This window comes from Sarcophilus harrisii, chromosome 3 (genome assembly GCF_902635505.1).
Source record: "Sarcophilus harrisii chromosome 3, mSarHar1.11, whole genome shotgun sequence".
Lineage (NCBI taxonomy): Eukaryota > Metazoa > Chordata > Mammalia > Dasyuromorphia > Dasyuridae > Sarcophilus > Sarcophilus harrisii.
Genome location: NC_045428.1, coordinates 384,090,423 through 384,234,601, shown reverse-complemented (window position 1 = coordinate 384,234,601; position 144,179 = coordinate 384,090,423).

Here is a 144,179-nt window from a genome sequence, read left to right as displayed (position 1 = left end):
GAGGAGAAGTTTGAGGTACCCCCACTGGAATAATTTTGTTTTCTATTTCTTTCTGTAACTGACTTTAAATATCTAGGAATTTGCCTGCTCTATCTTTGGTGTATACACATTTAGTATTATTACTACTTCATTATTTACATTACCCTTTATGAAGGTGTACTTTCCCTCCTTATCTCTTTTAATAAGATTTATTTTTACATCTTTACTTTTGCTTTATTTGAGATCAGAATTGCTACCCTTCCTTTTTTTTTTAAATAGCTGAAGCATAAATAAATTCTGTTCCAACCTTTTACATTTACCCTTTGTCAGATGTATTTCTTGTAAACAACATATTATAGAATTCTGTTTTTTAATCCTCTCTGATAGCCATTTCCATTTTATGGGAGGTGATCATAACTGTGAATGTAAATGGGATGAACTCTCCCATAAAATGGAAATGATTATCAGAGAGGATTGAAAGTTTCTTACTTTATTGAAACTCCATCTCCTCCTCTGAAAGATTATGCCGAAACTTGCTAGATAACTAATTCTTGGTTGTAACCCCAAGTCTTTTGCCTTCTAAAATATGGTATTCCAAATCCTCCAATCCCTTTTTATAAAAACTGCCAGATCCTGGGTAATCCTGTTTCTCCTTAATATTTGACTTGTTTTGTCTGGCAGCTTGGAGTATTTTTTCCTTAAGATTATACTTTTGAAGTTTCACAACAATGTTCCTTGGGGTTTTCCTTATGGGATCTCTTTCTAGAAGTAAATCAATGGATTCTTTCAATGAATATTTCCCTTTGTTTCTAGAATATTGGGGCAGTTTTCTTAAATGACCTTGTGTAGAATGCTATCCAGGCTCTTCTTTTGGTCATGGCCTTCAGGTAGGCTAATAATTTTTAAATTGTCTCTTCTGGATCTATTTTTCAGGTTAGCTGTTTGCCAATAAAGTATTTCTTTCCTTTTTAGTTTGTTTGATTGATTCTTGCTGTCTCACAAATTCATTAGCTTCCATTTGCCCTATTCTATTTTTTAATGTGTTATTTTCTTCAATTAATTTTTGTATCTTGTTTTCCATTTTTTGTATTTTACTGTTTAAGGAGTTATTTTCTTCAGGCAAATTTTCTTTCCTTTTCCAAACTGTTGACTCATGTATACCTCTCATTTCTTTTCTCATTTTTCTTCTACCTCTCTTATTTACTTTTTGTAACCTCTTTGGGCTTGAGACCAATTTATCTCACTAATTGAGATTTCTTCTTGGACATTCTGTTCTCATTTGGGCTTTGCCTTTGAGGACAGGGGCCCCTTGTGTTTGTAGGAGATGGCTTGACTATTCTTTCCAGGAAACAATCTGGTTTCCTGGGATTGCCTTCTAAGCTGGTACTGGGGGCTGCCCTACTGATTTCCTTCTCCACTGAGCCAATTCTGAGGTCTTAGTTGCTTTTTTCTGTAGTTAAGAGCCTCTCACTAGCTTTTTTGGAGTCTATCTGACCTGGGCTGACCACTCTTTTTCCCTCAGTGAGATTGACCTTTCTCGAGGTTTTTTTTCAGTCTATCTTGAGCTGGAGAGTGGTTTCATTCTGTCAGATTATTCAGAGGCTGCTTCATGTAGTTTTCGAGGAAAACTGGGCAAGCTCAAGCAGCTTCTGCCCTTATTCTACCATCTTGACTCCACCCTTGGAACTCTAACAATAAGCTCTTGAGGTCTGAATGAGATATCTGAAGGCATAGAAAAAGGATGGCTCAAATATTGAAATTTAGATGTCTTAGACTTTGGGGGCGATTCACTTCTGTTGAAGTCTGTTATTGAGGTAAGATAAAAAAGGAGTTTGTTAGAGATGAAGAGTTTTCAGGACAGATTATTAGAAGTTTTGAATGTTTTATACGTTTCAGAAGGTAAAGTTTTGTTAAAGGAAGGTGGTAAAGGAATAGTCTGAAACAATGTTCCATGAGACACAATGAATTGAATTATGAAATAGATAAGATAGATAGAAGTGTCCCTGACTTTATTAAAATAAAGATGAGCAATCATAAGTAGTATGGATATAATAATTCTATAAAAAAAACTGGGGATTTGTAATTGAGGAGTTTTTTTCTATAAAAACTACATAGGTATGGTATACTCCATATGCAGAAATCACTTATTATGATACTTTCCAAATTGAATCATTTTAAAGTTGAAATTACTTGCAAATAATACTGTAAAATATGGCCCTCAGTTTGTAGTTGATAAGCCCCAGTATAGTCCATATCAGATTTTCCCACATTTGTGCAAGAGGATGGAAAAGCAGCAATAAAAAACAGATCATTTAGACAGATCAAAATGTAATCTCCAGTTATACAGTTGCTGGTTTATCTTTCCTCAATAATCCTGGCTATCAAATTGGGCAGATTTTTTTTTACATATTTTACAGCTTCTATCCAAACTTGTCATAACTTTGACACACTTTATTTAAATAAACATTTACCTTCAAAAATGTATAGCCAAAGGTAAGTATAATTATGATATTCCCATTTTCCTAGAGAGGATTAACTGATGCAAAAGTTACAAAGAAAAAAATTCAAAGAAAGATAATTCAAAGTACTTTAACGAATAAGCCCACAATCTCTTTGACAAAAGAAAAAATCAGGATAGCCAGGAAAAACTCGAAATTTGGAGTACAAAGACATTTGAAAGTATTGTAGTGAATAAAATATAATCAGTGTTATTTCATTAAGTAAATAGCAAACAAATAGCAGAGAAGAAAACCAAACTGTAAAGAAATTGGCATGGGATAGAACTAGAACAAATTGGAAACCTTTTTTTGAAATTCCCAGAAATAGAACAAATAGATGCCGAGTGGAATCAATTAGTTCTTAATTTTTATTATGATATATGATTACCAGTGATGTGGAAATATGATATTTGGAATTTATGTCTGGTGTGTTTCTTATGGATGTATTTATTACATGTATGAAGAAAAGTTCCAGGAGAACTAATATCTGTGATGTGATGGCTGGTTGAGCCCATTTCAGGGTTCCTCATCCACCTTTGGTGTATATCTCCATAAAGATGTAACACACATAGGAAAACAACTTGATAAACTATTTTTGCAGATGGTCTGAGAATAACTAAGATATTAATTGGCAAATTGTGGAATGTCTACCCAAAAATTTGGAAACTTTCCCCAGAATAATAGGCAGATAAGTACAATATGCGTGTGTGTACCCTCACCTGTGAGAATTGGATATATATATATAGATAGATAGATATGCTGAATCATGCACTTGAATCTGAATACTTATAATTTGACATAAGAATGGGTTTTGCAAGATTCTCAGTAAAGCATGAGAAGGCTATTAATTAGCTTTCAAATAAATTCTTTAGCAGACCACATCTTTACAACTCCAAACTAAATGAGATATTTTAGAAAATATATGATTTCACATTGTTTAGTGACTTAAAAATATTCATCTCAAGAAAGTATAGTCTTCAAAGCACAACTTAAATAAAGTGTCTCCCATATATTCATTAAAATTAAGGCTCTCTGACAGTTGTGACTCTCGAGACAACAGAGAAGTCCAAGACTGATAACAGAAACTTATATTTTGAATGTTTCAATTAATACTAATTCCTGAAATAACACAAATAAAATGACACATTTATTTGGAAATTTAAATTTTAAAATGAACTTTCCTCATATACTATGAAATACTTGATTTTGAAGGTAAGATATCTGAAATTCAGAAAGATGACATGATTAGTTCATGGAAGAATTTTGAAAAAATATGATCAAGGAGTATAGCAAGGCTATATGTTGTCTATTAAATTATATGCAGAGTACATTGTGTGAAATGTCAGGTTGGAGGAATCAAAACCTTGAATTAAGGTTGCTGTGAGAAATATCAGCGATCTCAGACATGTATACTATATCACTCTGATGACTACAAGGGAAAAAGAATTAAGAAATTTTTTAATAAGTGTCAAAAACCAACTTGAAATTTAAGATTAAAAAAAGATGAATATCATGGCAAGTGATCTCATTATTTTTTGGCAAATGGAGAAAAAATGGAAATAGTGTCAAATTTTACACTGTGGGTCTCAACCATCTCTGCAGATGGCAATTACAATCGTGACATTAAAAGTACCTTGCTCCTTGGAAGAAAAGCTAGGACAAATCTGGATGATATACTAAAAAGCATAGACACCAGCTTACAAGCAAATATTCATAGTCAAAGCTATAGTTTTTCTAAAAGTACAGTACAGCTATGAGAGTTGGACTACAAGGAAAAGCTGGCCATCACAGAACCAATAATTTAAATTATAGTTCTGGAGAAGAGTTTTGAGAGTCCCTTGGACAACAATGAAATCAAATCATTCAATATTTTCAAAGATAATTTTGACTGATTTGGTAGGACAACTACTGAAGCTGAAGTTTAAATACTTTTGCCACTAAATGAGAAGAAAAGACTTACTGGAAATGACTGTAATGTTAGGAAAATTGAAGGCAAAAGTATAAGAGATAACAAAAGATGAAACGGATAAATAGTGTCATGGGATCAATGAACATGAGCTGGGAGAAGCCAGATTATAGAAAAGCCTACTGTACTATGGTTCATAAGGTCACAAAGAGTCAAAATGCAACAACAACAGCCTGATGATCTGAGTAATTTCTGAATAAAGATTTTCTATTCTGAGAATCCCTTTAGCATTTCTGCTGACAGGAAATCCAACAATGAATAAAATAATAGAAACTTGTTAGGCATCTATAGCAGTTTTAATATTGTAACAGATCATGAAACTTTGAGCTGAGAGGGACCTTATTGATCCCTAAGTCAAATGAGGAAACTAAAATTCAGAGACGAAAATTGCTTTTTCCAAGACCTTATTGATCCCTAAGTCAAATGAGGAAACTAAAATTCAGAGAGGAAAATTGCTTTTTCCAAGATTCCTAACAAAGGCTGGGAAATGGACAAAATAAAGAGGGGGGGTTTGGGGAAAATGGCAGAATAGGTTAGTAAATTTAAGGCTCTCCATATTTTTCCCACAAATGGAACAAATTTGCATCTCAGGATGAATATGGATTGGTGAAAAGTTAAGAAAACTTGGGGCAGTACAGATGTCCTCTTGGCACAACCCATTTAGATCTGAAGAAAGACCCCAAGCTGGGAATTAACCTATGTAAAATGCAAACCACCTCCAGACTATCAAGACTAGGAAGTGGAGACCCCCAGGAGTGGCTGGGTTTGATTAAAGCTTCAGCAGGAACCATAGACACTTTCAACTGTTGTGTAGAGTCAGGAATCTGAACCTAGAAAGACTGAGAGAACCTCTGCTGATTATGAATGCCAGGCCCAGCTGTGTTGCAGACACATGATTCTGGGTGAGAAGGCACCAGCATATCCGGTGAGTGCTAAAGCAAGGGACAGGGATGCTACTGACTGGCAGGACTTGAAAAAGGAGCTTTTGGTTTGGGATTTCAGGTCAGAAGGGAGAGGCAAAGTGAAGTGAGAGTTACCATCCCCTCAAATCACTATTAGAGATGCTTACACAGATACTTCTCATTTAAAAAAAAATGTACCAGCAAAGGAAAAAACATCCAACCATAAAAACTTGACATGGGAACAGGGAAGATGAGGGTTCATCTTCAGAAGAGGACACTGAAATTAAAAAAAAAAAGCTTATTTTGCTCCAAAAAGTAATGTAAAATGGCTCTCTGTCCAAAAATTTTAGAACTCAAAAAAATCAAATGAGAGACATTGAGGAAATAATAAAAAATAAAATAAAATAAAAACATTCAAAAAACCCACAATTATGAAAAAAAAGTTAATCAACTGAAAAAGGAAATACAGAATCTTAAAGATGAAAGTAACTCTTTGAAAATTAGAATTGGTCAGAATATAAAGAATGAAAACATAGAACAAAATGTGAAACCTTTTTATAAGGAAAACAATATCTGAAAAACAAATCAAGAAGAGAAAACATAAGAATAATTGAACCACCTGAAAGCTGTGACCAAAAAAAGAAACGACACAATAATGCAAGAAATAATCAAGGAAAATTGCCTAAGTGATAGACTATTAGGTGATAGTAGAAATAGAAAATATTCACTGATCACCACCTCAAGAAATCCTTTGGAAAAAAAAACACAGAGGAATATTATTTCCAAATTTTGAAACCCCAGATCAGAGAACATTTTGCAAGAAACAAGAAAAAACAGTCCAAATACACGAGTTACAATTAGAATTGTACAGGATTTATCAGCAGCCACAATAAAAGACCACAGGTCCCCAAATCACATCTACTAGCAAAAAAACTAGGTCTGTGGCGAAAAATATCATATCCAGGAAAATTATCCATAAGAGTGAATGAAAAAAATGGGCAAGTAACAAACTTACAGATTTTCAGGATTTTCTTTCAACTAAACCTTACCTCAATAGAAAATGTAATATAAGAACCAAAATCAAATATTAATTTCAAGGAACCTAATGTTGCCAAATTATTATGCTTTTTACATGGGAATACATTACACATATTTAAGATTGATATCAACAACTGAATAGCTCCAAAGAATAACTGGGGCAGGGTTAAATATGATCTGACTCTACAAAACAAAACTGCCTAGAAAAAGGTAAAAATAGTAATTATGTTATACAAATGAGGTGCAGAGTAAGAATAGACACACATATTAGAAATGGAGGAGAGCTCATGGGTTAAATAGACAACACTCCATTTGTCATGGAGAGTATAGCTCCCTCCATAATCTATAAAGAATAAGGTGGAAAGGATGGGTAAAGGAGAAAGCAAATTATGGGAGAAAAAGATAAGGGAGGGATTCATGGGGTTGGGGCTGTTAAGTAATTTCAAGGCAAGTTGAGCAGAATTAAAGTGCAAGAATTAGCAGGTATAGAAAAGAAGAGATAAACACAAATATATATACTATACCATGAATTAGGAGTAGCATTTAGAAGGGAAATAAAACACAGATAATTGATTTTTGACAGTTATTCATCTTGCCTAATCAAAGATATTGATCTTAGACAAAGGCAAAGATTCAATCAAGAGAGAAATCTACATTATCTGTCAGCCACACTAATATTGTTTTACATGTATATTTATATATTATGGACAAATGTGTGTATCCATACATATGCACATATATGTATGCATGTGAGTAGTTGCAAAATTTGTGCATATTGCTTTATGTACATGTGTATATAGATATATGTATATATTTGGGAGTCTGTGGTTAGATCTGCATGGATGTATAAATATATATATGCATATATAAATATACTTTGTTTAACTATAGCCTACTTGAGGGATGAAAAAGGGGAAAAAAATAAAGCAAAAAATGTGTTCAGCAGAGAACAAAAGAACAGCCTGCAAGGAAGCAAAGAAAAGATGGACTCTCATGAATATAATTTCTTCTACTATTACATACCCATTCTTGACCTGGAAATTTATTTTTATATATTTTGAATTCTCGCTGATATTCTGCTGACAATATCCTTTTTTATTTGTTTGTTTTATTTTTCTCCGCTGTCTTTTTTTATTCAGTTTTTGAAATAAACAGAAATTTTTAAAAAAGGAAAAGGGACAAGCATTTATGTATATATATTTTATAATACAGAGTAAATTCTTTAAAAAAGATTATCAAATGAATGGATTTATTTGAAAATGGAGAAAAGAAAGAGTAAGGAACAAGCCTTTATTCAGGTCCTACTAAGGTCCAGGCATCCTTTGTAAGTGCTTTACAAATATTATCTCATTTAATCCTCATAACAACTCTGTGGGATTAAAAATGTTATCTTCATTTTATAGTTGAAGAAACTGAGACAAACAGAGGTTCAGTGCTTGGGCAAGTTCTTACTACTAATAAGTGTCTGAGACCATATTTGAACTTAAATTTTCCTAACTCTAAGAGCAGTGTTTTATCCATTGCATCATCTAGCTGCCTCTGAATAGTGACAGAAAGACTTAAGAGAATAGTTATCCCTTCCACCAGCAAAGGGGTGAAAGGCATAGTATCCCCATGATCTGTAAACTTCACATAAAAATTTGAATCTACCTTGCATACCAGAGAAGAAGTCTGAATTATTATGGTATTGAAAGACAAAGTATGCTGATATTATAAAATACTATAAACATTTTATGCATATCTGAATTTTTAAATATTTTCTGTGGCATTTTCTGTCCTTCATGTGTTGTCTGAGTCTTCCATAAAACTTCCCCGAAATTCCCATTTAATTTTTTATTACAGCCCAAGATACAAAAAAACCATAATGGAAAAAATCATGATATGGAAGGAATAACTAATTTCATAATTCAAGAGACTGTCAGTGAGAACCTATATGATAAAGGTAACAATGAGAATGAAATGAGAGATTGTAAATTTTAAATAAGTTATGTTCTGTTGGATAATAGATAGATGTAATGTTCTGGTTAGCTTTCTGGAGGTCCTCCGAATGAACCTTGGTTTCAGCAGAATAATCACCACAAGAATAATCAGGAATAAAGTCCCAAGTCTTTATTATCTCATTTACAATCTGTCTCCTTTGCCTGGGGTCAGGCTAGCTTTCTGGAGGTCTTCTGGAATGGGTCTTGGTTTCAGTGGAAGAATGCAGGATGAAGGAGAGCCACCAGGATGGTGGTCAAGTCTTCTCTCTGTAGCTGTTTATCCCCAGTTTATATGCTCTATTACAATTAAATCAATTCATTATACTGAGTATAAACCAATCATTATATCACTAGGGAACCATTATTTCTTCTAAGAATAAATCAATCATACTGATCTAGAGAACTCACATGCTAACTTAGATAGCCATTATCTTATCAATTCCACTGAGCTAACACCTTGTTGTTATAATCCTTGTTTCAAGTATATGCTCCAGAGTTTTGGCCCACTACAGATAGATAATTGGTCTCTGAGTGAGGAAAAACATTTCCAGTCTCTTCTCTCCATATACTGACTTTAAAACCCTAAGCAAGGACCTTAATCAATCAAAGTTCTAAACTATTCTTTAAGAGTATAAATTTCAAAGTGTAGATTTTCATTAAGAATAGGAGAGTCAAAGATGGCAACAGAATCTGCTTTTCTGCCTTGTCTAAATTCTAATGAACAAAATTCCTTTTTTAAGAAAACCTCATCATTTGTAAACGCAACCACCATCCTTCCAACTTAAGCCCTTGAATGACATCACCCCACTAGGCATCCTCTCCCCTCTTACTGGAGGTCTTAAGGGTAGAATATACATTTCAGAAGTAATGGAAAATGTCTTCATATTAATAGAGTTGCCATTTTAGTAACTTTTATACCAATAGAAAACAATAATGCATGATTCTAATAGATGCTAGTCCAGTTATCACAAAGTCTTGGAAACATTTGACACTGTCCAATTAATGTTATTTTGATGTATTTGATTAATATATTTAAGAATTATATGCCATAATAACATTTAAATGTAAATTCCTTCTGATGTCTTCCTTTATAGAGGGTATTAACTAGATTCATCCTCCTCCACTTTGCATTTTCTATTCTATTTTGTAATAGCTCCAATAAACAAGACATCATTCTCCATTATCACCCCTCTACATTCCTATCCCCTTTTATATGTTGTCTCCCCCATTAGATTTTAAGGTCCTTAAGATAAGAGACTGTTTTTATTTTAGTTAATTGTGATCTCAGTGCTTACCACAATGCTTAGAACTTAGTTGCTTCTTGATAAATGTTTATTTGATTGGATTGGATAAAAATGTTAAAAGGAGGAAGAGGTTTGGGGAAAGAGAATAAGCTTAATTTGGGACACGTTTAGTTTGTAGGAACAGTACGTGAAAATTTAGTTAAAACTTAATGAAAAGAAAGCCTGAGAATCAAGTCTTAAAGGAAATTATTAGATGTGTGAAGTGATAGGTACCCCTCCATTTCCAGTGTAGATACAAATCATTCTGTCTACTTGTCAATAGAAAAAAAATTTTTTTTTTTACTTGCTTTTCCCACTTTACCCTTGTTTTTACTCTATCATGGATTTCAGACACTGTTACTATTTTCAATGAACAAAGATTTGGAGAAACTGGATAATTCTCCTCTTAATAAATTAGTGTGGGCAATGATTGATCTTTCTAATCTGAGTATGTTCAATCATTTACTAGTGAGTTTTCACACACACACACACACACACACATACACACACACACAAAGTTTTGAATGCAAATTATAGAAACAAAACACCATACTGCAACAAAATTCAATAAATCTATAGACTGAATAAGCTGGCATAGATGAATGCAGAAAGATTTTAATTGTAATGCATGTTTTCTGGGTTGTATTCTGAGGGGGTTGGAAAAATTAAAAACCTAAAAGGATTTTTTTGGATGATTTGATAAAAAAAAAAAAAAGAAAAAAATTCCTCTCTGAGTGGAATATCTAATTAATATCTTTGAAGCATTTACATTTAAGCACCTTCTAATAAAATGAAGCATACAACAGTTAACAAAATGGCGACTGTACTTGATATAAAGATATTTCCCATTACTTTTGAAATATAAATAATACATTATGAAACCTATAGAAACACATATACAGTAAGTCATTTTGTCAAGCAATATAAGAGAGGAAAAAATTTAGTTTTATTTAGTTCTTCTACATAAAATAATTCTACATGTTGTGTATCATAGGGGAAATCAGGAATGGCGAGTAAGTTAAAAATAGAATAATACAATCTCTGAAGTTTTTTTTTTTTTATCATTCAAAACTCATGTCAGGTTTTACCTTTTCTCTTCCTTGTAGACTTTCTGAGTTTAGTAGATTATCCTTTATTTCATAGGAAGTTCTGCTCTATTTTGCCAGCCATATCTGAGGAAAATCTCTAAATCTGTCTACTTTGACTTAGAAACTTCCAACATTATATATTTTTTTTGATTTGGAAAACCCTTAAGGAAAATGTGCTCAAAGTCCATCTTTAATGCCAATTACCAAAACTATAATCTTTAAAGCTATTTTTGGATAGTGTGCATTTTCTGCACACAGCTTAGGGTTTTTTTTTAATAAAGTTAATTCAATTTATAATAAAATGGTACTAATTGAAATGTAAATTGTTAATGAAGAAAATTAAATTAAGAGAATCTTTAGTAAGAATAATTTATGTACATATTCCAATTATACAATTATATGATATATATAATTTGGTTATATATATATATATGTGTATATATACATATATATAGTATGTATATGTGTGTAGATAGAAAGATACATAACATAGATAGATTGATAGATTTAGATAGCATCATACAATATAACAGTTTAAAATTGTACTAAAAAGAGGATTCTGGTAAGATGGAGGAGTAGGTCAGAAAACTCCAAGATCTCCAGATTTTCCCCAGAAAAAAAAGAAAATTGCATCTCAGGGTAAACAGAACAGAAGAATCTGTGGCAGAACAGGGGTCTTCCTAGGACAACACTAGAAGACTAGGATCAAACTTTGACTAATGTCAAACATAAACATCTCCTGGAGAGGAGCTCCCTTGAAAAAACAAGCAGAATTTTTGATTTCCTTAACAGGCTAATTGAACAATATTTCAGAGTCTGATTCTTTTTGTACAGCTTTCTGCTATGAGATACCCTTTAATGAAGTAAAGGATTTTCCTAGAGTTTACTTAACAAAGAAGCAATTCTTTGAAGGTAGTAATATTCTACATGTCATTATAGCACAGTTGAAAGGACAATAAATTTAATGGCAGACAACCTCCATTCAAATTCTACTTCTGCCTTTTTCTAGCTCTGTGATCTTGAACAAGTCAAGGAAGTCTCATCTTCCTGATACTCAATTTCCACTTATGCAAAATAAGAGTGTTGAAGTAAATTGTCTATAAGATCTTTTAATTCTAATTTTACATGCATATTGAAATGCAAAATAAATAGATGTTTACTGCAAAAAAAACACAACCCTTATATTTACTATTTTTTTTTCAGCTACATGTGATTATCTCACAGGATTTATTATTTGTCCTCGTTAGGATCAAATTGTATATTGTTTCTTTTTTTTTTTTATTTAATAGCCTTTTATTTACAGGATATATACATGGGTAACTTTACAGCATTAACAATTGCCAAACCTCTTGTTCCAATTTTTCACCTCTTACCCCCCCACCCCCTCCCCTAGATGGCAGGATGACCAGTAGATGTTAAATATATTAAAATATAAATTAGATACACAATAAGTATACATGACCAAAACGTTATTTTGCTGTACAAAAAGAATCAGACTCTGAAATATTGTACAATTAGCTTGCCTTATATTTACTATTTTGAAATTGTATTCATTTTATACATGATTCCATATGCACACATAAACACACACAACATGAACTCATAGTACTATAGATTTAAAGCCTATATATAGTATGAGATCTAAAGAGTTCTAATTGTTTTACAGAAAAGGAAACTGAGAGCCAGAGAAGATAAATGACTCATTTTATTCTTAGATAAAAGAAACCCCTGATAAATCAAAATAATGGAAAAATGCTAGAGAAGGAAATCTTCTCTAAAGCAGATAATGCTTTCATGCTTTCATATTTTGTTGTTCAATTGTGTCCAACTCTTTATGACCATATTTGGGTTTTCTTGGCAAAGACAGTGGAATATTTTATGATTTGCTTCTCTTGCTCATTTTACAGATGAGAAAAGTGAAGCAAACAAGATTATTTGACTTGCTCAGGTAGTTAATAAGTGACACAGGCTGGATTTAAATTCAGATGTTACTGACCCCAGGCCCAGTGATCTATCCATTACACCATCTTGTTGTCTCCACTTTTATACTAACTGTGAGTGTAAGAATTTATTTAATTGGGTAAAATGTATACATCAATTGCTTCACAGATCTATTGTTATTTTTAATCACCCCCTGTTACTTATACAGGCACTTATATCAATGATCTTTTAGAGGAAAAGAATGAGAAATTTATGTAGAAAGACTACAAGTGACTATTTGGTCTGCAATTTTTGTGTTTCAAAGAAATAGATATATGTTCAAATCACAATGACATTAAAATTGTTACAAGAAAAACAGAAAGAGGGAAGCCTATTTCTGCTGACAAAAAGTAATTAGTAATGATCATTCTTTCCATTGATCTGTTATATATTATGTGTTTTAGGATGAATTGAACAGGGGATAAGTGGGGGAGTAAGAATATAAATGCATCTCTAGTTTTAGAAAGTTGCCTGTGGGCATTGGAAATATATTTCCAATATTGTTATATTCTCTTATACTATGGACCAAGTTTATTATGCTTAACTCTATGAATGTAAAACAAATCAAAACAAAACAAACAAAACAAAAAGCTGATTATCTATCCACTAATATATGCTTAAATATATAAACCAATTAAGTACCAAATTATATACAATTTTATTATTTACATATTTATATACTTGTAATTTAAAAATCTAATTTAATGATTTTTTTTTTTTTGCTGAGGCAATTGGGGTTAAGGAACTTGCTCAGAATCACACAGCTAGGAATTGTGAAGTGTCTGAGACCAGATTTGAATTCAGGTTCTCCTGACTTCAGAGCTGGTGCTCTATCCACTGTGTCACATAGCTGCCCCAATTTAATTATATTTAATAAATAAATAAATTATATATAATAATATATATTATAATAAATATATAAAAACAAACATAATAAATGTAAAATAATATTTTGCTTTGAAATAATTAAATTTAAAATATTTAATAAATTTAAATAAATTAAAAATTAAGAGTGATGATTTCATAACTTGTTTTTTTGGAATATAGCTAATATTTTCTTTTCAGTCAATATATAAATATATAAAATTTTAAAGCATGCCCTAAAAATTGTCTTGCCTATTAGTAGATTTTTTTGTTGTTGTTTTTGTTTTTGCTATCAAGGAATCTTGTTGAATAATTTTCAGTATAATGGGGGAAACAAGATTTCTCCTCTCATTAAGTCTAGATGCTATTGTGACTGAATGTATAAAATGAAAAATAAAATCATAGAGTTTTAGATGTTCACATATTTATGGAGAAACTATGGTTAATCAAAAACACAAGAAATGTTAGGCCTGCTGCCTTCATAGTTTTCTTCTTGCTACTTTCCATTTCAATAAGTCACAAATCAATCTGAGCAAAAATTCAAGTAACAAGGATTCTAGAGAACTTCTCAAAAGGCTAGAAGTTCTTTGAAGACTATAATATCTTTCCCATTGCATTATGGAACAACTATTTATTACTTACCTTACAGAAGGAAAACATTATAACTGAATGGTTGCTTACTTCTTCATCTTCACAATTAAGTTATCAAAGTACCATTCCAAAAAGTCTTTTAATGTGGCTGGTTCAAAACAAACATTAGCTACATTTGTGGGGTTTTTTTAATTATCTAAAGTTATAAATGTAACCATGCAAAAGAAGAAATAATATCTTGGGGTCAATTTATGTCTAAGATTAGGATTTTTATTTTATTTTATTTTGTGTAAACATATTCAGCAGTAATACATCACTTAAGTTTGAAAAATATTTTATAAATGTTATTTCATTTGATCCTCATTAAGATTCTCATTTGACAAATGAGGAAGCTGAGACAGATGAAGGTTAAATGACTTGCTGAGGGACACAAAGGTAGGAAGTATATATAACTAAATTTAAAACCAGATTTTCTTCACTCCAGGTCCATAGTTATATCTATTCTGCCACTATGGGCTATCTTGAGAAGTTATGGACTCTTTTGTTAGTCTGATATATCCCTTCACAGCATAATGTTTTAAAATACATAAAATAAAATTCATAGAATTACAAATAAAACCAATTATGTTAAAATACAATCATTTTAAAAGTTATGGATACAAGATCAACAATCCTTGTCTTAATGTGCTTCTTAGGGGGTTAGAAATGTGTCTCTTTCTAGTCATATAGCTAGTAAACATCAGAAAGAAAATTTGGACTTGATGTCCTTGACTTAAAAAATAATTTCTTTAGCCATTAGCTTATGCAGTTACTCTTAACTTTTTCAAAAATTTCTTATTTGTTATCTTTAATTTTGAAGAGAACATTGCAGGTGATATCTTGTTTTGATTTGCTCATGAAATGGATCTAAGTAAGTAGAGCTGCACAAAGCTATCAGTGTCACTCATCTCTTGCTAAAACATCAACATCCAGTGGCAAGACAAAAATTAGGATAACTGGCAATGACCCAGGATGCAGTGGCTTACCTTGATATCTTCAGTACCCTGACCAAGATTGAAATGCTCCAGAGAGCCTATTTCAGTAATTGTTTTTGTGAGAAAATGGGTTTAAGTGGGGTTAAGTGACTTACCCTCAGTCACACAGCTAGTTAATGTTGTGTCTGAGACTGGATATGAACTCAGGTCCTGTTGCATCCAGGGCCACTACTCTATCCATGATACCATCTAGATGCCCTTGTTTCAGTAATCTTCATGGCCATTGCAACAAATTGTTCTCCTCCACTCAATCTACTTGGGGAAATTTGTCTTCACCAAATTGAGATAGACATCTCTTACTCACCAGTGGGCTTAAAGACTTGTGGTTACCCCAAACTGATTTAGTATATCTGCCTAGATGGTTTACCAAGGTGTGAGCACTGTTCCTGCTGTAGCTTTTTGAAGCTACAGGTGAAAGTCGAGTGTCAGGAGGACAGGAGGAGTGTCAATGAGTGCTTCTGAAAAGGACTTGGAAAGACCTCATAACAAAGGTGCTAGTCCTGCCTGCATGAACATCCCTTAGAAGATTCTAATTAGGAATGAATTACCAATTTTAAAGGTGTTCACCAAACTTTAAAGGTTTAAAGGTGTTCGAAGTTCTGAGTTCAACTCTGGTCTCAAATCCTTATAGGAAGTATGACACTGGACAAGTTAAAAAGCTCTAAGAAAGTTAAAAGCCTCTATTTCTGCTAATAATAGCAACCTACCTCTCAGTGTTGTGAACATAAAATTAGATAGTATTTGTTTACTCCTTACTATGATGCCAGGCACATAATATGTTAGTGATAAATGTTTGTTCCCTTCTCATTCACTCATTTTTAACCATGTTGAAGATTCCATTGAAGAGAATTCCCTACAATTCCATAATTGTATAACATCATTTTAGTGTTTTCAATATAGTGAAAATAGCATCCTTTATCCTTAGGAAAGGAAAATGATTATTATATCCAAGAGATTCTTATTTACCTCTGCTCTGCCCTGTCTGATTTTAATCTGACTCAGAAAATTGAAAATAGGTATATGAATAAAAGATAGTACATTGGAAATAGGTTAGACCAAGAGCATCTGAAAATTTTATTCTAAATTCTAGCAAAGAAATGCTGCTGTTGTTCCCTCAAAACCTAACCTACTCCATTAATTTAAGGCTGCATTGAACCAGACTTCTCTGCCCTATTCAATTACTATATACCATAGCTTAGGCAAGGATTTTATATTTCTTAATAATTTCATGAATTCTTCACATGGAATATCTCATGCAAGATTAGCATTCTAAGTTTTACTGTCTTTCCTCAGTATAAGTCTTATCTTGTGAACCAAAAGTACTTAATAGAAGTTTTGGTAACCCTTATTGTACATGTAAAAACCCATTATACAAGTGAACTCAATTCTGCATGTCTGACAGACTCTAGTTTTAGATTTAATAAGTTATTTAGAATTGTAGACTGGATTAGCAAAATTTTGCTATAGAAATAGGAAAAAAATATCCAGAGATGACAAGATTCTCTTTTTTACACATTAATGGAAAATTGGAGAAGAGGGAAAAAATAATAATAAATAGTAAAAACTTCTACCCATTTAACAATTCAAATGCTCAGAATTATATTTGAAAATCTTAAAAGTTCACATTAGCAAATTATTAGATACAGAGAGAAATATCATAATGATATCATGTATTTTAGGTGAATCTTTATAGGAAAAAGTACACAAGCTACCTTGAAAGGCCAGTTTTATTAGACTTCGCATTTGAAATATTTGAATTTATTGTATTGTATACTTTATTTATAGTAAATGTGTTGGATACCATTTTTTTCTAAATCCAAACCGAACTGAATTTGATAATACTTAAATATATATTTATTTTTCTTATAGAAATTATATTGAGTTATATAAATATATATATATATATGCATGTAAAATGCTGAAATAATCATTTGAATTTATTGTATTGTATACTTTATTTATAATAAATGTGTTGGATACCACTTTTTTCTAAATCCAAACCAAACTGAATTTGATAATACTTAAATATATATTTATTTTTATATAGAAATTATATTGAGTAATATAAATATATTTTTGTTTAGATTGGTATTCCCAGGGCATAGTACAGTGCCTGTTGACTTGGATGCCAATTGAAAAATATAGATATCATTTCTGACAATATTTTCCCCTTCCTATCATTCCCTGACCTTCCTCTACACTTATTTTCTAGGTGTACATAGTAAGATGCTTTATTTTTTGCTTTTTAAATTTTTCTGTTTTCTTTAATAATTTTTTTTGCTATTGCACCAGAAGGATATTAAATTTGGCATTCTACCTGCTAAAATCCTAGGAGCAATTCTACAAATACATACATACACACATTGTACACATATATATGCATGTTATGTGTATATACATATATATATTCTAATTATATATATTCTATATATGTATGTGTGTACCTATAGATCAGAGTTTTTACTGGTCAGGAAAAATCATGATGAAATTGTATAGGGGACAATAACTTCATTTGACTCATAATTCACATGATATAAAGAGATTATACTACACTAAATGAATATGCCTTCTATTTGCAGTGGATAGGGAGAAACTGCTATGGGGGAAGGGATTTACAACTTTCTCATTTCCAACTTATTTGAAATTGTCATAACTAAGACAACTCAGTTGTTTCATTGTGTTATTGTCTCTGTTCTCAATGACACTGTAAAATATATTTAAATAATTTTAAACTACTAAAGACATTAAATTATTGAATTTTGCCTACTGAGTTCAGTAAGTATTTTTTTAAAAATTACTACATTCTAGATAAGAAGGAAGGAAATAAATGTTTGTTAAGTTCTTACTAAATGCTAGGTATTTTACAAATGTCATTTCATTTAATTCTCACAACATCCCTGGAATATTGAATGATAATATTATCCTTACTTTATAATTGAGGAATCTGTCAAACTGGTATTAGGCGATTTGCCCATCGTCATACAGATGATTACTTTCTGAGATTATATTTGAACTTATATCTTCTTGACTCTAGGTCCAGTGCTATAACCAATTAGTGTTACCTAATTGGCTCAGTTCCAGGAATTGTGCTAGAGTCTGAAAACAAGGGACAACTAGATGATACAGTGGACAAAGTGCTAGACCTGAAGTAAAAACACTCATCTTCCTACTTTCTAATCTGTGCTCAGACAATGAGGGACCCTGGCCAAATCACCTTGTGTGCCTGTTTCCTCATCTGTAAAATGAACTAAAAAAGGAAATGGAAAGTAACTCTAATAACTTTGCCAAGAATACCTCAAATAGGGTCACAAGAAATTGATAGGATTAAAAACAATTAAAAACAACAATTGAGGAAAAAAGGATAGAAAACAAAATAATCCTCATCATCAAAATAAAAAACATTTATTAGATTCATACTATATACTAGGCAATATAGTAGACATTAATGATATCATGGCAAAAATAAAATTATCTCTTACCCTAAATAAAGAGTTTGAAATGTTTCTTGGAAAATAGCACATTATTTTAAATTTGACATATAAGTAATGTTAATACACATTCAAAATGAATTCAACATAATTGTGGTGTGGGATACTAGTTATTGGAAGGCTTGAAAAGGCCTCATTAGGAGGTTGAATTTGAATTGGGATTTGAAGGGGAGGAGAGATTATACAAAATAAAGATAAAAATGGAGATGGAATTCCATGTGCACAGTACTTACTTCATTCTACAATCAACTTGATAAACATTTATGAAGTAGCTATTATGTGTCAGGCATTATTCTAAACAATGGGGTTACTAAAACAAGGAAGAGGCAATCTTACAGTCCAATGAAGAAAGATAAGGGAAAAGGAAATGAAAAAAGAGTACCTTTCTGGGGACATAGTGAAAGTTTCACAGATGCAAAAGTGTGTTGTATCTCTAGGCAACCCAGTTTCATTTAATGCTTTTCATAACATATAATTTGTTTTACATTTTGAAATATAATTTAATGAAAAAAAAAAAAGACTGGTGCATTGAATAATTAACCTATTATATCATAGTCTTATATAGACTAAACACCACCCTAAAATCAGAACCTCCATGAAAAAACTTTACTTCAACTAAAATTATGACATTATAACAAACGTAAGAGAAATTTTCAACAACAATTATGTTACAGCAGTAAGTTAAAAAAAATAGCAGAATTGTTCAAAATTTCTAAAAACATCAATTTGTTTTAAGAGTCTATTCAAGGGGACAGCTAGGTGGCACAGGGGATAGAACACCAGCCCTGAAGTCAGGAGGACCTTAGTTCAAATCTGGTCACAGACATTTAATACTTCCTTGCTGTGTGCCCCTAGGCAAGTCACTTAACTCCAATTGCCTCAGGGGAAAAAAAAGTATAATAATAGAAGAGATTATATTCATTAATATCCATCTTTGTTTCCTTGCAGGTTGTTATTTTTGTTTTCTGCTGTGCACTTTTTACTTTATTCTTCCACTTTCAACCTCCATCTTCCCCCAAGGAGACTACAGTTAAGCATGATATATATGATGCATGTGCATATGTATGTATGTATGTAAATGTGTATACATATATATATGAGTGTGTGTACTGCATATATACATACACACATACAATATATGCACACATGCTTATGTATATGTATACATGAATCTAAAACAATATTAATGTGGCTCACATATAATGTAGATTTCTCACTTGATTATATCTTTAAGTTTGTCTTGGTCTGAGCTCAATAATTACTAGCTTTTTTTTCCCCTAATGAATTCTACTCTTGATCCTTGTGAGAGTATTTGTATATATCTCATTTCCTATCCCTAGTAACTCTTTACTTTAGTTCTACTCCTTAATTTATCTTGCTATTATTTAACCTCCTGCCACCTCTAGCTCCCTTCCCTATTTTCCTACATACATTATCCAACTCCTATTCATCTGAACACCCTTCTGTGCCCCACCTTATCCTATGCACTGTTTCCCTCCTTTTTGATCCCTTTCCCACTTATCTACACATCTTGTCTCACTTCAGTAAATCTATACAGCCTTCTATACTCCACCTTATCCTAGTCCCTCTCCCTTATTTCTTTATAGATTTTGGAGGATGCTATATTCTTCATGGTATATTTATGCACTGTGCCCTATTTAACTTATTCTCATTTTGGGTAGGTTTTCAGAACTACCAGTCATTCTCTTCTCTCTAATGCCTCTGTCCATTCTTCTTCTGCACCACATTTGTATAACATAATTAATATTTTTACCTATTCCTAGACAGTTCTGCTTTTTACAGTTATCCCATTCAGCTGTACTCCAGTCTTTCTTTTGAACTATCCAATTACAGATGTCAAGTAATATAAACATATTATTTATATTTCCACGTAAAAAAAAAATAAAGCAATTTGTCTTCATTGAGTCCCATGAAATTAATTTTTGATTTTGGTTTTTATATGTAAAATTTTCCATTGCATTCAGGTTTGATTAAGCCAAAGTCCTGAAAATATATGAATTTGTTGAATGTTCATTTTTTTTTATTCAATTTTATGTTTGGCTTGCTGACCTAGTTCTTTAGATTTCCCTTATGAATTATTCCAGAGTCTAGAAGCTTTCGTTCTAGCCACTAATAGATTTTGTACAATTCTAATTGTAATTCCAGTATATTTGAATTGTTTTTTATTTGTTTCTTGTAGAATTTTCTTGCTGATCTGGGTTTTTTGAAATTTAGCAATAATATTCCCATGTTTTCTTTATAGGATCTCTTTAAGGTGACGATCAGTGATTTTTTTCTGTTTCTACTTTCCCTTTATGTTCTATCACTACAAGAAAATTTTCTTTGACTAATTCTTATATTATTGTGTCAATGTTCTTTTTTTGGTAACAGCTTTCAGATAGTCCAATTATTCTTATGTTCTCTCTTCATAATTTATTTTCTAGATCTGTTGTTTTTCTTGCAAGATATTTCACATAGTCATCTATTTTTCTTTCTTTGTTTTGCTATTTCTTGGTCTCTTATACCTTAACTGTCTTGACCAATTCTGATTTTCAGAGAATTATATTCTTCTTTAACATTCTCTCCTTTTTGAGATGGTTAACTTTCATAAACTTGTTTTTCTTGGATTTTTTTTTTAGTTTATCCTCAAACTCTCTCATTTGATTTTTAAAGTTTTTTTTCAGTACTTTGATAAATTCTCTCTGAGTAGGTAGCATTTTTAATGTTACTCTGTGGGATAGAAAAGACTTTTTTACACTGCTGAAGATATTTTCCTCTGAAGATGAACCCTGTTCTTCCCTATTCCCATAGTATGTTTCTGTCTTTTCTTCTTTCTTCTTTGCCTGACTAATTTTTTTTTAATGAGAACTATTAATGTACATATCCCTAATCCTTAAGTGGGATAAATGTTGCCTCTGGCTTCACTTCAGTTCTCTTTTCTGACATGAAACCCCAAACCAAAAACCCCACTTTCTCACAAGCAGCCAGAAGCTTCCCTAATCCACTGCTTCTGTACTCACCAGATATGCTGGTTCCTTTCCATCCAGAACTGAGTTTCTGAAACACAGCTAGGTCTGGCATTCCTAACAAGCAGTTCTCTCAGTCTTCTTGGACTGAGACAGTTCACTTTCCTCTGTCCCAGAGATGAAAGTTCCCATGGTTGGGGCTGTGACTACCTCTGAATCCAGCTATCCCCAAAACTCTCTGCTTGCTGTTTCAAAGGAGCTAGCCTAGAGATGGTTTCTACTTCCCATTGCTTAAACCCTGCTACTGGAGATTTCTTGTCTTCCCAGGAGAATCCCTGTTTTGACCCAAGGCTTATTTGGTTGTTACTGGTCTTTGTTTGCTTTAAGGTGCAATTTTGTTTTGTTCATTGTGTTTGTTTGTGGGAAAATTTAGAGAGCTTAGAATTGTCTAATCTATTCCAACATCTTCCTAGAATCCTTTCATAAGACACATTTTTAACAGAAAAAAAAATAAACTTATAATAAGTGGTGAGAGTCATAACTCTGGAAAGGTATACTTGAATAAAAAACAGCAGGATACTTATAGTTAAGCACCTATTCAGTGTGAGATAATAATTCTCTAAACATATACTTAATGTGATGGTGATGTAATGGTTGCACATGCTCAGTTGCTGTAGTAATGTAATTGTACTGAAATATTTAAGGGCTGGGAGGAATGGGAAAGAGCCTCTCAGCCACAGACACAGAAAAGTCTCTCAGACACAAACACAAAGGACTCTCTCAGTAATGAACATAGAAGAATTTCAGACACAGACACAGAGAAGATTCGGGACTCCATCTTTGACCAGCCTCATGGTGGCCCTCCTGCCTTCATCACTTCTCCACCTAAAGACCAAGGCTCATCCAAAGATCCCCCAGAGAACTAGCCTGGAAATTACAAATAAGCACAAAATTTTCCCTTACCCCAAAGACATGGCCTCCACATTGGTCTGAGAAGATAGGTATTAACTCAGTTCCTATACAGCCTTAGTCTCATCACATTCCAAATTCAAAGAGCCCTCTGGGTTTGCATCCTGAGACCATAATTTTTCAGTATTTATGAGATGGTTGAAATATATAATCTGTATCCCTGGACTCCAAGATTGCTATGATGTGTGTTCTGTATCTGGAACTAAAAAAAATTACAAATAAATCAGTCCTCATAAATGCCCACGTCTATTTTGGGGAACCATAGAGTTTAAGGAAAGAATTCCTTTTAAAAATTATTTTCGCAGTTCCTAGAGGATGTCATTTAGAGAGGAAGAGAGGGACAGAGACAGACAGGCAGGCAGGCAGGCAAACACACACACACACACACACACACACACACACACATATACAAAGAGAGAAACAGAGGGAGGAAAAGAGAAGTAGGAGAGAGAGACAGAGAGAGAGAAAGAGAGATGAAAGATGGTATATTCTAAAAAATCAGTTTGGGGTATGCAGCTAATGGAAGGATGTTACTCCCAATTACATGGTGGTGAAGCATTGACATTCTTTTCTAAGAAGCAGGTCCTAAGCATTGCTCACATAAATTCTTCTAAATTAGGTGATCTTAATATGCTTTTCTATTTCCCCCCCCCCCCAATTCTTGTCAAATTGTAAATTCCTATCTTCAAAATTTAACTTTTTGAGTTTTTCAAACTCTTACTTGTGGATCATATTTATCAAGTTTTGTTCACACAATTGTGTAGCTCAAATTCAAATATTGAAAGAGTAACAAATAATAATATAGTAAACATAAGAAAAGGAAGCTTATTTAATGATAGTAGGGAAAGTATATTCGGAGAATACAGATGTCTGATAAGATGAAACTTTGATTTAGCTAAAAACAGTTCTTTATTTTGTGAATTCTAATCATGTTTCTAGCTATAGTTAAAAGCCCAAGGAAGGAGGTCCAGTCACTCATGAATTATCCATTTTTGGATACAGATTATCAAGAAGCTTCCATAACAATGTCTTGAATTTTACTTCCTTAAATTAGATAAATCTCTAGAAGAGAGTCATCTTTTTTTTAACTCATCCTTTTTCATTTTATCTTCCAAATTCTTTTTCCTTTTAGCCCCTCTGCCATCCATTTAAAAGGCAATCCATAAGATACCAGTGACATATTTGAAGCAATGCAGAACACATTTCTATATTAGCTTTAAGAAAAAAGAAAGAAAAACAAAGAATGAAAAATAATGTTTCAATATGTACTCTGACTTTAAGGTGATTTCTGAGGGTGTCTAACATTTTTTTGCAATATGAGTTCTTTGGAATCTCATGGATAATTATATTGCCAAAATAAATGAGTTAGTCATACTATTATCATTAAAATATTTATTTTCCTGTGTACAAAATAATCTTCATACTACTCACTTCCATTGCATAAGTTTATGTGAAACTTCACAGATTTTTATGGAACAATGCACTTTATCATTTCAAATACAGCACAATAGTACTACAACACAATCCTAAATTGATGGGCATTCCATCAATTTCTAATTCTTCACCAGCCATAAAAAAGCTGATATAAATATTTTTCTATATGTAAGTCATTTTTCTTTTTATTCTATTTCTCTGGCATAAAGAGTGAGTAGTGGTAATCCAATGGTAAATAGTTTGTTGTTTTATACCCATGTGGGCAGAGTTCAGAATGAATAGATCAGTTCACAAATTTACAAATAATACGTTAATGTATATATTTTTCAACATCAGCATTTATCATTTTCTTTTTCTGTGACCTTAGCCAAACTGAGTGTTAATTGGTATTTCAGAGTTGTTTGTAATATCCTTCATCTAAAGGCTATGCAATTCAATTATTTATTTAAATTATTTGAGCCTAAATTTAAATCTAAATTTAATTATTCAATCATTTCTTTATTTTAATTATTAATTTTTAGCTTTATTGCTTTGATTATTAGTTTTTTTTTTTTCTTTTTTGTGTGGAGAGGGATTTTTTATATGATCATTGATAATTTCGATTTCTTTATCTCAACACTTCTTGTTCATATCCTTTGACAATTTATCAATTGGAGAATGGCTGTTTCTTTTATAGATTTGGCTCAGCGCCTTTTATATTTGAGAAGTGAGACCTTTATAAAAGAAACACTATAGTTTTTATCCACCCATTCCCCAGATTTCTATTTTATTTTTAATTTTGGCTGCATTTGTTTTGATTATGCATAAAGAAGGTTGAATTTCATGTAATTTTAAAAAATTACACATTTTACCTGCCATGAACCTCTCTTGCTTTTGTTTAGTTAAAAAGTTTTTCTTTTTCATATAGTTGACAGAAAGGTTATTCTGTGCTCCTCTAAATTGTTTATATCACCTTTTATGTCTAAATTATGATCTTATCACTTTGATTTTATAGCATAAACAAGGTCTTGCTTTATGCTTAATTCCTGCAAGATTACTTTCCTGTTTTCCTCACAAGTTTTTTTTTTTTTTCAAATTGTAAATTTCTTCCCTCAAAGTTTAATTCTTTAGGTTTATCAAACTCTTGATTATTGTGGTCATTTAATTCTGTATAAGATTAAATTGATTTACTGATCTTATTTTAAATCATAACTTTCAAGTTTTTAAATGATTTATACTCTTTCCTCAATCTGTTTTTCAGATTGTTGTTTTCCCAAAAATATATCTTATATTTTGTTCCATTTTTGTCATTCTTTTGTTTTTGCTTTATTATTTTTGTTTCTCTCAATGTCATTACCTTATACATGACCTTGTAAAGATTAGAATTATTTGCCTCAATAAAATTTTTTTAACCTCTTTTCCATTTGGCCAATTCTGTTTTTTTAAAGAGTTATTTTTATTAGTATTTTAGTGGGCTTTTTTTACAAAGCTGTTAATTGTTTTTTTACAACTTTCTAGCATTGTCTTTGTTTATTTGCCCAATCGTTCCTCTACTGTTTTCATTTAATTCAAAAAGCATTTTAGCTCAATTTTTTTAGCTCTTCTAAGAATTTTTCTTTAAATTTTGAATGTATGTGCTTTGTATATCATTGTCTTAAATTTATCTTGATGTTTCCTATCAACATCGTAGATTTAATGGTTAAATTATTCTGTGTTTGTTTTATTTTGGTTTTTGTTTGTTTTGGCTCATTTTCCAGCTTTTTTTTAAATTTTATGTTAGACTTGGGTTTTGTATACTTCTGGCAAGGTTGGGGTTGGAGGCAGGGAAGGGGAGAAGAATGGAGAAGATCACAAAATTGAGTTCAGGCCTTTTACTCCCACTGTTTTGACAACTAGTTCTGGGAGGATATAAGTTTTTGATGCTTCTAAAATGGTGTTATATTGGCAGAAATATAATCATTGATGACTTGGCCCTACCCAGAAAAAAATTGTTGCTCCCTTGAAATTGCAAACCACTAGTGTTCCTGTCTGCTTTGGAACTGTGACCTGCACAGGGAAATGGATGTTGAGTTGCCAAATATTGGTGTCCAGTTGAGAACCTATTTATAGCACAGAGAATAATCCTATAATCTATTTTTGACCAGGCATTCAATTACCTTATAGTCTCTGAGCACTGAGAACTTCTAGTACTGATGTTGTTGATAGCATCATTATTTCCAGTGTTGTTGTTGTTGCTCCACTGTGTTCCAAGCTAAACCTCATTCCAGTATCACAAGCTTCTCCTAATCTCCTAAAAATGCCCTGGAATGGGAAAAAAATACCTCATCCTCAACCATTTTTTGATTATCACACTTAAGAATTCAATTTTTTTGCCATTATTTTAAAGTAGTTTAGAGAGGGGTGTTGGACTAGTTTTGCTAGCATGTTCTCTTTATTTTGCCACATGTCTTTCCAGTTTCATTGTCACTTAAGAAAATACTAGTCTAGACTGCTTGCTGGAGAACCATAAGTCATTTATCCCACCATCCTTTGAAAACTGAACTTACAGTGGAAACAGAGCTTCAGAAAGGCTTTTTTAATAACGTATTTTTTGTTTGATCCTACAGAAAAGGAAGAATTATTGATAAACTAGGTAACAATTATATTTTTCCTACTATCATAACCAATCTGAGAAGTGTAAAGTAATACCTCAGGGTTGTCTTAATTTTCATTTCTCTAATCAATAGTGATTTAAAGTATTTTTTTCATATGACTAGAAATAGCTTTAATTTCTTTATCTGAATATTGTCTATTCTTATCTTTTGACCATTTATCAATTGGGAAATTACTTGTATCCTTACAGTTGAGTCAGTTTTGCATATATTTTAGAAATCATGTCTTCATCAGAAACCCTGGGTATAAAAACTGTTTCCCAGTTTCCTGTTTCCCTTCTCATCTTGACTGTATTGGTTTTGTTTGTGCAAAATCTTTTTAATTTAATGTAATCAAAATTATCCATTTTGCATTGCAGAATATTCTCTAGTTCTTCTTTGGCCACAAATCCCTCCCTTCTCCACAGATCTGAGAGGTAAACTATTTCTTTAACACCTAATTTCAAAAAGCACTGATTTTTTTTTTTTTTTAAAGAGTAAGTGAACCAAAAAGAAAAAAAAAAATTGTACTGTCATTGGTTGGTGCAGGTCACATGAGAAATAAAAACAGAAGTGGAATCCTTTTTTAAGTTTAAAAAACAAGCATACTAAAGATAAAAGAGCTTTTGAATAGGAGACAAAAGAAACTTTGATTTAAATAGCAGATCTCTTGCTAACTGTTTCTTCATGGTCAAGTTTCAAGTCTCTTTAAATTTCAGTTTTCTTGTCTGTAAAATGGGTATAGTTGTATTTGTAATGCTCATTTCACAAAGATTTCATGATTTAAATTAAAATAACCTGTCTAAAACATTTTCCAAAAATTAAACCGCTAAATTAATATTAGCAATTATCATTTTGAATGTCAATGATCATACTTTTAAATGAATTACAGATTTTAGTTGTTTTACTTGTTAACAAAGAATAAAATATATATCAAAATATTTGAGGACTAGGATAAAAACAATTCTCCTAATATGAAAATTCAGAATTTTCTTTTTCTAACTCATATTTGGGCCAAAGAAAATATAAATGTCTAAAAGCTATCTTTTAAATTGTTTTGCATGAGAAAATGCAGGATTTCTTGATCCAAATACAATGTAATACCCATATTTAAAATTCATGCCAAATATGTGTTGTAACTTTCTAATATATGGCCCTTCATATATTTTCTTGAAAAAAAAATTCTCCCTATTTATGGGCTATTCATTTGTTTCCATCACTTTATTCATGTCATACATACCATATATGTTTTATAGACACAAATTTTATATATAGGCATGTCATCTCTTATTATTAGGTGACTTGCCAAGAATTACACAATTAGCATATGTCAAAGGTGAAATTAGAAGGATAGTATACTTGAGTTGAAAATGGCTAACAATTTCTACATGTATATGTTATATGAGATGAGGACTGAGGCAATTTACACATAGAGCATTGGATAAATTTAGGCATCATTGTCATCCCACAATGTTGCTAGAATTATACCACACAAAGAACAAGGACCAATAAATTTATTAATACTATATGTAAAATTAAATATTATATTTGATATCATGAAAGTCATTATGTTAAATAATAATACTTATATTTCTATATTTTAAAATGTATACATTGCCATCTATATATTTTCCTGTTCCTCACAACAATCTTATTATTTATTATAAATATATAAACTACATAATATATAGTATATATATATATATGTGTGTGTGTGTGTATATATATAACTCTATAAACTATAATTATTTCCATTTTACAAAAGATGAAAGTCTCAGAGAGGTAAAGTCATTTGATCAAGATCCCATATATAGTCATTACTGGTATGAATTCAGATCTCTTGACTACAGAACCAGTCCTCTTCCTACTGTAATTAAGTGCTATTTCAAGAGTAAAAACTATCCTCTACTCAAATTTCCAAGCTTTCAAAGATTCAGTTCTTAATTTTGTAACATGATTCGAGAATCTTGTAAATTTATTGGGACTTCAAAAGGAGAACTCAGTTTTTAATTAAATTACAATGTGTGATAATGCTAAAAGATTAAGTTCATTTGGGGACCAGACTAGGAAATTAATGTCCATTTTTAGTAATTTCATTTTCTTTTCCCCAGATTAAGTATGAGGTATTAATTGGAAGTGATACCTAAATGCACAAATAGGATCAAGATCTCTGACACCACCTTTGAACCATTTAAAAATATCTGCATCTGTAAATAAAATTATTAAGGATATCAATCAATAAATATTTTATTTAGCAACTGCTATATGTAAGCCAAAGTGGTAAGTGTTGAGGATATAAATATAAAAAGAAAATACAGTCCCTATTCTCATGGAACTTACAATCTAAACAAGGAAGGCAAATACCAAAGGAAGTTGAAAAGCAGGAGCATAGGGGGGAAAAAAGGTATACATCTTGGAGACATTATGGAGAAATCCAAAGGTTTGGAGCCAAATGAGAAACGAAATAATGGCTGGCCTCAGCACTCTTATGAAATAGAGCTTTGGATAGGAGCTAAATATTTCTACTTCCAATCAGAGAAGTCCCAGGGCGAGAAAGTACTAATGGGATGTGAGCATCAAGGCTGATTATTGTCTTGCAGAATGACAAGGCTCTTAGTGACATGATTGAGAAACACAAATGATTAACGTGTCATACAGCCATGGACTCCTTGGGCAAGAAAACATGATGATGACTTTTAGAAACCTCAGTAGATGTCCTTGTAGACTGCTTTCATTTCCCTGAGTTAACTTTAATTTTAGAATATATAGAAATTCTATTAACATAACTACAAAATAATATCAAATATAACAGAAATGATACAAAGCACGTAGGTATTTGTAATAAAATATTTAATATAATAATACTTGGTGAGTTTTTGTCTTTTTTTTCAAAATATGATGTCTTTTTTGATATTGCTATTCATAATTCTTTGTCAATGATTTTTATTGATCTGTTTTCCCACTAACCATACTGATCAACTTTAAAAAAAAAAAAGTTAAAAGTAATGCCTTGGGCTACTTTATCAAAAGTTATAAATGCTTTTATTTAGGAGTTATTAAATGTGCTTTTATTAAATAAATTACAAAACTTCACTCTCAGTCTTTGAATGGTCCACTGCACAAAGTATAGATTGGAAAAAAATATAAAACATTACAATAAGTTTGGATAAAGGTGATATTGGGTTCCAGACTGGGGAATTGTCTATATGACTTATTTTATAGGGAAGCACCCTCTACTTCTAGAATGTACAGGCATATATATTTTTAAGAGATCATAGATTTTATTTTAATAAATAATTTGCATGTCCCAATAAATCACTCTATCATCCCTTCTCAGAGAACCTGCCCCCAAAAAGAGGGTGGGGAGTGGAGAATCAGCAAACCTAACCAGTATCACAAATCACTTGATATAATATGCAGTGTTCTATCCATATTTTTCTTCCTTATAGTCAAAATCATCATAACCAATTCTCAATAGGCTTGTTGCTATTCTTTCCAATTACATTGTTTATATGTATATATTGGACAATTTGTATGTATTATATATATATATATATGCACACACATTCATATATGTATATATGTGTGTATATGTGTGTATGTATATTGTTTGTATGTGTGTGTGTAATGTGTGTAGGATGCAGCTTGATGGTGCAGTACTTAAAATGCCAGATCTGGAAATCAGGAAGACTCATATTACTGAGTTAAAATCTATTCTCAGATGCTTACTAGTTATGTGACCCTGGGAAAATTATTTAATCACATTTTCCTTAGTTTCCTCATCTGTAAAAAGAGTAGGAGAAGGAAATGGCAAACCACTCCAGTATTTTTATCAAGAAAACCACAAATTGGATCAAAAAGTCAGACATCACTGAAAAACAACAAAAATATATTGTTTTATTAGTTTTGCTTTCTTCACTTTGTACCAATGAATATAAATCCTCTATTTTTCGCTATTCATCTTAAATCACAAACATATATAGAAATATGCAGTAAATGTTCCATTTTATTTAAGTATCACAGATTGATTTTCCATTTTCTAATAGATCATCATCTACTTTATTTATAATGTTTTAATGCTAATCAAAATGCTGTTATAAATATTTTCGTATATATGAAGTCTTTCTCTTTTTTATTAGTTTGCATGTGACTTAGAAATGTGCCTAGAAATGTGATGGATAATTTAAAGGATATGCACATTTTAGGCAATTTCTTTGCAAAATTCCATATTGCTTTCCAAAATTATCAGATCAATTCAGAGTACTACCTACAGTGAATTAGTGAGTGTATCTTTCCTTAATCCATGCAACATACTCTATTCCCATCTTTTTCCATATTTAGCAATTTGATAGACAAAACATGACACATCTAAGTTTTCTTTGAAATTTGAATATTCTTTTAGTCATTTGAAATATATTTCATATGGTTAATAACTTGTATTTCTTTTGAGAACTGTTGATATCGTTTGACTCCCCCATTTATATTGGGGAAAAGATCATGGCAGTATAAAATTCATAGTGCATAAGAATAACCTTTTATTGGGAAGCAGAACTTCTGTAAGTACTTATGCAAAAATATTCTACTTTAAAAGTCAAAGAATAGTATTGTGTTGTCTATTCGTTTCAATTCAAGCTATTTCTTACCTTGTTGCCTATGGACTAAAGAATTAAGAAAATTTCCATTGAAATGACCTCATTTTGCTATGAATGGAAATCCTTATGAAAATTACTGCCATTTTTATTATAAAATAATTACAATAATCATAATTCTGACTATGAATGAATATGTAGCAATCTAAAGAAATATGTTTAATTCCTATCAAGCAGCATCATTCAGTAAATGGAAATTATGATAACCAGGACTCAGATATCTTTTTGAATCATAGAATTATAGCTTATATTTAAGGCCATATTATTTTAGATTCATTAGACTGTACAAGAAATATAATTTATAACATGAATTTATAAGGAAAACTCTCATTTAGGTAAAATACAATCAGTAAGTTCATATTCAATTCAATTCAGCAAACATTTTTTTTAATTTACTATATCTATATCTATATCTATATCTATAAATATAGATATAGATATAGATACATACTTGAGAATTGCTCTGACAGGTAACAAGAATTCAAGCACCAAAAAAGTATAAACTTTCTGACCTAAAAGTAGCTTGTCTTCAACTGTGGGACTGAATAAAGCACTCAAGGAATTCAGTTTATTTGTTTTCATATGCACCATACTAAGATTTTTGCCCTTGCTGTCCTAATAGCTGTATGCTACAGATATCTGTGTATATACATATACATATATGCAGGTACACAGATATAGGTATTTATATAGATATATATGTGTGTATATAAACATATCTATTACATAAACACATATAAAACTTTTCAAAATGATTAATATTCAGATCCAAATTCAGTAAGATTTTGCTATGTTCACCCTAATCCAAAGAAATAGACAATGTCAAATAATCTCATAAAGTTTAAAAGATTAGTCTAAATTAGCAAATGTATAAAACCATTGGGCAACTGCACTAGTGTTCTATAGTTCTTGAACTATTTTCCCATTAAATCTGAGAATATACAACTGGTATCAGCAAAATGGTACTGGATCCATAGTCAATCAATAAAAATTTATTGTTTACCAAATTGTTTACCATTATTTACCAAAACTGTGTTGAGTACTAAAGACACAAAAAATATTCCCTGCAAAGGGGACCTGTATGTGCAAAAATGTTTGTGGCAACTCTCTTTGTAGTGGATAGAAACTGGAAATTAAGTGGATGCACATCAATCGGAGAATGGCTGTATAAATTTGTGGTATATGAATGTTATGGAATATAATTGTTCTGTAAGAAATAATCAGCAGGAGGATTTCAGAAAGGCCTGGAGAGACTTACATGAACTTATGCTAAGTGAAATGAGCAGAACCAGGAGAACATTATATACTTCAACAACAATGCCTCATAATGATCAATTCTGATGGATGTGGCTCGCTTCAACAATGATATTAACCAAATCAGTTCCATTTGTTCAATTATGAATAGAACCAGCTATACCCAGTGACAGAACTCTGGGAAATGAGTGTGAACCCCTGCATAATATTTCTAGTCCCTCTATTTTTGTCTGCCTGAATTTTTGATTTTCTTCTCAGGTTAATTTTACATTATTTCAAAGTTTGATTCTTCTCATGCAGCAAAATAACTGTATGGATATGTACACATATATTGTATTTAACATATACTTTAACATATTTAACATGTATTGGTCTACCTGCTATCTGGGGGAGGGGATAGGGGCAAGGAGGGGAAAAATTGGAACAGAAGGTTTTGCAAAGATCAATGCTGAAAAACTACCCATGCATATATCTTGTAAATAAAAAGCGATAATGAAAAATATTCCCTGCTTTTTTGAAACTCAGCTTAGTAGGGGAGAGAATAGGCAAATAAATATATACAAAAAAGTAATAATAAGGTAAATTGGAAATATTCAACTTAGGGAAAGCAATAGAATTAAGTGATATTGGAAAGGGCTTCCTGTGGGAGGAAGAATTTTAACTGGGACTGGAAAGAGGTCAAGAAAGTTCAAAATTGGAGGAAAATATTGGTTAGTGGAAGATTAACTGAAATAAGGAGAAATTTATGTATAGGAAACCAACCAGAAGACTATTACAATAATGAAAACATAGGTGATACTGGAGTACTATGTACTAGAACAGTAGCAATCTTAAAGAATAGATGTGATATATGTGAAAGATACTACAAAAGTAAAATTTAGACATCTTGGAAACAAATTGGATATAATAAATGAGAGAATGAGAAGAGAATGATACATGATTTGCAAGCCAAGTGATTAGGAGGATGGGTCTACCTTTCACAATAACAGGAAAGCAGTAAGAATATAAAGATTTGAAGTAAAGATAGAGTTCAGTTTTAGATATGTTGAGTTTAAGATGTCTATAGAATAGCCAATAGCCAATTCAAAATGTTCAGTAGGCCAATAGAGATGTAAAAACACAGGCTTGGAGAGAGATTAGAGTTGATAAATGATTTGAGCATCATCAATATAAAGATAAGTGAATATACGGGAATTAATGAGATCATCAAGGGAAAGAGAGACAGAAAAGAGCCGATAGAGATGATTAAAGTTTGTAAGCTAAAATTCATAGAAACTTTTAAGTACAATGGATTTTATTCATCTTAGTGTTCACTATTTTAATTATTCATCATTAGCAACTAAAACTCTTTATAATTATTCATTTTAATAAAGAACATCACCATGTTAAAATTAGTTAATGAAAATGTAATTCAGAAATAATAAGCTAAATCATGTAACTATTTGGTAATGTTATCTAACTTGATTTAATGTAGATATATATGTACTATTCATTTATATAGTCTTTACTAGTGTGTACATGTGTAAATATCTGAGACTGTGTATACAGAAACATTTTCTATATAATCATAAACAGATTTTTTTTATTTTATTTCTTTTTCTTTCAAGATAGTAATAAATTAGATGGAAAAAGATACAAACCTTTGCAGTATTGTCCATTCTAATAATAATTTATTTAATGAATTATTATTGTTAATTAATCATGAGCTATTAATAGTAAGATGTCTAATAAAGGACATTTTATTAAAGGCAAACTATATAGAAGAGAACTCAATAAAATCAGCTACGACACTGATGGTGAATTTTGTAACTTGAAAAGGCTACAAGAGAAAACTAAAGTGGAGGGAGTGTTGTGCATGGTTTTTATTTGCAGATGATTGTGTACTCAATGCAGCTTCTGAGGCTGAGATGCAACAAAGAATGGATCAAGATAATCGGTGATAGAAACTGGAGAAAAAAATAATTTCACTTTTACAGTGAAGTTTGTATTAACTCTTGTGCCATTATATTCATTTTATTCCAAATGTTTATTAACAAATTAGTCAATTAGTGTTTATCAAGTATTTATCATGGGTTAGACACTTGGATAATTCAAAAACTAATTCAAAAGTGAAAGCCTTGGCCTTCATGAAACTTATAATATAATGAAGTCTATTACAACATAGTAGAGTGGTCTCCAGGGAAGGGAGGTTTTCATCTAGACAGTCAGGGACAATATATTATCATGATCTTTCAGTAGCAATAATAATATTGGTTTGATTAATGTTCTCAGAACATAAGAGCTGAAAAGGAAGATTGAAGCTATGTATGTAGAGGCAGGGTGGATGGCAAGATCCTGGTATCATGGTGAATGGTTCTATAAAAAGTAATACATTTCATGGGACTTGCTAAATAGAATTGACTAAGATGAATTTTTACTCATTTATCAGTTAATCAAGAAATGCAATCCTAGAGCAAAGTTTTAATGTTGCATGAATAAATGATGTGAGCATAGTATCTAGAGATTTATCTAGAAAGTTATTGTTCTTGAAAGGGAGAAAGCAGGGGGTGAAGGATTGTAAAAGGGCAAATGACAAGTTACCTACTCAGCCTAGCCCTGTTATTTAATGTGTGTATGTATGCCTGTGCATTTATAGATACACATATTGAATATAATTATATAGATCCATAAATATGCAAGTATATATACATGTTATATGTGTTTCTGTGTGAATTTAATAAAACATATGCTTCCATATATTGCAAGGAAGTGATGCTTCTTCCTCCACAGAAAAGCAAATACACTAAGGATTTTAAATTAATCTCTTATCTATAACCAGATTTACAGTTCCTCTAGCATGCTCCCAGGATTCATGCTAAAATAAAGCAAATATTAGTCTTTGAATGACTTCAGATTGGAAGAGGTCAAGAATCAGTTCAAAAAGTTTTAATTAAGTTCCTACTATGTGCAAGGTATTCTTCTAAGCACTGGGAATGTAGAGAAAAAATCAAATATTTCATCAGAATATGGATTTATATCTAGATTGAATCTCAGCCTTCATCTACTGTGAACACACACACATTTTACTATTTAGGATATAAACATCCAAGGAGATTAAGGGACTTGAACAATGTCAGGTGAGTGGTAAGCATCAGAGGTGGTTGTTGAAAACAGCTCTTCTGATACCAGAATTTATACTCCTTTCTCTGTGATAGATTGTTTCTACACTCATGAAATTTGTATTCTCAATACTGGCATACATACAATATTAATAAAGACAAGTAAGTGATATTTTTACCATGTTCAAGATATATCAGATTGCATGCATTCTGGGGGGAAGTGGAAAGGGGGAAATTTGAATACAAGGTTTTTCAAGGGTCAATTTTGAAAAAAAATATCCTTGTATATGTTTTGAAAATAAAAATTTCAATTAAAAAATAAAAATTTAAGAGTTAAAAGAGAGAGAGAGATTTGATGAACGGATTTTTTCACTCCACTGCTTTGCTTATTCTAGTTTATTGCTTTTGTTTGTGAAAATATGTCAATTTCATGTAATTGAACTTATTTATTTTATATTTTATGATCACTTCTATCCCTTATTAAGAATTTTACCCCTGATCATAGCTATGAAAGTTATCTGATTTGGTTCTATTAAAATATATTTTTTGAAAAAAAAGGACAAGTATGTGAAAGATAATTTGATAAAGGACAGAGCACTTAGTAGTACAAAACCTAAAACTATATTATAAAGCAACAGTAATCCAAACCTTTTGGTACTGGCTAAAAAAAAGAGTGGTACATCAGTGGAATATATTAGATAGACAACACAATAATCAAAGCCTCTAGCAACCTACTATTTGATAAATCCCCAAGCTCCAGCTTCTGGAATAAGAACTCACTATTTCACAAAAAATGCTGGAAAACTAGAAAATAAAATATTAAAAACTCAGGATAGACCTGCATCTCACACCCTATACCAAAATAACTCAAAGTGGATATAGAATTTGGGCATAAAATATGATACCATAAACAAATTAGTTGAACAAAGGTAATTTACCTATCAGATTTTTGGAGAAAGGCTGAATTTATGACCAGAGAGGATATAAAGAACATTAGGAAAGCCAAAATGGACAACTTTGATTAAATGGTCAAATGATATGAACTGACAATTTTCAGATAATGAAACTAAAGCCTTCTACAGTAAATATGAAAAAAAAATGTTCCAAATCACCACTGATTAGAGAACAAATTAAAACAACTCTGAGGTATTCCTTCACATCTCTCAGATTGGCTAAAATGGCAGGAAAAGATAATGATAAATTTTGAAGATGTTGAGGAAAAATGGGTACACTAATGCATTGTTTGTAGAGCTGTGAAATGATCCAACCATTCTGGAGAGTAATCTGGAACTATGCCCAAAGGACTAAAAAATATGCATATCCTTTGATCCAGCAGTGCCATTACTGAGTCTGTATCCAACGGCAATCATAAAGGAGGGGAAAAGGACCCACATGTACAAAAATATTTGTAGCAGTTCTTTTTGTAATAGCAAAGAATTGAAAATGGAGGGGATGCCCATCAACTGAGGAATGGCTGAACAAGATGTTGCACATGCAAGTAATGGTATGCTATTGTTCTATAAAAAATGATGAACAAGGTGACTATAGAAAGGCATGGAAAGATTTACATGAAGTGATGGTGAGCAAAAGAAGCAGACTTAGGAATGTATTGTACACAATAACAGCAAGAATGTGCAATGATCAACTATGAAAGGTTTGTCTCTTCTTAGTGATTCAATGTTCTCATGCAACTCCAATAGACTTTGGACAGAAAATGTTATCTATATCCAGAAAAAGATCTAAGGAGACTGGATGTAAATCAACACATAGTATGTTCACTTTCTTTTTCTGTGTTTTTTTTTATCTCTCCTATGTTTTTTCCCTTTTGCTTCAATTTTCCTCTACAACATGATTCATAAAACATGTATTAATATATTAATATAAATATATTAAAAATAAACTTACTACAATAGAAAACAATGAAAAATTGTATTCAATCTTGGGTGTCAAGAATAATATTAATGGAGTCCTAGAGTAAGATATATTCTTTGAAATATTAATGGAGTCAGCTATATATAAGGGACTATAACTCATAAGGTGCAACAGCTCTCCCACACCCTGGGTTAATGAAACTACATGTATAGTATTTATGTTGAGCTTTAAAACAAAATTGATATTATATAAATATACATTGTTAAAAAGGCATTTGTGTCCTAGAGTGGCTTAGACCATTCACTAGCTGTGTAATTTCATTTAAGTTATATCTCATCATTAGGCATCAATGCACTCTTTTCTTTAAAAATGAAGAAGAAGATTAATTTATATCTACAGGCCAGTTCAGTACTAAAATTTTCCAATTTCTGTACTGGATTTGATTAATATTATTGGCAGCAAAATTATCCAACAGATTTTTTAATTGTTGTTTTTCCCCTTTGTTAATTCTTTTTGTAGTTGTAGTTTGTAGTTACTATACTTTGATTCATCTGTGACTCATCCAGCTATTCAAAGAAAATCACAGAATATTAAACTTTTAAATAGAAATGTGCTGATAAATGTCTAATAACTTATGCTGAAAAAAATGATTTCATGCCAGACTTTTTTTTCTTTTTCTTTTTAATTATTATATCTTTTTATTTACAGGTTATATGCATGGGTAATTTTACAGCATTGATAATTGCCAAACCCAATTGTCAATGCTGTAAAGTTACCCATACATATAACCTGTAAATAAAAGGCTATTAAATAAATTAAAAAAAAGATAATTGCCAAACCTTTTGTTTCAATTTTTCTCCTCCTTCCCCCCATTCCCTCCCCCAGATGTCAGGTTGACCAATACATGTTAAATATGTTAAAGTACAAATTAAATACAATATAAGTATACATGTCTAAACAGTTATTTTGCTGTACAAAAAGAATCTGACTTTGAAATAGTGTACAATTAGCCTGTCAAGGAAATAAAAAATACAAGTGGACAAAATTATAGGGATTGGGAATCCTATGTAGTGATGCATAGTCATCACCTAGAGTTCTTTCTTTGGGTGTAGCTGGTTCAATTCAACACTGCTCTATTGGAACTGATTTGGTTCATCTCATTGCTGTAGCTGGCCACGTCCAACAGAATTGATCATCATATAGTATTGTTGTTGAAGTATATAATCATCTCCTGGTCCTGCTCATTTCGCTCAGCATCAGTTCATGTAAATCACTCCAGGCCTTTCTGAAATCATCCTGTTGGTCATTTCTTACCCAACAATAATATTCCATAATATTCATATACCACAATTTATTCAGCCATTCTCCAACTGATGGGCATCCACTTAGAAACTCTTTTGCATTGGTATGCAGTATTTATGATTCACAGTATCAGGTACTTATGAAATACTTAATATGTTTTACTAATTTGTAGGTTTAGTCAGTCACTAACAATCTGGTGATTTTGCCAGAATAGGAGACAGATTTTTATTTCCTGAGACATTGAATCTAGATTAAAGGGAGTCACTTCTCTTTTACTCTACATAAGCAGAACATAATACCATATCATTATCACCACCATCATTACTACTAGCATTTATATGACTTCAATATTTGGTTTGTTGGTCAGTTGGTTGTTGTCCTTCATTCTCAAAGAGGACAAAATGGCATAACTATGTTAGAATCAAGTTAATGTATCTGACTGTGGTTCATCAGACTAATACAAGATTGGAATACTCTGATACCTGTTAAACACAAATAGTCCCCAGGAACAATTGGATTTTCTAACTTTGCACATCTCGAGGTTCTTCTGAGCTAATTCAATTCTGCTTTGCTCCTAGAGCCCAGCACCTTCTCTGATGAGAACACACCATGCTGGGCAGTCCAATGCCAGTGTCTCCCATGTCATACAATCAATTCTAAAGTTCCAAAGAGAGAGACTGTCTTTGTATCTTTGTATGATTTTTTGTATCTTTGTATTGAGTGTCTTTGTATCACTTTTTCTGAACACCCTGTGAGCATTTGCCCTATGTAAATTCAAGGTCATATTCAAAGTTAATAACTATGATTTAAGCTCAGATCTTCTCTCCAAATGAAATACTCTTTCCATTATATTAAAATATTATCTTCTACCTATTTTTGAGACAGATTAGGAAAGTATGTATCCTCATAATTATTTGATTTCAGAAATGTTTCTACTTACTAGTCAAATAACAATACTCACTAACAAAACCTAGGAAGTCTTTGATTCGAGCCTTGCTTCCCTGACCAACCATAGTAAGATTAAAAATTTCACATTCCCATGATTTAGGTTCTGTTTTTTTTTTTTTTTCCTGTCAGGTGACATTTTACCCATCCCTTTCCTATTTTTACACTGTGAAGTTGTATGTATCAGGGCTTTTGGAAGTAGCTTGAGTTCTTCAAAATAACTTCTCAACACAATGCTTTGGCAAATGCAAAACTATCTATTATGGGGGTGGAGGCAAAATGGTGTAGAGGACACAGATTTATTTCTGACTCTCTCCCATGATCCTCACACTAATTAACAAATCCAGCCTCTGAATTAGTTCTGGACTGGCAGAACCCACAAATATTGGGAGTGTCACAAATTATCAGCAGAAGATAATTTCCAAAATCAACAGAAAAGGTCTGTTGCAATCAGGCATGGAGGAAGGCAGCCCAAGCACAAGTGGACCAAACTCAGATGCCAGTGCAGGCAGTGCAGACCCAGGCTGGTACAGACTTCTCATACTAGAAAATCTATGGGGAGGAATCTAGAGCAGTGTGGACTACTCTGAACTGGTTGCAAGCCAATAGATGAGCAGAGAAGTTTTAAAACATCCAACACAAACACAAAAGGTAAATTGTGAACCCAGAAACACCATGAGATCTGGCCATACCACATAGCACTAGGAGTGGGTCAGTGTGGACTCAGTGCAGCTCCTGCCACTTGTTAAGGAAGCTTGGACAAACTCCCTTGTCCTAAAAACAGATCTCAACTTTTTTAAAAAATGAGTAAAAAAGAAAAAAGAGCTATGAGCATAGATAGTTTTTAATAGTGAAAGAGAAGAACAGATTTCAAATCCTGAGGAGAATAAAAGCAGATAGCCTCCAGATAAAGCCCCAAAGGGTGATATAAATTTGTCCCCATCACACAAGACTCTCCTAGAAGAAACTATAAAACATCTTAAAAGAGAGCTTGAAGAAAAATGGGGAAAGGAAATGAGAACTTTACAAGAGAATTTGGAAAGGAAAAATCTGAAATTATCTAAAGAAACTTTACTACAAAATAGACTTAGTAAAATGGAAACATATAACTCCTTAAAAATAGAGTTGACAAAATGAAAAAAGAAAACAAGTCCCAAAAAAACAGAATTTGGGAAATGGAAAAGGAAAATAACTCCTTACAAAAAAGAATTTGTGAAATGAAAAAAAAAAAAAAGAATCCAAAACAACTCATTTAAAAATGCAATTGGACAAATACAAAAAGAAGTAAAAAAAAAAAAGTAAATGAAGAAAATAATTCAGTAACAATCAGAACTGAACAAATGGAAATCTACGACTCAATGAGATATCAAAAATCAGTCAAGCAAAATCAAAAATTGAAAAAAAATAGAAAAAAATATAAAATACATACTTGGAAAAATAACTGACCTGGAAAATAGATCTAGGAGAGACAATCTAAGGGTTATTGGACGTCCTGAAAACCATGATAAAAAAAACCCAGCAAGACACTATTTGTCAGGAAATCATAAAGGAGAACTGCTCAGCTGTCAGAAAATCAGAAGGTAAAATAACTAATGAAAGAATTTACTGAACACTTCTTGAAAGAGACCCAAAAATTAAAACTCCAAGTAATATCATGGCTAAATTTCAGATTTATCCCACCAAGGAAAAATATTACATGCAGCCAGGAAAAAAAAATTCAAATATCAAGGAGCCACAATAAGGTTTATCCAGGACCTAGCAGCTTCCACTTTAAAGGATAGAAGGGCCTGGAATCTGATATTCCCAAAAAGTAAAGGAGTTTGGAATTCTGCCAAGTACAAATTACTCCAATAAACTGAGCATTTTCTATCAGGGAAGAATGACAGTCAATGAAATAAATGAATTCTATTTATTTCTGATGAAAATACAAGAGCTAATGAAAAAATTCACCTCCAAATATAGAACTCAAGAGGTGCTAAAAAGGTAAAAATGAAAGAACTCTTGTGAACTGTATTTCTGTTATGGGTATACATAGTGAGTGTATGTGCAATTTGATCTTACTGTTATAAAAAAAAAAAGAAATAAAGAAAAAAACTAGAGGTGGAAAAATGATTGTCCCAGAAAAATGGGAAAGTAGAGGTAAAATGAGGGAAATTTAATCTCAAGAAGAGGCAAAGGAAATCTATTATATTTAAGGCATAGAAGGGAGGGAGATGAACATTGTGTGAATCTTACTCTCATCAGATTTGGCTCAAAGAGAAAATATCAGTCATATTTGTTTCACAGAGAAACTTCTCACACCTTATCAAAAAGTGGGAAGGAAAAAGGGAAGGCATAGTCAAAATAGAAGAGAAAACAGAAATAGTAGAGGAAAGGTGTAAGAAAGGGGGAGGGACTCTAAAGAGGGAGGGCTTTTTGAGGCAAGTGGTGATAATGAGTAAAATACTGAGGAGAAAGAAAATGGGAAAAAGAAAAGAGAGAAGTGTAATTTGGGGTTAATAAGATGGCAGGAAATACAGAATTAGTAGTTTTAACTGTAAATGTGAATGGGGTGAATTCTTCCATAAAGCTGAAGCAGATAGCAGACTTATTTAAAAGCCAGAACCTTATAATATGATTTTTATAAGAAATACATTTAAAGCAGAGCAATAAATACAGAGTAAAGGTAAAAGGCTGAAGCAGAATCTATTATGTTTCAGGTGAAGCAAAAAAAAAAAAAAAAAAGCCAGAATAGCCATCTTGAAATCAGATCAAGCAAAAGCAAAACATGATTTAATTAAAAGAGATAAGGAAGGAAACTATCTTGCTAAAGGGTACCATAGATAATGAAGCAATATCAATACTAAACATATATGCATCAAGTGGTATAGCATGGAAATTCCCAAAGGAGAAGTTAAGAGATCTGCGAGAAGACAATAAACAGCAAAACTATAATAGTGGGATATTTCAACCTTGTTCTCTCAGAAATAGATAAATCAAAACACAAAATAAATAAGAAAGAAGTTAAAGAGGTAAATAGAATACTAGAAAAGTTAGGTATGATAGATCTTTGGAGAAAATTGAAGGGAGACAGAAAGGAGTCTACTTTCTTCTCAGCAGTTTATGCAGTCTATACAAAAAACTAACCATATATTAGGACATAAAGACCTCAACATCAAATGCAAAAAGGCAGAAATAATAAATTCACTTTTTCAGATCGTGACACAATAAAAATTATACTCAATAAAAGGCCAGGGGAAAATAGAACAAAAAGTAATCGGAAACTAAATAATCTCATCTTGAAGAATGAATGCATGAAACAGCAAATCATAGACACAATTAATAATTTTATCCAAGAGAATGACTGCAATGTTCTCTCTGAAATGTAATGTTCTCTGTTGAAGTTTTCTTGGGGTCTCTGAGAGCAGCCTTTGTTTCAGTTCAGAAATCACCACAAGTGCCGCCAGGTATTGAAGTCCAAATCCTTTATTGTCTCCTTCAAAGTCTTGTCTCCTTTCCTGGGGCCCAATTAGCTTTCTTAGAGACCTATCTCTCTCCTTGGTTCCGAGAGCTTGAGTTCCTGCGTCCTTCTCTGCCCTCTGAATCTCTCCAAATCCAAAGGTTTGTGCTTCAGTTTCTAGCTACCACAAAAGTGGATGTTGGAATGAATCTGTTTTAGCCTCCCAGAAGCTTGTCTTCTGTGGCCCTGAGAGCTTCTTCCATATATGCTCTACACTGAGTAAAAAACAATCATTATATCACTAGGAACCATTATTTGTTGTAAGATTAAATCAATGATAAACTAGATTTAACTACTGTCTTCTCAATTCCACTTAGTACCTTGTTTCCAGTTCTGACTCATAACAAATGACACTAAAGAGACAACATACCAAAATTTGTGGGATGCAGCCAAAGTGTTAATAAGAGGAAATTTTATATTTCTAGATGCTTACTTGCATAAAATAGAGAAACAGAAGGTCAATGCATTGGGTTTGCAACTAAAAAAAGCTAGAAAAAGAACAAATTAAAAACCCTCAATCAAACACCAAACTTGAAATTCTAAAAATAAAAGAAGAGATTAATAAAACTGAAAGTAAAAAAAAAAAAACAACTATGCAAGTAATAAATAAAATTAAGTGGAAACTAAAGCCAACAAAATAGATAAACCTTTAGTTAACTTGTTTAGAAAAAAGAAAGAGGTAAATTACATTGTTAATCTCAAAAATGAAAAGGGAGAACTTTTCACCAATGAAGAGGAAATTATGGCAATAATTAGAAGTTATTTTGCCAAACTTTAATCCAATAAATTTGATAATCTAAGTGAAATGGAGGAAAATCTACAAAAGTATAAATTGCCTAGATTAACAGAAGAAATAAATTACTTAAAAGTCCCATTTTAGAAAAAGAAATATAACAAGCTATTAATCAACTCCCTAAGAAAAAAATCCCCAAGACCAGATGGATTTACATGTGAATTCTACCAAACATTTAAAGAACAATTTACTCCGATACTATATAAACTATTTGAAAAAAATAGGGAACAAAAGACTACTGCCAAATTCCTTTTATGACACAGACAGGGCACTAAAACCTAAATCAGGTAGGATGAAAGAAAAGAAAGAAAATTATAAACCAATCTCCTTAATAAATATTGATACAAAAATCTTAAATAAAATATTAGCAAAGAGATTACAGAAAATCATCCCCCAGATAATACACCATGACCAAATAGGATTTATACCAAGAATACAAGGCTAGTTCAATATTAGAAAAATTATTAGCATAATTGATTGTATCAATAACCAAATTAACATAAACCATATGATTATCTCAATAGATGCAGAAAAAGCATTTAATAAAATCCAACATCCATTCCAATTAAAAGCATTAGAGAGTATAGGAAAAAATGGACTTTAAAATAGTAGCATTTATTCAAAACCATCACTAAGCATCATATGTAATGGGGATAAACTGGAAACATTCCCAGTAAGATCAGGAGTGAAATAAGTTTGCCCACTATCACCATTACTATTCAGTATTGAATTAGAAATGCCATCTTTGGCAATAAGAGAATAAAAAGAGATTAAAGGAATTAGAGTTTGTAATGAGGAAACCAAATTGTCACTCTTTGCAGATGATATACTTAGAGAAACCTAGAGAATCAACTAAAAGACTATTATAAATAATTGACAACTTTAGCAAAGTTTCAGTATACAAAATAAATCCTTATAAATCATCAGCATTTTTATACATCACTAACAAAATCCAACAGCAATAGATACAAAGAGAAAGTCCATTTAAAATAACTCTCAATAGTATAAAATATTTGGAAATCTATTTGGCAAAGGAAATTCAGGAACTATATGAGCAAAACCACAAAACACTTTCCACACAAATAAAGTCAGATCTAAACAACTGGAAAAATATCAAGTGCTCTTGGATAGTTTGAGCAAATATAATACAGATTATAATACTACCTAAACTAATCTATTTATTTAGTGTTATACCAATCAGACTCCCAAGAAACTATTTTACTGATCTAGAAAAAATAATACAATTTATCTGGAAGAACAAAAGGTCAAGAATTTCAAGGGAATTAATGAGAGAAAATGCTAAGAAGGCAGCCTAGCTGTACTGAATCTAAAACTATATTATAAAGCAGTGGTCACCAAAACCATTTGGTACTGGCTAAAAAATAGTCTAGTTCATCAGTGGAATAGGTTATGTTCACTGATCAAAATAGTCAATGACTATAGAAATCTAGTGTTCCGCAAACCCAAAGACCCCAACTTTTGGGATAAGAATTCACTATTTGACAAGAACTGTTGGGAAAATTAGAAACTAGTATGGCAGAAACTTAACATTAATCCACACCTAACATTGTATACCAAGATAAGGTTGAAATGGGTTCATGATTTTGACATAAAGAATGATATTATAAATAAATTAGAAGAACATAGTAGTATTTACCTCTCACATCTTTGGAGAAGGTTGAAATTTGTGACTAAAGAAGAAATAGAGATGATTATTGATCGCAAAATAGATAATTTTGATTATATTAAATTAAAAAGGGTTTTGCAAACAAAGCTAATGCAGACAAAATTAGAAGGGAAACAATAACTGGGAAAACATTTTTACATTCAAAGATTCTGCTAAAGACCTCATATCTAAAATATATAGAGAATTGATTCAAATTTATAATGGTTCAAGCCATTTTCTAAATGATAAATGGTAAAATGAAACAGACAATTTTCAGATGAAGAAACTGAGACTATTTCTAGTCATTTAAAAAAGGTGCTCCAAATCACTATTGATTAGAGAAATGCAAATTAAGACAACTCTGAGATACTACTACACAGTTATGAGATAGGCTAAAATGAAAGGAGAAGATAATAATGAATGTTGAAGGAGCCATGGAAAAACTGGGACACTGATATATAGTTGGTGAAAGTATGAATTCATTCTCCATTCTGGAGAGCAATTTGGAACTATGCTCAAAAAGTTATCAAACTACACATATCCTTTGACCCAGCAGTGTTTCTATTGGGATCTTAAAGGAAGCAAAATGACCCACATGTGCAAAAATGTTTGTGGCGCCTCTTTTTGTAATGGTAAGAACCTGGAAACTGAATGGATGCCATCAATTGGAGAATGGATGAAAAAATGATGGTATATGAATGTTATGGAATATTACTGTTCTATAAGAAATGACCACTAGGATGATTTTGGAGAGGCCTGGAAAGACTTAGCAGAATCAGGAGATCATTATATAAAGTAACAAATAGATTATATGATGATCGATTCTGATGGACATGGCTCTCTTCAACAATGAGATGATTCATATCAGTTCCAATTGTTCAGTGATGAAGAGAGCCATTTACACTCAGGGAGAGAACTGTGGGAACTGAATGTGGACCCCCAACATGACATTCTCACTCTTTCTATTGTTGTTTGCTTGCATTTTGTTTCCTTTCTCATTTTTTTTCCCTTCTTAATCTGATTTTTCTTGTGCAGCAAAATAACTATATTACTATGTATACATATGTTGGATTTAATATATATTTTAACATATTTAACATGTATTGGACTACCTGCTAACTAGGGGAGAGGGTGGGGGGAAGAAGGGGAAAATTTGGAACAGAAGGTTTTGCAATGGTCTATGTTGAAAATTTTCCCATGCAATTGTTTTGTAAATAAAAAGCTTTAATAAAATAAACCAACACTAAGATCAAAGGTTTACTTTCTTTCTCTCTCTGTGATCCATGAAAACAATGGGATTCTGTTAAACTTGTTTACATTGTTTAAGGTAAAAACTTAAAAACATTAAATGTAATAAGGACTTCAGAAAAAGGATCATAACCAAAATGGTTTCTGTAAAAAAAAAATGGATGAAATATCATTTTAGGAAGTATTGTATCATGAGTAAGAATGTATTTATGGGGGCAGCTAGGTAGTACAGTGAATAGTGAACCAGCTCTAAAGACAAGAGGACCTGAGTTCAAATATGACAGACACTTAACACTTCCTACATGTGTGACCCTGGGCAGGTTACTTAACCCCAATTGCCTCAGGGAAAAAAAAAACGTATGTGTGTATGCCCAAAAGACTATAAAATTGTGTATACCATTTGATGCAGCTATTAGGTACAGATTAAAGTATATTGTTTTTCATTTTCTTTATTTTTCTTGCTTTTTTGTAACATGGTTAATTTAGAAATATGTTCTGCATGACTCACATGTATAATGGACATTATATTGCTTACTTTGTCAATGGGTGGAGGAGACAAAGGGAGAAACTCAAAATAAAAAAAAAAATAAATGATTAAAAAAAACTATGATCATAAATTAGTGCGGAGAGACTTTGAATCTATTACAATCTTAGGTGCAAGTATATGATAATTGAATGAAAGTCTTAACTTCCACAGTTACAAAACTTAAGTTAGAGAAATACAGAAAATTAAACTTAAATCAAAAAGAAAATGAAATTGAAATTGAAGAAATGAAATCTAAAAGTTAAGTTGACATGGAACAAGGGAAACAAAACTTTGGAAGAAGTCATGAATTAGAATAAGAAACTTATTTCATGTAATCAGAATTGGGGACTCACAATCACAGTGGGGGAATTAGTTACTTCAGATAGATTGTAACTTGTGTAGTATCCAATCAATAAGGAATCAGGGGAGGGACTTGAATTTCATGGAAAGGATATAAAAAGGCATGCCTTATTGGTTTTAAGTGTGCCTAATAGCTTAGATACTCACTCTTGCAAGAATGTAAAATAAAATACTTTCCTAATTTCATAAGAGAGTCTATTGTTTTTGATAAGATATTTTTCATGAGACATAACATCAGAGGCACATAACTAGAAAAATTTACTGTCTTGTCAGACAGCAAAAACTTCTATGGGGGTACATGACTTGAAATATGCTCTTTACAGAGTGGCAGAGGGAGTGAACAGGCTGGGATGGGGGAGAAAATTAGCAGAATCCACTCCAGTAATTCTCTATATCCAATCTAAGTTCTATAGTTTTTCTACTACTGATTTCTACTAGTAGGGTCAGCATCTACTAAATTCAATACATTTGGCCAAGTCCTATTGCTTTGCCCCCCTTACAAGTCTGGACATTAATGATAGTTTTTGTCATTTTTTGGCATAGTTTACAAACTTACTTTACTTTTTAAAAAAAAAAAAAAAATTAAAGGAGCCAGGCCTTCTTAGCAAGGTCATCGAAATATAAAAATGTCAAGGATCTTCAGGCAGCAAACATTCAAAGCCATAGTAGGGGAATGTCATCTTACAATCTGATTAAGTATAGGCTAAAGCCTTTAGTTTAGTGCCTTGCTTCAGGCCATTTCTTTAAGGCTACATCCCTTAGTATGGTTTTACTAATTAGACTATCTTTCTTTGCACAAAAGAAGATTTAGGCTCTAGTATTTTCTCTCAAAGAATTAAAATTTCTTACTTGTTGAGCTATCTAAAAATAACATCTTCCTAATTGTCCCAGTTTCTCCCTTTATGTATTGTTTATATCGAAAATAATTTTAACCAATTGGACAATCATTGATAACTGCTAATCCAAAGTGATTATAATGAGCATATTACCAAATTTGAAATTTTTAAATCTGTATTAACAATGAATGAATAATGAATAATAAAAGGAATTAAAATATTATAATTATAGGCCTTTTTATTTAAAAAAGATTACTTTATAGAGGTAATTATCATTATTTTTGGGGGGTTGGCAGTATTAAAGTCATTGAAATTTAACTTCTGAATCCAAGTTTTCCTACAATTTACTCTAAAAAAATGAAAAGTAGTTTGTTGCAATCTGACAAAATAGTCCTACCATAGAAATTATAATAGTAACTAAAAAAAAAAAACAAACTAATATTGTACATCAATTATCTGGTCCCTGAGAAATCAATTGTGGAGACTGGAGAGATAAGGTCATATTCTATTGGAATTTGGAAAATATGGAAATCAGTAATTATTTATTAAACACTTTCTTCATTTACCACATTTTAAAGTGCATACTAAGTTCAAAGAATTAATTTGGGTGCTAGGATTGCAAAGAAAATGGCTAGCCCTTAGAATTAGTCAACAAGCATCAATCAGTACTTACTATTTATTTGGAAATCAGCTAAATGCTGGAAATGCAAAAAAAGTTAAACCAGTCTGTACCCTCAAGAACTTCACATGCTAATGTAAATTGACTGAGAATATAAATGGACACAATTATCACTGAAACAGTAAAGCCAAATAGATAGATGATAAATAGGTAGAGCTATATAAAGATATAGCATACATATGTATGTTTATATATGTACAAGTATGTATGTATATGTACACTATATGTATATATGGGCTACATGATATACAATTGTGTACATATACATTTATATGCATATATGTGTGCATGTGTATGTTTGGGTGTATTTATCCTATGTGTACATAAATGTACACATCAGTTAGCCAAACTATTCAACCAAGAGATCACCTATAAACAGAAGCTAAAAAACACCAAGGTTTTGATCTGGTCAAAGTTGAGAATAGAAGCATCAACTTTCTCTCCACTTGATCCATCACTGCAAAGAACAGAATAAATGTATTCTTTGATTTCTTGCCTAAGGGACAGAGACTTAATATTGTAGCTGATGGACCATCTACAAACAGAAAATTAATTTGGCAATAACTCACTGGTGTTGTAGAGATCAGAAAAGCATAATTCATATGGAAAGTAATTAATTCAGTATACAGAGAAATAAAATTTGAGATTTCAGTAAAGCAGCAAGTCTAATACAGGGTAAAAGAGGCATTAAACAATACCATCTCGGACTTCTTGAAAACATTGATGACCTCTTTTATAAATGGAGGTTGTACATGTTTTTCCATTTGTATTAGCTAGAAACAGGAAAGTAAAAGTAAGAAAGGTAACATTTAAATCTTGTCATGGGTGTTCGTTCTCCCCCAGAGTAATAACTACCTGAATATTTGTTTTTTGTTAACTTCAACTGGCAATTTTTCTCTACTCTTATAATAGCAATTATACACATGACCTTGTGCTTTTTTGCCTCTAGCACTTATTGATATACTCTGGAATACACAGGAATTAAAGGTTAATTCTTTCATTTTTTGTAGAACAATTACTGAACTGGTATATTTTGACTTTTCTTTCAGAAACAGATTCAATTAAGAGATTTGTAAATTAGCAATTGAGATATAGTAAAAATTCAGGAGACTCAGTTTTAACATTCTATGTAGCAAAAAATCAGCAATGAGTTATAGAATAAAATAGACACCCATGAAGTTTTTCTTAGCAATTTGCTATCTACTCAAAAGTTGTCTTAAGAGAAAACAAAACTCAATGGATATAATACTGATTTAAACATTACTGAATATATAGATATTGTAGATTCTTATTCAATATTACTGAGATATTGATGAAATTAAATTATGTAAACATAAATAATTAATTTGGTAACTTAGAAAGCACTACAAAAATATGGAAAATTGTTATTAGGCAGAGAGGGTCATAGAATTATGTTATTCAAATATCAACTGACATGAAAGACAGAATTGATGATGAAAAGAGTATGGAATGTAAAAATCCTCAACAATAAGTGACTATTGGCATTGCTGTTTGTGACTTAATTTTTTCCCAACTCCTTGCCATGTCTGGTAGTCTGTGCCTATTCTTGCATTAAAGTCACCTAGAATAATGTTTGTCCTTTTTATAACATTAATGATGAAGGTCTCCAGGTCTTCATAATTTTTTTTTCACCTCTTAATGTCATTATGGTTATTATGATTCATTTTGGTCAGATCATATGCATTAATGACAATGGAGGGGTAGTTTACTTCAAGTGGAAATCATAGTGTCATGAGCCTATCATTCAGTCCTTTTTGTAGGTAGAAAAGCTTATTGACTAGATTAGTTTTGATTGTAAAACCGACTCAAGCTTTGAGCAATCCCCTTCATGCCAGATAGCCCAGAAAACTGTATACCCAGCTGCAGCTTCAGTAAGGTTGCTTTCATTGGCCATACTCAATTCATTCAAAGTTGCAGTTTGGATTTGACACCTGCTGAGTTCACTCTCAAGACCAGCTCAGACCTCCAGAGGACTGCTGGAAAATGGCCTTCATACCAGAGGTATTAGTCTTACCTGAACACACCCTATAACCCAAATTGAAGGAACTTACCGATTAGATGGAAGAAGATGACAAAGAGAATTAAAAACCAGAAGGCAACAATATGATATTTATAAGAAATAAATGAGACAGTATAAAAATTCAAAAATTGAATTCATAACTAATGAAGGTAAAATAAAAGTAATTTTTAAGAACTATTTTGTTCAACTGCATGGCAATAAAATTGATAATCTCTGTAACTTGGATGACTTTTTAATATATATATCTATACATTATCCAGATTAATACAACAAGATATTAAATAACCCTAACTTAGAAAAATAAATTGAACAAACTATAAATAAGATATGTAAGTGGGGGAAAATAATCCAGAACCAGATGTATTTACAAGTAAATTCTATGAAACATTAAAGGAACAATTCTAATACTATGTAAGTTATTTGAAAAAAATATAGGCAAAGAAAGAATCCTACTAAAATCCTTCTATGACACTAATTTGGTCTTGATACCTAAAGTAGAAACAATGAAAACAGAGAAAGAAAACAACAACAACAAAAAAGAATATTGATACAAAAACATTAAATAACAGAGTAGGAAGAAAATCACAAATTGGATCTCAAAGATCACATGCTATAACTAAAAGGAATTTATACCAAGAATGCTGGCTAATTTAATATTAGAAAAAAATTAACATAAATGGCCAAAACAATAATAGAAACAACAAAAATCATCTGATTGTTTTTCAATGTACAGAAAAATATTTGACAAAATCAAATACTCATTCCCCCCAAAAAGACCAGAAAATGTAGAAATCAACTGAACTTTTCTTAAAACAATCAGTATATTTATATAAAACCAAAAGCAAGGAACATCTTTTATTAATATTAGATATGAAGCAATGCCCATTTTCACCACTATTATAAAATATTTCATAGAAATATTAACTATGACAATAAAAAAGAAAAAGAAACTGAAGCAATAAATAAAGCAAATGAGGTAATATAAATCAGCTTTTGAAACTGATATGATGATATTCTTAGAGAACTTTAGAGAGCAAACTAAAAACCTAATTGAAATAAATAAAAACTTCAGCAAAGATGCAGAATATAAAATAAATCTATATAAATCATCAATATGTCTATATACTACCAACAAAACCAGCAGCAAGCAGCAAGAAACAGAAAGAGAAATTCCATTTAAAATAACTAAAAAGACTTTTTAAAAAGAATGGAAATCTGCTTGCCAAAACAAACCCAGGAATAACATGACAACATTCTGGAACATTTTTCACTCAAAAAAAAAAATTTATTGGAGAAATATATGTTCTTTGATAGTCAGAGCCAATACAAGATAAATGACAATACTACATATATTTATTAATTCTATGCTATAATAGTCAAATTATCAAAAAATTATTTTATTGAGATAGAAAAAATAACAAAATTTATCTGGAGAAAAAATAAAAGGTCAAGATTAGGTGAATCAGTGGGGCAAAATGGGAAGAAAATAGAATTAGTGGTAACAGATGTCAAAGCTGTACTTGTAAAAAGCACTTTGATACCAAATAAGAAATAGAATGTCATATCAACAGATTAGGTATAGATTATATATATATATATATATATATATATATAATATGCAGAAGTACAAAACACACTGAATGTAATAAACTGCTGTTTGTTAAGCTTCAATATCTCAGATTTGATCAGAAGAACTCACTATTTGACAAAAACTACTGGGAAAACTGTAAAATTATCTGACAGAAATTACAGCAATATCTGACACCATCTAAAAAAACAAGCTAAAAATTGTTATATGATTTAGACAGAAAAGGTGGTTTCATAAGCAAATTAGTGGAGCATGAAATAAATTAATTGTTGGACTAAAGGTAGGGACAAAGTTCATAACTAAACAAGAGATAGACATATTCATAGAAGATAAAATGGATATTTTTATCACATAGAATCAAAAGTTTTTGCACACAAACTTTTAATTGCAAACTATAATTGAAAGAAACAGTAGAAACAGGAAGAGGGAAAAACCTTTGCAGAAAATTTCACTGCAATTTCAATACTCACATATATAAAGAACAGAGCCAACTTTCTAAGAATAAGAGCAACTTCCCAATTTATAAATGCTAAAAAAAAAAAAAAATTAACAGGCTAAAAAAATCAAACTAAACATAATCATATGAGAAAAGAGTTCTAAACCACAGAAACCATAATTAGAGAAATACAAATTTAAAGAAATCTAAAATATTACTTCTCTTATCAGATTGACTAAGAAGACCAAAAAAAAAAAAAGAAAAGAAAAACAAAAAGAAAAGAAAAAAAAAAAGAAAATAATAAAGCCACAGAGACTTTGGAAAACAAGCAAGCTAATGTGCTGTTGGTGGAGTTGTGAACTAGTCAACTTTTATGGAAAACAATTTAGAATTATTTTCCTTAAGTTAGTAAATTTTGCATATCCTTTGACCTTTTAAAGACCCTTTGAAGAGGAAAGGGGCTTATATATTCAAAAATATTTATAGCAGTTCAAAGGTAGACAAAGATTTGAAAACTGAGGGTTAAACATTAATTGGAGAATGACTGAAGAAGTTGCATGTTAATATAATGGAATACCATTGTTTTGTCAGAAGTAATGAAGAAGATGGATTTATAAAAAGCTGAAAAGATTCATATGAACTAATGCAAATTGCAGTGAATAAAACCAGGAGAAGAATTTAAATAATAATAATATGGTAAAAATAATCAACATTGAAAAACCTAATAACTATCATCAACACATTAACCCACCAAATCTCCAAATGATAAAAATTGCCATCTAACTCCAGATAGAGAGCTAATTGATTCAGGGTGCAAATTTAAGCCTTTGCTTCTTTATTAATGAAAAAATTTTTGATATAACTTCATATTGTAAAAAAAATCAGTATTTTTCATTTGCTCAGTAGATGAGAAAAGTGATAGAGAGAAAGAAAATATGAAATTGAAAATAAAATTGAATGGAAAAAAGAAGCTAAATCTGAGCCATCTACATATAAATCATATCTTTGTCCCATAGAATGTAAGATCCCTTGAGGAAGAAACTGTCCCTTAATGTCTTTGTATATGGAATGCATTTATTATGTTGTTATTTAATTGAATTACTCAATAAACCTTCAGAATCTGTGAACTAGGAATCTTCTTTTCTTTTTTCTGCCAAGTAGTTCAAAACTGGCACTAAAGGGGTAGAGATGTGGAAAGTTAAAATTTGTGGGAAAATGATGAGACTGCAGGGAATTTGAAAGAGTACTGAGACCAGTCTCATTCTGAACTCTGCAAAGAAGGCATAGGAAAACCTGTAGGACAGATGCTTCAATTTTATGTAAAAATAGGGTTTATGTAATCTTCTCATAGAATAGACTGGGGAGTCTGCTTCTGGAAAGGTATGATGATGGGCAGTGGAAATTCATTGATTTCATAGTGCATTTTCCAGTATGGTGCTTTCCCTTCACACCTCTACTGTTCCCATCAATTAATCAGTATCATAGTTGAATTTAATCAATTCATATATTTTATTCAATAACCAGGTGATATATTATATCTTTACTTAAGTATCTGAGAGGGTCAGCTTACAAGTAACAATTGCTATAAAATGTTTATTCTCACCAGGTTCACTTCTAAAGGTATTATGGCCATTATATTAGTCCTTGTTTCAAGCTACCATTAAGTTACGTCCCTCACATTATTGCAAAAAAGACTTCACTAATTGATTGGCCCACTAAAAACCTTAACATGGACTTCATCCCTAAACATATTGTTAAATCTTTTTATCAACCTTTTAAAACTCAGCATCCATCTCCAATTTCCTTCACATAAAATCAGAATAGAGATAACCAACACAAAAATAATAGCAAGGCCATGTGTTATTGGCTTCCAGCCTGTTCCAATAACAAAAGTCTTAGTTTTAATCACATCAGATCAAGAAAGAACCAGATCCAAAAGTCTTGACCTAGTCTACTTCCTACTTTAAAGGTTAAGTTTATTACCTCCCTGCTTAAAACCTGTATTGGCTCACAAATGTCTCAAGGATCAAATAAAATCCATTGCTTTCTCTTACATCTCTTCCACAGCTGGATTCATCTTATCTTTCCAATCAATTTCTTTTTCATATAGTTTGTTTCTATGACTTATGTTTTTATATTTTCACATGAAATATTTTCACAGTATTAACTCTTACTCCTAAGAAAGCCTGTGTTTGCATCATTCTTTTTCATTATCTCATAATGTCAAAATATTTTTCTTCCTTCCAAAGTCAGTTCATTGATTACTTCTTAAAGAATTTCAAATTTCCACATATGAAGCATGCTGAGTGTTTTCTTCCATTTTATTTTTCTAGAACACTTTGTTTCTCTGCTCCCTCTTACACTGAACTATATATCATAGTTATCATTATATCTGTATATATGTCATCTACAGCACTCCACCACAAGCAAAAACTAATGTCTTTGTAGGAAGGGTTTGAGTCGTGTTTTTTTTAATTGTTTGTTGTTTTAGTTTTTTTATGTCCCTGCATTTCTAATAGCGCAATAGGTTTAATAAATAATTCAATAGATATATTTAACTCTTCAATTATAGGAGGAAAAAATTCAATTAAAAATGTCAACTTTTGTTGTGAGGAAGAAGAATTCTGAGAAATCAGATGGACCAACTTTTAATAACACCAAAGACTAGCTAAAAATGTGAACAAAAAGCTATCTGAGGATGTGGTGGGTGAGAAAAGTATGACTTTTTTTTTCCATTTCTGTTTTATAAACACTAAACACCTAACATATGGAAATGAGGAAAGAATGCAAAAGTTTCTTTCAGCACACAAAGGTTTTATTTTGTTTTTAAACTATCTAGGAATTTTTTTTCTGAACAGAAAAATGAAGTATTAGAACAACACAATGAAGAATATATTTCTACTTTATCACTGTTCTTATATCAAGAAGGATTTCCTTTAGAAGAAAAAAAAAAGTACAAGTGCTCTTCTGATGTAATGCAAAAGGATTTTGCAGGCTTTACCTAATGGTTTTTCAAAGAATTAACATTCTCTCCATTCTGTTACTATCCTCAAAGGGCTATAAAATTATGTATGCCCTTTGATCCAGCAATACTACTAATAGGGCTATATCCCAAAGAGATCATAAAACAGGGAAAAGAAAATACATATACAAAAGCATTTATACTAGCTCTTTTTATGGTGGTAAAGAATTGGAAATTGAGAGGATGCTCATCAATTGAGGAATGGCTAAACAAGTTGTGGTATATGAAGGAATTGGAATACTAATATTCAATAAGAAATGATGAGCTAGCAGATTTCGGTAAAACCTGAAAAGTCTTACATGAACTAATGTGGAATAAACAAGGAGAACACTGAACATAACAGAAGTAGCACTGTATGATGATAACTATGATATATAACTCTTCTCAGCAGTACAATCATCAAACACAATTACAAAAGATTCTGATATAAAATACAATCTATATCCAGAGAAAGAACTATTGAGTTTGGTTGCAGATTGAAATATGAAATTTTCACTTTTTTGTTGTTCTTTCTTATGGTTTTTCCTTTTTGTTTTGATTCTTCTTTCATGAGTAATGTGGAAATATGTTTAACATTATTATATAGATATAACTTTAAAAAAAGTTTCTTCAGAAAAGACAAATGTATGATACTATTCCTGCTTTTAATCTCATGATATGATCATATGCAAACTATTTCAAATATGTGCTGAGGAGGCCATTTAAAATTATACTATAATTACTATTTTGCCATGCACTTACCTGCCCCCTCCAAAACTATGCCACAAATTCTGGCATCATAAAAATGTGCCCAGGCTGCTATGAGAAAGAAATGAAATACTAATCACTAAAATTAGGATGGAAAACATATTACACTTTCACTTAAATACTTTAACTCTGATTTTTATGCTTTATGCTACAGATTGAAGAAGAAAAAAAAAACATTGCTAGTATATTTGTAGTATATCATGGTTAATATCATATTTTCATTTTTTATGCATGCCTAGTTTTAATGCTAAAATTATTCTTTCTTGATCCTGAAAATGAGATGATGTACTCCAGTTCACAATTTGAAATTCACTGATGCACTAAAGAATTTCCACATGAGCTCATTGTAAATCTGCAAAAAGGAAACCTAAAAAATCTGAGGTCATTTTCCTCCACATCCATTGTAATTTCTAAGACTGTACTGTGTAGATAGTTCTTTAGCATGAGCAGCATGCAGACAAACCCACAGTTTTCAGGCAGCTTTTTCAGTCCCAGTTGTGCTGATTATAACTGAATAGAACAGCAAGAGAGCTTAAAATCGACCAATGGTGATTTACCTCCCAAGATATGAACAGCATGAATACAGACATGTATAATATCAGACATTCTGGGGCTTGTCACTAGCAAGGTGATCCTATCATTATGCAAATATTATTTTATTAGAAATTCCAAGAGCTCAGCCTGAAAAATATTATGAGAATTTGTCTAGTGTCTTTTCTAAAATATGTGAAATAATGTTGAAAAATAATTATCCAGGAAACTGAAATAATTTACATATGGCTCTGATACATTTGAGAAAAACTAATAGACTAATAGACAATACTGGTTAATGTAAATTAGTTTCTAACCATTTTCTATTAAACAACTTGAAGATAAGAACCACCTTATTGATAACTTGAACAATACTGTAAGAGAATATTTCTATTTTTGCTTCTTCCCATTCACTTTTATAAAAATATATTTTATTAATATCTTGTTAAAAACAACATTGTTCTTATTCCCAAAGATAAACTCTAAACAAAAGTCTGCCTTGCCATGCCATGAAATTAGTATATGCTTTATTCCATGCAAATTATAGACCATCTTTCCAAATACAGTGAAGAAACATGTTTTATGATTAGTTCTTCTGGAGTCAATTATGATCATTGTATTTTTTGGCTTGCTTCACTTTTCACTAGGTTTGGATTTTACTGAAACCTTTTATTAGTAGTTTCTTACAATATAATGACTGTTACTTTTGTGTACAACAATTTTTTTTAGCTCTTCCCCAAGTGACTGTGACAGTCACAAGGGCAAAAACTATCTTTGTCTTTATTTGTATCCTCAGAAATTACCACACAGGGCCTGATATGTAGGGTATTTAATAATATTTGTTTACTGACTAATGTATCCATATTATGTTTATATTTTATTGCTACCACAAAAGTAATGATCAAAATAATTTGATATATTCTTTTTACTTTTTAAAATAATATAAGAACTCTGTGTCAAATGGGAACTGTCTAATGCTTCAAACATGCTAGCTCAGGTGCAAAAATGATAGAATCAACATCTATAAAATTACAAGCAATTGGTTCTCAAAAGCTTTTTTTTATGAGTCATTTTAACCATTAGTGAAGAAATGTTCTTAAAAGCTTGACTATATTGAAAATACAAATAAATTTAAGAAAATAAAATATTGCTTAATCATCTCATTATAATAATTTTTAAGCATATTAGTATGCTTGTTGATGGGTTGGAAAGAGCACACATCATCAAATAATATAATTCAGGCCAGGAAAAGCTACATATTAGGTTGCCAGACTGGTATCATTATAACCTTTAGTTTTAGATCTTCAAAAGTTCCTGAAAATGCTTCACTTTTGGTTGAAAATGTCTATCTTCATTCTTGGTCTTAGAGTGATATATGTTTAAATTAAAATGAAAGATTTTTCTGTTGTTTTGGAATATCCTAAAGATATTTCACATATATCCTAAAGATAAAATAAAAATATTTTAACAAATATTTAACCATTTATTTGTGTACCAATACTAGAAAAATGGTTGAACTGAGAAGTCAGCAAATGCTTATTGTGGGAAGAAAAAAATAGAGGAAATGTTGCAATAGTAAGTTTTAAGCTAATGTTGACTGAATAATGAATTGCAAATAGTTCCTTTCATATACAGTTCCTTTCATATACTTTGTTTCAAAAACAAGAGGAAAAAGTCTGAAAATAGTGAGACAGTATAACACAGCACAATAAAAAGATAATTGCAAAAAAAATACATATCTACTCTGTACAATTTGCTATTGAATCCAAATAACAAAATTTTCATAAATGTTTTTTCTTCCCACCCAGTTTCCATCCTAGAGATGGCTATCCCTTGGAAAAATAAGAGTACACAAACACAACATACAAACCCATACACATTCAAACACATGTATACATGTATATGTGTATGTGTATATAGATAGGTTTTGTGTAAAATTATTCTTCAGATACTTCTATTGATCATTTTTTTCCCTTCTGGATTCAGATAGTATCTTTCTTCCTATGTGCTTTACAGCTATATTTATACTTACAATAGTCAAAATAATTCATTTGTTCAAGGTTGTTCTTAAAGCAATATTGCTCTTACAGTATAGTATGCTCTCTTGGTTCTACTCATTTTGCTCTTCATTATTTTATGCAAATCTTTTCATGATTTCCCCCCCTAAAACCACTAAGCTCATCATTTCTTGAACTACAATTGTATTCCATCATCATCATATTTACCACAGCTTGTTTAGCCATTACCCAATTGATGGGCATTCCTGCAATTTCAAATTCTTTACTACCTACCACAAAGAGACTAACTATAAATATTTTAGGATATATAGATTCCTATTCCTTTCCCCAAAACATCTTCAGATAAAGACCAAGCTGGTGGTATCACTGCCCCCCCCACTACTACTCCTCCTCTCCATCCCAGAAGGTGGAGTTGATGGGGGTGTATCAAGAACCATTTCCAGTTCAAAAAAGGAAAGAATTCTGGAGAACTATTTTTTTTTTGTTATGGGTATATTTAGAGAATGCAGATATAATTTAATTTTATTATGATAAAACAAAAAAGAAACTAAAGAGGGAAAGGGGATAGCACTGGAAAAAAGAGGGAAAAGAAGAAAAATAAGGTAAATTACATCTCATGATGAAGGAAAGAAAACCTATTATAATTGAGGGAAAGAAGGCAAGGGGTTGAGCATTGTGTGAATCTTACTCTCATCAGATTTGGCTTTAAAAAAGAATATCAGACATATTTGGTTTCAAAAATTAACTTTTCTGACCTTTTCAGGAAGTGGGAGGAAAAGGGAGGAAAGAAAGGGAAAGACTAATAGAAGGAAAAACAAAAGTATTAGGGGAGAGGTGTAAAAACAGGGGAGGGGCTTTAAAGGGGGAGGGCTGTTTGAGGGAGATGATTATCAAAAGCAAAATACTGTGGAGGAGGGAAGGGGTAAAGAAAAGAGAAAAAACATACTTTAGGGTAAATAGGATGGCAGCAAATACAGAATTAGTTATTTTAACTGTGAATGTGAATGGGATGAACTCTCCCATAAAATGGAAGCAGATAGCAGACAGGATTAAAAGCCAGAATGCTACAATATGTTACTTACAAGAAACACATTAAAGCATAGTGATACATATGGAGTGAAGGTAAAGGGCTGGAGCAGAATCTATTATGCTTCAGGTGAAGAAAAAAAGGCAGGGATAGCAATTCTAATTTCAGATCAAGTAAAATCAAAGATATATCTAATTAAAAGAGATAAGGAAGAAAACTATATTTTACTAAAGGGTACCACAGATAATGAAGCAATATTAATACTAAATATATATGCACCAAGAGATATAGCATCCAAATTCCTAAAGAAGTTTCGAGAGATGAAAGATGTTTAAAATAGACAGCAAAAGTATACTAATGGGAGATCCCAAACTTGTTCTCGCAGAACTAGATAAATTGAACCACAAATAAATAAATAAGTTAAGGAGGTAAACAAAATGTTAGCAAAATTAGATATGATGGATATTGGGAGAAAATTGAATGAGGACAGAAAGGAGTTTACTTTTTTCTCAGTGGTTCATGGAAATTATACAAAAATTGACCATGTGTTAGAGCATAAAAACCTGAAAATCAGTTGCAGAAAGAAAGAAATAATAAATTCATTTTTTTCCAGATCATGATACAATAAAAATCACATGCAGTATAAGACCAGGAGAAAATATACAAAACAATAATTGGAAATTAAATAATCTAATCCTAAAGAATGATTGGATGAAAAAGCAAATCATATACACAATCAATAATTTCATCCAAGAGAATGACAATAATGAGACAACATACCAAAATTTGTGGAATGAAGCCAAAGTGGTTATAAAGGGAAATTTTATATCTCTAGATGCTAACCTCCATAAAATAGAGAAAGAGAAGATCAATGAATTGGGCTTACAATTAAAAAAGCTAGAACAAGAACAAATTAAAAACCCTCAATTAAATACCAAATTTGAAATTCTGAAAATAAAAGGGGAGATTAATAAAATTGAAAGTAAGAAAACTAGTGAATTAATAAATAAAACTGAGTTGTTTTTTTGAAAAAACAACAAAATAAATAAACCTTTAATTAATTTTATTAGAAAAAGGAAAGAAGAAAATCAAATTATTAGTCTCAAAAATGAAGAATGAGAACTTTCCACCAATGAAGAGGAAATTAGGAATTGTTTTGTCCAATTATATGCCAATAAGTTTAATAATCTAAATAAAATGGAGAACTATCTGCAAAAATATATATTGCACTGGTTAACAGAAAAAGAAATAGAACAAGCTATTAGTCAACTCCCTAAGAAAAAAATCTCCATGGCCAGATGGATTTACATGTGAATTCTACCAAACCGTCAAAGAACAATTAATTCCAATACTATATAAGCCATTTGAAAAAATAAGGAAAGAAGGAGTCCTACCAAATTCCTTTTATGACACAGATATAGTGATGATAGCTAAACCAGGTAGGATGAAAACAGAGAAAGAAAATTATAGACCGATTTCCCTGTTGAATATTGATACAAAAATCTTAAGTAAAATGTTAGCAACAAGATTACAGAAAGTCATCCACAGGATAATACACTATGAGCAAGTAGCCCTATGAGGAATGTAGGGCTACTTCAATATTAGGAAAACTATTACCATAATTAATGTTATCAATAACCAAACTAACAAAAAACATATGATTATCTCAATAGACACATAAAAAGAGCATTTGATAAATCCAACACCCATTTTTATTACAAACACTGGAGAGTATAGGAATAAATGGACTTTTCCTTAAAATGATCAGTATCATCTATTTAAAACCATCAGTAAGCATTATATGTATTGGGGACAAACTAGAACAATTACCAATAAGATCAGGAGTGAAACAAGGCTGCCACTGTCACCATTACTATTCAATATTGTATTAGAAATGTTAGCTTTTCCAATGAAAGAAGAAAAAAAAAAGAGAGAGAGATGAAGGGAATTAGAGTAGGTCACAGGAAACCAAATCATCATTCTTTGCAGATTCTATGATGGTATAATTAGAAAACCAAAGATAATAAGTAAAAAATACTAGAAGAGGCAGCCAAGTGGATAGAATACCAGCAATGAAGTCAAATGGATCTGAATTCAAATCTGATCACAGACATAGAACTTAATACTTCCTAGCTGTGTGACCCTGGGCAAGTCTTAATTGCCTCATAAAACAAAACAAAACAAAAAACTACTAGAAACAATTTACAGCTTTAACAAAGTTACAGGATACAAAATAAATCCACAGAAATCATCAACATTTTTATATATTACCAACAAAGTTCAGCAGCAAGAGATTCAAACAGAAATTCCATTCAAAATAATTGTTGATGGTATAAAATATTTGGAAATATATTCACCAAGGGAAAGTCATTAATTATACAGAAACAATTACAAAACACTTTCCACACAAATAAAGTTATTTCTAATGAGCTGGGAAAATACCAAGTGCTCATGGGTAGACCAAGCAAATATAATAAAAATGACAATACTAATTAATCTACTTATTTAGTCCCATACAATCAAACTCCCAAGAAATTATTTTGCAGATCTAGAAAAAATAATAACAAAGATCATCTGGAAGAACAAAAGGTCAAGAATTTCAAGGGAATTAATGAAAAAAAAATACTAATGAAGGCGGCCTAGCTGTACCAGATACAAAACTATACTATAATGCAGCAGTTATCAAAATGACATCGCACTGGCTAAGAGTAGTCGATCAGTGCAATAAGTTGGGATCCCAGGACAAAATAGTCAATAACTATAACAATCTAGTGTTTGACAAACCCAAAGACCCCAGCATTTGGAATAAGAACTCACTATTTGACAGAAACTGCTGGGGAAATTGGAAACTATTCTGGCAGAAATTAGGTCTTGACCCACACTTAACATCCCATACCAAGATAATTTCAAAATGGATTTATTATTTAGACATAACAGATGATATTATAAGCAAATTAAAGGAACATGGAATAGCTTGCTTCTTAGATCTGTAGAGAAGGAAAGACTTTGTGTCCAAAGAAGTGTAACTCATAATTGAACACCGATAGAGAATTTTGATTATATTAAATTAAAAAGCTTTTGTAGAAACAAAACAAATGCAAACAAAACCAGAAGGGAAGCAACAAATTGGGAAATCATTTTTACATTTAAGGATTCTGATAAAGAACTCATTTCTGAAACATATAGAGAATTGACTCAAATTTATAAGAATTCAACCATTCTCCTATTTGATAAATGGCTGAAGGACATATATGAGCAGACAATTTTCAGATTAAGAAATTAAAACTATTTCTATTCATATGAGAAGGTGTTCTAAATTGGTTGAAACTCTGAGTTGATGTACTGAGGTTGAACAACCAAGCACTTAAGGCTAATTACCAATTGGACAATACTCTATTAGCTTATGCTTGGAAAATGGCCCTTCCCACTATTCTGTGCTGGTTCAATATTTTTATGTATACAGAAAATTGTGGGAAGGGGGTGAAGTAAGACAAGTCAGAGTCACTTTGGCAGTAAACAAAGAGAAGGAAGGTTGTGTAGATCCTGCTTCCATCCTGTTCACTTCTATCCCTAAAGACCAAGAATAAAGACCAAAGACTTTTGCTTATCCTGACTCTGGCTGATTCTAAGGCATCCAGGGTGCTAACTCATTTTTCACATTTGGTGCCCAACACGTGCATCAAGGACCCTAATTTCACTGAAGAAGTCCCCGGTGACCAGTGTGATGACCACATTTAGCATCCATAGTATATTAAAATCATCCAGAGTCAGAATAAGGGAAAATCCTTGCTCTTTATTCTTTATGGAGATAAAGGGGAATGGTGATATGAAGTGAGAGCAGTCACGATATGAATCTGGCCAGCAGTGCTCTGCCTCTGCCACTCCACCCACCAAATTGTCTCTATATCATCTCCTATACAACACATCAAAACACAGAGAGCGGGTAGGGACATTCTTTCTCCAAGCATATAGAGTATTGTCCAATTGCTATTTAGCCTCACGTGCTTGGGACCAAATTGTAATGACTCAAGAGCTTCAGCCCATTACAGACCAGGAAATAGGGTGAGTATTTTAATAGACAAACAGGGAACTTACTTTGTTAAGGGCTAAACTAGTAACCTTTTCTAGCTGAAATGGGGCACATATTAGGAAAATATTCTCCCTCATCCCCAGCCCCACCCACCTCCCTGCCCTGAGGGAGTGCTATAGAAAGTATACTTAAGTTGATCAAGGGACAAGTCTTAATTATAATATAATTTTTTTTCTCCATTTCACAAATTTTGTTTAAATGAATTGATGTCCTTTTCATATCTCTTTTGCAGGGCATTATGTGCTTCTTCCATTTCCTTTTGCAATGATCTCATTTCGTTTCCCCATTTTTCTTCATATTCTCTTGTAAAATCCTTTATGCAATCTTCCAGCAAAGACTTGTGAAATGGGGACCAGCTCATATTTCCCCTTGATTTTTTTTTCTGAATTAATTTTGTCATTTTTATTTATTAAAAATATAGTAATTTAACTTCAATGACATTGAATATATAAATTAATTGGGGTAAAAATCACATTGTTATTATATTGATCCTGATTGCCTATGAACAATTAATTTTATCTCAATTTATTTAAATCTAATTTTATTTTTACAAAATGTGTGGCTTAAAAAATAATTTTGTTTTTATAGTTCCTAGATTTGCTTTCACAGGTGTATTCCCAAGTAGTTTATAGAGTCTACTGTTATTTTAAATAAGGTATTTTTGTTTTTTGCTATCTCTTTTTTGCATACTGTGTGTGCATGTGTGTGTGTGTGTGTGTGTGTGTGTGTTGTAACATATACTATTTACTTTATATCCTGCTATTTTGATAAAATTATTAACTTTTCAAAAATTTTAGTTGTCTTTGGAATTTTTCATGTCATTTCTTCTGTAAAAAGAGATAGTTTTATTACCTCATTTCCTATTATGATTCCTTCTATTTCTTTTTCTTCTTTTATTGGTATTGCTAGGATTTCCCAGACAGTATTGAATAATATCAGTGGCAGTGGCCATTCTAGTTTTGTGCTTGGACTTACTAAGGAGGCTTTTGGTTTATTTCCATCATAAATAATGCTTGCTGGTGGTTTAGGTACTTTTTATCAATATTAGGAAAAATCAAAATATTTTCTGCACTTTTATTATTTATGTAATCAATTATGTTAATAGATTTTTTTATGTTAAACAGTCACTGTATTCATGGTACAAATGCTGTTTGAATGCATAATCTTTGTAATGGATTGTTGTAATCTTTGATCATTTTTTATTGTAGATTCTTTGGAACTGTCTTGGATCATTATTTGGATGAGAATAGCCAATTTTTCATGTTTTATCATTGTTACAAAATTACTGTTATTCTGCACAATGTTCTCCTGGTTCTATTCATTTCACTTTACATCAGTTGATTTAAGTGTTTCCAGTTTTTTTTTTTCCTTCTGTAATCACCCTACTTAGTATTTCTTACACTACAATAGCATTCTATTATAATCACACATTGCAGTTTATTCAACCATTCCCTTATTGATTATCAAAATCTCAATTTGTATTGCCACCACAAAAAGGTGCAAGAGATATTTTTGTACAAATAGATTTTCCCCCTTTTCTTTGATTTCTTTGTGATATAGACTTAGTAGTGGCATCTCTTGGTTAAAGGATTTGTCCAATTCAATAGTCCTCTGGATGAAGTTCCAATTTTTTTGCCAAAATAGTTGCATTAATTTCAAAACTTTACCAATAGAACATTAGGGTTCCAATTTTTTCACATGCTCTCCAGGACTGTATTAATCATTTTGCTTTGGTTTTGAATTTTTAGCCAATATGATAGGTATATGATGGCACAAAATTATTTAAATTTGCATTTCTCTAATAAATCGTGAATTACAGCATTTTTTTTCCAATTTTCTTGGTAATTGTTTTGATTTCTTCTTATGAAAACTGTCTATTCATATTTTAAGCCATTTGTGAATTGAGGATCAGTTCTTTTAAAAAAAATAGTTTAATTCATCATATAATTGACAAATAAAGATTTTGTGAGAGAATTTTTTTTGTAAAAATTTCCCATTTTCCTTCTTTCAATATCTTTTTAGATAAAATAGTTTTGTTTGTGCAAAAAATTGTGGGGTTTTTTTTTGTAATTAAAATGATCCTATTTTCTTTCTTGTGATCTTCTCTATTTCTTCTTTAGTTATAAATTCTTTCCTTATCCACAGACCTAAAGGGAATTTTTTTCCAGGATTTCATTTCAATCATGGACCTATTTTGATCTTATATTGGTATGTGGTATGAAATATTGATCTGTGCCTAGTTTCTATAAAACTGCTTTCCAGATTTCTCAGCATTTTTTGTCACAAAGTGAGTTTGCCACCACCACCCCCACCTCAAATCTTTGGATTTATGAAACACTAGATAACTTTGTTCATTAACTACTGTGTAATATGTACATAATCCATTCCATTGATTCATCCCTCTATTTTTCAGTCACTACTACTTTGTTTTGTTGTTCACTCTTTGTAAAAAAAAAAAAAATAGTTTAAAAGTTGACATGACTCTTGATATCCTTGTTTGACCTCATATTCTTCAGATGAATTTTGTTACAATTCTATTTCTTTCTAGCTCTATAAAATAATTCATGTGTACTTTGATTGCTGTGATGATGAATGAGAAAATTAATTTAGATGGTACTGTCATTGGTATTGAATTGTCTCAGCCTCCCAAAAAGTAATTAATTTCTCTCCATTTTTATGGCTTGTCTTTATCCAAATGAAAAGTATTTTGTAATTGTATTTATATTACACTCAAACGTTTGTCTTGGTAGATGGTCTTTCAAGTATTTTTAAAATTCTGCAATTATTTGAAAGAGAATTTATTTTTCTGTCTCTCTTTGGTGGATTTTGTGCATAATATATAGACATGCTATTTATTTATGTGGATTTTATATATATCACACAAATTCATTAAAGTTGTTAAATCATTTCAACTAATTTGTGAGGTTTTTATTTTAAGTTGAATTTATAGGCTTCTCTAACTTTGCAATTCCATCATCTATAAAGAGTGACAATTTTATTCCTCATTTATTTTTTCATTCTTTCAATTTATTTTTCTTTTCTTAGCTAGTATTTTGAATACAATATTGAATAAGAGTTGTGAAAATGGAAATTTTGCTTTATCCCTGATCTTATTGTGAAAGTTTCAAGTTTATCCATGTTATATAAATTGCTTTATCTTGGTTTTAGATGGATACTACTATCTTTTAAAGAAAGTTTTTACTTTAATAAAAAGGAAAGTTTTCACTTATTCTTATGATTTCTACTATTTTTGATAGGAATAGCTGTTGTATTTTGTTAAAACCTTTTTCTGTATTAGCTGAGATTATCATAGTATTTTTGTTGTATTTGCAATTGATATGATCAATTGTGCTAACAGTTTTTCCAAAACTGAATCAGTCCTTAATTTCTAGTATAAATTCCATATAATCACAGCATATGGCATTTTTAATATACTGTTAAAATCTCCTGACTAATATCTTATTTTTAAAAGTTAGCCTATAGGGGCAGCTAAGTGGTGTTGTAGATGGAGCACCAATCCTGAAGTCTGGAGGATGCAAGTTCAAATCTGGCTTCAAACAATTAACACTTCCTAGCCATGTGAGTTTGGGCAAGTCACTTAACCCCAGTTGACTCAGCAACAGGAACAAAAACAGTTAGCCTATAGTTTACTTCCTCTTTTTTTTTTTTTTTTGATTTCTCTGGTTTAATAATCAAAACTATGTCATAAAAGGAATTAGGTGGGATTCCTTTTTAATCTGTTTTTCCAAACAATTTATGTAGTATTAGGATTAATTGTTCCTTAAACATTTGATAGAATTCAATTTTAAATCCTTCTGGTTCAAAAGATTTTTTCTTAGAAAGTTCCTTTATGGCTTGTTCAATTTCTTTTTTTCTAAAATTAAGTTGTTTCAGTATTCTATTTTTCCTTTTATTAATCTGCATAATTTATATTTTTGTAAATATGTGTGTACATTTCCCTTAGATTGTCAGTTTTACTGACTTATAATTAAATGAAATGTCTCAATAAATAATATAATCTTTGATTTTGTGAATTCACTTTTCATAATTTTTGATATTGGCAATTTGATTTTCTTCATTTTAAATCAAATTGACCAATAAACTATGTTTTTTTGTTGGTTTTTTTCATAAAAAATAGGTCTTAATTTTATTTGCGTTAATTTTTTACTTTCAATTTCAATAACTTTTCCTTAAAATAATCAGAGTTTCCATATTGACATTTAATTGAGAGTTTTAATTTGTTCTTTTTCTAGGATTGTTATTTGTACATCCAATTCAACACGAAGTTCTTTTTTATTGACTTAAACAATTAGAATTATAAATTCCTTTATAAATACTTATTTGACTGCATGTCACAATATTTTGTAAGTTGTCTTATTTGTTTTCTCTTTTTTCATTTAGATTTAATATTTTATTTTCCCCAGTTACATATAAAACACTCTTTTTTAACTTTTATTTTTTTAAAAAACACTGAGTTCCACATTCTTTCTTCCTCCTCTAGATATCCTCATTGAGAAAGCACATGGGAAGTTATACAAAACATTTCCGTAAAATTATGTTGCAAAACAAAACATAGATCTCTCCCCCACTAAAAAGGAAAAAACAAACAAACAAACAAACAAAAAAAAAAACCTCAAAGAAAATAAAGTGACAAAATACGCTTCAATCTGTATTCAGACACAATAAGTTTTTTTCTCTGGGTATGGATGACATTTGTCATCATGTCATTGACAACTGATTATCCTAAAACATTGCTGTTGCTTTGTACACAACACATTTCATTTCCCATGAGCTCATGGAAGATTTTCCATGTTAATCTGAGAGTATCCCATGATAGTTACATATCACAACTTACTCAGCTATTCCTCAAAAGGTGGGCATCTCCTTAATTTCCATTTATTTGCCCTGAGAAAAGAATTGCTCTAAATATTTTTATACATAAAAGTCCTTTTCCTTTAAAAAAATCTCTTTAGAGATACATGCCTACCAGTAGTATTGTTAGGTCAAAGGCTGTACATGATTTTATAACGCTTTGGGCATAGTTCTAAATTGCTCTACAGAATGGTTGAATTAGTTTATCATTCCACCAGCAATTCATTAATGTGTCATCTTTCTTTCCTTTGTTCCATCATTTGTCAATTTCCTTTTCTGGCAAATTGGTTAAACTAATAGGTATTAAGTAGTAGCTCAGAATTTTTAAATTGCATTTCTCCAACCAATATTGAGATACAGTATTGTTTTCATATGGTTATAGTTTGATTAATTTATCTGAAAACTGTTCATATCTTTTGATCATTTGTAATTTGGGGAATGGCTCATATATGTGTGTGTGTGGAAGGGGTAGGTGTGTGTGTGTATGTGTGTATATTTGATTCAATTTCCTATATATGTGAGAAATGAGGCCATCAGAAAAACTTGCCATTACTAACTCTATTTTCCCCTCTTTATTCTATTCTTTCTGTCCTTAAAACCTGTCCCTCCTGAAAACTCTTTTTGCTTCTGACTACTTACACCTCCAATATGCCTTCCTTTCTATTCTCCTGTGGAGAACTGGAACTCTGAAAAGGTGTACTTGAGCACTTGAGCAGAGCACTTAAGGCTAATTACTTACTCAGTGTGAGATAATGGTTCTATAAGCATATAATTAGATGATATGGTAATGTGATGGCTCTCCTCACTATTGGCACTTGCTGAATGTGTGGTGGTGAGATAATCATAGGCAAGAATTGGAGGGCTGAGGAAGAGAGATCAGAGCCTCTCTACCCACTGCAGGCTGAGGAGAGAAGACTTCAGGCTCCAAACTCAACAATCCAAAATTCATCTTTAATAAACTGAGTGTCAGCTTGCCTGCCTCCTTCACTTCTCCTCCTAAAGACCAAGGATTTTGACTGATCCTGACTCTAACTGATCTTGAGACCCTCCAGAGAGCTAGCCCCTGGACATTATACTCTCCTTTTTTTTATCCTCTTCCCCTCCCATTTTCCTTAAAGTCAAGATAGATTTGTATTCCCATATTGGGTGTTTGTTATTTTTCTTTTTGATCCAATTCTGATGACAGCAATGTTCACTCACTCTTCCTCCTTTTTCCATCTTTCCCTCCACTGTAAAAGCTGTTTTCTTTCCTCTTTTATGGCAGATCATTTATTCCATTTCAACTCTTGCTTTTCCTGTCTCCCAGTACATTCCTGTCTCATTCATTTATTTTATTTTTTGTTAGCTATTATTCCTTCATATTTAATTCAGACCTGTGTCATTTCTCTATATATTCTCCTTCTAGCTGTCCATAATAATGACAAAGTTTTTCTGAGTTATATTTCTTCCTTTAATATAGGAATACAAACAAATTAAACATTAAATTCCTTATTGTTTCCCTTTCTTAGTTATTCCTTTATTCCTTTCCTGAACCCTATAGTTGGAAGTCAAATTTTCTATTCAGCTCTGACCTTTTCATCATGAATGCTCTATTTCATTGAATATCCTCCTTTCCCCTGAAGGATTATACTTAGTTTGGCTGGGTAAGTGATTCGTGGTTATAATTTTAGCTCCCTTGATCTTTGGAATACCATATTGCAAGCCCTCTAATCCTTTTTTTTTTTTTTTCTTAGTTTGAAATTCTTTAATTTCTGGTGTTCTAGAGCAATCTCTCATGTGGCTCTTAATAGTTAGAAATTCTGCCTTTGAGAACCACTTAATCATATTCTTTAATGATTTATATAATGAAGAATGGTTATTGATTTTTTTTTTATAAATTTGAATTAATTTTCTATATAGCTTGGATATTTCTCCACTCTCCATCCTCCACAAAGCTACCAAGTTGATATTTCCCAAAGCATCATACTTTTCCAAATATCACAACTAGAATCAAAAGTGGCTTCCTTAAAAAAAAAAAAGACTGGCCAAAATCTGGCCTTAACCTATGTTATTTGAGAAATTCTGAGGAACAAAGTTCTAAGTATGAATAATTTATTTGTTATGGAAGCAGGAAGCAACAAATTGTGTCAATGTATTTGTTTTGATCTTAAGGATTGATACTATCTTTAATAATAGTAAAATTAAAGAACAAAAAATCTCAAGCAACTTAAATATATTTTACTTCTGATTGGCTATAGATGACATAATCAGAATTGAGATAACATCATTTGGCCCTACCTTTTGGAAACCCTCTTAACTACAACCAAGACAAATGATTTGAATCATGAGATTAAAGTTTTTAGGTGATAAGAGCTGCTCTAATAGTTTAAATTGATGAGATTTTTAGTTTAGCTGTTTAGTTTAATGTTTCTTCTAGAAAGTTGTGATAGGGGGTGGGGAGAAGATTACAAGGTAGAGATAATTACCAGATTTCTCCCGAATGTGGGTGGTAGGTAAAAATTATGAGGAAAAGGTGCTATCAAAGGGAATATTAAAACTAGCTTATGTCTTAACAAAATAGAATAAAAACTATTTTCAATTTTATACTAAATATATTTGTTTTAGTATATGTTACTTTTTTCTAGTAATTTAAAATCCAGTTTGATTAGCCTTCTCTATGTTCCTTATACATAACACACATCTACTTTCCCTATTTTTGCAGTTAAACTCCTTAGACTGATCCTGCACATTCTCAACATTTCTAACTAAAAAATTTAACTCTTTTTGAAGGACTTATTCATCAAAGTCATACTTGTATTTTTTTTTAATTTTCAACTCTACTGAAAACAACAAAATAAAAAATAAAATAAAAAAAAACTCATCATCCAATTAAAGTTATGGTAAGAATTGCTTTATAACAGTGAAATATACATAGTACCTGAGATATAGTAGAATACAATAAATCTTTATTTATTGATTCATTGATCAATGTGTTAAAATTACATAAATATTATTTATAAGCTGCATTCTATTTTTTTTCCTATTTATTAATTCAACTAAAATTTACAAAAAAATCTAACTTGTTCCAGGCAATCAGCTTAAACATTGCCCAGGATTAAAAATAACCTCTATAACAAACTTTAGAATCTAATTGAGAAAATAAGACATTCATACAAAAATTAAGAATCATAAAACTGAAATTATAGATTTAGAAGACATCTTGAAAAGTATCTCTTTGAAATACCTCATTTTATAAATCATTAAAGTAAATCTGACAGAAAAAGATAGAGTGAAACAATTTCCTAGCCCAAGACAATGTGGAAGGCTGACACCAGGGTTAGACTGGAATGGAATGCCAGCATATCTATGACCCTAGCAAAACAGGAACAGGGAAATTGATCAGTAGCACAAGTGGTGATTTCCAGACCTCTCAGCTCATAGGTGCTTAAAACAGTTTAGAAGATCAGCAGGAAAAGTTAATCCTGGGTGAGAGTGGAGCAGAATCTAGTGCAGGCCCAACCAGCACAGCTCTGGAACCAGAAAATGAAGCCTTGGAAGCCACTGAATAAGCAGCAGAAGTACCAGTTTCTGGAGTTCTCAGCTTACAGATGGTAAAGGGACTGTTGTTCAGAAGGAGATAACAGGGTTCACTTGCTAACACTGAGGCAAGATTCTTTTGGGTTTTCCATACTTGAATCCAAGTCTCAGCCCTAAGGGGAGCACTAGTTACAACCACAATGGAGGGGAACTTGCACATAGATTCAGGGTAGAAAAAAAAGAGTTTGTGTTCACTCAGATCTAGAACACAGACCAGGAGAGGCATAAATCACACCATGTTATAAAAATTGAAAATTTGCCGGTCACTAGAAGTATTTCTAAAAATAGTTGCACAAAACCCCAGAAGCATGGGACAGTATGCACTGCAACCTGAAAGCCCTACTTTAACAAAGAGATAAAAGTCAGGTAATAGGATGGAGAAATGAGTAAACAATAGAAAAATTATTATGACTGTATAAAGTTCCTATAGTGAAAAAGATCACACTTAGAAGATTGTAACAAAGTCAAAGTCCCAAAGTCATTTTCAAGTGAAATATGAATTGGTCATAGAAGACCTCAAAAAAATTTTGAAAATCATGGAAGGGAAGCAGAGGGAAAAAAAATAGCAAGAGAAATCAGAGTGATGCAAGAAAATCATGAAAAACAAATTAGCTTGGTAGAAACAAAAATTATGACAAAAATATCACCTTAAAGAACAAATTGTATAAGATAATTGATTTCTCCTTTCTATCAGGTTAATTTGATCCAGACTGAAGAATTACAAGGAGACAAATCTAGTCTTTTCATAATCAAATAATCCTAAAAGTTGGAAAGAAGGTTTCTGGCTAAACCACCTTAAGTGTAGTAGCTCAGAATCCTAATTCTACCTCTTATCAGCAGCTGGTTGCTTAGAGCAGAACAGTAGCTTCCACTTCTCCAAACTGAAGCCTACTTTTTAATTGCCCTATAATTCCCCATAACTTAAGACACCAAGTATATTCAATGGTCATTCTCTCGAACTGCCCTTAAATTCTATCTGCCACTACTGTCTTATGATATCCCTGCTATCTTTCACATCTGCCTTCTGACTACCTCCTTATGCATTCCTTCTTGTAGGATTAGAGTAGGCTGTTTCCCCTATAGGAGCAGTAGGTGTATTTTTTTTTAATTAAAAATTAAACAAATGTTCTTACAAAGTTTTTAAAGGATATGAATGAAAAATAAAGTTGTTACATAATGTATATACAGTAGATAAGTGCATTCCTGGAAATAACTGTGTTAACATAGACACCACTAAGTTAATTTTCATACACAAAGTTTTGTTTACATCAGAGAAGGGTCCTAGGAAGAGCAACTGAAAAAAAAAAGTAAAACCCAGGTTTAAATTGGGAGCTTTGAGGCTAGACTAGTTTTAGACTACTGGTAGAAATTAGATGAATTCTCAACAGACTAAACCAAATAGTAAAGGAAGTATGAAAAACTAATGAGAAGAAAGTATAATTGGCCAAATGGAAAGGTACACCCCCCCCACCAAAAAAAAAAAAAAACAAACTTCTTAAAGAGTACAATTGGTTAATTGCTGAAAAGTGTACAGAAGAATTGAATATATTGTAATCTATTGGATTACTTTCTGTCTGAGGGAGGAGGTAGGGGAAAGGGAGAAAAAAATTGGAACACAAGTTTTGCAAATGTGAATGGAAAACTATCTGCATATTTTAAAAATAAGAAATTAAAAAAAATAGAATTGTTCAAATTGGGAAGGGAGAATCCATTGAAGAAAACTCATAGAAAGGAAATGGAGTTATAAAATCTCACTGAATAATATAATTTTATAAAAAAAATAATTAAACAAATTGAAGCTAATGACTTTTAGAGATTAAAAAAAAAGAATGGAAAAATAGAGGACAATGTGACATATCTCATTGGAAAAACAACTGATCTGGGAAACATCATCTTTAACAGAGAGAATTTTTGCACTCTCCATCTCATTAAATTTTAAGGAAAGAATAACATAAATGTGAGCTACTTTTGATGCAAATAAATATCTTGAAGATTAACAAAATATAAAGAACAATGATGATAAATGTAATAATCTTTCTTGGGAAAATGATTTTCATTCTTGATATTAATCTAATGAAAAAAATATATGGATCATATTAGGAAAAAGGGAACACTGAAACTCATAATTCTCAAATCAATAATTGATAGAAAAAATACACCTTTTTAAAATTATGTGTATATGTATGCATGTATATATAGAGAGAGATATAGATATAGATATATCAAAAGAAAATGTGTGAGAGAGACAGTGTAAGAGAAATCTACTTGAAGGAAGTGAAGCCCCTTTAAAAATCTAATTAAGGGAAATGTTCTCAGATTAATGGAATATTTTCCCTAAGAGATCTATAGTTTTGCACCTGGAGAGGAATAAAAAGATTTTTCAAAGAGAGACCCAATGTTTGCTGGAGGGAATTCTTATACTGTGACCTTGGCCATGCTGATTCATGGTTGCACTGAGTGGCCTAATAATGGAATTGAGAGGTGCTATAGAAAGTGGGTAATTCCTTCTCAATGCTCATAGATTTATTTAAAGTTCTGCTCAACTGACAAATCTTAAACTAAGCTTGTTTGATTCTTTAATCAGTTGGGTGACTTGTGGAAATGATTTAACCTTTTTAGCCCTCATATAAATAATGAAATGCTGGAGAGAAGAAATTCTAGAGTTTTTTTTAATATTCTATAATTTGATGACTTTTAGTTAATTCAAAACATATTTGGAGGTCCATCTTATACTGAAAAATATAATAACAGATGAAATGGGTAAGAAATTATTGCCTGAAATAATCATGAATTATGAAGTTACTTTGAGATTATGAACCTATACAATGAAGCTATTGATATAATAAAGCTTTAATTGAAGCTATACAAGAAGATTAAATTTAAGTGGGCAAAAAAATATAACTTTTCAATGATACAATTATGTGTTTGTAGTACAATAATGTATATAGTTCAGGTTGGTTTTGTGTTTTTTGAGTTTTTTATGTTTTCTTCAAATTTGCTATTTATTTTAATGTTTAAGAAATTTGCTAATTCTATACAATTAAATTATTCAGAATTGATTCTCATATTGATAATCATTCTTTTTCATCTGGTTACAATAAAATCATTTTTGTTATTTTATTCAATGATCATTATTTTAATACATCACAACTCTTCTTCAAAAGAAAATATTCATAAAATAAAGGCATGTAGCTCCTTTAATTGTATTCAAGCCTTTGATCTTTCTTTTTACTTATTTGTAAATATTTTTCCAACATATTTTTCAGTTTATTTTTTCTATATCTATTTTTGTGCTGTATTCATTGAATATTCAATCATTTATTATTTTAAAGTTTGATAGGGAAAATCACCTAATACAAGTTTTAAAATATTGAAATTTTGAAGTTCAAGGCAGCAGCCTAGCACAAAGCAGATGCTACCCCACTTGATAAGCATCTGCTCTGTACCAGACACTGTGCTGACCCAGGGATATTATAAAAAGTAGAGGAGGAAAACAAAAATGAACAAGACTAGTCCATGCTCTCAATGAACTCAAACTTTAGTAGTGGAGGAACAATGCAAACAATTATGTACAAAAAATGTTATGTACAAAATTGGCAAGAATCTCAGAAAGAAGACATTAAACTAAAGAGAACTGAGAAAACAGGGGAAGATTTATTGCAAAAGGTATAATTTCATTTGAAATTTTAACGAATTCAAGGTAATAAAAAAAGAGGAGAAAGATAGTTCCAGACATTGGGGATAGTTGATGGAAATGGCCAAACAAGTTGGAATCATTTCAATCAAAAGGAAAAGTCATAGTTATCTAAAAAAAAAATTATCATTCAGCTTAGATTTCCAGACTGTAAGCATAGAAAATGAAAATAAGGAAAAGTAATAGAGTATGAATATAAACCTGTTGGGAGAAAACTCATAAGAAAAGTATCAAGAGCTTAGTATCAGAGTTAAGAACAAACAAAAACTGCCTAGAAATCATAAAAATACAACAAAAAGGGGAAGGATGGTTGGAGAACAGAGTAGTATTTTTTTTAGCTGTAGTAGAGACAAGAAAATTAACAACAATAACATATATATATCCACAGTTCTATCTAGATGAGATCATCATAACAAATATCAGGGAGAAATTAAGGCTCAATTTCAATTATTTTTTTAAATTGGAATGTGAGTGTGCATGTGTGTGATCTTTGAACTATGAAGAACAGAACAAGATAGCTAATTTAGAGTTGAAATCTAAGATAAATAAGCAAATATTGAGATAACTTGTCCATACTCAGTGAATTAAAGTAACCTGATACAGATGAATTATTTCTAGATACTGAAAAGATAGATGGATATCAAATTTTCATAACTTCCAGTGATATTTGAAAAACTTTTGAAAGTGAAAAAGCAATCAAAAGTCAGCAGAAGGAAAAATTTTTGGTTTTCAGAAGAGTAAAAATTTACTCTACTGTGAGAGAAAAATCATCAACAACATTTTTTCATAAAGATGTCATCCTTTTTGCTTTTCTTTTTAATATTTTATTTTTGCCAATTGAAGGTAAAAAGCAATTTTTAATACTTTGAGCATCAAATTCTTTCCTTCCTTTTTCTCCTCCCTCATTGAGAAGGCAAAAATCCAATATAAATTTTACATGTGGAGTCATATAAAACATATGTTTTGTAAACATATATATTGTGAACAAAATCACAGATTAAAAAAATAATTATTTACAAAATAATTTGATCTCAATTCAGACTACATGAATTTTTTCTCTAAGGTTTAAAATGTTTTCCATCATAAAGCTTTTGGAATTGTCTTGGATCATTGCATTACTAAAAAGAGCTAGTAAATTTCCTAGGTCATATTTAAATTCAGGTCTTCCTAAAATCTACTGCTCTATCCACCACTCCAAATAGCTGCCCTAGATTGGCACTTTACTTTGTAATACAATTTGAGTAAAATTATGGTTAGGCCATTTGCTTCAATTTTTTTCATTAATTCCCTTTGTATTCTCAACTCTGTTCTTCCAGCTGAATTTTGTCATTTTTTCTTGTTTTATAAAATACTTTTTACTAAGATTTATATGTTACTGAATAAGTAAATTTTGAAAAATTGGCATTTTTTATATTGGCTTGGCTGCATGTGAGCAAATATTTTTGTTTGTTTTGGCTTGTTTTGTTTTCCAATTGTGAATATCTAATTATTTTTGTGTGGAAAGTGTTTTGTAATTTCATATGGTTACTATGATGTTCTTGGTAGGTAGATTCCCAAGTATTTTATATTGTCTATAGTTATTTGAATGTGAATTTCTCTGTTTGTTGCTAATATACAGAAAGGCCAATGATTTGTGTCAATTTATTTTATAATCTGTAAATTTACTGAAGATTTTTTAAAATTATTTCAACTAGTTCTTTAATTGATTCTCTAGGATTCTTTAAATATACCTTTATATCTACAATTGTGATAGTATTAATTCCTCATTGTCCATTTTGCTTCCTTCAGTTTCCTTTTCTACTCTAATTTTCCTTTTCTACTCTAATTGCTATAGCTATCAATAGTGTTAATAATCGACATCCTTGCCTCACCTTTGATCTTATTGAGGAAATTTCTAGCTTATTCCAATAATGAGTATTCTTATTAACTGTTTTAGATAAATATTGCTTATCATTTTAAGGAACATTTGTTCCTATATTTTCTACTGTTCTTAATAGGAATTGATGCTGTATTTTGTCAAAGGCTTTTTCTGGATCTATTTATTTTTAAAGCAATTGTGATTATGTGACTAGCTCAGGGTCACACAGCTAGGCTGGATGTGATGCTCTATTCACTGAGCCATCTAGATGTTCCTCTACATCTACTGAGATAATTACATGATTTGTATTGGTCTTATTATTACTATGTATTGGTCTTATTATTACTATGATCAATTATGATGATAGTTTTCCTACTATTGAACCAGCTATATATTCCTGGTATAAATTCTACCTGGTCATAATGTATCTTCCTTGTGATTTATTGCTGTTTTGTCCTTGTTAGTATTTTATTTAAAATTTTATATTAATATTCATTAGAGATATTGATCTTTATTTTTGCTTTCCTGATTTAGCTATCAGCAGCATATTTGTTTCAAAAATAATTCAATAAAACTCTTCCTTTGCCTATTTTTTAAATAGTTTATGTAGTCCTGGAATGATTCTTGAAATGCTTTGTAGTTTATTATTATGAATCTGTCAAATATGGTATTTTTTTAAATTAGAAAGTGCAAAAAAGCAAAAGTATTTAAAGTATGACAGGTGACATGACTTGCAAACTTAAGTCTAACTATTAATGAAAAAAAAAACTGGATGTTTAACTAAGAGAGGAAGAAGAGAGAGAAATTTTCTTCTTAAAGAGAAAAACAAAATTAAATAAGTTATTTGTTTTTCAAACACCTCAAAAAATTAATATACATGTAAAGGTAAACAAATACATCACCCAAGAAAGTAACAGGAAACTACTGAAAGAAGGAAATGCCTTTCTAATTGGAAATAAAGATTTTAAAATGTAAAAGCAGAATTTTTTTTTAAAGAGTGATGATAAAGATAAACATTTGAAACATTGTACTTTAAACCTCACAATAACACAACTATAGGTGAATTTTTCATGGTCATTGGGACCAATTACAAAATAGAAAAACACTTAAAAGAATACAGGAGAAGAATAATATTGAGGGAAATATGTGATATACTTTAATCAAGTCAAAGTCTGACAATAAGGGGAAGATAAATCCTGTAACTTATCAAGAAGTCTGCCTGCAGAAGAATCGTCTAGGAGGTAATAAGTAAGAAAGAAGGGGATAATGAAAGGGAAAACCTTGTTTCAATGATGGAAGAAGGTACTTTTGATGAATGTTCCAATGGAAGAAGAGAGATATTTTATAGAGATGCAGACTTTAGAATGGGTAAAAACTATAGGGACTTAATGCTTAAAGAGATTATTCTTCCTACCTTAGGAGAAGGGAGATCAGAACTCCTGGACTAAACTGATACTTTGAAAAGTGGGAGTGAGAAAAGAAATTTTGAGGCAAATAGGGGGAAGTGACCAAAAAAAAAAAAAAAGGAAAATAATGAATTGTAAATCAAAGCCATGGGGAAGTTTCAACAATTGGAAAAATTTTTCTTTGTCATCTTCTACAATTCTGTTGCTCAGAGTGGAGCTCAATCAAAATAAAAAAAAGTGTCAAAGAGACAAGATGGAGGGCATATGGGAAAAATGGGACACTAAAACATTGTTGGTGGAATTGCAAACAGAACCAATCTGGATAGAGAGCAATTTGGAACTATGCCCAAAGAGTTATCAAATAGTGCATACCCTTTGTTCCAGCAGTGTTTCTACTGAGCTTAACAAAGGGAAAGGACCCACATGTGCAGAAATGTTTATAACTGCCCTTTTTGTAGTGACAAGAAATTGGAAACTGAGTAGATACCCATCAATTGGAGAATGACTGAGTAAATTATGGTATATAAAATGTTATGAAATACTATTGTTCTATAAGAAATAATCAGCAGAATGATTTCATAGATGCCTGGAAAGATATATAAAATGATGCTAAATTAAATAAGCAGAACCAGGAGATCATTGTACACAGCAACAGCAAGCTTATATGATGATAAATTCTGATGGACCTGGCTCTTCTCAACAATAAGATGATTCAGGCCAGTTGCAATAGACCTGTGATGGTCCAATAGACTCATCTACACCCAGAAAGATGACTATGGAAACCGAGAATGGATCATAACATAACATTTTCATTCTTTTTGTTGTGATTTGCTTGAATTTTGTTTTTTCTCATTTTTTTCCTTTTTGATTTGATTTTTCTTGTGTAGCAAGATAATTGCATAAATATTTGGGGGAAACTTCACATGTGTATGATATAACTGGTCTTCTATGGAATGTTCCTGTCAAAAACCACATTTATCTTGAGAAAGAATTTGTTCCCAATCTATAAGGCATTCATTTTTACAAGGAAAATCTTAACTAAAGAAGTCAGTAGAAGCAAAAACAGTTTTGAAAAACAAATTAAAGTGATAAAAAATTTATTTCCAATAGCTTTGTGCCCTTTTTTCATAGAAGCTTGACAATCTTAATTTCTTCATATTACTTTGAATCATAAATGCCTTTGAGCAGATTAAAAATATTTAAAATTTGGGACCCTCCAGAATTCATTTCTTTTAGTTACCTATTTTAAAATGGCACTTGTTAAACTTTGGTTAATTATGATATAAATTTTGCCCAGACTACTTGAATTTTATATCCATATTTTAAAGAAGAGATTTCAATCACTTAATGATACTATATTATCTTTCTCTAAAATGGTTTTATTTTATGAATTTATTACATAATTTATCTACAATACATACATGTCAGTAGCTATTTTTTTTCCTATATCTTATTTTATATTAGTGTAGGAAGTCACAGTTTCTTTTTTTTTTTTTTTGCATTCTAATCTTGACCACCACATTAATTATATTTTAATGAAAAGAAAACAAAAAGGCAACACAAGATGAAACCATCCAGGATTTTCTTAACTAAACTCAATCATTCTTCTGCTGCGTTACTTCAAGGCCTTCATCTAGATACCCATATGACAATAAAAATGTAGAGCATTTAAGATATGACAAATTCTGCAAAGACCTAGATCATGTTACAAAATGAACACTATTTGATTGTTTCATTTTACTTTTATTTAATTTTTTTAAAGAGGATATTTTTTATTTTGAGAAATTCAACTTAAGCATTTATTAAGGGTTCATCATGTATAAAATATTGTGATAGGTCTTCGGCATGCTAAAACAAACTGAAAATAAATGTCTCTATTTTAAAAGTGCTCATATTCTGCAATAGAAAAGTTCATCTTTGTAAATGCACTAAAAACTGGTGTGATAAGTTGATGCATCTGAAAAACTAATGTTCCACCCACCAGTAATGGCCCCAGGAAGAAATTCATCATTTTTTCTCCTAAACTTACCCCTTCTGCTAATTTCCTTGTCTGACAAGAACAGCACCATTTTTCTTTTTGCTTAATGTTGTTGTAAAGAAGTCATCAATTCTTTATTTTCTTTTACCTTCTATATCCAACTAATTGCCAAGTCATGTTGATTTCTCCTCAGTGGTTCCCTCTACCCCTATGACAGGCAGCACCTTTTTCTGATAAAGAATTAATTTCCAAGAAATATAAGGAACTGAGAAGTTTCTACTTAAAAAGAACAAAAACATTCTCCAATTTGAAGTTTAAGGACATATACACATAACTTTCCTGAAGATATTAATTTCCTGAAGATGAAGTTTAAGAAATGGTACTAGAAAGGTAGAGTCAAGATGGTGGAATAAAGGCAGGAAATTGCCAATCTCTTCTTTGAACCACTCCAAATTCCAAAATTTGTTCCTCTAAACAAATTTTTGAGTATCAGAACACCCAAAAAGTTGGAGTAGAACATCTCCTACCTAAAGGCAATTTAAGTCAGCAGAAAAGGTTTGTGAAGTTAGGGACAGAGTCCAGTTTGCAGTCTCTCAGGACAGGCCAGTCCCAGCACAGTCCTATCCACAATCCTGGGCCTGGTCTCAGTATCAGCTAAGCAGAACCTCTAAATCAGTGGCAGGACTGGGAGGTTCCAGATCTCTCAGTCCAGAAAGTCCAGACTTTCCACAAAGGACTTGGAAGGTCAACAGAAAAGAAACAGAATAGGAGCCCAGAATATAATCCCAGCACAGATCACACCAGTGCAGTCCTAGCCCTGGTCTTGGTCGTAACCCCAACCCAGGCCTGACCCTAGACATGGTTGGGTCCCAGCACTGGCAAGGTGGGACCTCTGAATCAGCAGCAGAGCCTTCTGAACCTCTCAGTCCAGGAACACCAGGGAGGACTTGGAAGTTCAGTGGAAAGGGTCTGTTATACCAGATTGGCATGAGTAGTTCCAATGCAGGCAGTGGCCAGCACAATTCCACCTCCTTGCTTCTCTCTCTCTCCTCCTCATGGTATCAGCAAAGCAGGATTCTGTTGCTTTAACACAATAGACCTTACAGTTACAGTGACATGGGGATACTCCTACAGCTCGAAGAATGAAAAAAGTTCTTGTGGTTAAGTCCTGAGCAGAATCTCTGAAAACAACTGCACAAACCCCTGAATCATGAGGTAGAGTGTCCTCTATCCTGGAAATAGAACCTTACTTTAACAACAACAACAAAAATAAGCCAAGTAATAGGCTATGAAAATCAGCAGACTACAGAAAAAGTTTCTGATCATTAAAAGTTATTATGGTGATGAGGAAGATAAAAACATGTACTCAGAAGATGCCAAAAAAAAAAAAAAGTCAAAGCTCCTATATCCAAAGCCTCCAAGAAAGATAAGAATTGGACTTAGAACACAGAAGAGCTCAGAAGGAATTTTGAAAATCAACTAAGAAAGATAGAGGAAAACCTAGGAAAAGAACTGAGAGGGTTGAAAAAGAAAATACAAAAAGTTAGTGAGGAAAAGAATGACTGCAAAAGCAAAATTGGCCAATTGTCAAAGGAGGTACAAAAGCTCACTAAGGAAAATAATTCATTAAAAATTAGAATGGAACAAATGGAAGCTAATGACTTTATGAGAATTCAAGACACAATAAACCAAAACCCCCCAAAAGATGAAAAAATAGGGGGGAAATGTGAAATATCTCATGGGAATAACAATTGATCTGGACAATAGATCCAGGATAAAAAATTTAAAAATTATTGGTCTACCTGAAAGTCATGATCAAAAAAAAAAAAAAAAGAGCCTGGACATTACCTTTGAAGAAATTAAGGAAAACTGTACTGATACTCTAAAATGAGGGAGTAAAATAGCAATTGAAAAAATCCACTGATCAACTCCAAAAAGAGATCCCAAAATGAAAATTTTCAGAAATATTATAATCAAATTTCAGAACTCCCAGGTCAAGAAGAAAATATTGCAAGCATCCAAAAAGAAACAATTAAAATGTAGTGGAACCACAGTCAGTATAACACAAGATTTAGCAGCTTCCATATCAAAACACCAAAGGGCTTGGATATTCCAGAGATCAATAGAACGAAGATTTCTTTCCTTTTTCTTTTTTTTTTATATTAGATCTGATACAAATGAAGTTTGTTTATTTACCAAGAATGAATCCAATTTAATTTCAGGACAGATAGAAAATTTCTATAAGCAGTGCTTTGTTTTTTCTTAAATTCTTTATTTTATTAAAACTTTTTTTTTAATTTTCAAAACATATGCATGGGTAATTTTCAAAATTCACCTTTGCAAAACCTTGTGTTACATATTTTTCTGTCCCTTCTTCCCACCCCTTCCCCTAGATGGTAAGTAATCCAATATATGTTAAATATGTCCAATTCATATACATATACATATATATATATATATGTCCGTAAATATTATGTTGCACAAGAAAAATCAGATAAAAAAGGAAAAGCATGAGAAAGAAAACAAAATGCAAACAAAACCAACAAAAAGCATGAAAATAATATGTTGTGATCCATTCTCAGTTTCCACAGATCTTTCTCTGGGTGCAGATGGCTCTCTTTATTGTAAGACCAGTGGAGCTAGCCTGAATCATCTCATTCTTGAAGAGAGCCATGTCCTTCACAATTGATCATCATATAATCTTGCTGTTGCTGTGCATGATGATTTCCTCATTCTGCTCATTTCACTTATTTAATTCACTTATTCACTTACATTTTATGTAAGTCTTTCCAGGTCTTTCTGAAATCATCCTGGTAATCATTTCTTACAGAGCAATAATATTCCAAACATTTATATACCATAACCTATTCAATCATTCGCCATCTGATGTGTATCTATTCAGTTTCCAGTTTCTTGCCACTATAAAAAGGGCTGCCACAAACATTTTTGCACGTTGGTACCTGTCCCTTCTTTATGATCTTCTTGAGTTACAAGTCCAGTGGAAACTACTGCTGGATCAAAGGGTATGCACAACTTGATATCCCTTTGGGCATATGAAACTAAGATTTCAACCAAGAATCACCTGTCCAGAAAAAAAGAATATAATCCTTCAGAGGAAAAGTTAGTCATTCAGTGATATAGAGGATTTCAAGCATTTGTGATGAAAATACCAGAGCTGAATCCAAAATTTGATTTTCAAATATGCAATTCTAAAGAAGCACAAAGAGATAATCAGGAAAATGATATCAAACAGGACTTAAAAAGGTTTACATTTACATTCTTCTATCAGAGAGTAATACTTGTAACTCATTAGAACTTTTTCATTATTATGACAGTGAGAATGAGTATATATAGATAGAGGGCATAGATATAAACTGAATATGAAAGGATAATATATTTTATATGATTAAATTAAGGGGTGAGAGAGAGATGCACTGGAAAAAAGGGAAATGGAGAAGCGAAATGGTGTAAATTATCCTCCAGAAAAAAGAGTCAAGAACAAGCTTTTTACAATGGAAGGTAAGAGGAGGAAGATAGAGGGAGTGATTGAACCTTATTCAGAATTGGCTTAAAGAGGAAAAAATGTACATACTCAATATGGGTACAGAACTCTATCTCACCCTGAAGGAAATTAAGAGGACAATGGGATATGGGAAAGAGGAGAAGGTGATAAAAGAAAGAGCATATTCGGGGAAGAATTTGTCTGTACCAAAACACTTTTGGGAAGAGATAGAATGAAAAGAGAGAGAATAAATGGGGGAAAATGCAGTTAGCAATAGTAATTGTAAAAAGAATTTCAAAGCAAGTTCTCTGATAAGGCCTCATTTTTTCAAAACAGAGGGAACTGAGTCAAATTTATTAAAAGTAAGAGCTATGCCCCCCAAAGGATAAATTATCCAAAGATATCATCTGTGCCCAAAGGGCTATAAATTCATTCATATCTTTTGACCTAACACCTGCAATATTTGGCATAAAAACCAAAAGATTTTTTTTTAAATGTTATACCAGAAGTCAGGAGAACAATGCAGACTGGATGTGTGAACTTGACACTCACCTTTAAAAAAGTATAACTGAATGAGTGGTAACTGATAAGATCAAGGAAAAAAGTTAGCCCAGAACAGAGCCTTGAAACTTTTCATTCAACTATTGTTCTATAAGAAATAATGAGCCAGCTGGCTTCAGAAAAGCCTGTAAAGCCTTATATGAACTGATACTAAATGAAGTGAGCAGAACCAGAAGAACAATGTTCATAGGAACAGTAAGATTGTGTGATGATCAACTTTGATACAATTAGCTCTTCTCAGCAATGCAGTAATCCAAAGTGTTCCAAATATCTTGGGATGGAAAATGCCATCCACTTCCAGAGAAAGAACATGGAGACTGAATACTGATCAAAGCATACTATATTCACCCTTTTTTTATTATTGTGGTTTTTCCTTTTTCTTCTGATTTTTCATTCACAACATGATTATTTTGGGGGAATATAGATCAATTCATAGAGGACAGGGAATGGACATGGAGTCTATTAAGGAGACTAAAAAGGATTGGTTAGCTAAGAAGAAAACCGTAAGATAGTAATGTCAGAAAAAAACTCAAGTATAAGAGAGTAGAACAGGGGTTCTGAAATATCTAGGTGACGCAAGGATTAAAGGACCCCTTTAGTGAGGTGGATCTGTATTCAAGTTCAGCTTATAAACTGAACTATAGCCAGCAACCTAAGACAAGCTGGTAAATATACTTTGCTGAAGAAATTGCTACAAAAGAAGAACCTTCCATACTTTCTGATCTATTGTCTATTCATCCAAATCCTAAGAAAAAAAAAATGAGGATGCTTATCCTGTTACCATAGGATTCCCTCTACATATTCACAAGATTCTCCTATAATTTTTTCTTGGTGGTAGAGCAAATAACATTGTGATTGGTGAAAGAAGCAGAAAAGGAGTGAAGAATAGATCCAGAAATACAGGTGAAGTATTTTTTCCTGTCACATATATTTATTTATAATTCAACTTCAATGTGGCTTTCTAAATATAGGACTGCTTATTATTTTTTTGCATTTCTCTGGAGTCTTTCATCTAAGAATTCCTAAGTACCTTTTCCATTATGGGGGAAGGCAGGCAACAAAAGGCTAAGCGTTACATTTTCAAAAGGTATCCTCCTTCATTCAGGATATAGTTGAAATAGCATGATACAGGACAAATCACTTCACTCAATTGCCTCCCTCAAACAAGCAAACGACAGTAACAACATATTTTTTTTTAATGTGTCATGGATCCCTTTGAAGCCTGGAAGGCTGTGGGCCATTTTTCTAAATATTATTTATAAATGCATAAAATAAAATTCATGGCACTAAAAAAGAAATCAATTGTTTATATATAATTGTCCAAATGGTTTTTGAAAGTTCATAGACTACAAGTTATGAAGCCCTGATCTAGAAAGAAGAGTCAGTCAACACTGGAAAACAAAGAAGACTAAAGAAAACCAACAAAACGCATTTAGAATTTATTTTAAAAAACAGTGTTGAGTAGGGAGAAAACAATCACTTTGCATCAAATGTCTCTGATAAAAGTGTTATATCCAACTTATATAGATAATTACATGAATGTATGAAATTTGAATCACATATAAATGTGTATATGTATGTATAAAGTAAAGAATACTCCTCTATCAGTGAAGATAGGCACTGTTCTGAAACATATTTTCTTAAAAAGTTCCCTGGGAGTACTGAGAAACTAAGCGATTTGCCTTTATTTACATAACCTGCATATAAGGAGAACTTGAACCTAAACTTTCCTCACAGCAAGGTTTGCAAATGAATGCAAATGTTCTGCAACTCTACCACTTCTACCACCACCACAACAACAAATACTTAAAATCACTAATAATAAGGGGAAAGCAAAGAGAAATAACTTGAGATTTCTATTCTTGACAAAAATCATCAATGATGAAAAAAGAAGAAATGATCTGTTATTATGGCTATTAGGAAACAGGAATATGAACCATTTCTTTGGGAGGATGAAATTTTTCAATAAAACTCATTAAAATGACCATAACATTTTTGTCATGTATATATACATGCATGCATACATTTTCAACTGCATGTGAGTATATAAGTATGTATGTATCCATTTAGGTGTATGTGTTTACATATAAAATAGTTTATATATAAAAACCCACAATCATTCATGTGTATATTTATATTTATAGTTATTTATACATATATATAATACATACATGTTTATACATATATTCATACAAATATGTATAGCAGTATTTACTGGTGGTACCAAAAATGTAGTAATAAAATAGTGCTCAGTGATTGAAGAATGACTGAATAAATTAAGTTATAAGAATTTATGGAATATTATTACACTGTAAGAAAGTTTGATAAAGAGATTCAGGAAAACAATGAAAAGTTTATATAAATTGGTGCAGTCAGGAAAACAATATCAAAGGAATAACGGGCACTACCATAATAATGCCAATAAAAGTGATATTAAAAGCAGACCCACTCAGATTAAATATGATAACAAATTTTGAAACAAAAGACCAATTGATGAAACACTTTTCCTTTTTCTTTGAAGAGCAATACACAACAACTGTATAGAAAATTTTATATTCTTTCTTGCTTTGGTGCATCATTTTTATTTTATATAAGGAATGGTGCAATGAAAGAAGATGGTGGAATGGAAAATGACTGGTATAAAAAAACAAACAAACAAACAAACAAACTCAATAAAACTTTTCTCAATAGACTATCATTTATACCATTGCAGCTTGTGGTATTGTGAAATTCAAGAAATATGTCCATCCCAAAATACAGCCAGCAGCCCACACAAGCTGATGGGTATACTTTGTTGGAGAAATTGCTACAAAAGAACTTTCCATATCTTCTAATCTATTGTCTATTCATCCGAATCCTAAGAGAAAAAATGAGGATGCTTATCCTATTACCATAGGATTCCCTCTACACACTCATAAGATTCTCCTATAACTTTTAGCTTGGTGGTAGAGCAAATAGCATTGTGGTTGGTGAAAGAGGGTGAAAGAGGAAGAAAGGAGTGAAGAATAGATTCAGAAACACAGGTGAACTATTTTTCCTGTCACATATATATTTATAATTCAACTTCAGTGTGGCTTTCTAAATATAGGACTGCTTATTATTCTTTGCATTTCTCTGGAGTCTTTCATCTAGGAATTTCTAAGTACGTTTTCCATTATGGGGCAACAAAAGGTTAAGTGCCACATTTTCAAAAGGTATCCTCCTTCATTCATATAGTTGAAATGCATTCAGACAACAGTTTTATGGAAATTCAAGTGTAATTAACTTGTGCCTCACATTCTGGGGTTGTGATCCTACTCTTGTGAAATGTAACTGTAGTCAGTGTTTTCTACACATAAAACCAAAAATGAATCATACTAATATGATCTTGGAAAACTTGATTCAAAGTCACTTATTCAAGGACACAGATTTCTGATATCTAGGTTCTGTTCCATCCAGTCATTTTTCTAGTTTAGAAAGTACCAAATGCAGCATGGCAGATTGATCCTAAATATCTTCAAATGATAATAACCTCATTATTACACAGAATTTCCACCATTCTTCATTTTCTTTTTTTATATACCTTTTTATTTACAAGATATATGCATAGGTAATTTTTCAGCATTGACAGTTGTAAATCCTTTTGTTCCGAATTTTTTCTTCCTTCCCCCGACTCCTTCCCCGAGATGGCAGGCTGACCAATACATGGTAAATACGTTAAAGTATAAGTTAAATACAATATATGTATACATGTACAAACAGTTAATTTGCTGTACAAAGAGTTGAATTTTGAAATAGTGTATAATTAGACAGTGAAGGAAATCAAAAATGCAGGCAGACAAAAATAGAGGGATTGAGAATTCAATGGAGTGGTTCATAGTCATCTACCAGAGTTCTTTCCCTGGGTGTAGCTGGTTCAATTCATTGCTACAGTATTGGAACTGATTTACTTTATCTTCATTGTTGAAGAGGGCTACATCCATCAGAATGGATCCTTATATAGTATTGTTGTTGAAGTATATAATGATATTCTGGTCCTGATCATTTTACTCAGCATCAGTTCATGTAAGTCTCTTGAGGCCTTTCTGAAATTATCCTGCTGGTCATTTCTTACAGAACAATAATATTTCGTAATATTCATATACCACAATTTATTTATCCATTCTCAAATTGATGGGCATCCACTCAGTTTCCAGTTTCTGACCACTACAAAGAAGACTGCCACAAATATTTTTGCACATACAGGCCCCTTTCCCTTCTTTAAAATCTCTTTGGGATATAAGCCCAGTAGTAACACTGCTGGGTCAAAGGGTATGCACAGTTTGATAACTTTTTGAACATAGTTACAAATTGCTCTCCAGAATGGCTGGATGTATTCACAATTCCACCAACAATGTATCAGTGTCCCAGTTTTCCCACATCCCCTCTAGCATTCCATATTATCTTTCCCTGTCATTCTAGCCAATCTGACAGGTGTGTAGTGGTATATCAGAGTTGTCTTATATTTGAATTTCTCTGATTAATAATGACTTGGAGCATCTTTTCATATGGCTAGAAAGTTTCAATTTCTTTATCTGAAAATTGTCTGTTCATATCCTTTGACCATTTATCAATTGGATAATGGCTTGATTTCCTATAAATTAGAGTCAATTCTCTATATATTTTGGAGATGAGGCATTTATTTATCAGAACTTTTGACTGTAAAAATGTTTTCCCAGTTTATTGCTTCCTTTCTAATCTTGTCAGCATTAGTTTTGTTTGTTGTACAAAAACTTTTTAATTTGATATAATTAATTTTTTTCTATTTTGTGATCAATAATGATCTCAAGTTCTTCTTTGGTCATAAATTCCTTCCTCTTACACAGGCCTGAGAGGTAAACTATCCTATGCTCTTCCAATTTAGTTATAATTTCATTCTTTAGGTCATGAACCCATTTTGAACTTATCTTGGTATATGGTGTTAAGTGTGGGTAAATGCCTAGTTTCTGCCATATTAATTTCCAATTTCCCCAGCAATTTTTGTCAAACAGTGAGTTGTTATCCCAAAAGCTGGGGTCTTTAGTTTTGTCAAACACTAGATTAGTAAAGTTATTGGCTTTTTTGTCATTTGAACCTAAACTATTCCACTGATCAACTAGTCTATTTCTTAGCCAATACCAAATGGTTTTGGTAACATGTTTTTTATGTATACCCACAAAATACAGTTAGTTATCAAGAGTTTCTTTTACCTTTTTCTGCTTCTCTTGAGTCCTATGGTTGGAGATCAAATTTTTTGTTTAGATGGGAATTCCTCTGTTTCATTAAATGTCCATCTTCTTCCACGGAAGAAAATGCTCAGCTTAGCTGGGTAGTTTATTCTTGGCTGCATTCCAAGTTTTTTGCCTTTCAGAATACCAGATTCCAGGCCCTTTGATCCTTTAATGTTGAGGCAGCCAGATCTTGAGTGACCCTTATTGTGGCACCTCAGTATGTGAATTGTTTTTTTCTGGATGTTTGTAATATTTTTTCTTTAGTCTGATAGTTCTGAAATTTGGCCACAATACTCCTTGGAGTTTTTATTTTAGGGTCTTTTTCAGAAGGAGTTCGATTAATTCTTTCAATGCCTATTTTACCTTCTGGTTCTATTATTTCTGGGCAGTTATCTATGATAATTTCCTGTAAAATAATATCTAGGCTGTTTTTTTCATCATAATTTTCAGGAAGTCCAATGATCCTCAGGTTATCTCTCCTAGATCTATTTTCCAGGTCTGTTGTTTTTCCAAGTATATAGTTAATGTTTTTTCCTAATCTTTAATTTTTTTGGTTTTGTTTGACTGATTCTTGATGTCTCAATGAATTAATCATTTCTATTTGTTCAGTTCTGATTAGTGAGTTATTTTCATTAGCTTTTTTTACTTCTTTTTGTATATGTCCAGTTGAGTTTTTAAATGAGTTGTTTTGCTCCATGGGAGTTTTTTCCCATTTCATTATTTTTTTTAGTGAGTTATTTTCTTTTTCCAATTCACAAATCCTACTTGGGAATTCTTTACCTTTTCCAATTCATAAATTCTGTTTCCCTGCACTTCTTGGGAGTTTTTTACCTATTTCAATCCACATTTTAGTAAGTTGTTGCTCTCTTGCATAGATTCTCTTTCCTTTCCCCTTTTTTCTTCTAGTTCTTTTTTTAAGGTTTTTAATAGTCTCTTCTAGGAGAGCCTTTTGTGTTGGGGACCAACAATTGTCAGGAGACTGTCTGCTATTAGTCTCCTTGGGGTTGAAAATCTGTTCTCTTTCTGTATAGAAGATATTGATCATCCTTTTGATTTTTTTACTCATTTTTTTAAAGCCTGTAGGGTCTGCCTTCAGGGCTAGGAGGTTACCAGCTTCCTCTACAGAGCAAGGATAGGTATATGGATGAGTAGCTGTCCTGCCAACCAACTATAAAGAGCAGCAAGGTACGGGAGTGCTCTGGGAAAGAGTTCCCCCCGGAAGTAACTCAGGCCTGCACTGCAGAGCTGCAGAAGTGCCCTGCAAAGAAACCTGCTGTGCGAATTAAGGACTGTCCTGGGGCTAGAAGCTGGGCAGTGAAAGTGTCACTACCCCAGGCCAAAGCCCACCCATGAGGCTGTGGATATTAGCGGCTGACCAGTGAATAGTCCTGGAGGGACTGGAAGTGTCCATGCCCAGGGAAGCAGGTCACACTATGAAAATTCTATTGCTGCAGGCCAAGCCCCCCACTGTGCAGATTAGAGGCTGCCCCAGGCTGTGTCCCCCTGCCGGGCAGATTTGTAACTGCCACCAAAAAGCCCCATACTGCAGAATGTGGCTATAGGGCTGCATTATAGTTTGCACTGAGTCACTTCCTGTTTTGGGTGGTTATAGCCAAATCTTGTTGGGTTCTGGCGTTTTTTAGAAAGTACCTTCTGCCTTTGGCTTTAATTTCTCTGCTGGTTTACTGCTTTATAATTAAGACAGAGCAGTTAGCCTATGGGAGAGTTGTCTCTAACCACAGAGGTCACCCCCGCCCCTGGTCTGCTCTGGAAGCTAGTCTCTCCCTGCCTGTGCTGGTCTGTTTCTGGCCCCTCAGGACAAACCTTTCCTGGCGATCTTCCAGATTATCTTCAGCTGGTAAATTGTGCTTCTAAACTTCGTGGGTTTTACGGACAAGTACTATTTTTGAGGCAGAATTTAATGTTGTTCATGAGGGCATGAGAGGAGTTTAGAAAGCTCCTTCATTCTTCATTTTCTAATTAAATGCAGCAAAACTTTGTTACTTACCTACATCATATAAACTATTATATTTCCTGCTGGATCACAGAGCCAATTAACAGGCATTTATTAAGCACCTACTATGGACCTGATGATATTGCATTTTAGGTGTTACAGAAAAAAAAAAGATTTTAAAAATGAATGAGATAAAAATTTTAATAAGAAAAGACTGAATGAAATTTTTAAAATTTAAAAGGATTGATCTCTGCCTTTCTGGATTTTAAAATGTCATGAAAGGGATATAACATATATAAGTAACTGCATTTCAAAATAATACACAAAACAACAATATCCTAATGTTTTACATCAAGAAAGTCTTCCAGAAAAAAGTAGAATTTAATTTGGTTTTTGAAAGATAAAATGTTGTTAGGTATAATGTTAACTCTGAAATGAATCATCAATTCTACAGAAAAAAAAATGGGCAGGATAATTTTTGTAGTTTTGATTACAAGATTTTATAATAATTTTAAAAAAATTTTAAAGTTAAAAGAAAACTCACTTAATTATTTTCAACTCTAAAATAACTTTCAAAGCCTCCCAGTGCATTTAACAATGACTCAAACATGAAATTGTTCAAATAATAAGCAATATAAATTATCTGAAAGATATATCATTACAATATGTGGGGGAAATTTACTACCAAGGAGAATTTTTGGGCCAGATAAATGAGACCATCCTATATGAAATAACATGTATACATCTTGTCTCATGGCCTACATCATAAATTCTTAGGGGTCATAGGCTGCATTTTAAATTTCATTTTCTTAAAGTAACTACTGATAATATAAAATATTTAGGAATCTATCTGCCAAGGGAAAATCAGAAACTATATGAGCAAAATTACAGACCACTTTTCACACAAATTAAGTCTGATCTAACCAATTGGAAAAATATTAAATGCTCTTGGATAGGGCGAGCAAATATAATAAAGATGACAATATTACCTAAACTAATCTATTTATTTAGCGCTATACCAATTAGACTCCCAAAAAACTATTTTAATGACCTAAAAAAAATAACAACAAAATTTATATGGAAAAACAAAAGGTCAAGAATTTCAAGGGAATTAATGAAAAAAAAATCAAATGATGGTGGCTTAGCTGTACCAGATCTAAAACTATATTATAGAGCAGCAGTTACCAAAACCATTTCGTATTGGCTAAGGAATAGATTAGTTGATCAGTGGAATAGGTTAGGTTCAAGGGATAAAACAGTCAACAAATATAGCAACCTAGTCTTTGACAAACCCAAAGACCCCAGCTTTTGGGATAAGAACTTACTGTTTGATAAAAATTGCTGGGAAAATTGGAACCTAATATGACAGAAACTAGGCATTGATCCACACTTAACACTGTACACCAAGATAAGGTCAAAATGGGTTCATGATCTAGGCATAAAGAATGAAATTATTAATAAATTAGAGGAACACAGGATAGTTTACTTCTCAGACCTGTGGAAGGGGAAGGACTTTATGACCAAAGCAGAACTAGAGATCATTGCTGATCACAAAATAGAAAATTTCAATTATACCAAACTGAAAAGTTTTTGTACAAACAAAACTAATGCAGACAAGATTAGAAGGGAAGCAATAAACTGGGAAAATATTTTTACAGTCAAAGGTTCTGATAAAGGCCTCATTTCCAAAATATAGAGAGAATTAACTCTAATTTATAAAAAATCAAGCCATTCTCAAATTGAAAAATGGTCAAAGGATATGAACAGACAATTCTCAGATGAAGAAATTGAAACTATTTCTAGTCATATGAAAAGATGCTCCCAGTCATTATTAATCAGAGAAATGCAAATTAAGACAACTCTAAGATACCACTACACACCTGTCAGATTGGCTAAGACGACAGGAAAAAATAATGATGATGGTTGGAGGGGATGTGGGATAACTGGGACATTGATGCATTGTTGGTGGAATTGTGAACGAATCCAACCATTTTGGAGAGTAGTTTGGATCTATGCTCAAAAAGTTATCAAAGTGTTACTACTGGGCTTATATCCCAAAGAGATTATAAAGAAGGGAAAGGGACCTGTATGTGCTCGAATGTTTGTGGCAGCCCTTTTTGTAGTGGCTAGAAACTGGAAACTGAATGGATTTCCATCAGTTAGAGAGTGGCTGAATAAATTGTGGTATATGAATATTATGGAATATTACTGTTCTGTAAGAAATGACCAACAGGATGATTTCAGAAAGGCCTGGAGAGACTTACACGAACTGATGCTGAGTGAAATGAGCAGGACCAGGAGATCACTATATACTTCAACAACAATACTATATGATGACCAGTTCTGATGGACCTGGCCATCCTCAGCAACGAGATCAACCAAATCATTTTCAATGGAGCAGTAATGAACTGAACCAACTACGCCCAGAGAAAGAACTTTGGGAGATGACTAAAAACCATTACATTGAATTCCCAATCCCTATATTTATGCCCACCTGCATTTTGGATTTCCTTCACAAGCTAATTATACAATATTTCAGAGTCTGATTCTTTTTATACAGCAAAATAATGTTTTGGTCTTATATACTTATTGTGTATCTAATTTATATTTTAATGTATTTAACATCTACTGGTCATCCTGCCATCTAGGGGAGGAGGTGGGGGGTAAGAGGTGAAAAATTGGAACAAGAGGTTTGGCAATTGTTAACGCTGTAAAGTTACCCATGCATATAACCTGTAAATAAAAGGCTATTAAATTAAAAAAAAAAACTCAGAAAAAAAATTAAATTTCATTTTCAAGTAGAGCCAACATGGCCAAGTAAAGGAAGCACTCAACTGGATCCTCCTGACACTTCCCACCAATTTTTTAAATAATAATATTTCAAACAAAATTCTGAATATGCAGAATCAAAAAAGTCAAAGTGAGAAATTCTTCTAGTTCAAGAAGATATAGAAGGTCATAAAGAGAGATTTGTAAAACAGAAGTAGAACCTGGCTGGGAGTCCATCAAAAAGGAGATGGTAAAACCTCAGCAGCTTTGAGAGCTCTCAAACCAGAGACAATAAAGGTACATGGTAATTGTTATACCACTGTGCTCTAAGAAGTGATGAGTTCAGTGATTTTGTTGTATATTTAAAAGCAAATTGTGCAAAGTAGAGTTGCAATTTCATGTGCAATCATTTTCTATCATACTATGTTATGCAAACTCTTCTTATATTATATAAATTAAAAAATAGACATGTTATAAGTGAAGAAAGAGAGGAAAAAGCATTATGGGGCTGTACTGAGCTTTCTGGGAAATCTACTGCCTATAAATACCACACCTGGGTTATGGATTAAGAGTAGAAAGGAACATTTTGGGGCAACAAAGACTGAGTCCAATGAAAAGAATTATTGCTTTTGGTCACAGGGATAGGGGAACTGAGGAACTTCTGGTATAAAGGGAGCAAAGATCCTGAGATTAGGATTAGTAGAAATCTAATAGATTAGGGGCCATTCTTTGGTTAACAACAGAGTGCAGAAAAAGAGAATAGTGACCTCTCTCCAGAACAAATCATCATGGAAGCACTGAAAAACTTCAGGCAGCAGTGGGAAAAAGCTAAAGTTTGAGATAGTGTCTGGACCCTCACTTCCACCCACATTGGCAATAAAGTCCAATTTTAACATAGAGTTCAAAATGAAGAAATATACTGGAAAATGAGCAAATAAATTATATGACCATAAAATATGCTTTGTAACAAGGAACAATGAAGACATAAATATAGAGTACAATGATATCAATATAGTTACAAGCAAAGTTTCAAAGAAAAATGTAAGTTGAATACAATCACAATAAAATTCCAAAAGAATTTTTAAAATGATTTTCAAAATCAAATAAGTGTAATAGATAAAAAGAAAGAAAATGATGAAAGGAAAATTAACAACTTGACCAAAGAGGCACTTTGACTTTTGATAAAAAAAAAAAAAAAAAAAAAAAAAACCTTTAAAAAGATAATTGGCCAAATAAAAAAAGTACAAAATTTGACTGACAAAAATATCTTAAAAATTGGAATTGGGCAAATGGATATTAATGAATACATGAAACAACAGAAACTAAAGTTTAAAAGAATAAAAATGGGAATGTTACAGAGAGGATTCTGAGAAAATGGAAGGGTAGATCAATAAATTTCAAGCTCTTCAGATTTTTCCCCACAAATAGAAGAAATTTCTTCCTCAAGGCAAACATAAACTAGTGAAAAACAAAGAAATCTAGGGGAAGAACAGGATTCCTCCTGGGATGATGCAAAGAAAGAACCAAGGTTGAGAATTAACAATATGAAGAGCAAACACTTACAGGCTGATTCCACAGAAAAAGCAAGCGGGGACCCCTGGGGCTAGCTGGGTTTGACTGGAGCCCCAGCTGGAAGCACAGAAACTTTACTCTCAGAAACAGTGTGGGGATACAAAAGACTAAACCTGGAAGACTGAGGAAACTTCAGCTGATTAAGAATTCCAGAGAGGTGGAGCCAAGATGGCGGAGAAGGCACACTTGACTTTCTAAGCTCCTCTCATTCCCCTCATAACCAACTATTATCCAGCCTCAGAAATAGCTCTTCACTGCTTAAATTCATGAAGATCAGAAGCATACAACTTACCTGCTGAAGTCAATTTGGAAGATCGCCAGGAAGGTTTGTCCTGAGGGGCCAGAAACAGACCAGCACAGGCAGGGAGAGGCTAGCATCCTGAGCAGACCAGGGGCGGGGGTGATCTCTGTGGCTAGAGAAGTTATAGAGACCACTCTGCTATAGGCTAACTGCTCTGCCTTGATTAAAAAGCAGTAAACTGGCAGAGAAATTAAAGCCTGGAACAGAGGGTACTCTAAAAAAAAAAAACGCCAGAACTTAACACTGGCTGTAGCTACTCAAACCCGGAAGTGACTCAGGAGACTGAAACACAGCTCTGGAGCTACATCCTGCAGTTTGGGGCTTTTGGGAGGGCAGTTACAAACCGGCAGGGTAGGGGAGCATAGCCTGGGCAGCCTCTAATCAGCACAGTGGGGGGCTCGGCCAGGGGCAATAGAACTTCCCCAACAGGACTGTGCTTCCTGGAGCAGAGACACTTCCTGTCCCTGAAAATCCATTCACTGCTCAACTGCTAAAACCCACAGCCCCAGGGCAGGATTTGGCTTGGGATACTGAAACTCTCCCTGCTCAGCATCTAGCCCCAGGGCAGTCATTATCTCACACAGCAGGGGTTCTTTGTAGGGCAAGTTCCCAGCTCTGCCCTGCAGGCCTGAGTTACTTTCAGGTGGGGAATTCTTTCCCAGAGCACTCCAGTACCTTGCTGCTTTTTGCAGCCAGCTAGCAGGACAGCTACCCGTCCATACATTGCTCACGCTCCTGGAGGAAGCTGGGTAACCCTGGGCCCTGAAGGCAATCCCACAGGTTTTTAAAAAAATGAGTAAGAAAAATTCGGACAATTGATAGTTTTACCAGAAAGAAAAAAGCCAACCCTGAAGAGACTAATAGCAGACAGTCTCCAGACAATTTGTTGGTCCCCAAACAAAAGGCCCTCCCTAGAAGAGAACAAATTGTTAAAAGAGAACTAGAAGAAAAGGGAAAGGAAAGAAAGTTAAAAGGTAAGGAAAAGACATATAATTCAATTAAAAAAAATTTGACAAAAAGGGAAAAGAAAACAACCCCTGAAAATTGGAACCGAAAAAGGTAAAACCCCAAGAAGTGGGGAAAAGAATTTGTGAATTGAGAAAGGAAAAATAACCCACTAAAAAAAAAAAAAAATTAGTGAAATGGAAAAAATTCCATAGAGAAAAATGACGCAATTTAAAACCTCAACTTGAATATACAAAAAGAAGAAAAAAGCTAATGAAGAAAAATAAAACGCTAAAAATCGAACTGAACAAATAGAAATGACCGACCATTGAGACAAGGAAAAGAATCAAACAATCAAACCAAAAAAAATGGAAAGATTGGAAAAAACAAATATTTACTTGAAACAATGGAACCTAAAAAAGATCAAGGAGAAACCGGACATCGGACCCCAAAAAAAAGAAGAAAAAAAAGAGCCTAGATACTATTTTAAGGAAATTATTAAAAGAGAACTGCCGGGAAGTTAGCAGAACCGGAAAGGAAAAATAGAAAAAGAACCATCAACCACCCTGAAAAAGACCCAAAATAAAGATTTGAGGAATATTGGCCAAACTTCAGAATTTTCAGATTAAAGAAAAAAAATTTCCAAGCATCCAGGAAAAAACAAATTAAAATCTAATTAAATAAGGGTCCACACAAAATCTGTCTGGCCCCAATATTAAAGGATCGAAGGGCCGGAAATTTGAATCTGGAAAGGCAAAAGAACTTGAATGCAGCTGAGAATAAACCACACAGCTAAGTTGAGCATTTTTTTCCATGGAAGATGGACATTTAATAAGTTGAGCAATTCCATCTGTTTTTAAAGAAAAAACCAGACTTAAACAAAAAATTTGATTCCCAACAAAAGACCAAGACAAGAAAAAGGAAAAGGGAACCTTGAGAACTGTATTTCTGTTCTGGATATATAAAAATCAATGTATAATTTGGATTTTACCATATCGCATGGAATGAAATGGAAAGGGATAGGCCGAAAAAAGGGGAAAAAGGGAGAGAAAAAAGAGGGAAACCCATGTGTTGATGAGGCAAAGGAAAACCCCCATCATATCTGAGGGAACTTAGAGAGGGGGAGGAAATTAAAGGAAATCTTACCTTCATCAGAGTTGGTTTATAAAGGAAAAATTACAAATTTTTTTAGAGAACTTCCTCACCCCATTAAAAAGAGGAAAAGGAAAAGGAAAAAGAGTAAAAAGGGAATACAAGAAAGGGGAAGGGATTCCAAAGGGAGGAGAGGGATACTAAAGAGGAGAGCTGGTTTACCAAGTGGGACCAATGTTTAATACCAAAGGAAGGGAAAGGAGAGCAAGAAAAAGAAAAGCATAATCTGGGATATTAGGATGGCAGGAAAACAGAATTAGTAATCTTAACCGTAAATGTGAATGGGATGAACTCCCATAAAGAGGGAGGGGAAGAGACTGGATCAAAAGTCAGAATCCTACAATATTTGTTGTTTACAAGAAACACATTTAAAGCAGGGAGATACATAAGAGTAAAAAGGTAAAAGGGCCGGAGCAGAATCTATTATGCCGGTGAAGTTCAAAAAAGCAGGGGTAGCTATCCCATTTAGATCAAGTAAAAGCAAAAATTGATCTTAATTAAAAATATAAGGAACGAAACCATCTTGCTTAAAAGGGTACTATAGGACAATGAAGCAATATCAGTATTAAAAATATATGCAAAAGAGGTATAGCATCTAACTTCCTTAAAGGGAAGTTAAGAGAGTTAGAGAAAGAAAAGACAGCAAAACTGAATAGTGGGAGACCCTCAATCTTTGACCTCAGATTTAAGATAAATCAAACCACAAAACAAATAAGAAAGAAATTAAAGAGGTAAATAGAATATTTGGAAAGACTAGGTAAGGATAGATCTCTTGGAGAAACTGAATGGTGATAGAAAGGGAGTATACTTTATTTTCAGGCAGCTCATGGAACCTACACAAAAACTGGACCATATATTAGGACATAAAGACCTCAAAATTAAATGCAGGAAGGCAGAAATAGTAAATGCTTTCTTTTCAGATCACAATGCAATAAAAACCAATTCAACAAAAAGTAGGTGTAAATAAATCAAAAGTAATTGGAAACTAAATAATCTCATCTTAAAGAATGATTGGGTGAAACAGAAAATTATAGACACAATTAATAACTTCACTCAAGATAATGACAACGGTGAGACATCATACCAAAATTTGTGGGATGCAGTCAAAACGGTAATAAGGGGAAACTTTATATCCTTAAAGGCTTACTTGAACAAAATAGAGAAAGAGAAGGTCAATGAATTGGGCTTACAACTTAAAAAGCTAGAAAAAGACCAAATTAAAAACCCCCAATCAATTACTAAACTTGAAATTCTAAAATTAAAAGGAGAAATTAATAATATTGAAACTAAAAAAACTATTGCACTAATAAATAAAACTAAGAGTTGGTTTTATGAAAAACCAATAAAATTGATAGACCTTTGGAAACTGATTAGAAAAGGAGGAGGAAATGAAATTAGTAGTCTTAAAAATGAAAAGGGAGAACTTTCCACCAATGAAGAGGAAATTAGAGAAATAATAAGGAGTTATTTTGCTCAATTTTACGCCAATAAATTTGATAACCTAAGTGAAATGGATGACTACCTCCAAAAATATAGACTTCCCAGACTAACAGAAGAGGAAGTAAATTGCTTGAATATTCCCATTTCAGAAAAAGAAATAGAACAGAAAATTAAACAACTCCCTAAGAAAAAATCCCCAGGACCAGATGGATTTACATGTGAATTCTACCAAACATTTAAAGAATAATTGGCCCCAATGCTATATAAATTATTTGATAAAATAGGGAAATGAAGGAGTCCTACCAAATTCTTCTATGACACAGACATGGTAACTGATACCTAAACCAGGTAGGTTGAAAACAAGAAAGAAAACTATAGACCAATCTCCCTAATGAATATTGATGCTAAAATCTTAAATAAAATATTAGCAAAAGACTACAGAAAATCATCCCCAGGACAATTTACCATGATCAAGTAGGATTTATAGCAGGAATGCAGGGCTGGTTCAATATTAGGAAAACTATCAGCATAATTGGCCGTATTAATAACCAAACTAACAAAAACCATATGATCATCTCAATAGATGCAGAAAAGCATTTGATAAAATCCAACATCCATTCCTATTAAAAACACTTGAGAGTATAGGAATAAATGGACTTTTCCTTAAAATGATCAGCAGCATCTATTTAAAACCAGCAGTAAGCATCCTATGTAATGGGGACAAACTGCAACCATTCCCAATAAGATCAGGAGTGAAACAAGGTTGCCCACTATCACCGTTACTATTTAATATTGTATTAGAAATGCTAGCTATGGCAGTAAGAGCTGAGAAAGATATTAAAGGAATAAGAACAGGCAATGAGGAAACCAAATTATCACTCTTTGCTGATGGTATGATGCTATACTTAGAGAACCCCAGAGATTCTACTAAAAAGTTATTAGAAATAATCCACAATTTTAGCAAAGTTGCTGGTTATAAAATAAACCCACATAAGTCATCAGCATTCTTATATATCACTAACAAAATCCAACAGTCAGAGTTACAAAGAGAAATCCCATTTAAAGTAATTACTGATACTATAAAATATTTAGGAATCTAACTTCCAAGGGAAAATCAGAAGCTTTATGAGAAAAACTACAAAACACTTTCCACACAAATTAAGTCTGATCTAACTAACTGGAAAAATACTAAATCCTCTTGGATTGGGCAATCAAATATAATAAAGATGATAATACTACCTAAACTAATCTATGTATTTAGCGTTATACCAATCAGACTTCCAAAAAACTATTTTGATGACCTAGAAAAAATAACAACAAAGTTCAAATGGAAAAACAAAAGGTCAAAAATTTCAAGGGAATTAATGAAAAAAAAAATCAAATGAAGGTCTAGCTGTACCAGAATCTAAAAATTATATTATAACAAGGGTTACTAAAACTATTCGGTATTGGCTAAGAAAAGACTAGCTGGATGAATAGGTTAGGTTCAAAGGACAAACAGCCAATAACCTTAATTATCTATGTTTGACAAACCCAAAGACCCCAGTTTTGGGATAAGAATGCATTATTTGACAAAAATTGCTGGGAAAATTGGAAATTAGTATGGCAGAAACTAGGCATTGACCCACACTTAATAAGGTCAAAATGAGTTAATGATTTTGGCATAAAGAATGAGATCATAAATAAATTGGAAGAGCATAGGATAGTTTACCTCTCAGACCTGTGGAAGAGGAAGGAATTTATGACCAAAGAAGAACTAGAGATCACTATTGACTACAAAATTGAAATTTTGACTATATCAAATTGAAAAGTTTTTGTACAAACAAAACTAATGCAGGCAAGATTAGAAGGGAAACAATAAACTGGACAAACATTTTTACAGTCAAAGGTTCTGATAAAGGACTCATTTCCAAAATATATAGAGAATTGACTGTAATTTATAAGAAATCAAGCCATTCTCCAATTTATAAATGGTCAAGGGATATGAACAGACAATTTTCAGATGATGAAATTAAAACTATTACTACTCATATGAAAGAGTGTTCCAAATCACTATTGATCAGAGAAATGCAAATTAAGACAGCTCTGAGATACCACTATACACTTGTCAGATTGGCCAGAATGACAGGGAAAGATAATGCAGAATGTTGGACGGGATGTGGGAAAACAGGGACACTGATACATTGTTGGTGGAATTGTGAATACATCCAGCCATTCTGAGAGCAATTTGGAATTATGCCCAAAGTTATCAAACTGTCATACCTTTTGATCCAGCAGGTCTCTACTGGGCTTATACCCCAAAGAAATACTAAAAAGGAAAAGGGACCTGTATGTGCAAAATGTTTGTGGCAGCCCTGTTTGTAGTGGCCAGAAGCTGGAAAATGAATGGATGCCCATCAATTGGAGAATGGTTGAGTAAATTGTGGTATATGAATGTTATGGAATATTATTGTTCTGTAAGAAATGACCAGCAGGACGAATACAGAGAGGATTGGCGAGACTTACATGAACTGATGCTGAGCGAAATGAGTAGAACCAGGAAATCATTATATACCTCAACAGCAATACTGTATGAGGATGTATTCTGATGGAAGTGGATTTCTTCAACAAAGACAAGATCTAACTTAGTTTCAATTGAACAAGGATGGACAGAAGCAGCTACACCCAAAGAAAGAACACTAGGAAATGAATGTAAACTCCTTGCATTTTTGTTCTTCTTCCCAGGTTATTTATACCTTCTAAATCCAATTCTCCCTGAGCAACAAGAAAACTGTTCGGTTCTGCACACATATATTGTATCCGAGATCTACTGTAATCTATTTAGAATGTATAGGACTGCTTGCCATCTTTGGGGAGAGGGCGGAGGGAGGGAGGGGGAAAATCGGAACAGAAGTGAGTGCAAGGGATAATGTTGTAAAAAATTACCCTGGCATAGGTTCTGTCAATAAAAAGTTATAAAATAAAAAAAGAAAGGTTAAAAAAAAAAGAATTCCAGACTCAGTTGTGCTACAGATATGCAGCCCTAGTTGAAAATGAATCAGCAGAATCAGTGAGTGTAGAAGCAGTGGGGCAGGAACCACTACTGTCTGTGTTGGAGCTTGCTGCAAAGTAAATCCTTTGGTTTGTGATTCTGGGTCAGAGGGTAGAACCAAAGTGAAGCTAAAGACATCTTCATCCCCTCCTCCACCATGGAATTACAGTTGCTTACACCAATAGTCCTTATATTTAAAAAAAAAATAAGATAAGAAGAACAGACAAAGAAGAAAGAACCCAACCACAGAAACTTATCATGGGAATAGAGAAGAATGGAGTTCATTTTAAGAGGAGAACACTCCTCTGAAGTAAAAAAAAAAAAAAATTTCTCCAAAAGTGTAATGTTAAATGTCTTCTGGCCCAAAAACATTTACAGAAAAAGTCAGAAAAGACAAAAGCAAAGGAGAGAGGTTGAGAAAAAACTAAAAAAAAAAAAAGAGAGAGAGAGAAAAAGAAAAACTATCCAAGAAAAACAAGATTATGAAAATAAAAAAAAATAGTTAATCAACTAGAGAAATAGATACATGATCTTAATGAAGAAAATAATTCTTTGAAAATTTAGAATTGGACAAGGAAAAGCCAATGAATTAATAAGAAACCAAAAAATAACAAAACAATATAAAGAATGAAAAAAATTAAACAATGTGAAATATCTTAAAAGAAAAAACAACAAATCTGAAGAGCAGATCAAGAAGAAAACATATAAGAATAATTGTGTTCTCTGAAAGCTGTGAACAAAAAAAAAAGAAAGAAAAAAAAAGAAAACCTTGACATAATAATGCAAGATATAATCAATGTAAATTGTCCTGAAGTGATAGAATATGAAGGGAAAGTAGAACTAGGAAAAAAAATCCACTAATCACCACCTGAAAGAGATCCTTGGTGTAAAAATAATTTTTTTTTAATTATTGCCAAATTTCAAAAATCTCAGATGATAGAGAAAAATTTTCCAGAAAAAACAAGAATATTTAAATATACTGGAGTTACAATTAGAATCATACAGGATTTAGTAGCCACAATAAAATACCTCAGGTGCAGCAATAATATATTGGCAACCAAAAGAGCTAGGTCTGTGGTGAAAAAAATATTATCCAGCAAAATTATCCATTATATTGAATGAAAAAAAAATGAATGAACTTGCAGATTTTCAGGACTTTGCTCAACCAAAGCTGAAGTCAATAGAAAATGTAACATATGGGAGTCAATATCAAAGATTAATTTCAAGGAATTTAACACGGACAAATTGTTTACATTTTTACATGGAGATGTATATTATATTTTTAATATTGACATTAATAATTGGGTAGTTCGAAAGAAAGATTAGGACAGAGTAGAATGCAATCTGACTAAAAAACAAAACTACCTATGAAAAGGTAAAAATAGTAATCATGTTAAATAAAGGAGGTGCAGAGGAAGAATAGACACAGAGGCATTAGAAGGGAAAGGGGCTCATAGTTCTGAAAACCTACTCATATTGGGAATGGGTTAAATAAGCAACACAACATATGTAATGTGAAGGGTATAGCACCCTCCAAAATCTATAAAGAAATAATGGTGGGGGGGAAGTGAAGAGAGAGAATAAGATAAGGTAGGGTTAAGGAGGATGTGTAATTTATGACAGTGGGACAAAGTATCTGCAAAAGATAAAGAACAAGATGGGCTAGAAAAGGATGTATAAAGTAATGGAAGCAGAACAAGGTATGTAGATTAATGGGAAAAATAAAGAAGGGAGAAGAAGGGGGGTACAGAAGGTGTTTAGATTAATTGGAGGAGGATAAGGTATATAAATTAGTAGGAATAAGATAAAGAGGGAAGGAAGACATGAGGGTAGAAAATAAGGGAGAAGTCCATGGATGAGGGGAAGTTAAGTAAAAACAAGGCAAATTAAGGAACAGAATTAAAGTACAAAATAAAAGATCCACAAAAACACTACAAAGATTAGGAATCAAATTCATTAGAAAAAAAGTAGAGCTAGTAATCATTCATTTTAGACAAAGTCAAATTTGAAGATTCAATTGAGAGAAATCTATATTATATGTCAGTCTATTATTGTTTTGCATTCATGTTTATATACAGGCAAATGCATATGCATATATATGAGTATATGTATATGTCTGAGAATATATATACATGTGGATCTAAGTATACGTGTATATAGATATATGTGAGGGGGATCGTTGGTGGTTGTGAATGTGTATGTGTATTTATGTTTAACTTCTTGAAGAGATGGGAGGCATGAAAGGGAAAAAAATAAAATAGAACATGCTCATCACTAAATCCAGTAAGATGAATCTGTCTTCAGGCACAGAAATCTATCCACTGTACCATGTACCCACCTTTCTATATGAGAGGATAATATATGTAACTTCAAAGAATTTTATCTCTATTAAGATAGAATAATTCAAGTAGAAAGAGGACAGAGAGCAAGTGGGTCAATTATGATTCCATATGATTATGGATTATTATGGGATATATGAAATATGCATAAGTGAAAGGCAAATGCCATGGGAAAGAAGAGGGAGAATAGGGAACATCATGTCACATGAAAGAGACACACAAAAAAGAGCTTATATGTTGAAGAGAAAAATGGGGAAAAGGTGTTTGAAATTCATTCACATCCAAATTGGTTCAAAAAAGGAAATATAGCTGCATGCATACATACACACACACACACACACACACACACACACACACATATATGGCCTATACTCATGAGTTTAACATTTATGACTTCAAGCATTTGAGTGATTTTATTAATAATTTTTTCACTTTATAGTAGAAACCATGTCTGTAAATCATGTCTGTAAATAGTAGAGAAAAAAAAATTAAGTGCCAATCATTGTTTCCAAGCCTGAAGGCTGTCTTGATATAATTGATCAAGTGAGGAGTGACACCATAGTTGCCAACCCCAACATCCACTGCAGCCTCAAGGTTAAAGGCCAACTTGTCTTTATTATGTTCCCATATACCAAGATCCTTAAAGATTTCAAATGGTATGAGAAGCTGACATTAATGACAGATTATTTCAAGGCAGAGTGTCCATTACAATGTCCAAAACAATCCACCATAAAGGACAAAGTGTCAGGCAAAATTTTGAAATTCACCAGACACAGCAGAGACTAATGTTTGAGCAACCTTTCCCATGATTTTCAGAGGGTGACCAAAACAGAAGATTTACAGCAGTATAGTGTACAGTACAATCACCTCATATAGCCATCTAACCCAGTGGAAAGCTAGATTCATGTTAAAAGATTTAGTTTTAAGAATTTTATGTATTACACAGTATTTATGGCATTGTAGATTTCATATATTATCAAAAGAGAATATTTTCTGAAATAAAATAAATTTTTAATTTTTTGAACTCAGCACAAAATGTCACAAAATTTAGGGAAGTACTAGCAAGAAAAAATGGGTTTTACACATTATCTTTTTGGTGTACTGCATTTTATTGGTCATTTCATGGTCACTGTTAGGAAACAGTGTATAATCAGAATTAATAATTTCATAATCATATGTAGAAAAGTGTGTTTTCAACAATCTGTGGTGAATGGTTACAATTTGGTAGTCACAGACTTATTATTCCCTTATTCCTTTGCATAACCCTTATTCCCAAGAGATTCAAAGTATAGACAAATAAGTTTTTTTAACTGTTGTACAGTTTTCTAAGAATGCTAGCAATGCAAAAATTGAGGATTTACTATGCATATTCAATTGATAATAGAAATCTATTTTCCAAGATCTACCACAATTAAAATAGGAAAACTATATAGAGAGATATTTAAAATGTAGTAGCAATTTATCTTATCCAACAGGATAGAGGATAAGAGAAGGGAAAGGCAGTCATGAAAGGGATAACAAATAAGAGAAAGTTATGTTCGGAAGTAAAAGAGACATAAGTGGAAAAATAGGATTAAAAAAGGATAGAGCAGGATAAACAAATGAGAATAGGATGAAGGGAAAGGCACAGTTAACAATCATAACTGTGAATGTTAATGTGATTAAATCACACATAAAATGAAACTATATAACAGAATAGATTAGAAATCAGAATCCCACATCAGAAGCCAAAAGTAAGACTAAAATAGACACCCACAGAATTCAAATAATGAGCTAGAGCAGAATCCATTAAGCTTCATTTAATGTAAAAAAGGCAGGGTACTTTCAGAGGGAAAACAAAAGCAAAGAACAAAAGAGATATGTAGAGGAACTACCTGTTACACCACAAGTTATAAAGTTATACTAATAATAATATATATATGCAATAAATGACATAATATTCAATTCTGAAAATAAAGTTAAATGAATTATAGGAAGAAATAGTAAGATCATATTAGCAATTTGAAACTATGCCCAAAGGACTATCAAACTGTGTGCACCGTTTAATTCAGCAGTGCTTCTACTGGGTTGTATCACAAAAGTTCTCCTGGTTCTTCCCTTAGCATCAGTTCATGTAATTCTCTCCAGACCTTTATGAAATCATCCTGCTGGTCTTTTCTTACAGAACAATAATATTCCTTAACATTCATATGCCATAATTTATTAAGTCATTCTCCAGTTGGTGAGCATCCATTCACTTTTCAGTTTCTTGGCACTAAAAGAAGGGCTGCCACAAACACTTTTGCATGTGTGTATCCCTTTCCCTCCTTTAAAATGTCTTTGGGATATAAGCCCAGTAGAAACACTGCTGGGTCAAAGGGTATGCACTTTAATACCTTTTTGAGCATAGTTCCAAATTCTCTCCAGAATGGCCGGATCTGTTCACAGTTCCACCAACAATGTATCAGTGGCCTAGATTTCCCACATTCCCTCCCACATTGGTCATTATCATTTCCTGTCATCTTAACCAATGTGACAGTTGTGTAATGATATTTCAGTTGTCTTAATTTGCATTCCTTTGGTCAATAGTGATTTAGAGCATTTTTTTATATGACTAGAAATAGTTTCAATTTCTTCATCTGAAAATTCCCTGTTCATATACTTTAACCTTTTATCCAATGGAGAATGGCTTGAATTCTTATAAATTTGAGTCAGTTTTCTATATATTTTTAGAAATGAGACCTTTATCAGACCCATTGAATATAAATTTGTTCCCGGTTTATTGCTTCCCTTCTCCTCTTGTTTTCGATGGTTTTGTTTATTCAAAACCATGTTGACTTAATATTATCAAAATTATTTTTATGTTCAATAATAAACTCCAGTACTTTTTTTGGACACAAATTCCTTCCTTTTCCACAGATCTGAGAATGAAACTATCCTTTGGTATTCTAATTTGCTTATAATATTAATATCAGGGTGCTTATAGTTAACACATGTGTGCTGTGGTGATGTAATGGTTCCACAGTTGGCACATACTTAGTGTGCTATAGTCATGTAATTCTACTAAGGTATTTAAGGGCTGAGAGAACTTGAAATAAACAGACTCCATCTTTGACCATCCTTGTGAGTCTCCTGGCCCCTTCATTCCTCCACTAAGACCGAGGACTCAGGCTGGTCCTGAGGTCCTCCAAAGAGCTAGTCTGGATGGTATATTTTGGCATCCCAATGTGGGGGCTGTAGAAAGCATAGTATATTTTGTCACCCCAACTTGGGGGCTCTAGAAAGCACACTACATAAATATAGTCATTCTTAAAATTAAAACCGGCATTTATTTAAACTTAAGTGAAAGAATTTTCTGTAACATGGATAAACTTAAAACCTTCCCAGGAAAATCTGGGGTGAAACAAGGATGTCAGTTACCACCACTATTCTTAAACATTGTACCAGATTTGCTAACTATAGTAATACAAGAAGGAAAAAATAAAGAAATAAAAAGAGGCAATGAGGAAAAAAGTCATCACTCTGTAATCATGATATGATGGCATACTTTTTTTTTTAATTTAATTTAATTTATTTTTTTTAATTTTAATAGGTTTTTATTTACAGGTTATATGTATGGGTACCTTTACAGCATTGACAATTGCCAAACCTCTTGTTCCAATTTTTACCCTCCTTCCCCCATCCCCTCCCCAGATGGCAGGATGAGCAGTAGATGTTAAATATATTAAAATATAAATTAGATACACAATAAGTATACATGACCAAACCGCTATTTTGCTGCACACAAAGAATCAGACTGAAATATTGTACGATCAGCCTGTGAAGGAAATCCAAAATGCAGGTAGGCAAAAACATAGGGATTGGGAATTCAATGTAATGGTTTTTACTCATCTCCCAGAGTTCTTTTGCTGGGCATAGCTGGTTGAGTTCATTACTGCTCCATTGGAACTGATTTGGTTCATCCCATTGCTGAGGATGGCCAGGTCCAACAGAATTGGTCATCATATAGTATTGTTGTTGAAGTATAAAATGATCTCCTGGCCCCACTCATTTCATTCAGCATCAGTTAGTGTAAGTCTCTCCAGGCCTTTCTGAAATCATCCTGTTGGTCATTTCTTACCGAACAATAATATTACATAATATTTATATACCACAATTTATTCAGCCATTCTCCAATTGATGGGCATCCACTCAGTTTCCAGTTTCTGGCCACTACAAAGAGGGCTGTATGATGGCATACTTTGAGAAGCCTAGAAAATCAACTAAAGAACTAGCTGAAAAAATCAATAACTTCGACAAAATTGTAGGACATAAAATAAACCCACAGAAATCACCAGCATTTCTATATACTATCAACAAAACCAAGTATGAAAAGATAGAAAGAAACATTCCATTTAAAATAACAATAGATAGGAGGTCGGCTAGTTGGTGTAGTGGATAGAGAACCAGCTGAACTCAAATCTGACCTCAGACACTTAACACTTCCTGGATCTATATGACTCTGGGTAAGTCACTTAACCCCACTTGCCTCAGCCCCCGCCCTTCCCAAAATAATAATAACAAAGGAAAATACAAAATATTTGGTAGTCTACCTCCCAAGATAGGTCCAGGAACACAAGAGACTTTTCACACAAATAAAGACAAATCTAAACTATTAGAGATATTAATTTCTCAAGGGTAGACCACAACCACAATATAATAAAAATTACAATTCTATTTAAGCTAATTTACTTATTCAGTGTCATAGCAATTAAAGAACCAAAGAGTAATTTTCCAGAGTTAGAAAAAATAATCAAAAAATTTAGCTGGAAGAACAAAAGGTCAAGAATATCTGGGGATTAATTGAAAAAGAAAGTGAAAGAAGTCAGACTAGTGCTATTTCAATTTTCATTACAAAGGAATAATCATCAAAATATTTTGGTACTGGATAAGAAATAGACTGCCAGATCAGTGCAACAGGGACTATATATATTTAAAATGTCCATAGTAATCTAGTATTTGATAAACCATAAGATCAAAGCTTTTGGCAGTGAGAAATCAACATATCATAAAAATTGCTAAGAAAACTGAGAAGCAAATTTGGAGAAACTAGGCATAGCTCAACACCTCACAGCATACCAAAAGAAGGTCAAAATGGATAAATGATTTAGACATAAAGAAAGATAAAATTAAATTAGGGAATCTTGGGAAAATGTATTTGTCTTATCAATTGATATAGAAACAATAAATGACCAAAGAAGAAATAGAACTACAAGAAATAAAATGGTTAATTTTGATTACATGAAATGAAGTTTTTGCACAATCAAATGAGTGCAGTCCAATTAGACAGAAACAAAAAGCTGAAAAACATATTTATAGGAAACTTCTCATATCTGATAAATGTCTCATTTCTTAAATATATAAGGAACTCAGAGCCACTCCCCAGTTGATAAATGATCAAAGAATATGAACAATTTTCAGAAGAAGAAATCAAAGTTATTAACAGTCACATGAAAAAAAAAAAGGTTTGAAATATTACCAACAAATACAAATTAAAATCATTGAATTATCTCCTATGTCTGTCAGATTGACTAACATGACAGAAAAGGAAAATGACAAATACTAGAGGGAACATGGAACAATCATGACACTAATGCACTGTTGGCAGAATTGTGAACTAATCTAACCATTCTGGATAACAATTTGAAATTATTCCTAATGGGCTATAAAACTGTGAATAATTTGTAACCCAGCAATAACACTACTAGCTCTTGTCACAAAGAGATCAAAGAAAAGATAAAGGATATTTATTTATTTAAACAATACTTATTACAGATTTTTGGTGACAAAATATTGGAAATCAAGAGTATGCATATTAATTGGGACATGGCTGAAGAAGTTTTGGTATATGATTATGATGGAATATGAGAAATGACTATCAGGACAGTTTCAGAAAAACTGGGAAACTTGTGAACTCATGCAAAATAAAGTGAACAAAACCAGAAAAACATTGTATATAGCAACACAAATATTGTGAGGATGATCAGTTATGAAAAACTCATACACTTTAATCAAGACAATGTCTCAAGATAATTCCAAATGAACAATCATGAAAATTGAAGCTTGAAGTATACTATTAAAAAACTTTATCATGTTTGTATTTTCTTTTCTAACAGGTCTCATAGGGAAATAGATATAATTCCCATTGAATTGTTGCCTTCTAATAAGGGAGGGAGGGGTGAATGTGAAGTAGTATGAGAATTTGTAACTCAAAATTTTAAGAAATAGATGTTAAAAATTTACATGTAATTGGGAAATGTTTAATGAAATAAATAAAAATATATAAAGAAGTTCATTTTGCAATGTAGTCTTTCACATAATTCTGAGATTAATCATTTGATGAATTAATAGATGAATAAATAATTTCTCTACTTAAGTTGTTCATTGGAGTGATAGAATTTTGAGTCATTTAAGATTACAAACAGCAATAAATAACTCATGAGTGATAAGTGCAATCAATCTTTCAGTTTATGTAAAAGCATAGCTGATCAATAGTTGAAACAAAACAATTAAATTCAGCTATGATTATGTGTAGCATAAAATGCCTCTTAACAAGGTTTAGTAATTGATTAGTGAAGAAAAGTAGTTTGGTTTAGAATAAACTCTAGAGGAAAGAGAAATCTGAGTGCACAGTGAGTATCAATGAATTTAACTTTAAAGAGAAATATATAATCAGAGAAATATCTTCCTTATCATTTGAAATAAATAATTAATTGTTGAATTCTGTTTTGAATGTGGTTAAGTTAAACCACAGACATCTTTATTTTCTAATCTTTAATGAAGAAAAACCATGAAAGACAATTTTATCAAAACTCAAGGGCAAATGGTCATGTTAAAGCTCTCATTCTTTCATAAGCTTTAGAGTATTCTACTACATTGTTTTCATAATGACGAAAAATAAATAAATCGCATGAAATGTGAATATTACTAATATATTGAAGATTTAACCTAGTTTTCGAAAGCATATATTTCCAAGTAGAAAGTTAAGCACCTGGCAAAGGTAAATATTATTATGAGATCATTAGAAAAAATACTTAGAAATATTAAATCTAATTATATAAATTAATACTTTCCTTACTCTTTTATATAAAATACAAAATGTATTTAAAAGTATGAGAAATCTGCAGATTAAGTAAGCTGGAAAATCAATATTGATTTAGTACTTTTGTAATGGACTTGGTCCTTCCAGTTGCATGGGTGCACAAATATTTGGGTCTTTGCTCATTAATATATAAATTGCATGCAGTGCTTGTTGCCCATTATGTTTTATAATGTTCTGGGCTCTGCTTGTGTTGTTAATTCCCTGGGCCATTCATTTGAATGATGACTTCTTGAATTTTCATGAAGTTGAAGGAATGGACAAATGAAGTCTTTTCACAATCATAGAATAGCAGATTTGGACTAGTCTATCATTTTTATTTTAAAGGTAATGAAACTAGACTTAGAAAGACTCATTGATTTTATACAATTTCAGACATACAACAGACTCAGAATTTGAACCCATTCCCTCTGATACAAATTATTTTTCCATTGTACCATTATTTTCAGTGGTTACTTTCTTCAAAACAGCTTCTACTGAAGGAAAGAAATGTTAGCAGTACCAAAAAGAATGTCCTGGAATAATGTATGAAGTAGGTTCTTATGAACATCTTCATCTCAAGAAGAACACCTTCATCTGCTTGAGTACCTAAGTAAAAACTTCACATTGACAATGAATCATAACTGCCAAAGTTTAAAATAAATAGATATCAACAAGAATCATTTTGATATAATACAAACTAGCTTTGAAGCCAAAGAACCCAGTTTATATCCCAGTTACTTAAACTTTCTGAGCTATTGTTTCCTTATCAATAAAATGGAAATGTCAAACCAGATGAATTGTAAGGGAACTTCCAGCTCTATATCACGGGGTATTATGAAGGGCCAGATGGTATCAGTGGAAGAAGAATATATGTAGAGCTTTGTAAAAACCTTAATATAAAAAGCAAATGTAAGTCACTGTGAATTAATATGATTTTTAAGCCAGTTTCCTATTCCAAAAGTAATTAATAGTATGTTGGAACAAAGTACTGGATTTTAATTCCAAAAATATGGATTTGAGTTCTTATTTCCTAATTTATTGTGTGATATGGGTAAATATTTCAGTTTTGTTGAGCCTCTATTTATGTGTAATGTTAGGATTCTTACAAGGTATTAAGTCAGTGGGCTTGATAAAGACAATAATTATCTAATTTAGCATAGTTCAGTATGATTGATCTGATCCTACAAGGAGATGTTATGGGCTAGAACTTGAAACAAGGTACTAAGTGGAATTGAGGAGACAATAGTTCAATCTAGTTTAGCATTGATTTAATCCTACAACAAATAATGGTTTCCTACTGATATAATGATTGGTGTGTACTCAGTGTACAGCATATAAGCAAGAAGCTCTCAGGGACAGACACAAAAGCCCACTAGAAGCTCTTAGAGGAGGAAATAGATTCATTCCATCTTCCAGTTTGTGCTGACTGGAGACTGAAGTACAAACCTTTGGATTTGGAGGCATTCGAAGGGAGCTAGAGGCTGAAGCTGGCAGAGGCAAAGGGCTAGCAGCAGGAGCTCTGGGAACCAAGGAGAGAGATAGGCCTCCAAGAAAGCTACCCGGGCCCAAGGAAGGAAACAAGAGTTTGAAAGAGACAATAAAGGATTTGGACTTTAACTCCTGGCTGCATTTGGTGGGGATTACTGAACTGAAAAGAAACCTGTTCCCAAAGAACATTATATTTTAGAGAAGAACATTACAGTATAATAATTACCTATTTCCTATAATTGGCTTCTATGATTAAATTAAATTCTAAATACAAATGTTTTATGGCATTAAACACTTTAAAAATGTGAAATACTAATAATAATAGTAAAAATCATTGTTATTATCAAGTACACAAAAAGATGAACAATTTTAAATAAATTATCATAGCAAAATGATAGAAGAGCATTAAAATAGTGGAGAACTTGATGTTCTGCCAAAGAAGAGAGTACTGGGTCACCATGAAGTTTGGGGCAAGGAAATGAAGCAGTAAAACACTACAGTTCTCAAGACTATGCAAAAGACGGACTGAAAATCCTGAAAGAGTAAGTATAGATTAGCAAATGAGACTTAGCATATGGTAAAAATAAAAATGTCATTTCTCAAAAGAAATAAGAGAAGAGACTTGGGGATAGAATATGAAGTTAGGATATGGTAGACAGAATGTACTTCTTTTCACTCATTTTAATATGAACTTGAAGGAGCTATATTTTGATGGGCAGGGAGAAGGGGGAGAGATAGTGCTAAAAAGGGTGTCATGTAGTTGTGGGTAGAAGGGAGTCTAATCAAACATATTCCAGTAGAATACCTAGGATTAAAGTCATTAATTACATTAATTAAAACCTGGAACTTTTGTTTCTAGAACCATTTCAGCAGTCTTAATAATACCTGACTTTCTGGATTCCTTCTCAGAACTTACATTGGCATGAATGAATATAAATGGTATATTTTTAAGGATTATTAGGACCTAGGTTCTGCCAATAATTATCCCCTATTGTTCCATACATGTAAATGCTTTACTTCATTTGATATATAGTAGCCTTCAATGACAACTCTATGACAACCCGATGAAAATTACCAAGTATATACATTTATAAATTTTACTACTTTGATCATTGCTGATAATCCAATGAGCCATTGTAGTATAGAGGAAAGACCTCAGAAGTGGTAGGGAACTTGAATTTGCATCCAAATTTTCACATTTATTTGTTGTCAGACTGTGAGAAAGTCACTTAAATTCTCTGAGACTGAAGGTCCATGTCTGTGATAATAATTGCATTCCCTAATTAATAAAGTATTTATGAGATGCCTGTTATGTAAACTTTAAAAAAAACTACATAAATAGGTAGTAGTAGTAGTAGTAGTAGTAGTAGTAGTAGTAGTAGTAGCAGTAGTAGTTGTAGTAGCAGTAACTGTAGTAGCAGTAGCAGCAGCAGCAGGAGGAGTAGTAATAGTAGTAGGAATAGTAGTAGGAATAAACAGTAGTAGTAAAATTAGTGGTAGTAACAGCAGTAGCAGTAATAGTAGCAGCAGTCACAGAAGCAGCAGTAGCATTTCCAGAAATGAAAAGATTCATTTTCATCCTTATACTGATCACTTTTCTGTTTTCTTTTCACCACTATTAAAGATCTTATAAAAACTCTATTTTCTTTTTCATACACCCCTGCCCTTCTTTCCTAAACACTTAGCTAACATTCACCTACTCCTTCTTACACATCTTTTTAATATTTTTATCCCCAAGTCAGTAAGATATGTATACATGACATTATAAAACATTTGTATGATATTTTATTTTTTGTATCACTGAATCAGACAAAAGGGTCTATAAACCTTGCAAAATCAATTTAAAACCTACTGTACCTAGACAATTGAACTTTTAAAAACTATTTTTATGACCATCAACATGAAGGCTAATTTGCTATGTATAGTGCATTTTTTCCACTATTTATGGATTTCATGTACTTTACAAATTCCTATTCAAGCTACATTACCATTTTGACTGCACTAGAGATACCTCATTTAAATTGCTTCAAAAGGCTGCACTTTCCCCTTTAATTAGATTCTTAACACCAACAAATTTAATCTCTTTAACTGCTGCATCCCAAGTGCATCACAAAAATATCAACTGCAATGTTAGTTTTAATTAACCAGTCTTGTATCCCTCATACCTAACACACATTTCCAGTCTCCCCAAAGGCATGTCCTGTTTATACTATGCAGATGAACAGCCATTAATTTGCTGTAGTGTCCAGTTGTTTTTGGAAAATCAGTTATAATTGGGCTTCTGATTCCACACACTGTCTGAACTTTTATTTGTATTTATCTGAAAATACTTAATAGACATCATCAGTGAATGATCAATTGAAATTCTGCTCTACTACTAGATTAAATATAATAATTCTATTCCTGAATGTTTTGAAATAAAGTAAACTTAGAAATAAGAAATTTGTAACCAGCATGTAACTGTTTCCTCTGATTTAGAACCCCCTCTTTCTAATTCATCTTTCACAATGTTGGCAATTCATTCATAATAAAACACAAATTATCACTTCTACAAAAAATAACATGTATTTAATTTATTATTATATATTATTAATTAATTAATAAACATCACAGGTACCTTTGCAAACATTGGTAATCTTCTAGAGTGTGCAAATCATAATCAAATGTTGAGGTAGAAGAATATATTTTATAAATTTCAGCCCACAGTCCAAAAAAAAAATTAGTAATTGACCGTGAGCATAAGCAAAAGGTATAAAATTAAATAGAAAATTAAGTATTATTTCCTGGACAAATGAGTCAAAGAACAAATCCTAAAAAGAAAGTAATTTTATTAAAGAGAATGGTGACATTAATACTTTGTAGATATAATTAAAACAATACTTAAAGGAAAATACATTTTCTAAAAATTCAAAAAAAATAACAAAATAGAATAAATTTAAAAATCAAAAAACTGATCCCAAATTTAAAATGACCATTGTATTAAAAAGGAATGTTGTATAAATTAGGAGTTAAAATTGCAAAGAAAGTTCAAAAATGATAAAACCAAGAACAATTTTCAAAGAACAAACAAAATCTTTAGTCATTTTTATTTAGGAATAAGAAGAATAAAATTGCCAATTTTAAAAAATAATAATTAAAAATAAATAGAAATATAAAAAGAATTATCACAACCTAATATGCACAATTACATGTCAGCAAAACTGAAGATTAAAAGGGAAAAGGTGAATTCAAGATAATTCCAAGAATAGAAAACATCAAATTTAAAGAAAAACAACAAAGAAAAGTTACATTATCCAATATCAACAAGACAACTAGAACAAGATCTGAATTGTCAAAAGGAATTGGAAAAGGGAGTTAAATAATCCAGTTATATTTATAAGCTAATTCTACAAAACTTTTAAGGTATAAATAACAATATTTAAGTAATTATTTTACTGATGTGATAAAATATAATTAAGAGAAAATTACTTTGACACATATTGTGTTGGTATCTAAACCAAGGAAAGATCAAGCAATGAAAAACCAATTATCAGTAATTAATAAGATTTTGAATGAAATCTTAAAAATATAGTAACATAATAAAAAACACAATAAACAAACTTCATTTGAACTAAGAATAGAAGAATAATTACTATTTGGGAAAATAACTATAAGTAATTACATAAATAATAAAATGCACATGAGCACATGTATACATGTGTATATAAAAATGTTCATCGTATGTAACTTATGGTTTGTTGTTCATGTCTAATTCAATGATTTCAATAACATCTAATTTAACATGACCACTTTTGGGATTTTCTTGGCAAAGATACTGGATTGGTTTGCTATTTCCTTCTCCAGCTCATTTTACAAATACGGAAACTGAGGAAAATAAGGTTATGCAATTTATCAAGGGTCACAGAACCAGTGTCTGAAACTAGATTTGACCTCAAGTCTTCCTGACGTCAGGCCAATCACTGTGTTTATTGCACCACCTCACTGCCTATACAGTATAATATATCCAAATGCATACACAAGCCTTCAAGGTGCCAGGAATTATCCTAGGCTTAAGAAAGTTGAAAAAGTGGAGAGGAATCTGGAATTATACCCAAAAAGTTATCAAACTGTGCATACCCTTTGATCCAGCAGTGCTACTACTGGGCTTATACCCCAAAGAGATACTAAAGAAGGGAAAGGGACCTGATTGTGCCAAAATGTTTGTGGCAGCCCTGTTTGTAGTAGCTAGAAACTGAAAAATGAATGGATGCCCATTAATTGGAGAATGGTTGGGTAAATTGTGGTATATGAATGTTATGGAATATTATTGTTCTGTAAGAAATGACCAGCAGGATGAATACAGAGAGGCTTGGAGAGACTTACATGAACTGATGCTAAGTAAAATGAGCAGAACCAGGAGATCATTATATACCTCAACAACGATACTGTATGAGGATGTATTCTGATGGAAGTGGATTTCTTCGACAAAAAGATCTAACTCAGTTTCAATTGATCAACGATGAACAGAAGCAGCTACACCCAAAGAAAGAACACTGGGAAATGAATGTAAACTGTTTGCATTTTTGTTTTTATTCATGGGTTATTTTTACCTTCTGAATCCAATTCTTCTTGTGCAACGAGAGAACTGTTCAGTTCTGTACACATATATTGTATCTAGGATATACTGTGGCATATTTAACATGTATAGGACTGCTTGCCATCTGGGGGAGGGGGTGGAGGGAGGGAGGGAGGGGAAAAATCGGAACAGAAGTGAGTGCAAGGGATAATATTGTAAAAAATTACCCTGGCATGAGTTCTGTCAATAAAAAGTTATAATTATAAAAAAAAGAAAAAAAAAAGAAATAGCAAGGCAAGTTATGGAGCAGAATCAAAGAAGCAGCAGGGATAGGAAAAATGTGTGTATGAATGTATGTGTGGGGGTTGTGTGTAAGTATGTGTATGTATATATATCTATATATGTATACATAAATATATCTTTTTAACTCTAGCCTGCTTGGAAGTGGTGGGGGGAATGAAAGGGGAAAAAATAATAAAGTAAATAAGGTGCACAGCAGAGAACTGAAGAATAATTTACAAGGAAGTAAAAAAAAGACATTCATGAATATAATTTCTTCTACTAACAGATATATTCTTTCTTGATCTGCTAATTGTTGTTATATATTTTGAATCCTCCCTGATGCTCTGCTGGGCACATGACAATATTCTCTTTTGTTTTGCTTTATTTTGTTTTGTATTTGTTTTCTGTTTTTCTTTTTTTCTTACTCTCTTTTTTCAAATAAAATTTTTTAAAAAGTTGATAAAGGAAGGGACAGATTGAGGGAGCAGCGGATCAAAAGCAAAACACTGGTGAGAAGGCACATGGTAAAAGGAGAGAGAAAAATATAAAGTAGGAAAAATAAAATGGTGGAAAATAAAGTAAGTAATCTTAACTGTAAATGTGAATGGGATGAAGTCTCCCATGAAGTGGAAGAGGATAATAGAGTTGATTAAAAGCCAGAATCCTACCATATGTTGTTTACAAAAATAATAAAATTTAGAAGAAAGAATAGAGAACATTCATTCAAAATAAGCACAAAATACACAAATATCTTAGATATTTCAATATGAAAAACTTATATAAATAAAACCAGACCCTATCTTTGGAGCAGAGTAACATGATAACCATAGTCAATACTATTAAATATTCATTGCACAAATACTGACTTTGGAGAGCCTTCACAATGAAAGATTGGATATTGACAATACAAAATGATTTATGATACTTCTTCAATTAAAAATGGCTCAGCAGCATACTAGTGAACCTACCAAAGAATTAGGTTATAAACCAAACAAAATATCAACTATATTCATTTTGAAGAATAAAATATATAGAATCTCAAAAGAAATAATGAAAAAAGCAGGAACAAAGGGACATAGAATTAACAAATTTCCAATTATTAAATACACACACAAAAAAATAAAAACTAGCCAGTAACATTTTTTTAAATAACTCATGGAATAGATTAGGAAATTTAAGTTAAAAACAAACAAACAAACATAATAGTCCTATGCCCAATAAATCCAAGAATTACTAATGTAAATATTCTCAATTTAATAAGAATTGCCAGGAAAATTAGAAAAAAATATATATTTAAAACAGCAATTTATACTATATAGCACACTTAGACCAAAACAGATGAGCAATCTAAACATAAAAGATTTGATATTATATCTCTAACAATTTTTCCTATTTATTTATATATTTTGGTTTCTTTTAAAAAATTGCTTTATTTTTTCTGGTAATAAAATCATATTAACTTTTTAAATACACATTTCTTTATGAATCATGTTGATAGAGAAAAATCAGAACAAGAAGGAAAAATCATGTGAGAGAGAAAAAATGGGGCAAAAAAAGTGAACATAACATGTGTTGATTAATATTCCATCTTCATAGTTCTCTTTCTGGATGCAGATGGTATTTTCTATCCAAAGATTATTAGGATTGCTTTGGATCACTGAACCCACTGAGAAGAACAAAGTTTTTCATAGTTGATTATTGCACAATCTTGCTATTATTGTGTACAATGCACTCCTGGTTCTACTTTTTTTGCTTAGCATCATTTCATATAAATCTTTGTTCACCATTTTTATAGAAGACAATAATATTCCATTATCTTCATATACCACAACTTGTTCAGCCATTCCCCAATTGGTGGGCATCTACTCATTTTCAAATTCTTTGCTACCACAAAAAGTGCTCCTACTAATGTTTTTGCACATGTGGATCCCTTCTTCATGATTTCCTTAGGATACAGACACAATAGTGATACTTCTAAGTCAAAGGTTGTGCACAGTTTTATATCCATATGTACATAGTTTCTAGATTGATCTTCAGATTGATTAGATCATTACACAACTCCACCAACAATATGTTAGTGTCCCAGTCTTCCCACATCTACTCCAACATTTATCATTATCTTTTCCTGTCATCTTAGGCAATCTGAGAGGTGGTGGTACCTTGAAGTTTTCTTAATTTGCATTTCTCTGATCAATAGTGATTTAGAGCATTTTTTTCATACAAATATTAATGGCTTTAATTTTGTCATCAGAAAATTGTCTATTCATATCCTTTGACCATTTACCAATTAGAGATTGATTTGTATTCTTATGAATTTGACTCAGTACTTTAGATATTTTAGAAATTAGACCTTGATCAGAAACACTGGCTGAAAAGATTCTTTTGTACTTCTGTAAGGGTCCATTAGAAAGATCAGGCAAGCGCAATTGGGATGTAAGTATACCAATGGTCTCTAGGTCCCTGGATGTGATTGGATATGAGTACATAGGGACTTCCTTCATGGGTGGAATGTAATCTCCATCACTGATTGGCTTGTGCCTAACCTCATAGACCCTCTATAAGCTCAGAGGAGAAAGAACTTGAGCTCTTTTCCACCTTTCCCATCTCTTTTCCACCTGGAGCTTGTCCTTGGGGAAAGATGATAAGAGAGTGCAGGAGGTCATAGAGTGAGGTATAAACCATGTGAATAAAGTCTAAACTTGCCTGCCAAAACTCTGGAGTTCTCTGTGGTGCTCAACCTGCGTCCATATGAGATAGTGGCCAGAGGATTCTGAAGACCTCAAAACAGAGGTAAGATTTGTAATATTTGCCAGAGTTTCTCTGTTCAGACCTAGCAACCAGGATTGATTAACAGTAGTTGAGTGAGAAAATAGCACAGCATACTTCCCTTTTAATTTTGTTTTTGTTCATTGAGTTTGTGCAAAAACTTATTAATTTAATGTAATCAAAGTTGTCCATTTTGTTTTTCATGTTTTCTAGTTCATCTTTAGTCATAAACTCCTCCCTTCTTCAAAGATCTGATAGGTAAATTATCCCTTGCTCTCCTAATTTGTTTATTGTATAAAGTATGATACAAATCATGCAGCCATTTTGACCCTGTTTTGGTATGGGATGTGAGATGTATGTCTATGCCAAGTTCCTGACATAATATTTTCCAGTTTTCCCAGAAATTTTTGTCAATAGTAACTTCCTATTCAAGAAGCTGGAGTTTGGGAGTTTATCAAATTACTATAGGCCTTCATGATTTCATCATGTGTATCTAAATCTATTCCATTGATCTACCACTCTGTTTCTTAGCTAGTACCAAATGGTTTTGATGACTGCTGTTGTATGATATAATTTTAGGTCTGGTATTGCTAACCCGCCATTTTTTGTGTTGAAATTTTGTTATTGTTTTTTCTAGCTCTATAAAATATTTTTTCAGCATTTTAATTGACATGATCCTGAACAAGTAGACAAATTTAGGAAGAATTGTCATTGTTATTATATTATTTTGCTTTAGGCATGTGCAATTGATATTTTTCCCAATTGTTTAGAATTGATTTTGTTCACATGAGAAGTGTTTTGTAATTGTGCTCATATAGTTCCTGGCTTTGTCTTGGCAGGTACATACCCAAATATTTTATTTTGTCTATAGTGATTTTAAATGGAATTTCTTTTTCTATATCTTGCTAATGAGTTTTGTCAGCAATTATATAAATGCTGATGATTTGTGTGGGTTTATTTTATGTCCTATAACTTTGCTAATGCTGTGGATGATTTCAAATAGGTTTTTGGATGATTTCCTAGGATTCTTTAAATACATTGACTTATCATATATAAAGAATGATAGTTTTATTTCTTCATTGCTTACTCTAATTCCTTCAATTCCTTTTTCTTTTCGTATTGCTACAGCTGATATTTCTACTAAACTATTGAATAATAGTGGTTATAATGGGCATTCTTATTTCACCCCTGATCTTATTGGGAATGGGTTCAGCTTTTCTCCATTACAAATAATGTTTTTCAGTTGATTTTACATAGATACTGCTTATTAATTTAAGGAAAGCTTCCTTTATCCCTGTTCTCTCTAGTGTTTTTAATAGGAATGTGTGCTATATTTTGTCAAAAGCTTTATCTGCAAATATTGAGATTATCATGTGATTCTTATTGGATTTGTTATTGATTCAATCAATTCTAGTAATAGTTTTCCTCATATTGAACCAGCCCTGCATTCCTGGTATATATTACATTTTGTCCTAGTGCATTATCCTAGCAATAAATTGCTGTAATATCTCTGGAAATATATTCTTTAAAATTTTGCATCACATTTTTATTAGGAAAATTGGTCTGTAATTTTCTTTCTTTGTTTTAGTATTTCTTAGTTTGGGTATCAGTAACATATTTGTATTAGAGAAAGAATTCAAAAGAGCTCCTTCTTCATCTATTTTTCCAAATAGTTTACATAATGTTGGAATTAATTGTTCTTTGAGTGTTTAGTAGAATGCCTTTATGAATTCATCTGGCCCTAGAGATTTTATCTTAGGGAATTCACTAATGGCTTGTTCAATTTCTTTTTCCAAAGTGAGACAATTTAAGTCATTTGTTTCCTCTCCTGTTAATCTGGGCAATTTTTGTAATTTTTGTAAATATTTATCCATTTGGGCTAGATTGTCAGATTTACTGCCATAAATTTTGGTAAAATATCTCCTAATTTTTGCTTTAATTTATTTTTCATTGGTGGCAAGTTTTCCCTTTTCATTTTTGATGCTGATGATTTAGTTTTTTTTTTTTCTTTTCTTTTTCTAATCAAACTAATCAAAGGTCTATCTACTTTGTTGTTTTGGGCACAAAACCAACTCTTGAGTTTTATTGTTAGTTCAATTGTTTTCTTAGTTTCATTTTGTTAAACTCTCCTTTAAGTATCAGAATTTCTAATTTAGTATTTAATTGGGAGTTTTCAATTTCTTCTTTTTCCAGCTTTTGTAATTGCATGCCCAATTCATCTCCTCTTTCTCTATTTTACACATGTGGCTATTTAGACATATCAAATTTCCCCTAAGAACTACTTTGACTGCATTCTGTAGGTTTTGGTATGTTTTCTCATTGTCATTCTCTTGTATGAAATTATGGATTGTTTGTGTGATTTATTGTTTAATCCATTCATTTTTTAGAATTATATTATTGAATTTCCAATTGGTTTTTAGTCTGTTTTTCCCTGGACTTTTATTGAATATAATTTTTTATTGCATCATGTTACGAACAAGGAAGCATTCCTTATTTCTGCCTTCTGCATTTAAATGTGATAGTTGTTTTTATGCTCTAAAACATGGTCAATTTTTGTGTAAGTGCCATGCACTGCTACGAAAAAGGTTTATTCCTTTCTGTGCCTATTCTGTTTTCTCCAGAGGTCTATCATATCTAGGTTTTTCTAGGATCCTATTAATCTCCCTTGTATCTTTCTTGTTTATTTTGTAGGTCAGATTTATCTGATTCGGAAAAGGGAAATTGAGGTCTACCACTAATATAATTTTGCTATTTCTTCCTATAACTAAGGTAATGTATTCTCTAGGAATTTGCATACGCTACCTATTGGTTCATATATATTTAATATCATTACTATTTCATTGTTTAAGTTATTCTTTATCAAGATATGCTTTCCTTCCTTATCTATTTTAATTAATCTATTTTTACTTTTCCTTTATTTGAAATCTGAATTGCTACCCCTGCTTTGTTTTACTTCAGTTGAAGTATAATAAATTCTGTTCCACCCTTTTACCTTTATATGTTTTTCTCTAAGTCAATTATGTTTCTTGTAAACAACATATTATAGGATTCTGTTTTTAATCCATTCTGCTAATCACTTCTATTTTATAGTTGCGTTCATCCCATTCATATCCATAGTGATGATTACCAGCTCTGTATTTTCCTTTATTCTATTGTATCCCCTGTGTATACTTTTCTTTTCTCTTTCTACCCTCTTCTTAGTAGTGTTTTATTTTTACCTACCACACCCACTACCTTGTCTCTTAGCATCCCTCCTTCCTTCTCTTAGTAGTGTTTTTAACTCACCCAGTTCATTATCTTATCTTCTGTCACCCTCCACTCTTCTCTTATCTGTTTTCCTAGTATTTCCACTGCCCCTTCTATCAAAGCCTCTCCCCTTTCTTTTCTTTTTCTCCTCCTACTTCTTTATGGGGTTAGATCTGTGATGACTAGGCTAGCACCCAGGATAACTCAGAATCAGCCAGAATCAGGATAAGCAAAAGTCCTTAGGCTTTATTCTTGGTCTTTAGATGCAGAATTGAACAGGATGGAAGCAGAATGTCCGCAACCTTCCTTCTTCCTGTCTACTGGAAAAAGAGACCCTGGTTCATCTTACTCCACCCCCTAGTCCCTCCTACAATCCTCTGTATACACCAATCATTGAGTCGGCACAGGATAGTGGGAAGGACCATTTTCCAAGCGTATGTCCATAGAGTATTGTCCAATCAGTAATTAGCCCTAAGTGCTTGAACCGACCTCAGTGCAACAACTCAAGAGTTTCAGCCCGCTACATAGATCAACTTCTAAACCCAATTGAATGATTAAGTTATTCCCTCTTAGAGCCAAAACTAATGAGATCAAGTTTCAGTCAATACTCATTTTTTCCCTTCTCTTTTTTCAATGTAATGTCTTTTGTGCCTCTTCATGTGATCAAATTATACTTCCCCATTTGCTCTTCCAGTACAATATTTTTTCTACACCTTCAGGTCTTTTTCTCTGAAATCTGATGATATCAGAATCCATTCTCAATCACACCTTCTGTCCATGTAAGGCCCTCCTCTATCTGCTCCAGTAACAAATGCAGTTTTCAAGAGTTACAAACATCATTTTCCCATCTACAAATGTAAATAGTTTTACCTTTAAATAATTTATATATTTTCCTCTGTTTACCTTTCTATGCTTCTCTTGAGTCCTTTGTACATTAAATTTTCTGTTTAGTTTGGTTCTTTCAATAGAAATGAGTGAAAGTGTCTTTCTTCATTGAAGATCCACTGCCTCCCATGAAAAATGATACTCACTTTAACTGGATAGTTAATTTTTGGTTATCACCCCATGTCCTTTGCTTTCTGGAATATAGTATCCCAGGCCCTTCAATTCTTTATTATAAAAGATAATACAGATCCTGGGTAATTCTGACTGTTACTGATCCTTGAAATTTGAATTGGTTTTGTCTAACAGCTTGCAATATTTTTCTTTGATTATACTTCTGGAGTTTTGCAACAATGTTGCTTAAGGTTTTCCTTGTGGAAATCTCTTTTCAAAGGTGATTGATGGATTTTTTTCAATGAGTATTTCCCCATTACTAGAATATTAGGGCAGTTTTCCTTGATGATATATTGAAGAATGCTATTCAGGTTCTTCTTTTAGTCATGGCTTTCAGACAGACCAATACCTTTAAAACTGTCTCTTTCCATGTCAGCTGTTTTTATCCAATGAGGTATTTCACATTTTCTTCCATTTCTCTCATTCTTTTTTAGTTTCCTTGACTGATTCTTGATATCACATAATGCCATTAACTTCCATTTGCCCCTTTCTAGTTTTTAATGTGTGACTTTATTCAATTACATTTTGTATCTCTTTCCATTTGATTTCCATTTTTGAAGGTGTTCTTTTCTTCAGTGAATTTTTTTGCATTTGGGCAATTGTATTTTTTATTTTCTTTCTCCTTCACCTGTTCATTTTATTTAAATAAGATTTTGTTAGTGTTGCTAGTCCTTTGGTGAAGGAGGGAGGGAATGGTGACTCTGGCCTCAGATCTTCCTATGATTCTCCCCTCTGGTTTGGAATCCAAAACCAAGTAATCCACCCTCCTATAAGGCCCCACAACCAGCAGTGTCTCTATCCCACTTCTTCTGCACCCACTGGTGTGTGCTGATTCTTTCTAAGTCAAGGCCAAATCTCAGCAGCAGAGCTGTCCTAGCATTCTATATCAGCAGAAGTTCTCTCAAACTTCCTTTTCTAATACTTCTATTTTCTAATAATAAAGTGAAAGTTCCTGTGACTACCTCTCAACATAGCCAGCCCTAGAGCTCCTTGCTTGCTATTTCAGGAGAGTTAGTCTGGAAGTGTTTAAACCTCACAGCAACCAAATCTGCATCCTATAATTTCTGATTTCTGATTTCTGATTGTCCCATGAGCATCATTGTTCTGCCCCTTGTTCAACCTGAATAGCAGTGTTGTCTTGTTTGTGAGGGAAATCTAGAGAGATTACTCCACAGTCTTTCCAGAATCCTCTTCAGTTAAAATATTTTTTGGGAGGAGACAGGTTTACAAAAGAGAAGGATACAGAACAAATGGAGGTAAATACACAGTTAACAATCATAATTGTGCGTATGAACTGAATTAACACAATGATAAAACAAATGAGGAGACTGCATTAGAAATAAGGATTCAGTTATATAACATTTATAAGAGACAGTTAAAATAAGGGGTTGATATAGAATCTATTTAGCTTCAGCTAAAAAAAAAAATAGGTAGAGTAATGATTCTACAAAACAGTAATCATCAAATCAGTTAGGTACTTCACAAGAAATAGAATAATTGATGAATGAAATAAATTAGGTATACAAATGTAAATGATGACAGAAATCTATTGTTTAATAAACTCAAACATCACAGCTAATCCTGTAAGAAGTCACTATTGACAAGCATTGCTGTGAAAAATGTTGTGCTATCTGCAGAGACTAGAAACAGACCTATATCTCACACCCCATACCAGGTTAAGTTCAAAACAGTTACATGATTTAGAAATAAGAGGAGATATCAAAAGAAAATTAGGATAGCATGGAAAAAAGCTACCTGTCAGATTTAATGTTAATGAAAAAGTTTATGAATAAAGAAGAGGTAGAAAAAAAGATCAAAGTGATAAAATGGATAATTTTGATTACTTGAAATTAAAAAAAATTTTGCAAGAACAAAATCAATATAACCAAACTTACAAAGATAGGAGAAAATAGGAGGGAGGAATTTAACAATCACTTTTTCTAATAAAGGTCTTATTACTAGTCCAAGTATTGGGCAAAATTTATAAAAAATAAGTATCATTATCTACTTGATAAATATTCAAAGGATACGAATAAGGAGTTTTAGAAGAATTCAAAGCTATTAATAGTTATATTAGAAAAATGCCCTAAATCAATATTAATTAAAGAATAAAGATTAAAAAGTATTCTGAGCCACCTATCAAAAATTACAAAATGCAGGAGGGAAGTACAGTAATGGACTATTGGTCAGATTGTGAACTGGTCCAACCAAATTGTGGAACAACTTGTAACTATGCCCAAAGAATATAAACTATTTATACCTTTTGATACCACTACTACATGATCAAAATGATCAAATGAAAATCAAAAATCAAATGAAAAGAATCAATATGTTCAAAAGTATTTATATCATCTCTTTTTATGAAAAAAATTGTAGGGATGTCTGTCAATTGAAGAATGGGACAAAGAGTTATAGAATATAATAATGTTGGAGTGGTTTATGTTGTAAGAAATGATGAAGTGGAGGATTTCAGTTTTAAATTTAAAAAATTTTCTATGAGCCTAGAAGACACAGAAAAGGTTCTTCTAAGTTCTTTCCAATTCTTTTCTAAGCACATTTTCATAATGTCATAAAACATTTCATAGAGCAAAAGAACTGCCAAAGGATTGGATGAAGTAATGTTCCAATCAAAGACTACTTGGAAACTCAGCAGGAAAGGTCAGTCATACCTGGAAAGGAATAAAGCACAGACCATAATAGAGACCCAGCCCCAGCAAACTAGAAATAGGCCTTGAGAGCCACTGAATGGACAGAAGGAGCAGTTGCTTTCAGAGCTCTCAGACAACACATGGCAAAGGAGCTGAACAACTCTTCAGGAAGAAATTACAGCAGTCTCTTTGCTAGCACTGAGGTGGATTCTGTTGCTTTGTCCATACTTAGACCTGGGTCACAGTCCAATATGTCAGTCCCAGGGGCAAGAAGCAGCACAAGCATATCAGAACTTGAGATGATCGTGAAGCAGAAACCCTTCTCACAGTTCCAGGGCATAGAAGAGTGCTTGGAATCACTCAGAAAGCAGACCATAGGGAAGGAAAGGAGTGAACATACTTCTCCTTAGATCTTACCACATTGGAAGAGCTGAAAATTTTCAAGTCCTTAGGTGGTTCTCTGAAAACAGCTGCACAAAACTCCTGAAACCTGGGACAATTCACACTCCACCCTGGAAGCAGAGCCCTCTTTAACAAAGAGATAAAAGTCTATAATGGACAGGGGAAATGAGCAAAAACAGAAAAAGTCACTGACCATTCTGATCATAGTTTCTTCTTGTCCTAGGCCTGCCACCCAGATAATAGAAAAGCTCTGAGCCTTATGGATCAGATAAAGGAAGATAAAAACACACACTCAGAAGAAAACAAAGTTAAAGCTCCAAAATCCAAAGCCTCTAAAACAAGTTTGGTCTCAGATCATGGAAGAGTTCAAAAAGTTTTTTTTTTTTAAATTAAGTACGAGTTATAGAGGAAAAATGGATATAAAATGGGAGTGATGTAAAAAATTATGAAAAACTAACCAAAATAATATTCTAAAAAAGATTATTCCAATTGGTTAAAAAAAAAAGCACAAAAAGCCAGTGGAAAGAAGAATGCCTTAAAAAAGCAGAATTGGAAAGGTAAGGAAGAGGAGCCAAAATGGCAGAATAAAAGCAGGAATTTGTCAGCGCTCTCTTCTAAACCCTTCTAATTTTTTAAAATAATGACATTAAATAAATTATAAAGAGACAGACAAAATGAATGAAACAATATTCCAGTCCAAGGCAACTTAGAAAGTTGAAATAAAAGATCTCTTGCAATAGAGTAGGAGTAGAGTAAATCCTTTCCCTAGATAATACCACCTTGGACAATCTGAAAACTTGCATCTCTCTAAAAATATCTCTGAAAACAGCTGCACAAAACCTCCAAAGTTTGGGAAAGTGCATACTTAACCCTGGAAGCACAGTCCTACTTTATCAAAGAGCCTGGGAAAATGAACAAACGATAGAAAAAAATTCTAACCAAAGAAAATTCCTAGGTGACAAGAAATATCAAAGGACACACTCAGAAGAGAAAAAAATCAAACTTTCAATCTCCAAAGCATTCAAGAAAAATATGAATTATCCTCAGGCCGTGAAAGAGTTCAAAAAGAATTTGAAAATCAAGTAAGAGAGTAGAAGAAAAGTTAGTAAGGAAAATGAGAATTCAAGAAAACCATGAAAAAAGACAACAAGGATGCAAACACACACACACACACACACACACACACACACACACACACACATTACAGAAAAAAAAATATCTTAAAAATAAATAGGCCAAACAAAAAAGGAGTCATAAAAGCTCACTGAAGAAAATAAATCCTTAAAAATTAGCATTGAGCAAACAGAAGCTAATAGCCTTCTGAGAAATAAAAAACAATAAAATAAAACCAAAAGAATGAAAAAATGGAAAACATCATGAAACATTTCTTTGGAAAAACCACTGACTTGAAAAATAGATATAGAAAAAATAATTTAAAAAATTTTGGACTACTGGAAAGCCATAATCAAAAATAAAGCCTAAACATCATTTTTCAAGAAATGATCAAGGAAAAGTTTTGAGATATTTTATAATCAGATGGTAAAATAGAAATATAAAGAATCTACCAATTACCTCTCGAAAGAAATCCTAAAATGACAACTTTAAGGATTAGAGACAAATTTAAGAGCTCTCAGGTCAACTAGGAAATGTTGCAAGCAGCTAGAAATAAATATTTCAAATATCATATAACTACAATCAGGATAACATAAGATTTAATAGTTTATTTTTTTCATTAAAAGATTAGAGGGCTTGGAATATGATATTTGGAGAGAAAAGGAGTTGGATTACAAGCAAGAATCAACTACCCCCCCCAAAAAAAAACTGAATATAATCTTCTAGTTGAAAAAAATTGATATTCAATGAAATATCAGACTTTCTGGAATTCTTGATGAAAAGAACCAAAATTAAATAGAAAATATGGCTTTCAAATATAATACTCAAGTATAAGAAGGTAAACATGAAAGAGAAATCATAAATGACTTAATAAATATGAACTGTTTACATTCCTCTCTGGGAAGATGATACTTGCAACTCAGAAGAACTCTCTCAACATTAGGGCATGTAGAAGGAATGTATATAGACAAAAGGGTAAGTTGAATATGAAGGTAGTATATCAAAAATTAAATTAAAGAGGAGGAGAAGAATGTACTTGGAGAAAGGGAAAAAAGAGAGATAGAATGAGATAAATTGTATGTCATAAAAGAGGAATAAAAGTTTTCACATTGGTGGGATATTTTTAAGGAAGGACAGGGTGAAATAAGAGAGAATATAATACATGGGATAGAGTGAAATGCAAGAACTACAATGAAGGAATTAAAAGTATATATAGCCATAAAAAATGGTCTCACTGTTGATTGGAGGAATGAAAATTAAGGCATTTCTAAAGTACTATATCATAACTATCATATTGGCTATTAGAGCAGAAAAGGAACATCATGAATAATCGAGGGGATGTGGGAATAATCTACCAGTAATTCACTGTTGGTCGAGTTGTGAACTGAATTAATGAATCTATAGAACAATTTGGAACTATGCCCCAAGACCTGTATCCCAAAAGGAATTTTTTTACAAAGAAAAAGGAGCTATACATACAAAAATATGAATAGCTGCTCTTTTCTAAGGGCAAATAATTAGACAGTAAGGGGATGCTCATCAATTAAGGAATAACTGAATAAATTTTGGTATGTGTTTGTGATGGAATATTATTGTTCTGTGGAAATAATGACCAACATATTCTCAGAAAAATCTAGAAATATTTCCATGAGCTGACCAAAGTGAAATATACTATATACAAACTAACAGCAATATTATGAGAAAATCAGCTTTTAATGATTTAATTATTCTCAGCAATACAATGATTCATGGTAACTCTAAAGGATTTATGATGAAAAATGCTATTTATCCCCAGAGAAAAAAACTGATGATATTTTTATATACATTTAAACATACTTTTTTTTTTACTTTTCATTTTTCAGAAATGACCAACAGGATGATTTCAGAAAGGCCTGGAGAGACTTACATGAACTGATGCTGAGCAAAATGAGCAGGACCAGGATATTATTATATACTTCAACAACAACATTATATGATGATCAATTATGATAGACGTGGCCAACTTCAGCAATGAGATGAACCAAATCAGTTCCAATAGAGCAGTATTGAATTGAACCAGCTACACCCAGCGAAAGAACTCTGGGAGATGACTATGAATCACTCCATAGAATTCCCAATCTCCATATTTTTGTTCACTTGCATTTTTGATTTCCTTCACAGGCTAATTGTACACTATTTCAAAGTTCAATTCTTTTTGTACAGCAAAATAACTGTTTGGACATGTATACTTATATTGTATTTAATTTGTATTTTAACATATTTAACATGTATTGGTCAACTGCCATCTGGGGGAGGGAGTGGGGGGAAGGAGGGGAAAAATTGGGATAAAAGGTTTGGCAATTGTTAATGCTGTAAAATTACCCAGGCATATAAGTTGTAAATAAAAAGCTATAATAAAAAAAAAAAAAGAAAGATTACCCTTGAAAAAAATCCCTTCTCAAATTATAGATAGTAAACAGGTATAGTTTTTTTTTTCCCCAGCCAATCAGCTCTCATCAATATCATATCTCTTCCTGTCAGTATAATTCTCCATAAAACTAAAGGACTTATTTTTCCCTAGTCAGTTGTCAGCTCAAAAAAAAAACTGAAATTCTCTTCTTTTGTGTTCATTCTTTTGATGCCTGGGCTTCTGTAATCAGTTCCTTTTGTCACCATTTATGTCCTCTGTTCCCAGGTGCTTCTAATGGTTTTTTGAGTTTAGTTTTTGACATTTCTTTTCATTGGCTCCTGATTAATACAGTTTCAAATCAGAGACTCCTTATTATTATTATAGGCATTACTGTGCCTATATCTAACATGGAAAAAATCTAATATCCATAGTTCTATCAGTTATAAAACAAAGAAAGAATATATAATTTCCATGTTGTTTATAAAGTTATGTGACATTATTTCTCTTTTAAATTTTTTTTCAATTAGCATATTATTTTTTTTCTCATATCTTGGTTAGGGAAAAAAATGAAGAAAAACAAACTATTATAAAAAAATAGTCATGGAAAGCAAATTTCCATATTATCTATTCCAAAAAAATGTATTTCCTATTCTGTCTTGAATATAAAAATTTTCAATAAGGATATGAGTAACATACTTCATCAATGTTTTCTGATCATGGTTGATGACTGGGTTAATCATATTTCATTAATCATGCAAAGATGTTTGTCTTTATAATATTACTATTGCATAAATATTTTTAGTGGTTTGGCTCACTTGATTCTTTATCACTTCATAGAAGTCTTTTCAGGTGTCTTGAGAAAACTTTTCTTTCAGCATTTCTTGTGACCTATTATATTTGTTTTTATTACATGCCATAAGTTGTTTAACCACTACTCAATTGATCAACACTCTTTATTTCTAAATCTTTGTCACTACAAAAAGAGCTTTTAGTTAGTCTTCAAAAGTGCAAGATTACTCATATCTATATTACCTGCTAGTAAACCCTGCACATAATCATACCTTAGTTAGAATTCTTTCCTCTGAGATGCTTTTAAGCAGGTCTTCTCAATATATTTATCTGATGGGACATTTTCTTTCAGTCTTCAGAATTATCTCAAATGTCTTTTCTATATTGAGACTGACCAAACTCCCTTCTTCTGCCCTTTTCTACAAATAAAATGTTCATATAGGAAAGGGATAGTGTCATATACAACTACAAACCTCATTAATTAATTAACCTGGACCATTGTAATAGAAATTTAACATGTCCCTCTCTTCCTGATTCATTCCATTTTTTACATTTCTGATATATTTTTTTTCATGCAGACATGATTTTGAATGTCCTCCTACTATTTACTAAGTCAAGTTCAAACTCTTTCCTAACACTCAGATCCTTAATAGTCTTGAATTTAATTCTCTAATCATCTTTTGTATTACTTTATAATGCAATTTGTTCTAATGAAACTAAAATGGTCCATTCACTAATCTATACCACCATTTTCCCACCTAGTGGCCTCTGTTTATACACTTCCTTATTCGTGAAATTCCCGATCCATCTCTCGAATGTCTGCCTGTTATCTACAATTAAATTCAAAGTATATTTCCTCTTAAGAATGATTCCTTATATATGTCCAATCAGGAGGAACCTTTCCTTTCTTGTTATCATATTACAATCTAATACCTCCATGACTCTTTTTATATTGCGATTGTTTTTCTACATTTCATATCCTCTACTAGACTGCAAATTCAATGAAGGTAAGGACTATAGTTTATCAAGACCTTGTGTTCCCTATATGTGTCTAGTTTTAAGCATAGTAAACATTTACTAATATTTAAGTATTGAAACAAACTCCTTGTATGATAGTTTAATAAGCATTATGACTTGATTCTTTGTGACATGGTAACTCTACTCTCTGAGATCCAGCACTGTTATATTTTATGCTCCACCCACCCCCCAAAGACACTCAGATTCTCCAGTAGCCTGAGGTACTTGGGGCAGTCTCTCTTCTCTGACATTAGCACGTCTCCATTGATTGTTTTCTTCCATATTTAGGAACTCTAGTTAATTGAACCACTTCATCAGGTTACCTTTTCAAAATTGTATTTACTTCAAAGATTTACCAAGTATAAACATGAAAACATTCCCTCTCAATGTGTCAGGAACATAATTTCTCTAATTACTTACTCTCACAACTTTGCTCATCTCTGTCTCTGGGAAGTAGAGGAATGTTAAACTAACAGATTAGCTCAGTTCCTAAAAACATAGTCCTGTGATTTTCAAGTTCAGTCATTACTTCTAGCTTTTGCTGGGCTTGCAGCTCTTGCTTCTGAAGACTTAGTTGGTGGGATAAAAGATGCATGGTCCCTATCATATATAATATCTGATCAGATGGAAAACTCTTCTCTTTGAACCTAAAAAGGAAAACCACAAAAACCCAAGCCCACTTAGCAAAACCATTTGTCCTAATTGGACTGAGAGAAAATATATTGCACATACACCCCAGGTCTTCCACCTTTTCTCAAGGTGTGAGTGAAGCAGTTTTTCATCCTTAGTTGCTAAAGCAGTAAAAAGCCATGATTATGATACAAAAAACAGTTTAAAGATATAGACAGTTTGAAAAACGAAGCTAGTTCTGATTACTCTCAATAATATTTGATTTGCCAATAAAGAATGTCCAATGTCTGGTCCTCTAGTCTTCTGGAACTATATTCCAGCCATTTCTATGCTGAGGATGTTACATTAGATGATCTTTTCCATTTGAAAAAAAGAAAGCAGTAACCAATAAATAGGCAAGAGTTCATTTTGATGCCTATACCCTCAGTCCAGGACAATTCTCTGAAGAATCTGGGAAGACATAGGCTTGCTCTTTCATTTGCTTTCCTGAAAATATATAGGAAAGAAAATCAAAATAATAAATGTAGGATGATTTTATATAGTCTTAATAGGTACAAATTAAAATCACAATTATCAAGTGCAAAGTTCTATAGATTCAACATAGGAGGAATATTTTATAAAGTTTTCCAAAGATTATTATGTTAGTATTGTTTAGTAATTCAATAGGTGCTTTCCTTAGTGCTAAAAAGGCTTACTTCAAGCCATAACCAAAATAAAACAAAAAGTGAAATTGACTATTTGTCATATAAGGGAACATAGTCCATAGATAATCTTCCAGACGATCTTTCTTCACAGGGATTTAGGATCTAGAGACAACTAGGAATCATTTCTTTGCTCTTAGATAAGATTACTGTCCTATGTGAAAATTTTCCCATTATTTTCTCAGTACATAAGGCCATCCAATTAGAGTCTAGATAATATTTTCAAGGGTCCATTTGTACACATACACAAATTTTCCCTGGAATTCCTTGTACTAGAAAAAACAAAATTATTCTTATTCTGTAACAGACATGATTTTCTATCTAATGAATCTGTGCCATTGTAAGAGTAATTCACAATCTCAATTTAAGAGACACATAAGTTAAAAAAATAGAAAATAGAAAAAAATACAATCAAATATTTGCAGTTTCTAAAGACACTGGCAAAGTTGTAAATAATATTGTTCTAACAATAAGACAAACAGCTTAAGTCTATTTAAATGAAAACAGAAAAACAATATGAATGTTTCTACTAGGTAGCATCATTCCAGTGGAATAAACTCCCTATTTATCATATTAGACTCAAAATCAACACTTACATAAATCAACAATATATATGTGTATATATAGCACATTACAATATTTGTAATATTGTTTGTTATATATATTTGTATATTCAAGAAATCAACAAGTAAAAAATTTGTAAATTTATATTAATGAAAATGACTTGTGAGAAAACAAAAATCAGGGGAGAAAAAGAAAACCTGTATAATTTTACTCTAAAAATGAGAGAGGGAGGTGGCACAATAGTTGGAATATTAATTGGGGAGTCCATAAGACGAGTTCAAATCCTACTGCAGAAACTTTATTAGTTATTGTACCTTAAACAAATCACTTAAACTATCTGCTTCAATTTCCCCATTTGTAAAATTGTGATAATAATAGCACTTTCATCCTTGAGTTTTGTGAGGGTAAGATGATATTTGTAAAGTACTTTGTAAATATTAATGCATCATAAAAATGCTAGCTGTTACATCTTAGCTATTATTATGCTTTGTCAATTTATCTAGGATGACACAAACGATGGTGTACAGAATCTTGAGTTCCAGATAGAGAATCTTATCACAAATATCTTCAAATGTGAAGTGTTCCATTTTATCCCAGATGACGCCCTATTTGGTTTGTTCTGGTTTAACTCTCTTACAGCCAAGTCTATTATATTCTATTCCCCTCCAGATTTTACCAATAAACTAAGGGATTTGGGTAGTTTCTCTTTTTTTGACATTAACTAAAACCCCCATTGAGTGTGACTTCACATTTTAGGATCCTAGTAATTATTATACCTATTCCATTTAACTATTTAAAATCAGATTAACTTTTTTCAAAACATTATTTATCTCAAAGTTAGCAAGAGCAAATATGTGAACATTTTCTTCACTAAGAGCATAACCCAAAGTACTGCTCTGAAGTATTTCAATTTTTGGAAAGAGCAAGGGATTAGGAGTCACAGTTTAGCTCACCTAATACATAGCATTAGTTTCAAGTCCAAAGACTTACTAAATCTTAAGGTTTCACGCCAAGGTTGATTATAACAGGCAACCTGGATTGATTGATTTCCAGAACCTTTAGGTTTAAGCTCCTGTGTTGAAAACTCTACTATTTATACCTAGAAAAAAGAATGAAGAAAAAGCCAAAATCCAGGCTGCTGGATGTCCACAGATCCACAGGTACTGAAGAATGGAAGGGAAAAGAAGGTACTCCACAAGTTTTCCATATTTACTATAATGTGTCACCAGCTATAAATGAAGAAGTCAGATAAGAATTTAGGAAATGCCATCTATGTTATTTATGCAAGTTATTGAAAGACACTATCAGTTACAGCTAACCAGACTTTTTTTTTTTTAAAGGCTTCTACGAACATGGAAGGCAACACAGAATATTCATGAATGTACCCTTTTCCAGTGTCCTGGAAGCATATCTGCCTGCTGTTTTAGGTACTTCACTATGGGATTACCAGAGGGTCTTCAGATATTTCAGCATTTCATTGAATAGCTTACAAGTATTACAACTTTCCAGACAGTTCAGAATATTGACAGTAACTATGCCTGAATACAAAACTAGGAGTTATCAAAGACAGTATGTAATATGCTCAGTTTTAATGTGGGACTATTAGTGGTTTGAATATTTGCATCCTGGAATTTTCTTCAGAGTTCAATCATAAATTAATCAGTTAATAACATATCTAATAGATGGTCTTAAAGATTAGAGAAACATTTTGAAAAAAAATGTTAATGCACAAATGACATTAATATATTGAACACCCAGTATGAAAGAAAGAATGAATGTAACATAGAATGTAAAAATAGACTCAGAAAAAACTAATTTCAAATTCTAACATATTTATTAGCTTTGTTGCCCTTGGGAAGTCACAAAATTCTGAACTTCTTTTTCCTTACTTGGTAAATGAAGATTGTTAATAGCGACTATCTCCCAGAATTGTTAGAATAACATAATAGAGTGTGTGTGTGTGCGCGCGTATGCATGTATGTATAGTGCTTTGCAAACCTTAAAGCACTACGCAAAATGTATGATTATTATTCAAAATAAAATACATCTTTGAAAAAATAATGCATGTATTGCAATTCTCCTTGGATTTTAGATAAGATACAAACATTAAAACACTGAGGGAATAAATTCAAATTTAAAAAAATTAAATTAAGCACTAAAAGTCTTTCAGCTCCCAATCCTAAATCTTCCCAGAAGCACTAGTATAAATGCATTTCCCCAAATAATTGTTAAAAGGACTGCAGACTTTCTGATCCTGTCAAGTTCTGGAGAACATACAATGAATGCAAATAGTAAGCATACTATTGCCAAAATATTGTCCTAATCTCATCTAAACATTTCCAAATAAACATAACAGGTTCAAAAGAGAAAGAAAAGCCCAGTCCTACTGATGTTCACATAAATTGGTCTGCAGATCCATACATCATTTTAGAAATGGGGGAAAAGGCAATCAATACAAAACATTTGGCTGATTTTCTCAGATACAGTCTCAACAAGGCAACCTGCTGTCTATGCACCAGTATCTAATCATGCAGTTCAGTGGCCTGCATCTACATCTGATGGTCAGACCATTTTTGCTCAAGGGTAAACGGCACCCTTTATATACACCTAAAGGTAATATTGGAACTCAAGCCAATTCACCATGTGCTTTAAAAATTACCAATCACAGAAGTTTGATATGATAAAGCAAATGGTTAGCAAGCGCTTCATAATTATATTTTTTCCTCACAAATTATCCTAATCCACTTACCTCCAAATCAGTAGAATGGCAATAATGTATATAGTCTGGTATTTTATCTCCATTTTCATTAATGCTCTTCTTTGTAATCTTTATCCATGAAGCCAGATGGAAACATTTTTGTTAATTCTAAATTTTATTCAGAATGTATTCAGGCAAATGGTTAATAAATCCAGACTCTATAACAGACATTGGGAACTCCCAGAATGCATGCCAAAGAAAAACCAAGCCAGACTTTTCCAGACAGGATTGGCCCATCTGCTCCTTGCTCCTCCCCCATTCCTACCATCACCCTGAAACATAGTCTTCTCATATCACATCCCTAATCATTCTCCCTACCCATCTAATAAAATTCTGATGGGAAAGTGGCTTGTTTAAGTCTCAACATGTGACTAGTTAAGAAAAGCTGGTTCAGATTCTCTGTGATTCCTTTCAGTGATTTTTCTTTACCTCCAATTGCAACAGTTGACAAGTTCATTAATGTTGTTCTATGAGTAAAAAGATGAATGGGAATTTTAACTGGAAGAGATCATAAAAATAATTTAATTCAACTCCTTCCTTTTATAGATGATACAAACATGATCCAGAAAAGGCAAATGACCTGTAAATGGCATGTGAGAGTAATTTTCATTTGATTTTTTTTTTTGCCTTTCCTATGCCAATAAATCAATTGTTAAACATTTGTTAAGCACATATTAGGTGTCAGGTACTAAGTGCTAGGGATACAAAAGAGGCAAAAGATAGTTCTTACTCTCAAGGAGATCACCCTCTAATGGAGGAGACAATATATATTCAAAACAAGTTATAGTTAGTGTTGTGTAGCATATAAAAAGCTGACTTAAATTTAAAAATTTCTGGATTCATGACCTAACTTGTATATACTGACAATGCATCCTTTGTCTAGTCACTTAACCTCTAAGTCCTATAGACAGTTATATAAGAATACAAATTGCAAAAAGTAGTAACTTTCATTGAAATATGAAGTTTGTTTATTTTTTTCATTTGGAAGTTCCTTGTACAAGTAAAATCTTTCCAAACTCCATTAGTCTTTTGTTTAGAGTAATTTTGCCCCACTAAAGCTCATCAAGATGAGGGGAAAGAAAAGTAATTCCCGTCAAATGATTCAGAAGACACTTCTGAAAACTTGTTGTTTTGATTTGTCTATTAGTTGCTGTTGTTATTGTTCAGTCTTTTCAATCATGTCACTCTTTTTGACCCCATTTTGGATTTTCTTGGCAGATACTAGAGTGGTTCATCAGTTCATTGTCCAGTTCATTTTACAAATGAGTTACTGTTAGAATTCTTACAAAGTACTAAGTCAGTGGAATTGATAGAGACAATGGTTTTTTAGCATGGTACTTAACAGTTCTCTAGTTCACTAATAAACTTAGTACTTATTAGAGTTCACACCTTTTACACCTTTAAGAGTCACATGTACATACATCTATGTTAGAAAGTGGTTATAAAGCTAGCTTTACATAGGTACACACATATATATTAATGTCCGTAAAATTAATTAATTTTTAAAGATTAAAGGAAAATGTTTATCTCTAAATTTAGAGATAAACATTTTTCTTTAATCTTTAAAAATATTTCTTGATATAGGAGAAATCATTACAGTCATATTCAAAGGACCTAGATTCAAATCTTGTCTCTCAGGTTTACTACATGTATAATCTTCAGCAAATACATGAAATCACTGGAATCCAGTTTTTGTTTTAATCTGAAAGATGAGAAAGTTGAAACAAATGGGCTAATGAGGAGACTATTGCTTGTTCAAGGTAAGAAGGCTGATAAACACAAGAGATTGTATTCAAAATTAGGTTCTCCTGACTTTAATCCTAGGTACATTTTCCTTCTTTTACAATTTTATATTTAATTTGTAGAATAAACAAAACATTTCTGTAACATAGTACAAAGAAGACAATTATATGAAACTAAAAATATAATATGCACAAATTTATTTATTCTTTCAAATATACAAAATTATCATGTATTTTTTTCTTCCATTCCTTTCTCACTCCAGAAATGGCTATCATTAGACATGCAAGTATGTATACATATATGTATAGATGTCTGTGAAAGTATATATATATATATATACATATATATGTATATATATATACACACATATATATATGTAATTATTCTGTACACACTTCTATTTATCAGTTCCTTCTCTGGATGTAGAAAGTCTTCCTTCATGTGTCCTCAATAGTTAATTTTGATATTTATGATAGTATTCTTTTAGTTATGTTGATTTCACTCTTTATTATTTCATAAAAATCTTTCCATGTTTTTCTGAAGTCATTGAGCTCATCATTTCTTATAGCATAGTAATATTTCATCACAATGATATATACAACTTATTCTACCATCCCCTAGTTGATGAGCATCCTTCTAATTTCCAGTTTTTTATCACTACAAGTTATACCACTACTTGGTCTGTTTCCAAAGATAAATAAGAACAAGGTATATTCGTTCCCTTGACTAACCATGTCTTCCTCTAATGACAAAAGAGAAGAGGCCCTTCATTGTTTTGATATGATCAAGTCACCCTAGAACAAGCTCATTCACAGATGAGCAACATCACAATGCCATGACGACCCAATGACTGATATAACAAAGGCCTCATTACTTCAGTTATAGTGGCAAGAAGGTGTCTAGCCATTGGGTGAACACCTTGGGCCAGAATTTTGGAAGCATGTTGACAAAAATTCCACAGAATGGGCCAGTGCAGAAGAATTGTGATCTGTATCTTTTAAGGGAATTCCCAAATTATTTCAATCATAGATCCATTTGATTATTTGAACATGGAAGCAGGAACTAACCTTGGTCCACATTTGTATTTTTCACTCATTATGAACATTTATGAGAAAAATGAGAAAACAAGGTATTTTCAAATCATTTATTAGGACATGTATTTGTATATTTTAGGACATATGATGTATATGATAAAGAAAAGCTTAGGTTTTGGAATCAAGGAATTGGATCTGTATCTCAGCTCTGTTGCCTATACCTCTTATGGATTTATCATTCAACCTTTGTGGACTTCAGTTTGTGTATCTTTAGTAAGAGGATTTTACAAGAGGTTTGACAATTGTTAATGCTGTAAAGTTACCCATGTATATAACCTGCAAATAAAAGGCTATTAAATAAATAAAAAAATTTAAAAAATAGTAAGAGGATTTTAAAATCCATTCTGTGGATTTGTACATTATTAAATTATTTTTTAAATCCAAATTAAATACTAAAGTTAGTTGAACTTTAAATTCAGTTCAACATACATTTCTAGTATGCTTTCTCAGATAGATAAGGCACAAATAGTCCTCTCAGAGAACTTTGAAATATTGAGTGGAAAGTAATGAGGCATTGCTTGTTGTCTAGCCTTCTCTAACAAATTACTGCACTATATCCTGTGGTGTCAATATCATCCTGACATTTACTTAAGGATGATGATGGTAACAAATTTAGAGAAGGTTTCTTAAACATAAAAGGGGTAATGCAGAAGTAAAATAATAGCTGAAATTATACTGTCTGTAAATATGTGTTGTAACTTACTGACTTAATGCTGTGATTAGTGTAGCATAGGTCTATGACAGATCCAGTCCTCCCCTTTTAGTT